Raw genomic sequence first — 143,177 nt, forward strand, 5'->3', positions numbered from 1 at the left:
GTTGTGCACAGCAAAGCAGAATGACCAAGGCAGCTCTGCAGCTCCCGAGCCCCAGGCTCACAGTGTCACACCTTGGCTGGCCTTATGCCAAGGATGGAAAGATCTTCTTTTGCCCTTCTGCTTGTCCACCTCAAGTAGAGGCTTTGTGGATAACCTGAATGCAAGCAAAACGATCTCATGATGGGACCTGTATTTACTTATCTTCAGCTTTTAACGGAAGGAGGACAGAATGCTTTATAGGCACAGAGTAAGAGATTAATAGATTGACACTACTGGAGGCTGTCAGTCCACAGAGTTGTCACCAAAAAGCAATTCCAGTGTGGCTACACCAACTCAGGAACACATTTTCCTGACAGGCAACCAGGCAGTCTTAAATAGAAGGAATTTTGCTGCTGTGGCTCTCGGTAAACTCTTTGAATGGTTAACTAAAATCAGCTGGTAGAAACACCTTCCTTCCACCAAATTTAAGATGCATTGACTTCAACTGGCTGCAACACACTCTCTTGGAAGTTAGAGAGTATTTATTTTTTTATGAGCTAAGCATCAACAACGCTGCATTTATATGTTACAGGGAATCTGAAGCAGAGAGCATAAAAGCAGGACATGTCTAAAGTTTAGGACCATAGTCTGCTTTTACATACATACATACATACCTATATATACACATATATATTCTGTGCTTTTCTGACTTCTGGCCACTGGCTTTTGCAACAGTCAGAGCTTTTGTACCTGTGGTTGAGGGAAGGCCCTCTGTGGGCTGCAAAAGCAGCACAGCCTGGTGTTTCAGGGGAATTTGAATGCTGGTTTCTTATGACTAAAAGGCATAGTAGTGCTTGAGGGCATAAGACAAAGCTGGCAACCATGGTAGCTTTAAATACAGTGAATCTCAATGAAGAAAATACCTGAAAGGAACCTCAAACGTCAGCCAGACTTTTGACACTGTGACCTGGGTTTAAAAAGGATAGAAAACACAGTCCTTTACCAATTAAGCATATACCGTCATTGCAGAATTAGTCATATGATGTCCCTAATCCTCCTTGTCTGAACATAGGAGTCTCCAACTCGAGTGTGGGTGTGCTTTGGTACCCGGCAAGCTGGCACAACTTGGGGGTATGGATTAGAGCCTGGATTCTCCTTTTTGGGGGCGGGTAACATGCCCATGGTACAACTACCACCCAGCGTCAACCGTCCTCCAGAGACTTCTTGCAATTAAGTTCCCCACTCAAAAGGCAAGAAGAGTTCTCCTGGATTTAAAGGGAAATAATTATCCAACGACTGCTGGTTACAGCTGTAAAAATAATGAGCTATGCCCCAGAAGTCCTAACAAAATCCACGGATAAGTAAAGTGTCACTAAAGCTCTGACCTGAAGAAAGCTTTGGCACATAGCTCTGATGTCGGCTGACACGTGCCAGTTGCTGGTATTTATGCTTTAATCAAAATACAACTGAAACCAAGGGAGAAGTTCAAATTCTGGAGGACAGCAAAACCGCTGGACTGTGGGCATTTCAGTAACAGATCCCTTTGCTCAGTATATTCCCCGCTAATCTGTCAACATCTGATGCCTTGCTCTTTAGTCTGGAGCTAAGAAAAGCTATCAAAAAATATAGTTTAGGGCCCATTCTGTCTGCTGCATCACTCGCTATTTTTACTGCCTGTGCTGAAGCCAGACTGCAAAGGGCAAATTTGTCAACATGGGTGGGCTTTTTTAGTGTGAAGCCCAGGGGCTCGTACAGACAGCAGCAGAGACTATCTGCATCCATGTCTGGAAGTCCAGGCTCTAATTTAGAGCTGCTTCAAATATAGAAATTCCAGCGAAGTTAATTGTAGCTGCATTATGAGGAGGTGACAGCAGCGGGTCCTTAGAAAGCTGGGGAAGGTCTAAATCTGCCTCAGGTCTCTTCCCTTTGGAGTTAGGCAAAGCCACTGGGAGCAGAGTCAAGCTAATACTGGGTATAAATCCTACTGGGAAATTCCACAGGTGAGATTTGATTTTGCTGATCACACAGCAATGGTATTTCTTGAAAATAAGGATAAAGCTCCTTAGCAGAACTACCTTTTCTGTACATGCTGAGAACTGCGTGACATTGCCCTGTTATATCAACTGGTCTGTGCTTTTAAAATCTTCCTAATTCTGCTCACAGCCTAGAACTTGCCTTACTGTTATATTAAGAAACAGCTTCATAGTGTGGGTTGGTTATTACTGGGAAGTGCTTAATTACAATAAAATGTGTAGTTAAAGTGACAGTTTATTTACTCAAGGTTATGAATATAAATTGGTTTTTCTTACCCATGCATTTTGAAACTGGAAGGCAGAGGCTGGGATCCCAGGAGTTCCTTCAGGCTGGGTGATTTCCTACAAGCAGCTTTAGGAACCAATATGGAAACTGCAGCCTGTGAACCAGTTTACTGCCTCAAGGCCACAGCACACATTTCCAACCTGTTGCAAGTAATGTGAATTTTGCTTAAGAAGGCTGAAAACGGGTCCCTGTAATTGCACCAGAGCTCTGTAACCTGCAATGAACCAACGCCGAGCTGAAAAATAAATCCCCGTTAGTGAACACTTGAAGAGATAAAGAAAACGTTGGGCCCCCTCCCCGTAGTATTTTCCATGTTTTATAACACCTCTGTCAGTATAAATTCCCATTCAATGAAGAAATTACGTTTCACGAGCACTACAATAGGATTTTAAGATAAATGACATGCGAGCACTGCAGTTTTGTACAGCCTTAAGTGATCCAAGCATCTTTATCACGTGCACGGTATCAAAATACATGAATTTGACTCGTTACAACAGTCACACGAGAAAGATTGAGTGTCATATGAGGCTGCAAAGCATAAAACCATCTTAGCTAAAATTTATTTTAGCACGGGAGGGTTTTTTTAACTGTTAAGTATAATTATTTAAAAGCGGTCTGAGCTGTGCTGCTCTAGTGATAACTGGAAACAGAAAACAGCTCTTGAAGACGCAGCTGGTAAGGGCACTTCTTGCAAGCACTGCCTGCTCTTAACACTTGCTACCTTCATTCATTGCTATTTCTGAAATTCTTGGAGGCTGATGAAGTTTTAAAGTGTCACGTTGCTAAGGCTGTAACATTATCTCCAGCGACAATACTCACTCCTGGGCTTTCCTGTTGCAAGTAGAGGGAACATTTTACCTTTTCAAACGGGTAAACACCTCCCTGTGAAACAATGTAAGCAAGACGGAATGAAATTCAGTAGCTGAAAATTCAGTGTATCACTCCTCCCCGGGTAAAAAGGCCCTGGGTCCAGCTCTCGTGGGTCAGTTTGCTCTGTGCAGCACTGCCTGTGCCACACAGCAGAAGCTGCCCTGGTGCAAAAGGCCACGTCGTGCCTGTCTCCTCGGGTGGCTTTAGGACAACATCCGCAGTGCCCTGGGCCTGTTTCCTCAAAAGCGATGACAGCTGCGTGATAAACACACTCCCGAGTCCCTGCCTGTAAGGCACCAATTCAGGTGCTGTGAAATGGGGCTTTTCATAGCACAGAGATTTAAAAATAGGAGCAGCCCCGGCCGGGGAGTGTTTGAGCCTGGGCAGGGAGGCGGCCCAAGTGACCGCTGTGTTGGTCACCCTGCCTGCTCCAGAGGGCTGATGTCCTCTTGGATCGAGTTAAATGTCTTGTTTTAGCTGATCATGGGGATCCTGGTACAGTGAAACACCGGGTCATATTTTATCACCCGACACCCTTCTCCATACTTCAGTCACTTGGTACCTGTTTAACAACTTATTCCTCAAATGAAATAAGCAGAAATATTGACCCGTTATTTGCTTTCAAATGAAATAAGCAGCTTTATAGGAAATATTGACCCATTATTTGTCACTTCTCTTGAGGCTCCAAATGCATCCTGAGCTGCTGCAGCCCATGGCCAGGACATTTACTTCTCCTTTGATGACTGTTCTGCATTCCCTTTTGTATCCTCCGTGGCCTTCTCAGGGATATGTGTCACAAGCAGCAGTGACAAACATTTTGGTGATAAACATTTTGGTAACAAAATCAGGCCTTTCTGTCTCCAGACTGCAAAAAAACCCAAACAAATAAACCCTACTCGCTAGTGTTTGTTTCTGAATAAACAGTGATCACCCCTGACCCATCCCTTTGATAGACAGGTCTCCTTGTTTTCTGTCTTTGGTTTCACAAGCTGTGTGGCAATACTCACCTTACTTTCTCCCTGCCACAAACCTTTCTAGAACTACCTCTTTGTGTGCTTTTTTTCCCCCGATTTTTGATCTAAAAATTATTTTCTGAAGCCATTTTCATAGCTTTACCAGTTGCATTGCCCTTCAGCGCACGTGTTTGCTGTAACTTTCCCCCCAAGAGTATCGTGTTTAAAGTCACAACCACTGTATTCCTGCCAATGTATTCCTCTTTACTTACAGGAAACCTATGAATGAGGTATGATACCATGAATGATACTATTAATCACTTTATTGCAACTGCACCCAGGAATCTCATTCACAGTTAAGACCTTGTTACACAAGTGCTATACGTATATAAAAAGTCTCCAGCTTCAAAGTGGTTACAAGCCTTTGTAAAAGCCTCCTGAAGTTTCCTGGGAACTTGTTACTGTAAAAAGAAAAATTACATATTTCTTCTTGGAACAACACGCTTCTCAAACTTTTAGAAGAATGATTCATGTTTACTCTTATCTCCCTCCAGAGGAAAAAGAAAATGAGTTTAGAAATATTTTCAGCCTTACTCCCCATCGGACAAATTTGAGGGAGCTGACCTGCAGTTCATTGCCATGTGCAGGAGCTCTGCCCGTGCACAGCATCCATCCATGCCACAGCCCTTTCTCCAATGAGTCAGTGGACCTTGCAGACCCAAAGCCTTGGGAATGACCCAATTTCAGCATCTTTCCTCTTCCTTCCCCTCGAGATTCCCTAATGCTGTATTATTTAATTATAACTAAAATAAATTGTGGAAAGAATGCAATTCCTGTAGTCCTGGCACTGGAGAAAACCTTATTAACACTGAAACGCCCTAAAAATGGATTCTGTTGAGGTGCCTCTTCAGTCCTGGCGACCCTGGACACTGTCCTGGACCCATTGCCCTACCAGGTCTTGGGGTCAAGGGGCTGTTGTGGGTACAGAGAAATCTAGGACATTCTCACTGCTGGGAAGAGGATTTTTTTTTCTACAAGGACACAGTTTATTCCTGTCCCCAGGGGGATCTATGCTGCTCTCTCCACTGGGAAGGCGTGGGGAATTTACCCGAGAGGCTGAGGCGGCTTTGCCCTGTGCTACCCCATCCTCCATCCCCTGTCCCATCCCCAGCTCCCCCCAGCCACCTAAACACCCCCCAGCCATCCCCTACCTCTATTTTGCATTCCCCCCATGCCTTGCTCTTAATGCCCCTGCCAACACCTTCCCCTAAACCCACTCCTATCCACACATACCCTCCATGATCCCTGCCGCTAAACCTCTCCCCCCAGCCCCCTCTGCCATCCCCTGACCCTATTCACACTTCCCCCAACCCTTGCCCCTAAACCCCTTCAGCCATCCCCTGCTCCTAAACCTTCCCCCTCCAGACACCCCCTGCCCCTATCCACTCCCCTACCCCCTGCCCCTAAACCTCTCCTGTCAGCCCCCTCTGCTGCCCCCTGCCCTATTCATATTTCTCCCACTCCTGCCCCCAAAATCCCCTTGGTCACTCCCTGCCCCTAAACCTTTGTCCTTCAGCCAACCACTGCCCCTACCCACCCATCCACCCGTAAACCTTCCTCCTTCCCCCAGATCCTCCCCCCTGCAGGACCCTTATCCCTATTCACACACAGCCTCCCTCACCCCCTGCTCCCAAACCTCCCTGCCCGCCACCCCCAGTCCCTAAATCTCTCCTTCCATCCTCCTCCACCATCCCCTGCCCTTATTCGCACTTCTCCCACTCCCTGCCCTTAAACCACTTCAGTCATCCCCTGCCCCTAAATCTCCACCCTGCAGCCCCCTGACCCTAACCACAAACACCCTCTGTCACCCTCCGCCTCATCCAACCTCCCACCTCCCACCCCTAAACCTCTCCCCTTAGCCTCCTCCACCATCCCTTGCCCCTACTATTCGCACTTCTCCCGTCCCTCGACCCTGAACCCCTCCAGCCATTCCCTGCTCCCAACCCCCTCCCTCGCTGCAGCGACCCACTGCCTCTATGCACCACCACCCCCCTAAACCTCCCCCTTCCCCAAAACATGTCCCCTGCAGGACTGCCGACCCTAAACCTGCCCCTATTTACACACCCCCTCCACCACCCCTACCCCTCAACCTACCCCTCCAGCCACCCCCTCCCCTAAACCTCTCCCCTGAGCGCCCTCCACCACCTCCTGTGCCTACTGTTTGCACTTCCCCCACCCGGACCCTGAACCCCTCCAGCCATCCCCTGCCCCTAAACCTCTCCCCTGCAGTCCCCTGCCCCTATCCAACACACTCTCCCTCAACCCCCGCTCCTAAACCTCCCCGCCCGCCATCCCCAGCCCAGAAATCTCTCCTTCCAGCCCCCTCCAGCATCCCATTCACACTTCCTCTGTCCCCTAAACCCCTTCTGCCACCTCCTGCCCCTATTTCACGCACACATCCCCTGGCCCCCTGCAGACCCCAGCCCCTAACCCTGCCCCTATCCACACCCCCCCTCCACCGCCCTCCCGTCCCCGAGTCCCCCCCGGGGCCTCCCCTCGGGGCGCGGCCGTGACGGGCAGCGCCGCTCCCCATTCAGCGCCCGCGGAGCCCCCGCGCCGCCCCGCCCCTTCCATCCCCCTTTGTATCCAACATCCGGGTTTCCCCGCTGGCTCCGCGCTGGCTTCTCCCTTTTTTTAGAAGCCATTTTGGACGCCGTTCAGCTTTTTTTTTTTTTTTTTTTCCTCTCCACGTTTTTTTTTTTTTTAATTATTAAAAGAAAAAAAAAACAAAACAAAAACAACAACAAAAAAACCCCCAAACTGCAACAAACCTCCCTTTCTCACCCTCCCCTCTTCCCCCCCCGCTTTATTTTGGTTTTTTTTTCCCGCCTGCCCATCCCGCACATGGCACCTCCCGCCGCGCCCCCGCTCCCGCCGCCCCGCGCCCCGCGCAGCCCGCGATGCCGCGGCCCCCCGCCGCCTCCTCCTCCTCCTCCTCCTCCTCCTCCTCCTCCGGCCCCGCACCGCCGCCCCGCAGCCCCTCCGCTGGCCCTTGCCTGCCGCTCCGCAGCCGCCCGGGATGCGGGGTCGGTACCACCGCGCACGGTCCCGGTCCCGGTTCCCCGCTCGCTGCCGGCGCGGGGAGCGCGCGTGGGTTGCGCGGGGGTTGGGGAAGGGGGGGGAATGGTGGGTGTGGAATGCGCGGGTATGTGCGGGAAAAAAGGGGGGGGGGAAAGACCAAATCCTGCGCGTGCATTGCGCGGGAACCCGCGGCGTGGGGGGGGGTTGGGTTCGGGGGGTGGGAGGGGGGGGGGGCGTGTGCGTGTGTGCGCTCGCCCCTCGCTGCTGGGGGAGCCGGAGGGGCTGGGTTGGGAGGAGGAGGAGGGGGAAGGGGAAGAGGAGGAGGAGTAGGAGGTGGGGGAGTCGGTGTGTGGTGCACGCCGCGCTCCCAGCACAAAAGCCCAGGGAAAGAAACTCTTGGAAAGCTGGGAGCGAACCGTGGGCCGGGCAGGAGCAGGTCGAACCGTCCCCTGGCTGTTCGTCTCCACTGGATACATTTTGCGACTGCGAAGGAATTAAATCCGATTTTCTCTCTCCTTTTTTTCCCCCCCCCTACCCCCAGGATTTTTTTCTTCATTTTTTCTTTTTGAGAGCGAGAGGGAGGGCAGAGCCGCGCTTCTCCCCCCTCTTTTCACGCGCTCGATCTTTTTATTTTTATTTTTGTTTCCCTTGGGGATAGAGGTGCACGCGAGGAAGAAAAAAAAAAAGTAAAGGACTATGTTTGCTTCGTGGCTGACTTTCGCCGTGCTCTGGGGAACTTTCTGTGCAGGTAAGAGCCTTTCGGCGTGTTTACCTCCCGCTCGGGCTCTCGGTCGCGTCTCCAAATGCAGAATTGAATGGGCCGTGCGGCTATTTGCAGCCACCCTACACAGCAGAGCAGAGCACCCGAGCTGGGGAATCCCCCCACCGCTGCTATCGGCTTAATTTCCTTTATTATTATTATGATTATTATTTTGCTTTCCATCGCCTCGCCCTCCCTTCTCCGTTTTCTCCCTACTCGCAGGACAAGCCTTCCCCGAGCTGCTTTTTGTTCCCTCCAGGCAGCCTGTGGGAATTCATGGCAATGTAAACACGGCGCGATCTCGAGGAAACTTTGTAAAAATGGGCATTTACTTCTGGGCTGGGGCGTGTGGGGGGGAAGCCGAGGAAGTTGCGTGGGTGTAGAAGTTGGGAGCAGCGGGAGGAGACCTGGGGATCGCTCCGGAATGGTGCGGGGTCTCTCAGGTAATGGCCATGTGTGCGCCCCGCTCCTGCCGGGCTGCGGTTCTGTAACGCGGGGTGGGGGGTTGTGGGGGACCCCCCTCCGCCCCGAGGGCACCCTCTCGTTCTCCATCAGCCCCACGGGACGCCGCGGTCCCGTAGGGGTTGGCACGGAACGAGCCCTTTGGGGCTGGCTGGCGCCACTGGGAGAAAGTTGGGAAAAAGGGGATGTGTGGGGCAGGGGGTGCCTGGGGGAGCATCCCTCGGGAGGAGGCTTCTGAGGCGGAGGGTGTTTGTTTTGTATGGTCTTCATCCCGTTTATTTTACGGACCTGGGTTGGTCCCCAAACTTCACCTCCAACCTGCGAGGTGCACGTTGTGCCGAGGGACGCGGGTGGAAGTTCGCCCACAGCCCGGACACGGCCGTGGGAGCAGGAGGAGGCACCCGGGGCAGCGCTTCGGGAGGCGGGGAGGGGTCTCCATGGGGTGCCCCATCTCGCAGCCCTCGGGAGGAGGGGGACGGGGAAGGGGTCAGACCCCCTGTGCTCCCCCCAGCACTGAAAACGCGGGCACGCTGGAAATCCCCGCGCTCCCCTCTTACCCTCCTTTTTTTTTTTTTAAATTTTTGATTCTGTTATTATTATTTTTCCTATTCCCTTTTTATTATCGCTGCATATCCCTCAGGGGAAACAGGGGCGACAGCAATTTTGCCCCCTCCCTTGCATGGTCACCACGACCCCCCCCGGGGCTGAGCTCGCAGCCCCTCGCCCCGGCGCTGGGCAGTGACTTGTTACGTTCCCTCCATCTCCCGGCCCAGGGCTGGGGGGGCACGGGAGGATGGCGAGAAACGGAGGAGGGGGACTCTTTGCGTCCGGGGGTTCCCGGGGGCAGGGTGCGGGAGGCAGCGATGCTGTAGCCGTGCCCCGCTTCGCGATGGGCAGCCGGGGAGTTCCCGGCGGCTTTTTGCCATCACGGCTTCCTTATATCGCAAAGCTGGTGGGGGTAGGGAGGAGGAGGGGGTTCCCCGCGTGTGCGTGTCCGTGTCCCCCGCCCCGGGGAAGGCGCTGCCCGGCGGGGCAGGGGCCGGGGCGCGGAGCCGGCCCCGGGGCGCTCCTGCAGCCGGGGCTTCCTTTGTTCCGAGTGCCCATTAAATATGCGCTGCCACCGCCTGCCTCTGCCATTACCGACAGTGCCAGCGCTTCATTATTTTTTTTTTTTTTTTTAAGTCACACCGAAAGTGTGTGTGTGTGTGTGTGAGTGGCAATAAAAAGGGAGCGGGCAATAAAAATTAAAAAAAAAAAATTAATGTGTTGGTGAGCAAAGCCTGCTCGGGGTTTTTTATCTGATCGCTGGGACACTTGTACGCAGCTTTGTTTCCATGTGTTGGGAAGGGGGTTGTGCGGGTTTGTATTTACATAGCAGTGCCGAGGAGAGCAGGTATTTTGGAAGGAGCAGGCAAGGGGGGGTGTGTATGTGCCAGCAACATTCCTGGTGCTCGGCGTTGCTCTCATCACAACAGCTCTCCTGGCTGGAAAATTCTATTATGTGCATAAAGGAGATTTATGGTCATTGTATTTTCTTTCCATATATCTTGGAATCCTTTTATCTCGGGTGATTCAATAAAAGGAGATGGCTTCCGGATTTTTTGGTTTTGTTTTGGGTATGGCGTTGGGTTTTTGTTTGGCTTGGGTTTGGTTTTTAACCTGATCCTATGGCTCTGTGCATATAGTGGTTGAAATCTAAGTTGGAGGAAAAAAAGCAATTGCTTTAAGAAAAATGAACCCTGAAAGCTTCTTAAATGTATCATGTTATGAAAAGGATAATCTGACAGGGCATACCTATGCTGACTTTTTCTCCCCCTGAAAATACAATAAAGAAACCCTAGAAAATTAGTATAATTCTGTTTATTTGAAAAGGTCCTCTTGAATCATTAAATCAGTGCATTAGCAATTCTGTAAATCCCTCTCTCTCTTTTAAAGCATTTCTGTCCTTCTTCTGATATTTATGAGTGTTTATCAACATGATCTTCATTGTCCAGTTTTAACTAAAGCTGTTCAGTCAAAAAAAAAAAAAAGAAAATAAGCTCAGATACCCAAAGTTGGAATGTGTTGCTGGGATTCAGAGCACTGGGCTTTGCTTGAAGTATGTCTTTTGTGTGTACATGTTAGGGCTGTGCAAAAGTGGTGGGCTTTTCGAAAATCGCTTGACCTCCATTGTTGATGCTTCTCATTGCTACCTTGGCTGACTGTAACAAAGCAAGCACGGGCTGCTGTTCTTTAAAAAAAAAAAAAATCTGTTATGCTTTTTTTTTTTTTTGAGTACTGAGGATTCATTGAGGAAAACATTATGTTCATTTTTAGCCCTTTGTTTGCAAATTCTCTGCAGCCCAAATGTTCAGAAATCATGTTTTAATCGATGAGCTTGGGAAAATACAGAAGGTGTAAAAGGAGTTGTCTTGCAGAATGCATTGCTAACATGTTTTCCGAGCCATTACATTACTTTTATTTTGGTGCAAGTTTAAGTAATGCCATGCAGCAGTGAATTGTGCTGCAAATGGATCTGGTCTCCTCTTTCACTGTCTTCTATTTATCCTCTTGTGCTTGAGAAAGGGAATAAAACTGGCTTCATTAGCCTGCTAATTAAACACAATGAAGTGCATGGCCCAAGGTTAATGGCAATGGCCTTTAAAAACACAAAACTCTTGAACAGGTGTTTGGGATATATATTTTTTTAATCGGCCATCAAATCTAGATAATTATACCGCTGCGATAACCATTGTCAGAGTTCTGTGGAAAAGAAAATGCTATGTTTGAGGTGCCAGTGAGCAGTGTATTATTTTTAGTGGCATTATTTATAAACATCTCTCCAGGTCCTTCACAGCCTGTGGTTTAACTCCCCCCTTCTCCCTACTCTCCATTTCGAAGCATCTTCTGCATCTTTCCTTTGGTTGTTTTTTTGTTGTTGTTTTTTTTGTTTGTTTGTTTGTTTGTTTGTTTCCTGCATCAGGCAGGGTTACAAATTCTGTATCCCTTCACCACTGCGAGGGTCTAACCTGAGCCTGGGGAGTTAACTAAAGTATTTACACACTGAAATTTCTGCCATTTCTTGTGCCTTTGGGCAGCCCATGCAGGCTGCGAGGCTCCTGCTCGCTCGATGCGATAGGAAGAAGCAGCCAATTAAAGCGGAGGGCTCGCACTGCCCGCGTTCGAGCTGTCACCAGCCTCCTGTCCACTCTGCTCTCCATCAGCTAAAACACGCTTGTCAGGTTTTTTTGTGCTTTACATGACGCAACAGTTGTGGACCTCCCCTGCTGACTCTGAATAGATGGTAGAGAAGAAAGAGATGGGCCAGCCTCACTCTTTTTTCCTTCCCTTTTTTTTTTTTTTGTTGTAGTGTGGTTTTGTTTTGTCTGCTTTTTGTTTGTTTGTTCTGTTTTGTTTTTATTCTCTTCTTTCCCTCCCTCCATTTTCCCCCACCCCCATGCATGGACTCCTTGCTTTGCAGATCACCCCAGAAGGATTTCCTGGCTTTTTCCAGTTCTGGGAAGCAGGACAAGTGCACAGGTTGAGATGGAAGAGAAGTTCCAAGAGGCACATCTTTTGGAACTTGTGTAATGGGATGATGGGGCCAGCTCAGGAATCCCACTGCTGTGGTTTGGATCGTTCCTGTCCATGGGGTGGGTCACTCTGCAGGAGTGTTGCAGGCGTAAAAGAAATCAAGGGATGTATATTTATCAAGAGCAAAGGAGGTGAGTGACAAGAGAGGGTTTGAGGTTGGGCACCGTCAAAGGTGTGCTTGTGTGCTCTGCCCACATGGTGCCTGTTCCTAGAAAGCCGGGAACACCTTTAAAATTAAATAAGCAGAAGTCAAAGTTACTCCATGTTTGGGGCCTTGTAGTGTAATGTGCTTTGGGTGTCATGTTGCAGGACCTGCTTTTAGAAGCATTTCTGAAATTCAGTGTTAAGAGTAGCTGACTTTGTGGAGCTGCAGTAGAATAATCAGAATTAAATGGGATTTTAGGAACCCTGAATCCTTGAAGCCCAATAAAATATAACAACTTTCTACCAAACACACTCAGGACAATAGTCTAAAAGTTGTGAGAGTGACTTGGTAACCCCCTGCTTCTGGTTGTGTATGGCCAAGGCAAGGTAAGACCCTGGATGCCCCTTCTCCAGAGAGTACCACACCCAGTGCCGGGCACGGCCCCTCCTTATGGTGCCTCCTGTCAGTTGCCTGGAAATCTGTGTCTCCAGCCCTGTCAGCTAGTGCTGGAAAACTGTTCCTGTGCTTTGGGAAGCGTGAAAGTAGAGGAGAGAACCTGTTAGAGTTCAGTGGTGATCTAGACCCAGTTGGAAGCCCTCGTAGGCTCTTACCCTCAGCTTTGGCAACTGGAGAACTGCTCATGTGCTGAGAAAGTCTTGCAAATGCAACTTGGGTTGGTCAGTACCTGCTGTAGAGTTGGCTTTCTCTTTCTGCTGGACTGGAGGAGTGGTGTCAAAAAGGCATGTGGCAGCTTTTTCCAGGTTCCTCAAACAGCTGTGGGCAGGGATGCAGGCAGTGAGGTGCTGTGCCTTGGCAGTACTGCAGTACCCGGGCTCCAGCACTCTCCCTGTAACAAAACGTTGTGGGAAGTTGGGAAATGGGAACTGCAGAGTGTAATCTCTGCTTTAAAGAGGTGTTGTCTTTCTCTTTTATCCCTCCTTGGCCTTTGATTTTAAAACTAGCAGGGGAGTGTGATTTTCCTGCCTGGCCAATAGCACTGCCTGGATCTGAATTATTCAGTGTAGCACTTGGCATTCTGCACCCTGTTCCCACTTAAGCTCTTTTTCGCCTGTTCCTTCATGTGGAGATTTTCACATCAGTGAAATTGGATGTGTTTAAGAGAGGTGTTTGTGGCCGGAGCATTCACCAGTATAAGCTCTACTCTTCCCCTTGCCTTTCCCCTCCATTAACCATTGAGGATCAACTAATGTCTAATCTCTTCTCTTCATTATTACTTCATTCTGAAATAATTTTGTATCTCATTAGTCATTTGTTCCTTTAAGGTATATTGGAAAAATATACATCACTCCATCCCTCCCCCCCAGTCTCCCTTGTAAGTTTTCTTGGAGCCACTGTAGTCAGAGGGGCAGAGAAGTAAATTAAAGATGAAACACTCTGCCTGCGTTCTGCAGACACAGCACATTTTATGCTTAGATTTGAATATAACTGTTGGTCTTTTTCACCAATTTCATGTTCTTTTCCCTCTGTCATCTTCCTCCTTTACTACAGTATAGCTTCAATTCAAACGAAAAGTTAAGAGCAGCAATTGTCAGTGTACACTGTAAAATAATAATAATATACTTCCCCCTAGCACACAAGTGCCTCTTATTTTGCCAGTATTTGAGTCTCACTCTGATTAGGCTATTGCATGTGGCATTGGTCCATCATGCTACTTAAGAAAAAAATCTGTTACTGGTGTCTAGGTGCCTCGGAAAAATACGGCTCCTCTTTTGCAAAGTGCTGTTTGTGATGAGAGAAGGTCCCTGCCCCAAAAACACTGAGCACAGGGACCAACTGTGAGAAAATGATACTGTCTACCAGGGCTCCCTGCTGCATCATCATGAAGTGGCTCACGCAAGGTCACACCAATATTTTGTACCTATACTAATAAAATAATCCACGTGAGGAAGTGTTTCTGTGTGGGGTGAAGTCAGGCTTTAATCTGGCAGTGTGCTCTGTCCACCTTATGTGTTTTTCAATTTGGTGACTGTGCTGGAGGTGGTTGGTGTGTTTTTGTTCTTGGGAAGATCCTTTTCTCTTGGGTGGGGGTGCTCACAAGCAGGGACTGGCTCACGCACCCAGGTGTGTATAAAGAAACACAGAGGAAGGAGCAGCCTGTTTGTGCTTGGCTGGAGGAAGATGTGAATGACCTGGTTCTCATTAATAATTCTGCAATTTCCAGCTTGGTGTGTCGTTTCACTGCAGATTCAATTTGGGACCTTAGGAGAGCTCTGCAGGCAGGAGGCTGCTCGGAGGAGAGCATGGGCCTGGGTGCAGGCAGGGTTGGGTGCAGGACAAGAAGCATCCTGGGCTTAAAACACCCTTTTTTGCCTCGTTGATGGGTATGGGAAGCAGGGATGTATTAAGCAGCTGAAATGAGCCTTTGAAAATATTTGCACAGGAGCTGTTAGAAGTAAAACTTGTATCTGTGGATGTTTCATCCTATTCCTGTAGTGCATAATTTATGGGTTGTAATAAAAGTTTACAAGGTATTCCCTGGCGGGAGTGACATCTCTGAGATCTTGCAAGTCAGTGGCAGGGCAAGGACATTACTCCCCATCCTCTTCGGTCCATGGTTGGTGCTCTGACCACCATATTATCCTTTTTTGTCCACCTTGAATTAATTTTACTGGGAAGAATAGAATGTTCTGGTAGTTTTATTAAGCCAGAGGTGTCATTTTGTTTTCTTTCTCCTCTCTCAGTCTCAGAGTTACGTGTCTATATAGGAGTGCCTCTTCTTTAAATGAAGAGAATAAAGCCTGTTCATGAAAAGATGCAGGGACATTAATTTTCATCCAAGTGGATACTCATACAAATTTAGATGTGGGTTTTGAACTGGATTCTTTATGTCTAATATGTACCCTTGTGTGACGATGGAAGGATAAAAAGGTGCTCATGGGAGCACAGAGGGAGAGTTAATCCTCCTCCAGTAAATCTGGAAATGGAACCTATTGCTGTCAATTTTATAGAGAAATAAACAAAAACTGGAAGAAATGAGTGTGTCTCTGGTGCTTTTCGGACCAACCCAAAATCCAAGACCTGTGCTGAATGAGTCCCAAACCACAGTGGCAAAGGTTGTAATTTTAAAAATTCCATAGTAGCTGACACTGTAGTGTCTTAGGTGCTGTGATTCCCTCTGCCTTTTTTTATTTTATTTTTTTTTATTTATTTAAAGCTTTTTCCCATTATAGAACTTACTTTCTAACTGGTAGCAGAAGTTTTAAAATTTCTATGTGGTGCCAATAGTTCTAATGTAATGCTTCTTCCTAATTTATTGCTCCAAGGTGTGAGATGATAAGCCTTTGAGTGGATGAGAGGGATAAAGTTAGCTCCATTTATGCCTGATCTATCAAATGGTCAATCTAGGTGGCTAACCCTTCTTTCCTCTGACATTAGCTATTTAAAAATGCTTTGTGTAATGTGTGCAACTCTTAAAATTTGGCTTTTAGGAATATTTTGCTTATACATAATTTACCTCTACAGACGGTTTTGAATTCCCGGGGAGGGAGGAATGCAACCGTGGGTCCGTAGTGGAGAAATGTTCAATCAAACCCTTGTCTCCTTTTTGTGACTTTTTAAAAGCATTTCAGAAAAGGGGACTGTTTCAGGCTTTTTAAGCCCTTTTAGTGCTGCTCTCACGTTTTGCAGTCTCTGGGTCACTTCTGTGGGCTGGAGGCTGTTGCTACAGTTTGTCTGAGCTGTCTGAAAACTCCCCTCTCCGGTTGCTCTGTTTGCCATTGATACTTTCTTTCTCTAGGAAAGGAGGGCATTTAAGCTTTGCACAGTTGGTGTTCAGGCCTTTTTCTGAGGCAGCAAGCTGAGCTTTGCAGTATGAAAGCTGTGAGGAGACAGTGGTACTGGTCTTGGAAGAGCCGATGAGCTTTGTAGGCACTCAAGTGCGAGTAGGCATTGGCTTCGCTTCAGACCTGTACATTCCACACGGATTCAAAGGAGCTCCTGTACTAAGCAGAGGGAAACTGTAATTGACTTGAGATGCAGCTGCTCAGCAAAGTGCAGATTTGTGGTTATGCTGCTGGTAGCCTTGTCCTGGCAAGTTCACTTTTGGGACAACCAAGCCTTGGCAATGCAACCTGCAGGCGCGTGGGTCACTCGTTTCTCCGAGTCCTTATGTTTTCTCTGCTCAGTATGGCAACTGAAACACAGTGGGATTTGTATTGCCACTGTAGTTCCTGAGAGTAATTAATGGGTTAAGAATGCTAATTCCCCTGTATACATGCAGGCTGAGAAATTCAGTTAGTTGTCCTTGGGTTTCTGTGGCAGGAGTATCCAGTTACAGGCCAGCGGTAGCTATTGGGCAGCTCTTGGGTGCACTAAAGTTTGAACTTATAATCCTTTGTTTTCACGTGCACCCACAGCTTATCAGGCACTTTTGTTTCTATAGGAGAGTCTCTGTTAAAGCACGTTCCTACATCCCAAGTAAGACATTTTCCCAAATACCTGTTGCAGTTGTGCTGGAAAACACTCACCTGCTCAGCTCCCATAAAATGAGTTTGGGTGGTGGCAATGGGCACCGGTGCTCACACACCTGGAGCAGGTTCCAGCTGTGAAATTTCTGTTTATATGAGAAGCCTGGAACGCATAAAAGCTCAGCACAACCTGATTGAGAATAGCAGGATGGTGCATTTGGTGCTTGGTGCTGCCTTACTGGGTTGTCAGCTCTGTCTGCTGGTGTCCATGGTGTGGAGTTGTGAGTGCCCAGCTCTGGTGTGGACCCTCAGGTGGGGATGCTCTCATGGGGTATGCTGTGCCACTGAGCTGCCTCATCCATGCTCCTTGGCTTCCTTTGAAACATTTCAAAGACAAATGCCCTTAAAAAGAAAACCAAACCCCCAAAACGACCAAACACACAGAAAAAAAAAAAAAAAAACAAAACAAAAAACCCCAGCAACACAAAACTCATAGCAAGGAACATTTTTATCTGATTGCTGTCATTTTTCTGCCTCAGACATACTTTAGTCCCCTCCTCAGGCTCCTGGAACACCTTGAAGTGAAAGCATGAAGCGGGGGCCTATGGATCAGCATGCACAGTTATAGCAAGAAATTCCTGTGTAGATTTTTATCACCTTTTAGAGTGTTTGAAGCAACACAGTGGCCCTCCGGTCCCAATTTCCAGGCTTTTTTATGCACGTGATAAAGACAAGCAGCTCCTGATGGAGCCTTCAAAGAGCACAGTTGCTGTCACTGGCCATCTCCTCTTGTGGGTCCAGCTTGCTGGCACAAAGCTCATTCAGCCTGAATTTTGATGGATGCAAAAAGAAAAAAGGAAAGGGAAAAAAAAAAATCAACCCACTGAATGTACTGTCCCCAGGGCTGTTGTCTCCTGATGCCCTGACACTGTGCCTGTTCACATCAGCTGGAGTTTGGCCAGATGTACCCATTCCTGGGGAGTATTTAAACATTTATATTATACCTTAGATAACTGTGGAAGTCTTTTACAGCTAATTTTTATTGCTATAGATAATTTTCTGTAGATACATAGCTTCTGCTGTCGTCTAGTGGGACAGAGTTAGCGCTGCTAAAAGCAAACATGAGAAACTTGGCTTTTTTTTTTTATTGGCAATAGAATTACCTTTCCCCTGCAATCCTGTACCGATCGGCTATTTATTATGTAACAGCTAAAAGAAGCCCTTCCAAGGTAACTGTAATCCTCAGAGGTAAATGAGACCACTCCTACCCTGTTAGGTAAGTGAGATGCAAGTGCATGTGGCTGGGTAACTGTGTCTGTAGGCTCCTTCTCAATGAATTGCTGATGAAAGAAGAAACCCTGGGCTAGGGACGCGCCGTTCCCGCAGCCTGTGCTCCAGAATCGCCCCGTCAACGTCCCCGGTGCTTTTTGTGCGCGGAAATGATTTTGAAATAGCTAATGTGCAAAACTTTGAAGTGTGGTACGACAAAATAAAGTTGGCTAAAAATAGGTCTGAATGTGAAAGTCGGGCGAAAACTTGGAGTGGGGCGGGGGGAGCTGAGGGTCATTTTACAGGCATTGTTGATAGAGTTTCAGGGTCCCGAGGAGGGAAGATGAATGTCTTTCTGTTATAGTAACAGCTGCTCTCTGTCCATCGGGATCTAGTGTTTGCCGATCCAACTCATAATAATTAAACAAAAGAGTTATTTCATAGCAGCCTTGGTGGAGGATTTACGTTGGAATTTTATCTCTCTCCATTTAGACTTTTCTTCGTCTGTTAAAGAAAACTGTAAAGTTAACCTCTCACCTGGACTGGGGCTCACCTCTCATCAGATCCATTACAACTGAGAGGAAGCCATCTGTTGGCTGGGCATTCAGAGCTATATTAATAAAAAACCAAAATCAAATCATTAAGTTTCTCTAATGCACTTATTCTTTGCGAGCTTTTCAGGGTTTTTGTGTCCTGAATCTCTGAGCAGTTGGGTGATTCTAGGGGGTCATTAGTGGCTCCTTAGTATGGCCATGCAATGGAACATGCAGATTTCTTTTCTTCTTTCCTTCTAATTTTTAGTGAAATGTCCCCATTTTGAGAGCTAACAGGTCTCTTGTGTGAACAAGCAAATAGCCCCAAAGGAGTCTCAGATGGAAAGTGTAGCAGCATTTTGGGAATGGATCTATGTTGTTGGGCTTTATTCCAATGTAGTTAACTCTGCAAAACCCCCTGGTGTGGGTCAGTCTTGGAGGCAGAGAGGTCCAGAGCAAGGCAAACCTTCATTACTTGGTACCTTCTCATGTATTCAGACACAACTTTTAAGAGAATCTGGGGTTACATCCACCTCTTTGCAAATCTCTCTTACCATTTTCTGTCATTTCCCTCTGTGGAGGTTTTCCAGAAGATTTCACCTGGAAATAAGCTGGTTTTTAACTTCTCTTCATAAGAGTGGCACAGCTTTTTTTAAAAAGACACTGAAGCTACCATTTCTTCAAGATCACAGGCTTGAATTTATCCAGTGCTGAAGCACCACAACATCTACCTGAAGACCAGAGCAGGATCCTTTTCCAGGTCTTGATGGAATCCATGCTTCCATGTAGCTGCCTTTTGAACCCTGTCTGTTAATTTAATGCCATTTACCCTTCTCCAAAGGCGAGTAGGCCCAGTTGGATGGTAAGGTTAAAACCTGAACTGTGCTATGTTTATATTAATAATTTCCACTGGTGAAATATGGATCTGAGACTTTCCTCATTCATTTAAACCTCATAGTTAATAGGCAATAGTGGAAATGTACCATGTACATGATTATTGCAGTGACCTGATTTCACATGCACTTCTGATCTGACTTCTGTTAAAAAAAAAAAAAAGAAAAAAGAAAAAAATGAAAGAATTATATATAAAATTGATTTTGGGAGCCCTGGGAAGGAGAAGGAAACCATTTATTTCAACCCCCAAATTCCTTTGAGCTGTAGAAACATTGTCAAAGTAATTGTAGCCTTTTCAATTTTTTCCTGTGTAGATTTCTTTCTGTATAGTCTTGGAAAAACTGTGCTCTGTTGATGGATGTCACTGTTTTTTTACTTGTGACAAATATCTCCCAAGGTATTGTTTGAGTGATGTAAAATTGGTTCATGTGTAAAATTCTAGCTTTTCATGAATACTTTATCATTAATATGTGTTCGCCAGGTTCTTCTGGATTAAGGTGTTATACTTTTAGTGGTTTGCTGCAGGATATCATCTTAATCATTTTTGCTGTAATTTAATCACCTTAATTAAAACTGCATTGAATTGTGGAAAGTAATTTGGGTCTGGAGAGCAGTGGGTTTTGTATTTGTATTTTTTTTTGTCTCGTTAGAAGATGGTAATGGTCTTGGCAAGGTTCTGCTAAAAATTAGCACAATGTACAAAAACTCATGTTGCCAAGTTAGTACAGTATTTCTCCAGCTAATTGTGGCCTTGAAGGGTATAATATAAAAGGTCATCTTTGTTAGTGAACTGCAGGCTTCTCCTGTGAGACAGAAATCCATGTCCTTATCAAGGATGAAATCTTGGCTCCTTGGTTACACAATTGAGCTTTGCTATAATTTGGACATCATTAGGCTCTTTATTAAAGCAGTGGAAGACTCTAATCAATCTTGGTGCTTTGCTTTCTTAAATGTACTTCTGTATCCGAGTTTGTGTTACGGCTTCCTTTTCTTTTCCTGCTTCACGAACTACATGAAGGAGAAGGGTCTGAAAATGATGTGGGATGAAAAGTTTCTGATTTCTTCTTTTTGGGGTGTTCTTTGCCCAGAAGGTTCCTGTTTGTGACAGTGATTATGAGAGCTGGGAAGTTCAACCTCCTTGTCATCTTGTGTTGAGAAGTAGGAGGAGACATTCTGGAAAGAGCAGCTGCTCGATTTGTTTTGTGCTCTTAAACATTGAAAAAATATACGAAACTTCACGAACCCAAAGTTTATTAGTGGTTGGCATTACTTTTTCTTTAAACCCAAACAAAAGAGTTTTAATTGCTTTTTTGGGGGAAAAACCTCCTTCAACCCAAATCGGATTTCTGTTTCTGTGGCACATGGTCACAGAGTAGAATTGTGGGGGAAAGAAAGAGGTTTATATTGTGCTTTTATCCCTTTTTTGTGTTCTGGAATTTGTTTTCATTGGGATGTTGGCACTCCCAGGAATGTATTTTTGTGGCTCTGACTTGTGCATTGTAAAACATAACCAGTGCTTGCCATTTCTTTGTTTGATTACTATTCCTTTTACCAGCAGATATTTTTCTAGCTGGATAGATAAATGGATCTTCCCTAGTTACTGGCAGTTAGATCTGATTTTGCACAGCTATAAAAGTTAGATTTGTGCTTTAGCAGAGCTTCCTTCTCGAGGTTTTGGATGGTTTTCCATCACCTATATTTGGGTGGATGATGTACTGGGAGTACCTGTGTCCTTGAGACACTCACCAGCACTAGAAACACTTTCAGAGGCAGGAACAGCCTGCCTCTGATGGAATCATCACTGTAGAGGATTGTCTTCTGTAATATCCTTGCCAGCTTCACTTTCATGCATCTTGAAGATGATAAACTGAGAGTACCAGCCTGGTGGGATGTGAAAGTGCTGTTATTTACGTGCACAGATGCAGAGAGACTGCTCTATGGGAGCAGTGCTTGGACCCTTGGTGATGTTTGAGAAAGTCAAAGTCTGTGGTCCCTGACCCCCAAAGACAGGGGATTGTATGTGGAGCTCTAGATTACCTCAGCATTCCCATGCAGGGAGGTAGAGACCTACAGTTGTTATTATTTTAATAATAAATACCTTCACCTCAAGCACAGATGCTGTGACAACCACTGCCTAGTTTTGCAGTTGGTTGGTGCATGGGCTGTGGCTCTGCTCAGATGTTATGCCTTTAAAAACAAGTGAAAACTGGAAAAGAGAATGTGTTTTGCTTGAAGATGGAGAAAGCTCTATCCAGGAGCTTCTGGTATCCAGCAACTTTCTTTTCAGGAGTCCTGCTTTTCCCTGAATCTGCTTACCAAGGGCTCCCAACCTCACGCTGGTGCCACCACTAGCAGCTCCTCACTGTGTGGTGCACGCTGAGGTGCTCAGTGGCATTTGAAATGAGTTGAGCACCACCTCATTTACAACCCCCCAGCTGATACTTCCCCAGTTTCTGCCTAATGGGTACAAGTACTCTTCAGGAGCTCTCCCCTGGATTCACTGGTTCATGGAAAAATTTGCTCTCTGAGCAATTAGGAGAACTGAACATTTCTGCTCTGAAGGGCTGAGCTTCCTTGGGCTGTGAGTTTTTAGTGAAAGCTTTAGGTTATGAAAGTGTCATCATCTCATTACGGTTCCTTACTGTGTGGCATCCTGTTGGTCTAAGGTAGTTTAACTGTCTCCAGCCTAAATTGAGTGCTGCTTTCAGTATTTATAAACTCTACGACTGTTAAAACAAACCAAACCTCCAGTTGCAGCCATAGCAGCGGGGCTGAAGACAAGGATTTGTCTCTAAGGAATGTAGTCTATTATAGGTTGGGTATAAATCAACCTCTGACTTTGGGTATTGGGAGGAAAATTTCCTTGGGGATAGTAATCCAGAATCAGCTTCCTATAAATCTGCTTAGATCTTCTCCTGAAACATGTAGAGGTACTGGAGAGCTGATTATGGATGTAGAGCATGGACTTGGGAGTGTGAAATACTACTGCTCCTTCCCTTCCATCACCATGCTGGACAGACAGGCCCAAGAAGCAGATTGTTTTCAGTGTGTTAGAAGTGATGAGTTCATTCTCCTGTTCTCTCCCTCCCTCCCAGTGAAACCTGCAGACTTGGCGTCAGATAGAGGGAATTGAAGGCAGACGGCAACAAATGTAACGGGGTTGGTTTTATTTGTTTCCTGGGGTTTCAGATGCAAGAATGCACCTTGATCACGTTTTTGTGCTTTTCTGTATTTCTTTTTCCATTCCTTGAAGGCCGGAAAATATTTTTCTTTAAATGAAAAGTGATGTTTTACATCTTCTAAATGTCCCTGAGGGATGTGCCTGTAACAGCAAAAATCCAGCTCTTCACTTGGTAGCAAGAAATCCTGGGAAGGAAGAACAGGGCAGGAACTGATGCCACTGTATCTGCAGGGACAGGTTGGCTCTCTCCAGCTGGACAGTGGCAGCATTTGTCATTGCTCACTTTCTTCAAACAAAGGATGTTTTTGTCTTTTTCTGGTACCACTCTGTTGCCATTGGCTCTCTTAGTGTGCTGCAGGTTAAGGTACCGCTCGAAGGATGGGTTATGTCAGAGTTCTGGTCCTTTGGGGACTTTCCATGAAGAGCAGGATGTGGTTGATCCCCCTGAGCAACTTGCAGTTGGTGAAATGTTCCCAGGAAAGGTAAATTTTATAGAGCATTTCTGTATCAGCTCTAAAATGTCATCCCTACCCTGTGCTAGAACACCACCAGTGATTAAGGCAGCTCTGTTCACTTCGGTTGCCTGGTGGGTTCATTGGCCCTCAGATCTACAAGGCTGCAGGATCAGGTACCTCCTGGACTTGGCCCTGCATCATGTTGGTCACCTCTTCTTCATCTCTGTGTCCTTTCTGGTTTGCACAGTGCCCAAATGTGGTGTTTACAGGAGGTTTCTCCTAATGGGAAACATGGCCAGTAGCAAGTGGTGCATGGGCTCGGTTTATAGGTTTTTATTTACCCTCTTTTTTTTTTTTTGGTTGTGCTCTCTCCACCTTTCTTTCTCTTTACAAGAAATCGTCTGTTCCGGCTTCAGTAAATGTTTCCTCATTTGTCAGGACAAAAGCAGCTGAGCCTAGTGGCTTTTTTTGTTTCTGTGCGTGCAGGGATTTTGCCAGGGTGTTTTTATGGGCGCTGCTGCTGAGCTTGTCAGCAGTGCTGGGCAGGAAATCCAGGCTCTAGAATAGATTAGATATCTTTACAGATTTTTATCTCCAGTTTGCTGGGCAGGGTAGCCTGAACTCGGTGTTCATAGTTCAGTAGAGGAGAAGGCTGTAACCACCACTCACATGCCAACCAACCTGTCATCCTGCCTGCCAGGAGAGGAGAGGGGTGATGGGGGCTGTGGATAGGGACCCTCCTGCAGCATCTCCATCACTGGGGAGGTTGTCCTGCTGTGATGGTCCTATTGATCCATCTGTGTTTGCAATGAACTCTTCCTCTCCTCAAGTGTTTGTTGCTCCTCACAGCTGGAGGAGCCTAACTGGAACTCTAGAAATTTGTCCTTGCCTTCTCCCCATGAAGGATACAATCCTCTTCATTGCCCAGAGACATTGTGGATGCCCCATCCCTGGAAGTGTTCAAGGCCAGGTTGGAAGAGGCTTGGAGGAACCTGACCTAGTGGAAGGTGTCCCTTCCTGTGGTGGGGAGGGGTTGAAATCAGATGACCTATAAGGTCCCTTCCAACCCAAATCATTTGAGGATTCTCTGACTCACTTGTTGGAGTCCCAGGGACAATTTGCCATTAGTCATTAGTCCTTAAAACCATACCTGATAAGGCCTTTTAATTTATCTGTCTCCCAAGTGGCTGTTTGGGGGTGGATGCTTGCAATGCTTTATGCTTGTTTCTTTTCCTGCTCCTTCTCTTCCGAGGGCCCTGGAGGGGAGCTGAACCAAACCCTCTGGCAGGAGCATCCCCTGCCCCAGGCTCAGCTCCTGTTCCCAGCATGACCACGCTTGCCACATTTTTGTGCAAGGTCTGGGCAGTGCCTGCTGTGATTCGATCCATTTTGGCTGTAATTTAAGGATGCTACAGGGTCCTCTTGCGTGTGTGGGCAGTGACACTCATCCCTCCCCCGTCCCCTTTGGTATCTGGGACGCTGTTATCTGCAGGCATCTCTGTTGTTTGGGGGAGGATGAGCTGTCAGGAGTTAGAGCCCAAACAGACAGCAGGTAACTGGACTGAATTAAACTCGGAATGCCCTATTAAACCTCTTCTTCCTCCCCTCACATCTTTGGAAATGTCTTTTATCTGGACAGTAAATTAAATTATAGTTGTTGATGTGGCTTCAAAGAAGCTGCAAGAATGAGTTGACAGGAGCTCCTGAGAGAGGTCTTCCAAGAAAGCTTCCTCTTAGTAAAATATTAAGGCTTTTTTTTTTCTCCTTTCTACCCTAATTTTTTCAAAGTTAGAATAGAAACAGTAATTCTGTGTTTTCAACTTTTGTGATATATTTACAAATAAATAAAAGTCCTATAAATGTCTTAGAGTATTATCTTTTCTTGCAGCCTTCATTGTAAAAATATTTAGTGAGGTTTCCCTGGCTTAAAGTCTTGTGGTCAGCACCGTGAATGTAATGGTTTTGTTTAGGTGGATTTTTTTTAATGACACTTAGAAAAAAAAACCTAAAACCAAAACAAAGCAAGAAACTCCTCATTGCTTGGAAATACTTGTTTCCTTGGCTTTCTGGTGTTTCTTTACCATATATGAACCTGAAAAGGAAAAGCAGCAGTTCCTTTCTGTTGTCAAAGCTGAGCTAGCAGCTGAAAATGAGTGTTTAAAATAATACTGCAGTTAAGTAGCACACAAAGGTTCTTTAAAATAGATAACGTGTAAAAGGGACAGTTTTGTGGGGGTTGTTGTTTTTGGTTTTGTTGTTTGGGGTTTTTTTTTGGGGGGGGGGGGAAAGAAGTGTTGTTTTTTGTTTGTGGTGGGTTTTTTTTCCATTTTGTTTTGTTTAATTAGCCCAGTTTTGGATCTGTAGAGGGTCCAGTTCCCAGGGAAGAGAAGGAAGGGGAACATGGACCATTGACACGATTCAGAGAGGAAGGAGTGGGGTAACGGGAAGATTTGCAGGAAGAGAGACAAGGCTGCCTGTCAGTGCTTCCTTTCGTTGCTCCCATTACTTTTTTGTTTGTCCTCCTCTTCTGCCTCTGGATCTTGATGTCCCATGACATAATGCTGCTGATGGGTGTTGAGGGAGGGAAAACCTCTTCTGTGAGGAAAAGCTGAGAGGATTGGGATTGTTCAACCTGGAAAAGAGAAGGCTCCAGTGTGAGCTTATGGCACCTTCCAGTACCTAAAGGGGTTGCAAGAGAGCTTAAGAGGGACTTTTGACAAGGGCGTGGAGTGATGGGACAAAGGGTAATGGCTCTAAACTGAAAGAGGGGAGATTTAGATTAGATGTTAGGAACAAATCCTTTTGTTTTTGGAAGGTGGTGGGGCAATGGCTCAGAGAAGCTGCAGATGCCCCATCCCTGGAAGTGTTCAAGGCCAGGATGGATATGGCTTTGAGCAACCTGGTTTAGGGGAAAGTGTCCCTGCCCACGGCAGGGGGGTTGAAACAACATGATTTTTTAAGGTCCCTTGCAACCAAAACTTTTCTGTGATTCTGTTATTTTATGGTATCTGCATCTCCTATGTGTCTGTTGCTAAACCCATCCAGTTGAAAGCATGCTGGCTTTCATCTGTGGAGGCTGGACAAGGGGCACTTGGGCACGTGGGGGGTGTGGACATGCCTGGGGGCTGACCTGCAAAGGGGTTATTGCAGGTTCCCTGGGATGTGAATTAGTGATTATGAGGTAATGGGGAGATGTTCCTGAGCGTTCTCAGCAGTGGTGCCCCATTGAATTTCTCATAGAGACATTGATGTTTGTTGTCAGATGTGTAGCTAAAAACATACATGAGCACTGGGGCATTTGTGGGTACCAGAGCATCCTTGGAAACCCCTGGTGTTTAGGAAATACAGGGGAAAAAAGAAATGGCTTGAATGTTATTTAAGTGTCTCAGGCTGGTATCTTTTTATGAGATGTAACTACCTAAACTTTTCTTACTACTTCCCTCTCTGCAAAGGCATGAGGCTCAGTCCTCTTGTGAACTGTTGGTGGCATTTAGCCAGGGCTGAATGCCGTGGCTGACACTGACACAGATCAGGTTTTGGTGCAAGAGATGGACTTCCTGGAAGCCACTGATGAACTAATTCCCCTCATTTGTCAGTAAAAGTACAAACTTTGGAAATCTTGCCCCCGCGTTGGCCAAGAAAAGACAAAACCCAGTTGGGGAGAGTTTCTGTAACAGGGATATTACTCCAAAACCCAGCAGTGGTTTCTTGTTTCTTGCCTGCCAAGGCACATTGCAATTTCTCCTCCTCAAGTGGTTGCGGTTGCTGACGCAAATATTTTTCAAGTAAAAGATCGTCTTTTCTGCGAAACACGAAAGTTGCTGTGTGTGTGTGTGTGCAAACCTTCCATCTGCGAAGGGAATAACGTAACCTGTGTCCTTCCAGGCTTCACCTCAGTTGATCTGTACCACATGTCCTTCCAGGTAAGCTGGGTAAGTGGTTCGCAGTCAGGGCAGGGGAAGAGAAATCCCATTTGAGGCTGACTTGATGCCATGTGACATTTTGCTTATTTGAAAAGAGGAGGTTTGGAGTGGGAGTGGCGGGGCTAGTTCGGGATTGTTGTAGACCCTTACAGTGTATGAATCTTCAGAGTGAATTACAGCCATATAAAATGAGGGGCTTTTCACTCTGTGGTAGAGACTTATTCTTCCATGGGTATCCTAAGTTTGCTTGGATCCTTGACGTGTTTAACACCTCACTTGGAGCATGTTGAAACGCTGTTGTATACCTAAACATGTACATCCATTGTGTCAAATGGAAGCCTCCTTAATTACCTCTCTGCTTAGGTTTTATGGATGATGTGGTACATGTTCCCTAGTTGGAAGTGGGGCCAGTAGGTTCTTGCTCTCTCTTCACCCCTCCATCTTGGAGCAGCTGCAAGTTTGCAGTGTGCTTCCAAGATCAAGGAATTCCCAGTGCAGCCTGCCTGCACTCTGGCAGATGCAGTCCCTCTCTTAGGAACATTCAGCCAGAGGTTACAGAAAATAAAGCACTTCTCCATACTGTAATATTTTTGTTTTTAAATGGGGTCTGGTATTTATAAGCATGGGTAGGACTTTTCAACTGCTGCTCTGCTTGCCTTTTTTTTTTTTTAATTTAGTGAAACAAAGCTTTGAGGTGTTGTGATACTTTCAGTTGACTTTGTGAAGGTGAGATTGAGGGTTTCTTGAGCTGGCCTTCCAGCTTTCCCTGACTGTACAGTTTGGAGTGTGCCATCAGCAGACAGCAGATATGAGTGGTCCCGCCTTGGCATGGGAGCCGTTATGTGCCCTGCCCTTATTCCAAGCTGCTGGTGCTTGGACTGGCAGAACAGGTGCAGCCACTGCAGAGATGTTTGAGGCAGTGAAAAGCCTGTAGTTGGGAATAGAAGTTACTGAAGGATCGTATTTTTCTTGGTTTCATTGGAACGTGTGATGTCTCCTGGAGGAAAGGCAGTGACTTCTCTGTCCTGTCTCTCCCGACATCCAGCAGCTGGGTTGGTGAGCTGGCTGCTCCTTTGTCCCATCCACACCCCTCTTGGTGCACCAGTGTGCTGGGCTGGGGTTGCATTTAATATCATGCTCTCTGCTGGGTGCAACCAGAGTGGGAATAGCCAGAAGAAAGATCTGATGGTCCCTGTCCCACGGGGACATAGGGAGGGGAGCTCTGCATCCGCAAGCGAGCCGGGCGCTCCGCTGTTACATTTCCTGCCCACGTCCCCTTCTACAGTTTAATCTCATCCAACATTCCTGATTCTCCTTGGCCCAGCACTCATCTCTGTGATACCCTGCTGGGTGCTCTTTCAAACACACTGTAATCCAGACGTTGGCTCCATGTGGTCTATGGGCCACCGGCCAGGCTGTGGGACAGGAGCTGCACTCAGAGGCGAGGTCCCGGCTGCCGCGGGAGCAGGTGGACTGCTGCTGTGGCTATGGGGACATCCACACAGCCATCCCACCCTGGATGGACATCAGGATGGGCCAAAGGGTTGTGAGGACATGCAGCTGGGGGGAGGAGGGATGCAGCAGGAAGGTGAAGGACATCTGGGGATCCTCAGGGGAATCATCCCAGGAGGGCAAGAAGACTTGCATGTATTTGGATGATGCACATGGTGACTCTCTTATACCCCTCATTTCCAGGTAGTGGTGTGTGTTTTGGAGAGGCAGTCAGGATTTTCCTTCTTATTAGGAACTGCTTTTGGTGAAAATCCCTGCATGGAAGAGCTGCTGTTGCGCTGGTAGGATCACGTCTGAGAGTGCCATCTAATGTGAAATCACAGCTGAATCAAGACTTGCATCTTTCTTTTTTTTTTTTTGGTTTTGTTTGCATTCCTAAAAATCATCCAGACGCTTTCTCCTCTTTAAAAGCAGCAGTGCTCAAACCTCTCCAGCTGCCGTTATGAAATGAGTGAGTTATTCTAGCTAAATTGAGTAGATTGGACTGGAAACACTTCTGGAAATACTGTGCAGGTTGTGGACCAGCTGCTGGCAAAACCAACCAGGGTTTCATACACAGTGGGTCCTAAAAAAGAAATGATACTTCACCATAGTGATTCCCCCCCCCCTTTTTTATTCTGCAGCAAGCACAATCCTGCACTTTTTAATTAAATTTTGAGTTGTGCTGGCGCTGGGAGGGGGCTGTAAGTCTGCAGCATGAAAAGGCAGTTGTTTCCTTCGTGATGGTTGCTTTCTGTGCCTCCATCAGGTGGTTGGTGACCTGAGACAACACCACGTGTGAGGGGACAGAGTGGAGGGAACCGTTTTTCATCTGATAGCAGAGTTTTCCTTGCTTTTCCACCCCCTCGATGAGGTCACTCTTCCTCTGCTGCACTCAGCCAGTGGCCCAGCAGCAGAGGGAGTAAAGCAAAAGTTTGCAGTAATTGAGGTAACTCTGTAGAGCATCCAGTGGGGAGCAGGAGGGGTCCACTGGGGACAGGTACACGGGTGCTGATCCTAATCCAGGTTGGCACTTGTGAGTATCTCAGTTTCCTCTGGTGATCTCCCCACGTCTGCCTCAGTCTAATGCTCTCAGGTCCAATTCAGTTTCTCGGAAATTTTCTGCCTTCCCAAGAGTATATCTGAACTCTTTATTGAGGGCTGTGGTGGTGCATGAAGGCTCCCCAGCCTCCTTCCCTGCCTGAGCAGCAGGGGCAGGTGCACTGGGCTGGATGAGGACAGAGCACAGAGCAGCCCCAGTGGCTTTTGAGTTAATTTTCTTTTGGGTGCGTAGTCAAAAATCCTCCCACCAGCAACTCCCCATCTTTCCCTGGGAAGAATATTATCATGGAGATATAAAATGTTGTATAGATGGAGTGAGCCAAATTCTTCAGCCTGCTGCTGGTGTTCTTGTTCGTGAAGTATATGACCTTTTTGACTCCCTTCTTAAATATTTCTCCTTTCCAGTTTGAGTCATGTCTTAATCCATCACACAGATAGGAATTTTGTTTTTGTTTTTTTTTTTGCTTGTTGTCTGCTGTCAGGTATCCATCCAGATCAGCTGGAGCCAGCTACTCCATCCTGCCTGTGCAGTAGCAGCAAAGTCCAGTCACAGCCTTGCCACTGCTGCCTCCGTGAGCTACCACTAGTTACTGAATGAATCCAGCTTTAATGCTGTGCTCTCAGGGATATTTAGATAGGACCACAAAGATGATTAGAGGGATGGAACACCTCTCGTATGGAGAAAGTCTGAGAGAGTTGGGATTGTTCAGCCTGGAGAAGGTTCCAGGGTGACTTTATTGCAGCCTTCCAGTACCTGAAAAGGGGCTAAAAGAAATCTGGAGGGGGACTGTTTACAAGGGTGTGTAGTGATAGGACGAGGGGGAATGGCTTCAAGATGAAAGAGAGTAGGTTGAAATTGGGTATTGGGAAGAAATTCTTCAGTGTAAGGATGATAAGGCACTAGAACAGTTGCCCAGAGAAGGCCAAGCTGAATGGGGCTTTGAACAACCTGGTCTAGTGGAAGGTGGCCCTGGCCATGGAAAGAGGGTTGGAACTAGATGATCTTTAAAGTCCCTTCCAATCCAAATCATTCTAGTATACTATGATATTTGAACATAAAAGGGTCCTTTGCCCCAACCTCCTAAAGGAAAAATCCTTAAATGCTTTGAAGTGTTGTATTCAAGAGTCTGGAACTTGCTCCAACCAGTTGAGCAAGAGGGTGACAGAACTGGGGAGATGCTGCTGGTTACATCCCATCTGCTGCTGAGTTACTGAAGAAATTTTGATGCCTTAGAGTCAAAACTTGAATCAGTCTTAACTTGAATTAGTCTTTGCAGATTGAGATGTTCCTGCTTTGCTCTTAAAAGCCTCTCTGTCACTCTACAGAGAACCTTGGAAGCAATACAGGAGAAACCACTTCCTCCAGCTCCTCGCAGTCTGTCTTGGCCAAAGACTTGCTTCCATTTTGATGCACTTTAGCAGAAGCAGGATACTTGGGAGTGTTGGCAGTTCATTTCTTGTTGCAGAGTAGCAGCTGTACGGTGCAGATTCCCACAGCTGACTCTGCAGCATTAAACTAAGGTTTTGAAGTGTTGCTTGTGGTCCAAGAACACGTGGCTTTACACAACGGCTTTAAACTAGGCCATGCTCTGATTTTGGGGGAAGACCAGTTGATGGGGAGCTGTCACCAGCATCTGAGTTGGCATGTTGTAGTGGGAAGAGAAGTGACTGCATCCTCCCTCCTCTGCTGTAAATTTTGCTGGAGATGGAACACACTGTTCATGATGACATGGTTATGTGACCTCCTGGGACCTCTCTTAATTGTGGTGAGAACTTCCCTGCTTTGCCTTTCTGATGATTTTAGAGTGGTAGAACTATCATGCAATTGATCCCTTGTGGTAAAAATAAATTTTTTGGAGGAAATTTTGCTCCTTAGCTGCTTTATCTTAACTTACATTATAGTTTGACTGAAGACACCCATTTCATCCTGCTGTGCACAGGGTCAGAGACCCTGCATACCTTGTCTGGAACCCAAAGGCACTCGGCAAACTCCACGGGGAGCTTTACTTGTGTGTACTTGGGACTGTGGTATGCTGATACACTGCTTTAAAATGGCATTTGTGCTATGGCTGGGGCTTTTTGCTGGGGACTCCACGTGCTTTGGAAAGCACTGCTCTGCTCTAGGCAGGAAAACAAGGATCTGAGGGGGCTCAAATTGCTGTGATCGGCCTCGGAAATCCTCTGCCTGGCTGTGTTGAGTGAGAGACTTGCTCTTGGCATCGGTGGGGAGGGATTTCACCCTTTGGAAATGTTTCAGAAGCGTGAAATGCTGTCCCTCCCAGCGTGCCGACCGCGCTGGGCAGAATTTTTCCCCTGCCCCCCTCTCACCAGGGAAATTTTTATACCTGCTAAAGTTTTCCCTGTGTTTTTCAAATTTACATTATCAGCACAAATTACTTTCTCTTCTCTTTTGGTTGTAAAAACCCATTTTGAATGGCCAGTCTGCTTTCTGAGGAGGAGTTATTTAAGCGCAGTAGGTCATCAGTGTATCACACATATTACGGCCATGCCTTGGCATTTGTTTTGGGTTTGTAATCCAACACCCAGCTGCTTCGGCCTCAGACTCCAGGCAGCTATTTAGTGGTTCAGCTAGTGTTGAGGAATGCATTGTGGTGCTGTTTACTTCATTATGTGCAAGGCTTATATGGAGTACAGTGAGGTTCAGTTAAAAAAAACACAAGAAAACAAAACACGACCAAAGCTGAAAACCGAGGCTATGAAATAGGCTTAGTATAGATGTTAACCCACGTCAGGGTAGAGGGACCCAACAGAGAAAATTTGGGTTATATTCTACAGTCATTGCAAGCATTCTTGCTGATGAAAGCAGAGATTACTTACAGTGTGATAGGGAACTGGACCAAGAAAAAAAAAAAAAGATCCCTCTACTCCTCTGCTGCAGCTGTTCTGTTGCTTCTCCATCTCTGGCTGAGCAAAAAGCACTGGAAAACCCCACGCCAAGCAGTAAATGGGGCTTTCCTCTGGGAATACTCAGGTTTTGCTGGTCCTGATCTAGGTTAATGTTTCAGTTGCAGACTTGGATGGTTTCACCCAGCATTTGCACATCCCCAAACTCTCTGGTTTTCACTGAAGTGCTATGGGGGGAGTTACCCCTTGCCTTAATTTGTATCTAGTGAAAGTGCGTGAAGTGAAGGCGAGTTGAATTCATTACGTTTAGCTGGATAATTAGGATGCTGCTGGCTGGTTACGTAAAGGGTGGTAGTAAGCAAAGCTTTTGATCAGCTGATGAGGATTTTGTGCGTATTCCTGCTGAGGCTCTCTAAGTCTCCCCGGGGGTGAGGAGCAGTGGCGGCTCTTAAGCGGATCTAGGGTACGGAAATCTTGCTGCTCTGGGAGAAGGGGCAGAGGGCAGAGCTCTTCCTGCTCTTTAGCAGGTGAAGGCTGTCACAATGGTGCCTTGGCCGCAGAAGAGCTGCTCGTGACAGACAAATATGTTCTCTTTGAAATGAGGAGTGATTAATGGGACGCTATTCCCGTCCCCGTGCTGCAACAGCTGGTGTTGGAGGAGAAATCAGAGGATACAGAAAAATTCTGAAAGCTCAGCCCTTGCCCCCTGTCTCATGGATGAATTTGGTGGGGTCCAGGTGGTTAACTGGACTCCCAGTTTGGGCTGACCACAGTAGGTCATGTACTGGGTGTTGCCAAATAAAAAAAAAAAAAACGAAAAAAAAGTGCTTTTCTGAGCTGGAAGTTCAGAATATGTGTGTGTAAGCTTTTGGAGGAGCCACTGCACTGCAGCACCACCTCTAAATGCTCCAGCAGACAGGGTGGGATGCTCAGTCATAGGGCTTTGCTGGTCCCAAGAGGTAGTACCTGGTTGGGTCACTTCATGGTTTTACTGGAGGAAGAGAGTGATAACCTTCTCCTCATGCTTTATGGAGCCTGGACCCGCTGAATTCAGACTTCTTTGAAAAATAATGGATGACCTGAAAAGAATAAAGTGGGATTAAATACAAATCTTATGACAGCTTGACTGTGTGAACTGGGCACAGCAGTTTGGGGGTTTTTTTTGGTATTGGGGCTAGAGAGCAGTAATTCTGTTTGCCATTGGGCTTTCTAAAGATGAGATCATCTCCAACCCAAACCATTCTATGATTCTTTTTTAACTTCTTATTGTTCTCATGGTGAAGATACAAGTGATAATACAAGAATGCATCCAGGTGGGCAGGGGGGAGGTCTGGAGTGCTGGATGGGCACAATTACCCAGCAGAGAAAGTTTAAAATGCATTTGGGTTTATATGAGCAAAAAGTCCCTTGGCATATGCAGCTGCATCTGACTTGGCATTTATTTTTTGGGTTCAGAGTTCTGCCTTAAGGCTCAGGTATCATTGACATATTTTTTAGGGATGTCATTATATCCAGTAAGCAAACTGTGCTGGGCTCTAGGAAGGGTTTAATGAGTAAAGGTTGGAGCAGTGACCTTTTCCACATGTATTGTTCTGAATGTGATCCTGCTGTAGAGCCTGGTGTCTGACTGCCCTGCATTTGTGGCTGGAGTCGAGGCTTTATCAGCTGAGCTCAACATTGCTTATCAAATCCTGAGGCAGGAGTTCAGTTTCAGTGCCAAAAAGAGAAACTCTTTTTTTTTTTTCCCTTTCCTTTTTTTCCTCTTTCTTTTTTCCCCCTTTTTCTTTCCCCTCTCTTCTTTTTTCCCCCTTCCTTCCCTTATTTTTTTTCCCCCTCTTCTGTGTTCCCCCCACTCTTTTACTTTTTATTTCCACAAGGAGTGAAATTTGAGGGAAATGAGAGAGACAGTGGTCTTCTTCCATGCTCCTTCCCAGGCCATTGAACTGATGGAAGCTGAGGGTCAAGGTGGGACTCCTCCCCATGGATCTGCTAAAAATGAATACATAGGTAGCATCCTTTAGAAATTATCTCTGTGCTGTGCTCCTGTGTTGAAAAGAGAAAGGAAAAAGAAAAAGAAATCTAAGCCTATACATAACAAAGCAAATAAGAAGAACCAGTATTTCACTGAGAAGGGACGAAAACATCCCTTAATTCCAATAATCTCTTTGTCCTTTGCAGAGGCAGTAAAGAAGGATCTTCCTGCCTCAAAGCTGATGCTTCCAGAAAGGTTTCTTTCTGTCTTTAGATTCGGAGATGTGTTGGATCTTGCAAATGTCTTCAGCTGTGAAATTGTTAATATCCAGCTGTTTTTGTAGTGGAGGGCAGGTAGAAGTGGCTGTGTGGATTTTCTTTCCCTGTTTTCCTTGTCAGGGTAGGTTCAGTATCTTATACTGTGCAGTGGCTTTCATTAAGGTGGTTTCCAAGCAATAGCACTTCAGTGGTTTTGCTTTCTTTCTTTCTCTCCCTACTTTTCTGTTGGCACATTTCAGATTTGAGAAGACTTGAAGAAAGCTGGACACATTTTCCGTGTTTTCTCACCTAACCTGCAAATCCTTCCCTGCAACCTGGGACCAACTCCTACCTGTGCCCCATTTTTCCAGACTCCCAAACCTTTGCAGTACCAGGCTTGAAAAAACCATAGCTGATGCTTTCTTATATGTTAAGGGACAGTCTAAAAATAGTGCTCTGCCCTTTTTAACAGAAGCATGTATTATTAAAGAAAGCATGAACAGGCGATGGAGTCAGAATAAAATCCCCCTTCTTCTCGCTGAAGAGAAGCTTTTAAAGCCTCTAAGTGAAAATACTTGACCCTTTCGAAAACAGGAGCTTCTCCTTGGGAACTGCAGTGTAAACTTTGAATTCCTCAGCTTGTGGCAAGGTGCTTGTTTACCTCTGCAAATTTAGTACCTGGGTGATGGGTGAGATTTGTGGGTTTTTTTCGCTCGAAGAGGAGCAGCAGCAAGGATGGAGCTGGAACCAGCATTTTCCTACCTCTGTGCCCTTGCACTTCTGCCAGGTGCTCGTAGGTGGTTTATATATAGTGATAACGGGGCCAATTGTGTTTATCTTGGGATGCAGGGGTATAAAATGCTCCTAAATTGGGCTGGTAGTACCTGACACTGCACAGTCACTCACGGGGGTGCTGCGGGGTGTAAAGTGACACCGTGGTGCTGCAGCTGCATCTTGGGTTCAGTGCTGGCTCAGATGAAGTGAACAAGATGCCCTGTGCCTGTTCTTGTCTGAATGACCAGTTGGGACAAATTATTGCAGGGTGTTTCTAAGCAGCAGACTCGTCTCTTTGGCTCAGTTTTCTCTGTGTGGTGCTCGTTGAATAACAGTGTGTATAATAAGCAATTAATGTCTATACATTTAATTTTAGAGGACACTGTAAATAACAGGTTTTACTTCCCTCCCTCCCCCAACTGTTGCCTTGAATTTCATTCTCTTTAATTATACTAACAAATGTGGGGAAATTATAAATATTTATAGTGGAATGAGTGGCTTTATTCCATGAGTGAGTGAATGTCCCAAGGTTGATTATAATCTTCCATTCAGTCACAAATCAAAAGTATCTATTATACAACTTCAAGAATGAAACTCCAAACTTCTGCCAAAGGCAGAATGAAGCAACTTCACATGTCGGGAACGTTGTTAGTACGAATCATGGTGTGACTGGCCAATACATTTTTGTTATCCTTCTTTCTGAGCAGCTAAAAAGTGAATTATATGGCTGTAATTCTGGTGTGACAGTGCATTTTAGATGCTGCCAATAACTAATTTTTGAAAAACAAATGTCAGGCATTGTGCTTTGACATTGACTTTGATTCAGTGTGTCTCTTTTAATTTGTTAAAGGATATTTAGCCAGGCATATGAAATGATGGGAACACCAGAATTTTTCCCACTTTTTTTTTTTTTTTACATTTATTGTGAAACCTCTCCTTTCAATATTGCGTTTATTTCCCAGGTTTCTCTCTGGCAATCTGGATTTCTTCCTGCATCCTTTCCACACATGCTGGTCACAGGAGAAGCCATCCTCCTGGCACACCAGGGTGTTACTGGAAATACTGTATGTCCATTCATGTCAAAGAGCATTTATTAACAGCATAACCCTTTGTATGTCCTAAAACAATTTTTTTTACTTGTTTCTTCTGCCTTTTTTTCTCATTTGAGAAGTGCTGTGCCATTACAGAGATGGGTCTTCTCTTGCTGCAATAAGAATACTTTCAGGTGGAGCTGTGGAAGTTGAGCTTTGATCACTTGGTGGAAAAATAAGAGCTAAAAGTTTGATATACTTTAAGGCTGGTTAGTTTGCATCAACATATTCCTGCTTTTGCTTTATGACTGCATGACTGAGAAGAAAGGGAAAACATCTCAGCTTTCACCACTGAACATTTGATTGTCACTTCAGTGTTAGTGCTGTGAGCAGCTCTTGGTGGGTGAATCCCTCAGCCTGTGTTCCACATCTCTGCTAAACTGCTGGGACTGCTTCTGTGGGCTCTGGCTGTGTGTTTTCATCAAGTTGCTCCAAAGAGAACCTGCCTGAACTTTTTACAAGGAAGGGAAAAAAATGTGTATATATATATACATATAATATATATGCATGTGTGTATCTATTAACACACATATGTATAAAAATAATATATATCAAAAAATTGCATCTATAACCACTGAGTAATGTTCTGTTTGATTCAAATTTTCTGTGAAAAGAAATATAGAGAAGACTTTCAAGCCTTCTTTCAGAACTTTATTAGGTATTTTTCTTTGTACCTGCTGTAAGGCAGCCAGATAGATTTTTAATGGTGTGGATTGTATTTCATAAAGGGCCCAACATAATAGAGTCCTCACTGGAGCCTGTGATAGAGACAGTGATCATTATTGGCAATAAAAAGTGGCAAATTTGCTGAAAGTGCCTTGTGATTTTATAAATTCAAGTGTCTATCTTAACATTGTGCTTAAATAAATGGGTCTCAAATTAAGAATTTAAGTTAAGGTAATATTCCCAAAGGTTTCAAGATTTTTGTTTTGACTTTGAAAAGCTGAAATAAATTCACTTTAGTTTATCACTCATCCCCCTACCTTTTTATTATTGAAGAGGACTGAAGTGACAGTATCTAAAAGTGGTCAGATAAAATATTGGTTGTGTAACTTTTTAATAGGCATTTTCAACTGCAAATAGCAGGTTTGAGTTGAAGCTTGACTAAAAGACGTGTCAGGCATAAATTTCTACCTTTTTTCTTGGTTTTTTTTTTGTTAATTCTTAGTTTTTAAAGTAAGTTGTAGTGATGGACAAATGCTATATACTCTCCCATTTCAGAGCTCCTGGCATCTGTTCCTTTGGCCTTCTGTGAACATCCCCAGCCTTGCCTTTCCACTTTCAATGTTTCCTCCATCCCCAGGATCACACAATCTTTTTTTTAAACTCCTTTTCCTCATCTTTAAAGGTTCTTCTCAGCTCCATCCCTGGTCTCTTAGGTGATGTGGTGCTTTGTTACTCCAACCATGCCGGCCCTAATCATCCATTTGTCTGGCCCTGCCGTGGGTGTCCATGGCATGTCTTTCATGTTCTTCTTAAATAGGTCCATGAAGATGTTTCTTTTTCCTCCTAATTGTTCTTTAAGACTCAGGGGATCATACAGAGAGTTGGTATTCACAAATACTAAGAGAAAAGCCCTTTAGATTTACTCAGATAGATAATTCAGGGAATCCTGGAAATACAGTTCCGATAGGATGCTGAGGATTTTAACTTTCCAAACCTCATGAATTTTAGATGGTGCCTGTGTAAAATCACATTATCTGTGTGTCTTGTTGTGGATTTCTGTTCTTATCTCTACTGCTCTCCCTTTCCATTGCTTCTTCTCAAATTAAATTGCAAATGACAAGGTGGCAGAGCAGAGAGGGGGGAAGGGCAGGAACCCCTCATAGAATCACAGAATCATGAAGGTTGAAAAGGCCATTAACCCAGTACTGCCAGGCCCACCACTAAACCATGTCCTAAGCTCCACATCAACACGTTTTTTGATGGTTCCTACCACCATGAGAGCTTCATCCTGTTTCAGACCTTTTGATACTACTTCAAGATAGACCTTTTCATTGAGTGACACGCATAATTCCCCAACAGAACCATTCACCGGCAATTTCCTGGGGCTAGTTTGTGCTCCCTGCTTGGGCAGGCAGCTTTCGTGTCTTTTATACAGACCACAGTGACTTTGTGATACTCAGCAATGACTTATTTTCTTCCTACAGTTGGAGTAAGGTTACTTATGTGGCATGGTTGCTGGTAAGGCTCCTGGCAGCCCAGCTCCATAAGTCAAACAGAACTGATTGTGGAATGCTTCCCCTGCATTTTAACCTCAGGTCATGTCACGCTGGGTCTCAGTGGCCACGCAGTGGGAAAGAGGACGTGTGCTCACCACACCGGGGAGGCTCGGGGTGCTCTGCTGTGGGCATTTGTCATGTAGCTTTTGTCATGCATAATAAAAGTCATATTTATGGATTGGTAGGGCACGCTGTCCCGCTCCTGAATGGGAATTTGTACTTCACAGCCCAGGAGGCACCCAAGTGTCTGCTGAGGGTGAGAGCCATCGAAAGTAGCCAAGAGCCAAGTGCAAGAAGGAGGGGGAGAAAGCAAGGTCCTAATTTTTCTAAAGGAAAGCATGGCTGAACACCTGCTGTTCCCCAACAGAATAATATGAATTTGCATCAAAAAGGGGTCCCAATCAGTCGTGCTGGCTGCTTTTGAGGAGAGCAGTTGTGTCTGGAGGCATTCTGTTGGGGGGAGATGTCTTCCAGTGAAAGCGTTTTCCACACAAGGGCCGTGGGGCCCACCCCGCGGCTGGCATTTACAGAGGGGTGGAAATGCTATTTAAATTTCAAATGGCCTCAAGTTTTCACAGTTGCCATGTCAATAGATCAAGTTCCTTGAAATACATTTTAAGCGGAGTTTACACAGAGCCGCGGGAGCCCGCATTGACTCCGAGGGCTGCCTTTATTGTGCCTCCAGCAGCGGTAAGTCAATATGGCACATTGAAAGCAGCTCTGCTCTGCTGCTGAGTGAAAGTTAGCAAATTCCCCCGTCTCCTTCCAACTCTTTTTTTTTTTTGTTTTTTTTTTTTGCGTAGCAGCATGTTTAACTAGCTGAAATGATCTTTCCCTGCCCCCCACCCCCTTCCTTCTTTCTTCTTCCCTTTGACTTGTTTTGGGAAGGCGGCAGTTAGATCAGGCTGTCAAACTCATCACACCTTCCAAATGCCTGTCCAGGCACGGCTGAAAAACTGGGCAGATACAAGGGAAGGTAACAGGAAGACAAGTGGCACCGGGACAGTGCTGATAAGGACAGGCAGTTGCTTAGTACAGAACAATAGAAAATAAAACTCGGAAAACAAGATGGGCTAGAAGAGTGGTCGTGTTTCATTGCAGGAGGTGATAAAGGTTACAAACCCGTTATTCCAGGAACAACATCCTCTGGGAGTGACCTGATCTGACCCTCCCTCCAACTGTTACCCATACCTTATTGTAGTTCTCACTCATTTATCTTCCCTCCCTACCAAAATAGAGTCTGGGCTTGCAGCAGGTGTGCGCTATGGGCAAAGACTGCTGGAGATAGGGTTGTCTCCAAATGGAGGTGGGATGGGAGCTCCCAGCATGGCTGGAGGTGTCTGCTCCTGGGAAAGGCTTGAGATGTTGTCATTAACTTCCCCAACTGATCTATCAGGGTATGAATGTATCTGACATAAATGTCATGGGTTAAAACCACTGGACTTTTTCCTGGAGGGATGGTGCCTGGAGCAATGCATTGTGATTCTGTGCCCTGCAGTTCATGGCTCATGCTGGAATCAAACTTCATGGCTGGTCTTCTGGCATGTGTCTGCAGTTGTTGTGTGGGTGCATGCAGCAAGTATGCAGCACTGGGAACTGTCTTTTTTGATTTCTACAAGGCATATTTGAAACGCTTCTGGAGATGATGTGTGCGCTTCCTTCTCCATCATCCGCTCATGCGTGAAAAACTGTTGTTTCTCCTTGGTGTGACCACCATACAGGCTGTCCCTAGCAAAGGTGCTCTTTAATTATTTCTTGCTGTGCTTTCCCAGTGGGTATATGAGCCTGAACATCCTCATCCATGGTGAGAGGATGCCAGCAGGTTCTGATTTTGAGTTCGACCTGCTTCAATGTTTTACCATCTGCAGAGTCTTCCTCCTCACACTGGTGAGGAGCTGCAGCAGTTCTGCAAGCCCGAGTCTAGACTTTGAATTTTAAATGCTCTGGTATGAGTTGTTTTGTTTCTGTTTGGATTGTGCCTACTGCTTCTATCCCCTAGTCCTACCCTGCCAGGATAAATCACTCTTGAGGTGACCACGCATTTCCTGAGAAATACCGTCAACTTGAGCAGGCAAACGGCTGACCGGGCACAGCACCACGTGATGTTGGGTGCTGATGATGGATCTTTTGCTTCTGCAACCCAGGGAATGTTCCTCTCCCTTTTCCAGGGCTCTGGTAAAGCTCTCTGATTGTGGTAGCCAAAAAAGGATGGTTGGATTTACAGTCTACCAGAAATAGAGAGTAGTATGGGAGAAACATATGTCTCGATTCTTAAATGGGGAAAAAGAAAATATTTAGGAAGGAAAAGCAGTTCTGTGACTAATTATTTTTAATTGTTGTCTTTTTTTTAAAAAAAAGATCAAGATTGTTAGAGTGCTTCTTTCCCTCCAGAACATCTACAAGTGATCAGGCTACCAAACAGACTAATTAGATGTCAAATAGACTTCAGTTCTTAAATTGGTTTAGTTACACAATGCAAAACATCACATTGGGAAGCAGATGGCGTGTCATTTTTAATATGTCTTGTAACTTGCCTGAAACCACTTCAAAGTTTTCTTAAAGAAAATATTGTTATTACTGACCAAAAGAAATGCCACTGAGTGGCTGTCAGCATAACAAGATGTTGGGTCAATGTCTTACAAATATTGTCAGTGCCTTCAGAGGCTTAAAAGTAGAGGTATCTATTTAAAGGGGTTTATATTCAGTGTATAAAGAGCTGGTGCTCTCTTAGAAAATCGGGACCCTTTAATTGAGACCCAGTTGGACAAATTGGACACCAAAAAATGAAGGCTATGATATAATTAGTTTTTAAAAATTCTTTCTCTTTGCTCGGACTGTATAGTTCAATTGATAAGTCTGGTGGGCTCTGACTTCCTTAGGAATGCCTGTGTTGCCCTGGAATCTAAATGATCCATTGAAGAGGACTATGGAGAACTAGAAACCCCCACAGCAGCGGGGGGAACCCTTACCCTCGTTTGCAAAAACATGAAAATGGCTCAATATCTTGTAACTCAAGTCATTACAGCATTAATAAAAACAGCATTAAGTGCTGCCAGGCTGTTCCATTACAACCTTAATTACTGAAAGAGTAGGAAATGAGTGTTTGGGTGAAAAAACAGCTTTAGGATTGTGGTGGAGATTAAGCAATAGCAAATTGGAGGGAGAGCTGTGCTCAGTGATCAAAGCTAGGAGATAACCTCGGTTGCATTTCAAATTCTCCCCAAAGCTTTCAGTGGCTTTGGAAGGGGTATTTGTTGCATGGGTAGGGAAGTCCATGAGATACTGACAAGAGCAATGAAAATAAAGTCAGTAGTATGTGAAGGGATGAGATTTTTTTTTTATAGGCTCTAAAATATATAAAAGGTCAGTTTAAGTATCCTCAGTTGATTTAATGCCTGAAGAAACATGTCTAAATATTATTAGAAGAGTATTGGTTTGGGTTGGGGTGAAAATCATAAAACAAATCAGTGTAGGCAAAACAAGGTAGAGAGTTATTTTCTCTCTAATATTCTTCGTTCATACGACCGAAGTTTCCTCTATTTTTCCTCTATATTTCCTATTAGTTTCCTCTTCATTACTTAAAATTCCTATTTCGAAAGGAAAGTGATAAATGAATTGATTTGAAATTAGTATCTTAACGAGTTGTGCAAACTTTGGAAATACCTTCTTCTTTTAGCACAAAATCATAATAAAAAAAATAGTGGAATTTCCTCCCTCCCTTCCATCCCAAATGCTTAAATGGCAGGAGGAGCAGGGTAAGCTTTGCCACAAGGCATTCCCTTATCAAGGATGCTTAATTGCCTCTGAGTCTACTAATCTAATATATGAACAAATACCAAAACAATTAATAGTGTTGATTTAAAATCCATTTTCCCCTCTTTTCTTTCTGCTTCCCCCTCCCCAAATCTCTTTACGTATTCATCCCGTTGGCAACAGGTTGTGAAATTGGGTAATGTATTGACTCTGTGGGTTGGGAAGCTGTGGCAGGGACGGTGAAGATGGAGGAGTGGGTTTGGATGCACTGGCAGTGGGGGATGCTTCCTGCTGGGATGAGGTGTGGTCTAAAACTTCAGTTGGCTGTGGGACCTTTGCTCGTCCTCATGGGAAAAAGCAGCCTGGATAACCCCTTCCCTGGGCAGGGAAGAGGGGAGATGGCCCTTTTGAGTTATTTTCACACCCTTTAGTCCCCCTGCTGGTAACACAGTTTTTAATTAACCTCATTAATAGGGTATGCAGGGCCTCAGTCAATCTCTGGGCGATCACTCCCAAGAATATCTTGCTAAGGGAGGCTACGATAAGTGCATTTGGCACCAGAATGTGCCGAAGATCTTTGACTGTGATGCTAATTGCTTGTGTCATCCTTCTCCCTGCTGCCAGCTACAAAAGGTTCTGGAGATTTTCCTGAATGGCAAAGAGTTTCTTTGGAAAGAAAACAACCTTGACTCTACTTTTGATCATTTTACACGGCAACGGTTGTTTTTTAGTGCTGCTCTGGGGGATTTGAGGAAGAGGCAGAAGTTTAGAGGGGAACCACATGTGGACCTACTGGAGAGCTGGGGGTTTTTGAAAGGCACACTTCGCCTTTGGGTGCTTTAGAAAACCTGGTTTTAAAATAAATTTAAAAAAAGCAAACTGAAGATGTAAACGAAAAGAAGTAATGGGCAGGATTGTTTCTTGCCCTTGTTTCTTTCTGGCTTCCCCTAAACGGGAGTTTATGATAACATGGAGCTGCACTGAGGTCATGAAGTTTGCAGAATAGCAAACAGGTGGAAGAGAAGGCAAAAAGATTGGGATTAGTTGAGGGTTTTTGTTTTCGGGAAATGGTCATCCAGGGTGTTTTTGTTGCAAGCTGTTTTCTGTTGGGTGCAAATCCCATCATAACATTTTATTCAAATCGTGGAATGACTTTATTTTTTGGTACCTGGTGGGTTTCATCCTACGTGGCTTTGCAGACCCATCCATGTTTTTACTAAGGACAATAGAGCAAATGGCTTGCTTTTGTTTGCTCCTTTCCCTAGACACTTCATAAACAGTCTGTGCATCAATAAGTCCTCATCCCCTGAATTATGATATGCCTCAGTTTGTGGGTTTAGATTCATTCAACTCTTTTTTTTTTTTTTTTTTAAGGCAGAATCTGCTTCATTTTGTTACAAAGGACTTATGGAAACTTTCAGCACAACCATAGTTTTTTGTCTTGCTGTGGGAGAAAGATGCTGGGGTGTTTTAAGAGAAATCTGGTGAGAAGGTGGGTTCGGGGGTGCCTTTGCTGGTGAGCAAGTGTGGATGTTTGATCACCTTCCTGGTGGTGCAGAATGATCCTAGAATGGGAAACGTGTTGGAGAAAGAAGTGAGGAGCATCTCTATTGCCTGTCTCACACGTTGAATCCTACCCTACTCATTATTTTAATTAATGTTTTACTTTGCTGTTTGTTTGCGTGAGGGCTGCACTCTACCACTCCTCTCTTGACCATGCACTCAAAGAAAAAGAAATGACCCAAAAACTATGACCTACTGTTGTCTTTCATTCTCCAAGCTATTTTTAGTAACTGTAGTTTTTGTTTATGCCATATCAAAAAAAAAACATTCACCCTTTTAGCAGCCTCCCTTGGTGGGCTGCAGAAGAATGGGAAAGCCCTCTAACCATTTCCCCCACTTCATTTTCCATAAAGTGCAGGGATTTTGAACAGAAAACCTGACAAGTCATTTCCTATCATGCATTGTAATTATCTATTATAATAGGGAATAAAGGATTAATTAGTTTTCAAGCTGCAGATATGATTTAATTAGTTTTCAAGCTGTATCTGAAACACCTGTCTTGGCAAAATCAAAGTGTTTTCATTTAGGGGGGAAAAAAATAGGAGTGAGGAAGCGAAGAAGGGAGCAAGCACAGAGTGACTGATGTTTTCTGACCCACAGGGTCGCTCCCCTATTTTCCACCCTCACTGAGGTGTGATGTGTTTTTTTAACTGTCCAGTTTATAGTGTGTTTAATTGTGCTGATGTGCATGTGCTTGCTCAGGATGCATCATTGCCAATTCCTACCACTCCTCCCCAAAATCGAAGGAATTTTGAGTGTTCTCTATAGGATGCATGTGCTGACTCCAGAGATGCCACAACAGAGAGGAAAGGATCAAAGCCCACTATTTTTTTGTGAAAGTCTCATTTCCAGTCACTGTGTTGTGGGAGAGCAAAGTGGTGGCCGTGAAACTCTCCTCTGGCCATTGATTTAGAGACAGTTCAGTGCTGAGTGTTCAAATGAAGTCAAAGGATGCTTTTGGTGTATGTGAGCAGCAGCTGAAGTCTCCATAGCAGGCAGCAGTGTGATTCCACTGGGACTAAATGTGATTTTGGAGGAAAAGGGGTGTAAACCAGAAGGATTGAGGGATGGGTTTTGTTGTGGCATCACTGCTAGCACCCAGGACTCGTGGGATGATGTGGGAAAGGGAAATCTCTGGCTGCAGATTCTCTTGAGGGACAGTTCTGCCTAAGAGTGAAACTGCAGCCTCTCTAACGCCTTTTCCTTCCATAATAATAATAATAACAATAATAACAACCACAATAAATATAATAACAACAACAAAGCATGTATATGCTGTATATATTACATATACTATATATGCTATATTTTATATGCATATAAATATGCTATATAGCATATTTAGCATGTATAGCATATAAATATTTTATATAGCATATAAATTATTAATTTTATTATTGTTATTATCGTTGTCATCTGCAAGAAACTAAGCTGGTTCTTCCTCTCTTTTCCCACAAAACCATGTTTTGGAATCATTCCCTCAGAAGGGGTGTCCAGAGGAATGAGAGTTTTGCTTTTTGGAGGTGGGAAAAATGGACTATTCCTGAAAAAAAGCTTTTTTTTTTTTTTTTAATTCAGTGTCTGTTTTAATTGGTGCATATTTTTTCCCCTCCATTTCCCTTCCTTCCCCTCTCCCCCCCACACCCTTTTAGTTCAAATCCTGCCTTACGGAGCAGCGCTATCTCCCCGGGCAGGCTCAGGGGTGCAGCGTGCTTTCCTCCTGTAGTAGTACTAAAGGTCAGGCTTCCCTGCAGTGGCTTTTTTGGCTGGGTTATTTTTAAACTCGGATCAGCCCATCCTCTCCTCTCCTCTCCCTTCCACCACACTCGCACGCGGCAGGGTCTGCGGCAGCAGAACGACGAGCCGGCTCCACTTGAGCTTATTTTCTTGCTGTTGTTTTTATTTTGGTTTCGTTTTTTTTCTTTTTTTTTTTTTTTAATTTATTTTTGGTTTGGTGTTTTTTTGTAGGTTTTTTTTGTTTTGTTTTGTTTTGGGTTTTTTTTGTGTTGTTGGGGTTTTTTTTTGTTTTGTTTTTTTTTTTTGGAACCGCTGGGGCTCTGCGGTTGGGTTGCGCCTGGGTGCTCGCCAGCAGCTATAAATAGCGTTGTGTACAAGCAAGAAGTGCCTGAATGAGGTTGAGCGGCAGGAAAGGAAAAGCCCCTTTTGGCTTCCAGCTGGCTGCCGGCCAAGCAGCGCATTGCTTCAGCAGATGAGTGTTTTGAGGTAGCGTGGGAAGGAGAGAGAGCAGTGAGTAAGATGGTCTTTCTCCGGTTAGAGGTGTGTGTGTATGCCTCCGTGTGCGTGCCTTTTGTTGGGGTTTGTATTTTATGAATGGCTGCCTGCGGGCAGGGCCGGGATGCTGCAGGGGCGGCCTCCCCACTGAGGTTTGACCCCTGGAGGTGCTAATGAGGGAGCCTCGGGAAGCACAGTCGTGGTGAGGATGCTCAGGAGGATCACAGGTGAAGTGGTGCCGGTTTGGGAATCAGGTAGGTTTTGGTTGTAATTTTACGCCTGCTTCTGACATGTTTGGCATCACTCAAGTTTCTTCTGCCTTTTTTTCCTGGTCTGGAGCGTGCTGTCATGTCTGAACTGGGATGTTGCATGTGATGGTGGGCGTCCCATCTCCAGAGCTTCTCATGACAGCTCAAGATCCTGATGGGTTTTGGACTTCCAAGCTCAGGTTCAACCACCCAGAGGGTGGTTGGGCAGGGAAACAGCTCCATCAGCTCAAGAAGCATTTGGATGATACTCTCAGGCATCTGGTGTGACTCTTGGGGATGGTCCTGTGCAGGGCTAAGAGTTGGACTCAATGATCCTTGTGGGTCCCTTCCAACTCAGCATATTCTGTGATTCTGTGAATTAGGAATAGAATCCCATCCCCTGGAGGGATGGGACCATCATGAATCACTTCCTTCATCCCCAACGTCTCTGGGGCTGAGCTGCTGGTTTAGTACACCAAAGAGCACCCATAGCCCCAAACTTGCTTCCTTGCACCAAACCTTTTCCTTCCCAGGGGATGGTGATGATTTCTTCCATTACTGTATCACTGAGTGGACCCTGGTGCAGTTGGGGCTGTGCAAGTAGACTAGATGGAAACACTCAAATGCTTCATAAATACATTTTCCCCTCAGAGCACAGATAACTGAATTTTAATCAGACTTTGTTTAAGGAGTCTTTTATCGCTATATATATTAAAAAAAAACGAATAAGAAGTGCCTTTAACTGCAATATGTAGAAGCATGGATTAGATGACAGTTACTATTGAATTAAATGAGTTTTTATCAGAACACTTAGAGACACTTTTTCAATAAAGCCTGAATTGGAGTGGGGAAAACCTGACTTCCCTCTGTCCAGTTCTTTCAGCTCCACTGAAAGGACAAGCCACAGATCAGCCTGGAGAGCCTACCTGATTTGTGGGAAGAAAGGGGATGAGGAGAGTTTGCTGTCTTTGGCTTTCAGATTTAAAAACAATAAAGCCCCCACAAAATTTCCTTTTTTGAGTATAGACTGCACTTGCTAAATTTTAGTCTGAAACTTGAGTTATGAGATGTTAAAACCAGGGGTGAGAAGTAGAAATTTAGGGAATTTTTCACTTTTCTCTCCCCCATGATAGTTTGTTTGCAAACTCAGTGAGAAACATTTATGCTAAAAGAATACAATCTTTAACAAGTACAAGTAAATGATTTTATTAACTGGATGAGATTTCTTTAAAACTTTCAAACTGATGAATTACCACTGCAAAAAAATGAGCAGGACATTAGGGATCAGCTGATCTGCTGATGACGTCAGCATTAGTTTTTAATAGTGATGATAATGAGGCAGTAATTGCCTATATGGCAGAACAATAGAATCAGATGTTTATGGTCGCCTGTGCTGTGTCCTGATATGAGTTATTGTCACCCTGGCTGCCCAGAGGAACCTCAGGTCCTGCCCAGTGTGCTTCAGAAAAGCCATACACTTTCTTAAATGTTTTGGGGACTATCTTTTTTTTTTTCCCTCAAGTTTCCTGATAATTGTGTTGATCATTCTGCAATATGGGCAATGCAGTGTTAATTTAAAAAATAAATCAATCTCCCTCCTTTTGGTTTCATAGCTGTTCAAATGCTGTAGCTGCATTGTATTGCTGGATCATTTTTTTTTCCTTCTGTAATTGAATAGTCTCAAAATGCAGGAATGGCACTATTTATTTGAGCTGTTTAGAAGAAAATTAATAGGGCTATTTTTATGATTGGTCTTTTGTGTCATGATCTTATTTTTCACTATCTGATTTATGTAGCTAGAGTAAAAGACCGAAAAAAAATATTTCAGCCTCGTTTGAATTGCTAATATTTCTTTTATAGAGGTGTAGGCTGGAATTTTGTAATTTCTTCTTTTGGAGTAGGACACAGAGAGCTCGTGCAGGAAAACCTGAAATAAGTTTCTTTTGTGGTGTTGTAATATCAGGGCTGCTTTGATCTCCCACGGTGAAATGTAAGATGCTGCAAAATGCAGGACTGCTTGAGAGACCAAGGGATGTGTTTTTTCCCCCCCTTAAATGCCCCCCTTCGAGCAGCTGGATCAGAGTGGGACTCTCTGGAGGGGATGGGGTGGGGGCTGCTGGCTGGAAATGCCATTAGTGGAATTCGAGTGGAGAAGGTCGGCAGAGCCCTTTCTTAAACTCAAGTGAAGGTTGTGACCCCCAAGTCCTGGTGGGGCACCATCCTCTTTGAGGCTGCAGGATCGGTCCCGGATGAAACTGAGACGTGGAGGGCTGGCTTTCCACTTTGGAAAAGGGAACAATTTGTTCTGCACCGTGGTGTTTGCTCACCCCGGTCAGAGATCAAACGTCAGGCTGAGCTGGGAGTTTGCAAGGGGCAGTTTGGGAAGTCTGCAAAGAAGTGGACATGAGGGCACCACCTTCCCGACCAGGTTTGATCCCTCTGAGCTATGTTTTCTCCTTGATGCTGGCAGTGCATGTGCATGTGAGGTATTTCAGAGGTGCTGCTCCATTTGCTTGAGTGAACACGGATTTTGGGTGAAGGGAGGGTCTTGGTGGCTTTCAATCAGTCCCTGCCCTGCCATGTGTGTCTGTCCTGAGCTACTTGCAGTGACAAGAAAACAGGGTGGTTTGAACCCCTGGAAGGAGATATGTCCCTGCCTGTGCTAAGGGGTGGGTGACTTTTCAAACCCAGCACTTACTTGGATGCACTGCACTTACCTTCTCATCCCCCTTTCTTCTGACTTAGCAGAGGAGTAAAGCATGAAGTCTCACTCTTATTTTTACCCGTGGTAAGCAGCTCTGCTTTGATCTAATTATTTAAAACGTTGACAGTTCCTTTTTCCTCCCCCCACCCTTTGCCATGTAGATGATTAGAAGCAGACAGATACCACCAACTCGTGGTTCTGCCTCTTTCCTCCCCTTTCCTGGTGTGAATGTCTGTAAGGACTTGAGGGGGTGCAGAAGGACTGGCTGCCCCTCCAGCTTTTCCCCAGCATTGCTGTCATGCTGAGCTGCACTGGGAGGTTTCTGATGGCTCTTCCTTCGCCTTTTCTGGCAGCAGGAACTTGCTGTCCAGGGAAACACTGTTATCTCTGTGATAAAATGCAGTTTATGTTTTTTGGGGGGTTTGGGGTTTTTTTGTTCTTTGTTTGGTTTTCGTTGGTGGGTTTTTTTTGGTTTTTTTTGGTTTTTTTTGAGAAACAGCCTTCTTACAGTCACAGCTACTGGAGGAAATAAATTGTGCAACTTTAAGGAGACTGAGCCAAGCCAGACTTTTGGAGTGCTGCTGCCTGGTCCCTGGGAGCTGGTCCCTGGGAGCTCCCTCTCCTTGGTGGCCTTGGCTTGTTTGTGGAGCCACAGCTGATAGGGAAGTGTTGTCCTCTAATAAACGAGAGATAGCGGCTAAGGAGATGTTAATAGCAGAAGGTGCCACATGAAAAACTAACACCCAGAGCACTGTGAGGGCTGTTGGCAGTGATTTCTTTCCTGTGTGGACTTTGGTGCGTTCCCGGGCTGCACAGTTCATGGACATCAGGGTGTTACTGTTGTTTCTGAGGCCAAAATCTGCGTTGGCTAATTATGGTACAATATCTCTACATTTTGCTCTGATATTTTTTATTTTTAAACACTATTTAGTGTATTTTCTCTTTAAAAGATCTGGTATGATAAGTGCTTAGAGAACAAAACACTCTAATGCTCATAGTCAAGAGCAGAAAAAGTTATGCTTGAGGTGATGCCACATACCCAAGTTTCACCACTCCTGGGGTGAAGGGATTCACATCTGTTGCAGCTGGAAAGGCCATGAATCAGTGGTGAGAGACTGATTGAAACCACACTGCTTGTTTGAATGATAGGCAAAACAAAATATGAGACTTCACGCTTTAACTCCTCTGCTAATTCAGGAAAAAAAGGGGAATGAGAAGATAAACTTGTTCCCATTAAAAGACCCTATGGCAATATTGGGTTTGTAGCCACTATAGCCATACTTGAGGGCCACTTTTGCTTCATCCTGTTGCTGAGAGGAAGGATGGAGCAGTCATCAGGCACACTGGGCACAGGGGAAGTCCTGGATTTATCCCCTACTCTCTCATGAGCTGTCCCCTGTGGTCCTTCCTAAGTCTCTTTGCCTTTCAGTGTCCCAGCCCCATGTCTGTAAGCACAGAAAACACTTTCCAACTGCACTTGGAGGCTGGAAATCAAGTATCAGTGTTTTCAGGGTACTCAAATAATATAAATAATAATTATAAACTAATACATTATTTATTATTAATTAATAATAAATAATAAACCGTAATGAATAATAATAAGAATATTAAACACACAGATAAACTTAAGAGCTTAAGCAGCAGTTATGTACACACCCAGAATGTGCATGATGGAGCTGTCTCCTGGTTATGTGCACAATAAGTTGCCATTGTGATAAACCTACATGGGTGAGGTGCTCATTTTCTTAGGTGCTGAGGTTGAATGAGTTTGGGTTGGATTGAAGGACCACCAGGTCACGACAAGCGAGTTCAGTATGCAAAGAACCAGATGTGTCATTCCCGACCAGCAAATCTCTTCTTTTTTGCTACTGATACGTACTTCTTATGTTTCTGTATAGGTACATTCTTGGAAATTATGGAGAGGGTCTTGTGGGGTTATTTCAGGAGCAAAAGCATTGCTAGATGCTGTCTCTGTTTGAACTTTGGAGTATGGGATTGTGCGGAATTGTGTTTTTGAGATGTGCAAAGCATTGCATTGGAGTGTACTGTGTAATTAGCAGTGCAATTAGCCTTCTAATTTGTGAAAGTCTTGATTTTGGCACCCAAAATAATGTATTGGTGGTTGGGAAGAATACACGTTGCTGTGATGGGATTGTACAGTGTCCCCGATGACTCACTGAGAGCTGCTGGTCCAGGGCACTCTGGCAGAGCAGCCATAGGGATTCCAATAAAATATATAGGGCAGGGATATGTGCTATTAGGAGAATGATATAGGCACAGTGCCATGGAGATAGAGGTTAAATCACTGTGGCCTAATGCAGAGTGGCACTAAACTTTGCCAAATTAAAAGTTCAACCTTTCTGCTGTCGGAGGTTGCATTAACCACTGGTATAATTAAGAAAAAAACAGTAATTTTACTCAAGAGAGAGTTCTGAGGGGTCTTGTGCCTTGAGTTGCAAGAGAGAATAATGCAAATGTCTGTCAAATTCAAGTGTTCATACTAAGAGGTTTTCACCAAAAATGAGCCAGTAGAAGTTCCTGCTGCAAAATGCTGTGTCCTGAAGAAATGGAGAAGATGGAGTAGGGTTGAAAGGAAAGGTGAAAACATTCTCTTTTTTAGTGAGGTGTTGATGATAATGGGCTGTATGGTGGTTGCTCCGGCTGTATCAGATGGGCTTAAGGTCAGACTCCAGTGACTTCTGTTTTCCTCCATCAGAGAAGATCCGTGGGATAATAGGTTTCATACAGGGTCTTGCCTTTCTTCTGGTCCCTTCTTTCTAGCAGTTTGGAACACAGTTAGTTGTAAGCTTGGTCCTAAATTAGCTAGTTTTTAATTTTGTTGTATATTTTTCTGTTTTCCCCACTGAAGGAGCAGATGCTGTTCTGTAACCCTTCACTTAAAAAAGCAAATCTAATGCAGGTCTCCTCTGAGCAGAGGTGGTGCAGGGAGTTGGAGAAGGAGGTTAAAAATCAAGCACCTTACTCTTTGCTATTTCTCTCTTGTTTTAACGTGAAGGGAACCAGAAGGATTGATTGCTCATGATAAAAATGATTTTAAGCAGTTCCACCATCTAAACTAGATTTCGTTTTTGGTCTTCTTTCTGTGACGTCATCGTTTATTCACACCAGTGAAATCTACTGATTTAGTGTAGCTTACTGGTCTGGAGAGGCAGGAGCTCTGCAGGAGCAGTTGTGCTGATGTGGTGGCCCAGACCTACAGCAGTTTTTATGTTCTTTCTGATGATGATATTTTTTATTTTTTGAAAGCTCCTTTCTGCTGTAGCTATTTGGTGTCATCTCAGCAAACTGTGCAAAATTGAGCACCCTGGCTGCAGTGACTTTGCAACGCTGGAAGGAAATGGTTTGGTTTTTGTGTTGGGATGGGGTCTTGAGTACATGATCCTTTCTCTGCTGAGTGAGAAAACAGAACTGTCTCATTACAAGTGATACTTTCCGTGATGGAAAAAACACAGATGTGTGTATGGGGATATGGCGGAGGGGAACATGATTTTCTTGTGCTAGAGGACCCGTGTTGGTGAGTAGAAAACTCATTCCCTTAGGCTGGAGGAGCAGTGCAGACTCAGTGGAGGTGACAATCTGCTAGGGAGGTGACAATCAGCCAATCTGCAAGAAATCTTCAAGTGGAGTGAGACTTCCAGGAGCCACTTACTCAGTCACTGATAATCAAACCAAGGCTCACTGAAGATGCTCTCAGCAGCTGTGCTGGTCCTTTCATCTTTCCAAGATGACCTGAGCGCCGTCACAGACGTTCAGGTATCATGAAAAAATCCTGTTTTAATGACATGGCCCTGTTGGCTGCAACATCAACCCAACCTCTGCCAGGAACAGCCCCTGTGGGTGTTGTTTGACTTGACAGATTGAAGGTACTCGTTCAATTAATGCTGCATCATGGTTCGCTTTCAATAACGCAGGAGGTGTCAGCAGTTTTGTTTACAAGCCTCTATGCTCTCCCAGTTTAAGTCATTCCTGACAAAAGGAAGTTTAAATGCTTGCATTGATTCCTGGCTTCGCAGTGCAAAATATCTGCATGTGGCAAAGACGTGGAGATTTTTCAAAGCAGTCTAAAGGATTTAAAGTGCTTTTAACATCTCGGGCACTGAGCTCCCAGGCCTTGGACCACTGCTTTTAAGCATCTGTAAGTCACAGATTTAGAAGATAAAACACTGGGTTCTGTTAGTTCTCTCAGCTCATGCTTTGCTTATTTATTCTTTGAGGAAAGCTCTCTGACTAAATTTACCCTTTGTAATGTTTAAAGATTCATATTCACAGATTTGGGTCTTTCTAAAAAAACATGTTGGGTTTTGTAAAGAACATTAATGGCTTAGAAGTAAGATTTCTCAAGATTTTGTCATAAGTCTCCTCCCTGTTACTGAACAAACTACCCCAAAATACAATCCTTAACAATTTCATATGTGATACATGTAAGAAACTAAGATGGTTTCTAGTTTTCAAGTAAAAACTTGAAGATAGTGAGGTAGGTTGTGTTTTTGTTTTGTGGGGTTTTTTTGGGTGTTTTTTAGAAACCCAAGTTTTTAACAAGTGTTGTTAAATTTCCACTTTTCTATGGACTTAAAATATTCCATACTTGAATGCTTTCTTTGAATTTTTTTTTTGAAAAAGCTAGCTTTATATTTCCTATAAAAATTCAGACTGTCGTATATTAAGAAGGCCCAGCATCTGAGGAAAAATGTGGAAGGAAAAAAAAACAACTCAGAGTTTCAGTGTGAAACTATTTTACATGTCAGATATATTGGAGTTAATTGGCTTTTGTATCATGTTCGTCTGCAGTGGATCTACCAAAATAGCCTAGATGATTGCTCTGCTCCATCTGGTTATTATCTTGCTTGTTATAATATCCCTGTGCCACGCTGTTGTGGCCAGCCGTGGCTGAGAAAAAGCTTGCTGGAGATTCCTGAAGATCTGCTCTGTTATACATTACCAACTTGTCAGGGGCTCACTTGACAAATTGAAAATTAGCCAAATGCTTTTCCAAGCCAAAAGTAGCCTGAGATGATGTCTATGCATCATACCAAAGAGCTCTTTTGAGTTCCTTAAGGTGACTGACTCCAAATACTCCTCAGATTATTAATAGTGCCCTAATAAACCTGGAGAGCGATCCTATAAATTTCTACATGTTCGGGGGTTAAGCAGTGAAGTCAATATTAATTAATAGTCAAATGCAGTGTTTTATTTCATGTAATCAGCCTCCTGACAGTCTGAGCAGTCTTGGAGGTTAGTTATGCTCAAAGAGTGGGACCGATGCCAGGGCGTCCCGTGCTCTGTCATTATAAAATAGCAAATAATCTGGAGCTGTTGCAAATAATAGCTCCGGATTTAATACATTGCCTGAAGCACTCTGTGCTTCTTCATGAGGGGTGGATAGGAGCGATGTGCTGGTGGACCTTGTGGGGGTTTCTCCTTGGCCTCTCCACCAGCTCTCAGTCATAAAGCAACAGAAGAAGTTGACTTTATCATGAGGGCAGGAGAGGGGTGTAAAGACCCAGGGCTGGGGTGTTCTGGAGTGGTTGGTAGCTTCGGTGGCTTCACAGTGGCAGCTCCAAGGCAGAAGGTTGCAGGGAGAAAGGAAAGATGTGGAGAAGCTCTGCACTTTTAGCACAGATAGAAAAGGAGAGGGAACGTGTATATGTGGTGCATAGGGATGTTGTGTGGTGGTGGACCTGGCACTGCTGGGTCAGTGGTTGGACTCAATGGTCTTTCCAACCTTAACAATTCTGTGATTCTAAGGAGATGCCCCTGATGCCAGTTATAGTATAAACTAAGTGACTTCAAAATGGTTTTACATGCACTAGTGGGAATATTTAAAGGAGTAAAAGTCCGGTTTCAGGAGACTGTCAGATTGCTGTGCTCAAAAGCCGTTCCACTAATTTGGAGGAGTGGAGTGATTTATAGATTTTTCTGCCTTTCAATAGCTGATTTGCAGCTTCTGGAAGTTCCTCATAAATTCTTCTCCTTTGCATGGCCAGTAGTTGGCATCTCACCTGGTTTTGGCTGTGGTATAGAGGCACCCTTGGTGGACAAGAATATGTGCTACCTGCAACTCATTGCAGGGCATTTGTTATTAGAAAGCCCATCTTGCCCAGAAGTTCTGCCTTCACTTATTTTTATGCTACCTTGAAACTACAGCACTTCCCAGATGCCACTTTTCACCACCAAGAAGGGCTGTGGGGGAGAAAGGAAAACAAAAAGATATTTGCCAGGCAGATGAACAGATTCCTCTTAGCTGATGATATTTGACAGTGCAAAGATGGATGCTTCATCCAGGTGTTTGTATTTTCTCTCCAATCCATTATTAGAGTGAATTAGGATACCTTTTGGCTACCATCTCTCCTCCAAGTGACAGGCTTCTCATAAGTTATTTATGTGGGATATGTCACCTTATTAATTATATTCCTATATAACCTGACGAGGCTGATGCAAAATATTCCCTGGCATGAGGAGGATTCACGTGTGATGGAGCTGTGCTGGATCCACAGTGCTCATCTCCAAACCTGCACCATCCTTCATTCTTGGGGAAGAAGAATAAAAAAAATTTGCAGAGATTTGTGGCCAGTTAACCCAGGCAATGCTTCATTTTTGTGGAAGAAAAAAAAAGAGATTTGTGGCCAGTGAAAGGTTTACTATTGAATTTTTAAAATATCACATATACACAAATGCACACATAAATACAATACATGAATATAAAATAAACATATATTCACTGCCAGTGCTATTGATGGTACATTAGTGTTTTAATTCAATTTAAATACATTTTGCCTGTCATCCCATTGCAGCTGGAGTTGCAGTCTCCACGTTTCAGTGTCTTCAGTGGAGTCCCTCACCACAGAGTAGTTGAGTAGGTTGATGTTTCCAAAGCAAAACTTCCCTCCCTATTCAATTTTTCCACTGTTGAAGCTGCTCAATTCACTCTAGGAACGTGAAATTTTGATTGAAGACATCCTATATCCCAGTTTTGGTCCCTGTTCAGTGGAGCACATCTTGTGATTCTTGTTTAGACCCAGCATATATTAATTTCTATTGTCTTGATGTCATGGTTAAGGCCTTTGCTGAAAGAGGTGGACTAAAGCATGTTGTCTGAATGCTCTCAGTTGGTTGTGTTTAATGACATTAACCAGATGTTAGGCAGCCTATTGGGGGAGGACATGTGTAGATGAAGTGTAGCAGATCTTCCTATCATGCTCAGCTTTTCTAACACTTGAGGACGCAGTTGTTCATCATCCACATTTCTATATCCAGATGAAAATAAATGTTCCAGGTTTTAACCATTTTTTAGGAAAATTGTTTAAATCCTTTCTCATAGCTTGGTGTTTCTTTCCATGAGCTATTCTTATCCCAAGTGTCTCCTAAAGGAGATGTTAGGCAGTGGTGCTGCATCTGCCTGCTCTGTTCCTGCTCAACCTTTCGACATTAGTGCTATCTCAATGGATGGAGATTTTGAAGACCACGTCTGTTTTTCCAGCTATCTCAGGAAAAGGCTGCTGGGTTGAGAGAGTTGTGCTCTGCCATCTTCTTGGCCAGATGTTTTCTCCCATATGGACTTTTTGGGGTTCTGGGGTGCAAAGCCCACCTGCCACATGGAGCTGCAGGAGCCATTGCTCTGTGGGTCAGCCCTGAATGACCTGTTCAGCAAACCCCTGGCTGATGGGGCTTCCTGACCCTGGTGCAATCCTGCAGACTTCTACAGTTGCTGCCTTTTTCCACATTTTTTTATTAATAGTGTTTTGACTTAATCTCTGGCTGTAATGGTTTTTGCGCAGTTGAACAGATAATCTGAGAAGCTCCACTTGAAGGTCCTTCATTGACAGACTCTCCTCCACCACAGGAGTGCTTTCCCTTTCTGTCCACATGTGTTTTTTAGCCTAAAACACCTGAGTTTCAAGGGTGTATTGTCGAGCACGTCTCAGGGCTTTTTGATTGGCAAAGCACATGTGCACCCAGCACTGAATGGCCCAGCATTACAGTGGGCTTTCCTTTAATGCCAGCTAATCAAAATGATTTAGCTAGATCCCATCTTTCTCCATTGGTGCAAAGGCAGGAGAAATAACCAGAGATCAATTAACTTATCTGGGAGATGGTCTTGGGAGGGGGAGGTTTTTTTTCTTTTAATCCATGGGATCAAAAATTGTTCTTGGCTTTGGTGGGGATGAAGATGTGTTCCTGTGGCGTGGATTTAGATTTAGCTGCAATCTAGTATGTCTTCTGATGAGAAAGATGTCTCTCCCCTGTGGCACTTCTTGCTCCGTTTCTTGTCTTTTTCAAGGCTGTGCCTTCATAGAATCATAGAATGGGTTGGGTTGGAAGGGACCCTAAATATCATCTACTTCCAGCGCCCCTGCCATGGACAAGAGACATCTTCTACTAGACCAAGTGTCTTCCACAAACATTAGAAGCTCGAGCATTTTTTAGTCTCAGTTTAAATGTGCTTATGTGCTGCCTTGGATGGGGGAGGATTAAGTCCTGAACTGTCGCTCTCCCTGAGAATTTGTCTAAAAAATTTAACACAAACCTCCAGCTTTTCTCAGCTACACCTGTGACACAAGTAAATAAACAGTGTTTTCCTACAGGACCAAATATATTCCAAAACTATATCCAGTAACCCTTGTTGTACAGACAGAAGTATTTTGGGTGAGACCATCCACCTACCTGGTATTTTTTTCGCTGATATCACTGTGCCTGTACTTTAGCTTTTGTTGCTGTAGCTACATCAGTCAGGGATGGGACAGCCACAATGCTGGGGAAAGCATGTTCGGTGATTAAATAGTTGCTTTTTGAGCAAATTCCTCTGTTGTGGGATAGGTTTGAATGGGTAGAGCCTGATTAATGCCCACAATTGAGTTTGGGCATTCATGCCTGAACTGCAAGTGTCATTTTTATGACAGAGAGAGACAAAAAAGCAGTGGCAGGAGATGCTTTATCTGGTAAAGTGTTGGTGTTTTGTGAGAGTAAAGAGCATGGTGAGATCGCCTTGGCTGCACTTTGTTCTCCAGCATGGGAAGATGTTGTAGACCTCAGCCATAAAAAAATAATACTTAAGCACTTCAATATCTGGGCAGGTCTGAGCCTCAGAACTGGTTTTCCAAAGGATGTTGGACCCCAAAGGATGTTGAATTTAGGTGATATCTGCCCAGGCACACCCAAGTTTGCCAGCAAGTGCTGGAGTTTGGTCCGCTGTCTTCATCCTTGTTTTTTTATGGAGTGCTGAGAGGCTTTGACTGAGATACTGAGATACCCTTTCTCCAAAAGGGTTCCTCCTGTGTTTGTAGGGGAGGTTGAATGCATGTGCAGAGACAGGATTTAATGCCAGTGCATCCCCCATCAAAATTTGTATTAAATGGACATAGGGCTCACTGAGCTCCGCTAATCTCTGGTTTGTGTGGCTGAACGATGGAGGGACTCTTGGCCTGCTTTGAAGAGAGGAAGGGAATGTGTAAGGGGAAGCAGGAGCTGGAGTTGCTAGGGAAACACGAGCAGGGATGCTCGCATGGCTCTCACCTGATCCCTGCTGCAGCAGCTCCACGACGCAGGTTCCCTTTCACACAAGTGTCATGTAGCCTCCTGGGTGAATTCACGGTCACAAAAGTCTGCTGGAATTGTCCCCTCCGGCATCTTTTGTCCCCCAAAGGCTTGAGGGGCAGCAGCGGTGCCCAGCAGGACCCCAATGAGTTGGAGGACATGCAGTCAGCCCCATGACTGCTCGAGGGACCTGCTGCCCATCAGCATCATGGCTGGTCCCTGAGGGTTGTGCCGAGGAATGAGACAAACGGGGGTTTGCTCCTTCTGGGATTGCTTTTGGGGGATTGCCAATTCTCCCTCCCTAGGAAGGAACGCGGCAGGTTCAGTGGTTTCTCCACTCATAAACATGTGGGAGATGGGGATGATGACCACCTGTGTTGTCCCTGTTTTCATTGCTCTTACAATTGTCATTCCCATTTGCCCCTGTGGATTAGGAGTCCTGGACAACTTTGCTATTTGAATAATTAGGGGCAGGCCATGTACCTAGAGCTCAGTACACCCCGTACCAGGAAAGATGACTTTCATCGAATTTATGATTATGCAGGTATTTTCTTCCCTGCAAATGTTTTATTTATTGCAATGGTTATTGATAGCTGCACTTAGCAATTCTGTTGAGGCAAAACAACCTTCTACAGCTGCTTTTTTTTATTTGTGCGTGTGGAACAAAAAATCAATCCTGGCAAAAATTTGAATATCTGTATTCCTCTTGGCTTCCCCACCTTGTAAAATTTAATAATAGCTTGTAAATGTTTTCATCAGCTGCTCCTCTGTTCTTTAATTGAGCACAGATGAATCTTGAATGAGTGTTTTTTGTATGACTGGGTGGTTTTTTTCATGTTTAAGCAGCGATCCGTTCAGTTTAAGCAGTGAGCACTTTTGGGAGATGGATGCGGGACTGTTTGTAGTGTGATTATTTTCTTAAGTTCAGAATTAAACAGTTGAGGAGGAAAGCAATTGAAACTTTCCTGTGCTGGCGGGTTCCTTGGGAAGCAGCCGGTACCATGCAGGAATTGGAAGCAGCTGGCTTTGCTTTATAATTAATCAGGGGAGTGATTATCTTGCGATAATCTTGCCCCCTTCATCTCCTATTGCGTAAGTAAACAGAACTTCAGCTTGTATACATTGAGCTTGGCCTTCCACTTTTGCTACCAGAGGTGGGTGAAAATTCAGGCATGTTGGGATGAGCTTCCCCTCTATCAGCTCGGCCTGGCTTGTCATCCCCGTCACCATGGGACAGTGCAAGAAGGGGCTGAGCTGAGCTGGCTGTGCCAAGAGCGGTGATGGAACCCGGTGCCAGCTCACGGGCGAGCTGTCCCTGGCTCAGCTGAGCAGAGACCATGTTTCACAGCCAAACAGCCACGTGAGAAGAAGGTGGGTGCTGCAGGGCTCCAGCTGCACTGCATGAACTGTTCTTTCTGTAACATCTGGCCAGAAACCGCTGCTCTGAGCTTCAAACAGAAGAAACAGACCAATTTAAAACCTGACCAATTTAACAGCCCCTGCTGAGGGGTGAGCGTGGGGCTTGCCCTGTGGTACCTCCAAGTCCGTGTCTCGAGTTCAGTAGGGTGCACTGGGTGAGGTGAGCTCAGATTAGCGGAACTCCTGTCCTTAAGAGCCTTGGTTACATCTGAACTCACGATGGGCTTGAGAAGCAGTTGGCACGCACACCACTGGCTTTGGGGCCAAGCCTAAAATCCCTTTTGGCCAGCTTACCTGAGTGCTGCCAGCGGGTTGGCACTGCTGCTTCTGTGGATCGCAGCACCTTAGGCTGGGGTTTGCCTTTCCAGTCTGCTCTTAGGTCCTGTTTAAAATGAAGGAGAAGGCATGTCTAAAGAGCATATACTCCCCATTCATCTGTATTTTATTCCTTGCCATTCCCCTGCAGTATCTTCCCACTGGGTAGGTGAAACCATGAGCTGCAAGGAACTGGCTCCTTGCTTGTCAGTGGCGCCGGCGTGGCCCGTTTGCTCGCCCGGAGGCGGGGGACACTCAGTGTCAGCTCCTGTTCAAAATACATTTGGTTTCTAATTTGAGACAGGGATTCTGCACAAACACTTGGCATAGGTGAGTTGGAAAAAGGTTTTAAGGGTAAGCAGGTTATTTATACTCTGTCTTGCGTGTCCAGCCTGTGTTTGTGCTGCTAAGTCGTTTATGTTTGTTTTCTGGAGAAAGACCTCTGCCGTAAATACTGCTCTAACCAGCAGTCAGCAGCCAGCACAGGGTGGCCCGAAGGGCACAGTGGCCAGCTTGGATGGAGGATCTGGCTGGGGAGGGGGCTTTAAACAGGGTCCAGTCTCTTTCTAAGGAACACATCCTGCACCATACAGCAACTAGGAGGGAACAGTGGGCTAGGTGGTGTGGAGCCTCCATTCTCCATCCCTGGGCAGCTTAATTTTCAACACTGGAAAGATTTTCAGGCATCTTGGGCTGGGAACAATCACAGGTTCATGCATATGATAAATTTGTTGCAGGGCTTGGTGTTTGTATGAGCCCTGCTCATATGGCAATGATCCCACTTGTGGAGTCTCTGGAAAATACTGTTTAGTATACATTTTCCTCCTCAGGACATAGGTATGAACAAGCCATTGGGCACTCAGATGGGTAAAAGGGATTTGGAGGTGCCTCTTGGTTCAGGGGGAGGGAAATGGTTTTGAAACATGTAGGATGTTAAAGAAAATCCCTGTCTTCCCATAAAATGTCAGCAGGGACATTTATCCTCATGGTTGTCTCACAGACTTTTTAGTGGGAAAGAGTTAAATGTCCTCTCACATGTGTTCATGGCCACAGCCTTGAGGAGATTTCTCGTCTTCAAGAAAGAAACATAGCACGTGTTCAGCTAAAAATATTGCAGGAGGAATGCTTCCTTGGCCACAGCCCCAATGAGGGAGAGCAGCTGTTGAGTCGCGGGGATTTTGTTTGTTTTTAAACTTCATCTGTCTTCAAAGTGATGCTGTGGCAGTTGTGGGGCGTTATAAGAGCCAAAGTCCTTGCTGACCTTTTGCATCCGCTGATGGACATGGACTAGGACTTCTTGACAGCTGTTTGCAACATGGGTTGGAGGAGGCTGTTGGCTTTGTTTGCAGTTACCTGCAAAAGCAGAAAACCTGGGGGTTACTGGGATGAGTTGAACTTTGGTAACTGCAGGATGGAGCATCTGAGGTTGCTCATCAGTGTGACAATCTGCTGCTGCACAGAGGTGGAGGGTGAGGAGAAGTGTCTCAGCCTAACTTTTTGCAGTCCCTAACACCAACCCCTCATCAAGCAAGGCTCCCAGTTCACTGTGTTAATGGGCAAAATGGATGTTGACCCTGGAAATGGACTGCCTTCCTCTGACTGTGCACACCTTTGATCAGTTCCCCACTTTTGGAAAGCCAAACAGCTCCTGCGTGTCTCAGTGAGGTGGGACTTCTTACATTTGGCTTAACCTTCTGCTTTAGGGCCTCTTACCCCTGCAGGTAATTTCAGTTTAGTGTTTCCACTCTCAAATTTGTAGTGGGGGGTTATTGCTGCCTTGATAGATGGGTGGTGTGGGATGGGGCTTCCTGGCCAGCTGTATGGACACTGCAGGTGGATGTTGCTGCTCATCAACATGAAGGTGCTGGGAAGCTGCACTCCAGGACTGGCACGCCCTGTGCTAGCTGCTCCCACTCCCAGACAGATCATTTTAAAGGATGCCTCACTTGGCATTGTAAAAGCAACCCTCTCTTTTTTTTTTCCCTTTTTTCCCCCTTTTTTTCTTTTTTCCCCCTTTTTATTTTCTGCATTGCTGTCCAGTCATTCGCACACCACCCCAAATCCCAATTGAGACCTGATGCTGAGGGCCAGATGAAGCAGCAAATGTATTCAGCCCGATGATTTCCACATGAGCAGGGCTCTGTGCCGGTGAAAGAAGTGAACTCATTGCAGAAACCTCCCAAGAACAAAGGTTTGGTGAAAGGATCAACCTTATTAGCACATTTAAGGAGAAAGGGGGTTTGTCACTGTATCAGTTTATGCTTCAGCACATTAGCGTTGTAAATCTCTCTGTGGAGGGATTGATTAAAAAACTATATTTCCTTTCCCCTCTAAAAACCCAGAAAGAAAAAAAATTAAATCCCCAGCACATTAGTTTGCTGTAAATCTTTTAAGAAAAGTTTATGGAGTTTGATAGTTTGACGCCTCCTGCACTAAAAATGATTTTTTTTTTTCCCAAGAAATCTTTTGGTTTCCCAAGTATTCTTCTGGTCTTTTCAGTTGAAAAGGAAAGGCAAACTTTCATGAATTGAGCAGGGGCACTCTTTGAATGAAGCAAGGGTCAGTGCTTCTCCAGGCTTTTCTTCCCATTGTTTGAAGAATACACTGAGGATGGTAGGAGCAGATGTGCTGCTTCTATTTGGGCTTATTTTGGCCCTCGTATGGATATATTCAGGCTGCCATTGCATTAAATCCTCCCATGGTTGCTGTCGCTTAGTCTGTGTTACTTAATGTGTTGAAGCTCTTCTTAAGCATAGGATGAGTGTTGGTGCTTTCCACTGATGCCATCCTATTAAAAGACAACAACAAAAAAGGTGAAAATTATCAGTAGAAGGAAAAATCAGTGGAAAATCTTCTTTCATTTATATTTTGGGATATACACCCTGCACTTGTGACCCCTCGGAGAGGTATATCTGCCATACGGTCCTGGTGCAGCTGGGATGGGCAAACTTAGCCAGCTGTGTTAGCAACAGAGGGTGAGCTAATGCATCATCCAGCCATTGATTGCTGAATGTGACATGTTGTTTGTAATAGTACCTGCCACAGGGATTAAATTCCAGAAAAAAAAAAAAAAGTGGAAGGTGAAGGAGATTGTATTTAAAATAACTCCATGTGAATGATCTATCTGTATTTCATAATACACAGGAAGATTAGCCATGCTTTGAGCACTAGACTGCTACTTTTGTTTGGCCAGTGACTCTCAATTTAACTATACTATAAATGAAATGGAGAACGGATGCTCGTGGTCATGAATGTTTTAATGTTAACAACAAAAAGTCTGTTTTTTTGTTAGAGTAGAGGAAAAGCAGTCTGGCATTGGAACAGAGATGCTGCATTAATTAAAGGCAGCCAGAAACCTGGCAGATTTTTTGCTTTTAGGGGGAAATCCTTCACACAGAGGCTTGCTTCTGACTGTTTAAATTGGTATGAAAATCTCTGCCTCGTGTTAGTTACAGACGTGTCATCCTGGGTAGGGCTCCATCCCCTCATGGAAGTGCTGTTGTATCACTGCATGTTCCCACTGTCACAGTATCTCTTAAGGCAGGTGTTCTCTCATGGGCACACATCACTGCTTCAAGGACAGTATCTCTTTCATGAGGACCATACCTCTTTCACCTTCTGAATCCTCTCATCCTCTTGAAACAGCAATTGCTCAGTGGGGAATGTAAAGCACACACTCATCCTTACCTGCCACTAACAGTGGAGGTGGTTTGTTTTGGTTGAGGAAAAAATACATTTAATACATAAAATGCACATAATTACTCACCTATTCATCTCCCTTTTTCTGTCCCATTCTCTTACCTTGTTTACACATCTGTGTGGGATGTGGTTTACCCAGGGGAGAGGGCAGAGTTGAACTTGAGTCTGTGCTGCACAAGGCAATCGTGGGAAATCCCGTTTGCGTGAGCGATGACTCCAAAGAAGCAGGTCATGGTCTGCTTGTCCCTTTGTAACGGGCCAGGAGTGATCTTTACCCCATGAAATACCCATGTGGAAAATCTGTGACACGTGTCCCTCTTCCCCAGAGGGGAATATACTGGTCAGAAATCCTGGCCTGCTGTGCTGGAGCTGCCTTTGCCACAGCCCCTCCTAATTCAGCCTCACCAGGAGGAAATTACTGGTTTGCACCTGATGCATTATCAAAAAATATCCAATTGCAATGAGGCTGGATTAACCATGACATTTTACAAGGCCAGCTGGGAGAAATGCTTCATGATTAAGTGAAGCTAGTTTCTATTCAAGTAATGCACTTTACTTTCCAAAATATCTCATTTTTGGAGGCCAGGATGTATATTCCTCACCCTCTTCCCGACAACCACATTTTTAAAACAGGACTAAAATGCAACCAGTCAAACTTACTCTATGCCCAGGTCAAACAGAGCTGGAGAGATGCTATCTTCAGCAGGATTTATGATGTATTTGTGTGCTTGGAAGATACTGTGTGATATCCAGCCACAGGCTGACCATTCAGGGAAGCGTTAAAATGACAAAAGGAGTCACCCAGCAGAAGCTTAGTGCAATGGGCTTGAGATTTTTTAGGTGTTAAGGTTGTTGAAGAGGACTGTGATGCACTAGTTTAACCTTCTACATGGCATGGACAGAGGAACTTGATCTTCTGATACCCGTAACCTGTCTTTTTTGTACTATGTGCTTAAAATCTGTTCCAAGATAAGAGTCTACTTAAGCTTTTAAGATTGCTTAGCAGTCACTAGAGCTGGAAACAGCACTGTTGGCTAAGGAGCAAAATGATTCTGGGTATATCAGTTCCAAATCCTGCAAGGATACTCAGGATGGGGCAGAGGCTCTTGCTACTGGCTGAAAGCTCTGCTGAAGGAATGGGACCAAGAAACCTAATATCCATGCTGATATTTGAGTTGAAAACCATCTACTTGAGCTCTCCTGCTAGTCCAGGATGAGAAGTTTGTGTGCTTCCAAGAGGAACTGTGGAGAAGTTGTGTCCTTTGTCTGTAAGTGGAAGATGGAAATAAGAATTGGGAGATAGAAATTTTTCATCCTAGTATAATGAAGAAATCTTCCATTCTAGGATAATGACATGAGAGAAAATACCTGGAAGGCACATCTGGCTGATGCAGATGATCCCTCTAAAAAATAATTTGTCATTCCTTAATCTCCTACTAAGGATGCCCTGAGTTTGGGATTCCTGTTGTGCCCCAGAAAACATCTTACAGATTCATTGGACTTCCCTGTGTGTTAAAAAGGCATGAGAAAGAGTTGCTGGCTTTCTAGCACTGCTGTGATGAGCTCTGTGCTTGCCATCCCTTAGGCGGATGGTTTGCAAGGAGGGATTTCCCAAAAGCTCACAGTGTTGACTCAGCCCTTCTTCCAGAATCCAAGGGAAATATCTGCTGAGACACTTGGAAGCCCCCCCTGGAGTTGCTGAGGTCTGTGGGGACTTCCACATGTGCTTTGATCTTTCTGTCTGAAGCTCTTTGAAACAAAGATTTTGTGGAGAGCAAATAGTCAGCATTCCTGAAGAGTTTCAGCTTCTGTTCTGTGGCAGCTCTCAGCAGGTCTTGCCTTTATGGTAACGGTTGTTAGAAGTGAAGACCCCAATCCAATGCAACTTTGGCACAGGAAGACATGGAGGGCATGGGAGGTTTCCAGTACAGCTTTCTGGTTTGCAAACTCTCCTACTTGATGAGCAAGAGGACGCCCTACAGAAGGGGATAGGGCAGGAATATGGGGGAATTTGGATGCAGCCAGCAAGTCTTGGCACTAAAACACTGGTTGTGGTGGGGAAGATGTCCCTCTCCCGAGCACTGTGCTCTTCCAGTCCTCGAGTGACTTTGAGTCTCTGGTTGCCTCATCCTTGACCAGTAAAATCACATCCACGTGAGGCTTTTCTCCAGTGACACAAACCTGCCTCGTGCTACTGCCAACATCTCCTTGGATGCTGTGCTGGGCAGAGCTCTTTGGACCGCTGTTGTAATGCTCTTGCTCAGCACACTCCGTGTTTGCCTACCCGGTTTAAAGTGTTACTAGTTCCTAAATGGAGAAACTATTTGCAGGAACTCAATAGCTTCCCTGCTTTTGGGCACTGCAGCTTTTAAGAAGTGGCTGATGTGGTCAGATGTGCCACTGGAATTAAAACGCAATATGAATTTAATGGGAAGTAGCTGCTCCTGAATGGCTGCATCCATCTAGATATTCCTAATCTGGGGTGGAGATTAATTTTAAATCTGTTTTATTTCACTGCAATATATATCCACAAGGCTGAATTGAATGAAAACATTATTCCAGGATAAACATGCTCACCTGTGGGTATTGAGGAGGAACAGGAGCCTGAACAGCTCTACTGGAATGGCTCGGTGTGTGCACAAGCTGCAAAGTGATTGCAGGCAGCAGTCGGCTGCAGTTGTAAGAGGGAACCCATGATGTGGAAAATCCCTTGCAGCTGATATGTCAGTCATACCTGAGGATCAGCCAGGAGGGAGGGATAACAGCACGTTTGCTTCCCAGCTGAAGGCTGTGTAGCTTGTAAAAAACTTTAGTAAAGCTGGAAATAAGCTGCTGGGAGTTACTGGGGAACTGCAGCGAGAGGTACAAGTGATTTTAGTGGTGGAGAATAAGAAGTAAAAGCAATTGAGAAAAACAGAAATGGAGCCAGTGCTCCTGATCTTGATCCGTGTCTTAAAAACAGTAAGATTAATCAAAATTCCTTGCAAAGCAGCATTTTATGGGGTGCTGGCACGAGGCCTGCTCTGAGTTAGCCAGGTCTGTCACAGGCAGCTCTGCTGGAGCCATTTCCACCAAGGGTTGTGTGAGGAGATGGGGAATTTTTCAAAGGGGTTCTAGAAACTCATTAGGCTAAAAGAAAAATGTATAAATCTGTGGTGGGTGTAAGTTGTCACTGTATTTTCCCCTTTAAATGTGCCTAAGGTGGGATCCTCCACCCCTCCATCACCCCCCCTCACCCCCTCTCAGCGCTCACCTGCATGTGCAGCCCTGGACATGCCAAATCAGAAATGCTCCTCTCTGACCCCTTCAGACAGATTTTGGGGTAGAGAGAGAAGTTCCCAGCTCACAGGGGTTGAGGTGCCTTCAGTGTGCCTATGCAGCAGCAGAGGTTTCCATGCCAGGCTACCTCCTCATCCTCTCCCTGCCTGCACTGCTGGCATTGTGCCGCTGATCCCAGGTGGATCCTAGGGGAGTTGCTTGGCCCTGGTGCCAATGTCCTTGCACCCAGCAAGTTGTTGAGGGGTGTCAGGCAAGTGGGTCCTCTGGTTGGAAGCAGTGAAGAATGCCACTTTTTCTCTTTATAGAGTTGAATAATAGGTTTTTTCATTCCTCTTTTTTTTTTTTCCCTTCTATTTTCTTTCTTTCCTTCTGTTTTCATGGGAGGATTGTGATGCTTTTCTGCTTCAGGTATTTATACATCCAGACAGCCCTGCCCACTAGTGCCAGTCTCTGCTTCAGCATTGCCCTGCTCCTTCCTTTGAGATTGCCTTCACCAGGTTTATTTTGTGATAAAACAAGTCCATCTTCACCCTGGAATAACCTTCAGGGCTGTGAGTTAACCAAGTTAAGAGCTGTGGTGTTTTTCTCTTGGTCATTCAGAGATGCTCAAAGCCCTGGTGCTAAACAGCATCGATTGAAGCACCATCTGCCCAGGGTCATGGGCACCTGTGGGAATTGGTTGAAATACCCATTTGCTTTTTGTTTTTTTTTTTAATAAATTGTTTTTTTGCAAATTGGAAGAAGCTCTAAAAACTCATTTCCCTGTTTTGTTGCTTAAAAATCCAAAAATCCATTGCTTCAGAAAGGTGAAGAGGACAGATAGAGGGCTGCAGTTGAAGGTGCAGGTGGTGGCAGCAAAGCAGTGAAATGCTGTGGGATCCTGGACTGTCGAGACTCATCACACCCCTGTGACATCTTCTTGCCATAGGGGAACACTTGATTTCATCTCAGTTAAACCCTCTGAGTGGGTTAGGATGGCAGTGGTGACACACCAGGCATATTCCTTATATTTGATAATATGCTGTTTCACCTCTGGTAGAAATGGGTTGCTTTTCATCTAGCCCCGACATCATCTGTGCTCAGATGGTTGATGATTAATGTGATTTTTTTGCCCTAAATTCAGGGAAATATCAGCAAAAGGGTGGAGAAGAGCAGGAAGCAGCAGCAAATGCCATCTCTCCCTCATGGAGAAAGATCCTCTTGCTTCCCTATTAAAAAATTAACAATAATGAAATAAGTCCTTTATACTCACAGCTGGTCAGAAGATGTTTGCCCATTTGGGGAGTCTCGTCATGTGTTTTCTGGGAGTATTTTACAGGATGCAGGGCTCATTTTTTCTAGTTCCCATGTCTGGATGTGTTCGACAGCAGGCTGGATGGAGCTCTGAGCAACCTGGTCTATTGGAAGGTGTCCCTGCCCATGGCAGGGGGTTGGAACAAGATGATCTTTAAGGTCCCTTCCAACCCAAACCATTCAGTGATTCGAGAAAATTGCATTCTCACTGGGAATGATGCTGTAATAGTGGGGAAAGTGATCCGGGCACTTTGGTTCTCTCTCAGTTAAACCTTACAGCAGGTTTACCTGCTGGAATCAGGAGGAGTTAAAATGAAAATGTTCAAATGAAGATAGCACACAGAGTCTGATGGTGATAGGAAACGGCTGCAAAACAGTAGGGATGGCAGACTGAAATCTCAGGCAGTCAGAAGGCAAATGAAAAGTAAAGATAAAGAGTTCCTCAGAGGTGTTTGCTTCAAAAAGAAAAAAAATTAAAATAAAAGTATTGTGGAAGCAGATTGGTATTGATGCACACCCAAAAGATTTGGCAACTCAAAGAAAAAAAATGCTAAAAAAGGAAATTAAAATTCCATATATTGTTTGAAAGGCAAGAGATTGCTGCCTTAGAAGAAGTGCCATTGGCATGTGTGGCATGTTCTGAAATTGCTTGGGAGAGTGTATTGGATTGGGGTGGGGAAGGGAGGGAGAGACTAATTATATATAATCTTAAAATGAATTAGGTGATATAAATGTAATGAAAGCAAATCCTGTTCATGGAGAGACTTTTCAGTTTGCATTTTGATATCCTAGGGCAATGGCATGTTGCTCTCTGACAGACAACCATTTGATTTGGAAATATGTGAATAATTGGGAAGTGAAACCTCTTTGAATTTGTTCCTTTCCCCTCTAGCGTTTGAAGGACTAATTATAGGAAGAGCTGCAGAATGCCCTGTGCGGGCATGGATGCAGCCAAGTTTCTACTTTGCTGGCTGCATGAGTCACTGTGCTGCATCCTGTGCTCTTTGATATGTGCCCTTGCTTCAGAAATTATATATTTATTTTATAGGTGGAGAGATAAGTGTGTTTTACTGCATGTCACTGAGCCCTTGCTAAAGATACCTTTGTCAAAAGGATGCACAGCAGCTCGGTGGAGGAGGCTGGGGATGGGCTGGGACGTGAGGGTGGCTGGGGATGAGTAAACACACCGATGTGAAAAGTGAGCGGCTGAAAGCTCGAGCATCTTGGCAAGGCTTGTGCTGCTGGCTCGACTGAGAGGCAGCGCCCTATTTTAAGATGATTTGAAATTGGGTCTGAGGATTCTCCTGTCTGCAGTTCTCTGCTCACCAGTAGCCAGGTGCTGACTCTTTGCTGGGCAGGAGGGACCATCTCCCATGCCTGACGTGGTCACTGCCAGTCCCCCAGATGGCACGAGAAAAATCAGTGTGACCAACCCAAGCACCCTGAGGAGGAGAGAGGGTTAATCAGCCACATGACTGGTCCGAGGCATTTGGTCTCATTTATCATCTCTGCCTGTGCTCAGCCCCAGGATGGTGGGTGTGCCAGGGGAGTTAGGGCCAGCGTTGGGGTGACCCTGTCCGAAAGCGTGAATAAAAATACTTCTCAGTCTGGAAAAAAGTAGGATTTTGCTATCAGGAAGAGCTTACAGATCCTAGATAATAATACTGTACAAATGTGTGAATGTCTTAAAAATATATGAAGTCCTCTCCCACTGAAGGTGACACACATGATGGGAGGAAAACTACTGCTGGGCTGGTCTGTATGGGGAGAGTGGGACACTTACAACAAGGTGATGTATATAAAGCCTCAAGCCTGTGTGTGAGAGCTGTAGTTCCCAAACTGTAATCAGCAGGCCAGTTATAGTGTCTTATGTTAAACTTTTGTTGTTTAGGTAACACAGCAAGTTTGGGATCCTCTGACACAGATAAGTCAAATATTCCTGACCCGATGTATAACCTTGGGCTTGGAGCTGTGCCTTCTCCTCCGGCTCTCCCCACCTGTGATAACAGGAATAGCGACATTTGCTGCTGTTTGTAAAGCAGTGTTGGCATGAAGAGCTGCAAAGTAAAACGGGGATGCTTCACAGGGCCAGGATGCAGGATGCTCCGCTCGCCGTTCCGGCCCGGAGCCGATGCTGTGAGGTTGCTTAAAAACACGGTGCATCCTTTGTCTCACCATCTTTAGGCAATATGCTGTTTGGGAGGAGACTGGCGCAGTGAGGACCAGATGTATGTTAAGCCCTTGGGGCCATATTGAAATGCAAATGGAAATGAAATAGTGTGTTTCTTCCAAGAGTGGTATAGAGATGAAAATGCCTCGTTGGTAGACTGTGCATCGAAAGCGGATAACTGGGTGTCAGCCCTGACAATGCTTTATCCTGTTGGGAAACCTGCATGCAATGCAGTGTTGTATTTGGGGTTTTGAGGTCATTGTTACACAGATTATTTAAGCCTGGGTGCATTTTTAGCTGGACTTTGTCTAAAGAATAAACATAGCCAGGGCTGTTTTCCAGTCATCAGCTAAACAGCCAGATCAGGGGCTTGAGTCAGCGATTCTTGCAAAACATTACTGGCTGTCTTCAAAAATATTTCCTAACACTTTTTGCTTTTGAAAATGTAATCATGCATAAAGCGATGTACGTTAGTTTTGCTTCACAAATGATTCTGGTGCCTAGACTCTGTGTATGTGTGTGTGTGTGTGTGTGTGTCTTGGCTCTGCCTCTCGCTTGTGTGGTGCTCTGCTTCCTACATGCATCGATGTGTGCCTGAGATGGCAACCTAAAGAAGGGACTCACCCTCTTCCAGGAATAAAAGAGATAAATGATCTCCTTCTGAAAAAACAGGATTTATGTTTTTGCCATATTAGGGATATGTGGCTTGTATCAGTATAACTAACCTGCAGTCCCTATTCCACTAGAAAAGCTGCTGCAAACAAAGAGCTCCAGCTCTTGCTGCAAGGCTTGTAGGTCTGCCCTGGCTTTTGATTCAATCTGTAGAACTCCTTTCCAGTAGAAACACCACTATGGTTCATATTTCATTATGAGATGGCTAATCCCCATTAGTTATCCCATGCTAGAAATGTATGGCAAGGGGGACAGTATGTTCATTCCTCACTATACTGAAATCAAAGGGGGTTCTGAGATGCCGGCTTGGAACAAGCACTGTGATGACTTCTTCCTGCTTAGATTTTTCGAAACTGTTTAGTGACTTGTGGATACTAAATTTGAGACATTTTAAGCATTTTTTTTTCCCTCAAGAATGAGGCACCTTTTCAAGACAGCTTAGGCTGGCTGTCCTGCATGAAAATATTTACTCCCTTTGGAGCTCTTGACCCTTCCAGAATACAGCCGGGCAGGCACGTGGCTTCCTCTGCTTCAGTGTAAAGGTCACTTATGATGTGTTGTTAATGAATAATTACTACTGCATGCTTCCCTCTTTAAATGGCATGGCATCTTTGCTACATAAAACATTAAAAACTCATTAAGATGGAAAATACCAATGAACAGATGAAAAGCCTGTGCAAAATCTCTGGGAAACGGTTGCAAGGGGAGCATGGAGGGTCTCTGGCAGGGAGGAGGCTTTGTATCCTTCTCTCAGCAGCTGTTGGCTCCAAATGGCACTATTGGGCTCGAGGCAGTTGTTTGGAGGGATTGGGTTCCTCAAATCCCAACATGAAAAGAAATGCAGTCTGTCTCGATTGGTCAGATGGAAATCAAGAGCAGAGTCACAGTCCATAACAAACTGTGTTTGCTTGGCCAGTAGTTGCTTGGGTCTGGCAATATTTGAATTATTTTTAAATTACGTTTTTAGATTGAAGATATTTAGTATAGGAACTAGACAATGGCCAGACTGGGCCAGAACAAAAGCCCACCCAGCCTGGTGGCCTGACTCCACCCTTCGTCACTTGTTTTACTCTTCATCAGTTGTCTCACCCTTGCAAAGCAGGGGTCATCTTAGACATGGAGGAGGTTGATCAGCAGTGTTATTCTCCAGTTGTTGTTCAGCATGAGGAAGAGTGCATCTCTTAGTGCTCGCCAGAGGTCCCAGGATAGCTGGAATTATAGGTTATGTTTTCCTAGGTTTATTGTATTAAAGAAAGTGAATCCTATACTAAACTATTTATATTGAAAAGCTTGAACTATGACATGATGCCCTGGGGAAATGTGTACAAGCAGAGGTGAGCTGACACTCTCCTGTGCTCTTATCTTTGCTCCAACCTCAGAAAGAAAGATGTAAAGGTGGAGGGATTCCCATCTGTGCTGCTGCCTTGGCTGGGGCAGGTGTGTTCACCTACTTGTTGGTGTGGAAGCAGGTAGATGGTCCTGCACGCTCCAAAAAGTTACCAGAAGCTTTGTTTGCTCTTCTCAGGTGGCTGCAAGGCCTTACCAAAGTTCAGGAAAATTGGCTGAAGAGTGCTGAGACTCATGTGTTCAAACCTAGTGGGCAGCTTAGTGGTTTTATTGCTCAACTGGCTGCTGTCACAGTGAAACTTTTCACATTGCCTTGGAACTTTTTAATTTCTTTAGTGAATAATGGAATTTATTGGTGGTATGTCTTCCATTTCTGTTCCTGCTGATTAGCAGGAGTTGTACAGGAGTTGTACAGTAATGTCTCATACAGTACCTTTTTATTAGAAAGGTGGGAGAAGTTTACATGCCTGTGTCCCCAAGTATATCTGAGCAGGGGGAGGCAGTGAGAAGAAGTGTTCAGGGCTGCAGTTTGCTCATCTCTGTGTAGCTGCCATACCTCTGTGTGTATGTTCCTGCAGGCACCTCTCTCATCTTGCAACTCATGCACACAGAGCAAAACAAGTGATTATTGCATCTTGCTGATGAAGCTTTTGAGGAGAAAGGAAAGCGTTTGACTGCAGCCTAAAATGATCATGTTGCAGATTATGGAGGGAGTATTTGAAAGATTTTTGCAAGGTGATTTAAACAAGGATAAGTTGATCCATGGTTGCCCTCTTGCTGAAATCTGGAGGAGAAGGAAGAAAAAAAAAAGTAAAGTACCTTCGAGATTTTAAAAGGTTTGCTCTGTCAAGGTCCAAGGTCTGACCTGCTCTCTCTGGTATCAGGAAAGGTCTCTTCACTGAATGTTCAGGTTAGTAGAGGGAGGAGTCACTTTCAGTCATTTATCTTTTATCAACTGAGCCCCTTTCCATCATATACCAGCAATCCTGGCTAACTGGAGAGGTCCCAGTTGACTGGAAGTCAGCAAATGTGACACTATCTCTAGAAAGGGCAAGAAGAAGGATCTGGAGAGCTACAGGCATGTCAGCCTGACGTTGGTGCTGGGAAAGGGCAGAGAGGGGATCATCTTGAGTGCCATAATGTGACACGGACAACCAGAGGATCAGGTGCAACAAGCATGAGTTTATGAAAGGCAGGTCCTCTTTACTGACATGATCTCCCTCTGTGACAAGGTGACCCACCTAGTGGATGAGGGAAAGGCTGATGATGGGAAATCAGAGGGGACTTGGAGCAGTTAATGGCCTTGCGGTGGAATCGGGGTGGCCACTGGCAGCAGAACAGTGTTTGTGTCCACAGATGGTAACATTCAACATGAAGAGAATTGCCAGGTTTCAAACATCCCCTTGTCACCACAACAGTTGTGTAATTGAGGCTGACAACCATATACTGTTGTTTTTTCTTTCAGAGACCCACCTGTCTCCATCATAGAATCATAGAATGGTTTGGGTTGGAAGGGACCTTTAAAGATCATCTCGTTTCAACCCCCCTGCCATGGGCAGGGACACCTTCCACTAGACCAGGTTGTTCCAAGCCCTGTCCAACCCGATCTTGAACATTTCCTGGGATGGGGCATCCACAGCTTCTCTGGGCAACTTGTTGCAGTGCCTCACCACCCTCACAGGAAAGAATTTCTTCCTAATATCTAATCTAAGCTTATCCTCTTTCAGTTTGAAAACATTGCTCCTTGTCCTGTCACTGCAGAGTGTGGTAAGAAGCCTTTTTCCATCTTTCTTGTAAACCTCCTTTGTGTATTGAAAGACTGCAGCAAGATCTCCCTGGAGCCTTCTCTTGTCTTGGATTCTAATTGTATTTCCGGTGATAAATCCCTTTAAATACTTGCGGTGTCCCTGAAAGTTCCCCATCTCCTTATTCTCGTACATCAGCATCTAAATAAAGAGGGAGCAGCATCAGAGATGGGGCTTGTGAAGATTCCCACCTATCTGAGGTTAGGGAATTGGCTGGAAGTACTGTACTGAATCTTAGAATATTACTTTATGCTGTTTTACGTAATATTGGAGCCTGGTCACCATGGGAACGGGCATCTAAATAGAAAGTCGAACTGGAAGGGAATGTACCCAGTTTCTGGGGTGGAGCTGTTGAGCTCATGTCATCCAGAAAGCTTGGACACGGATGGAGGGTAAGTTCTTCTTTCACTCCGTGTGCGCACTGTGGTCCAAAGTGTTTCAGTCTTCCTACAGTGTGAGAAAACTGGGAAGGAGAAGACCTGCCTCAGAGCACACAGTTATTTTATTGCTTCCCACCTGTGAAACAGGCAGGATTTCAACTTTCTGGGACAATCTGCTCAAAAACATTTGTATTTCAAAGTGGGATCTGGATGCTGGTGAGTGCATATAATCAAAATGGAATCTAATAGGTGACTTTATTTTCCCCCACCCCCTTTACATAATATCTCTTCAGCATCTCTTTTATAACTTGTCTTTAGAGAATCACTACAGTTATCCAACCATTTCTTCTGTGCCTTTCATTATTGTAACAGAAACAATCACTGGAAATTGCATGATGGCATTGGGTTGTGCTACATTCCTTCCTCAGGTCATTTGACAGGACCTTTTGTCAATAGGCCCAAAGGAGAAAGGTACGTTTCTGTAAACATGAGACACGTCCCAGATGTGCTGTAGCCACCTGGGAGAAAATTCCATTGTAAAAGGGGCTCTTGAAATTGCTCATGTGGGATTTGCCATTAAGAGCATAAAGACTGGAGAAATGGACTTCTGATTCGGCTGGCAACTTGTTTCTCATCCTTGAAGAATTTTAGGAATGTCTTTACTTCCTTTTGGAGGAGTCTGTGATTGCAAGGGCTAGAAAGTTGCTTTTCTTCCTTCCTCCCTTCTTTCGGGCTGGGTTCTTCTGCCTTCTCATGCTTTCACTGAAGATTGTTAACTCTCGAAATACCAGTGTACACTGGGAAGGAGCCTTTTAAAAGTCAGTGGTTTCTTTTGCAAACCTTGAGTGATCTGAAGGTCTAGAGTGTAATGCAAAAGATGTTCCTTGCTTCAAGGAGTTATCGAGTATTTTCACGTGTACTGCTGTGGGCTGAACGAAGGAATCTCTCCATGGGATGTTGTAATGCATAATTGTCCTTCATCGGTGTAACTCTGGCTATAAATTGTGCCCGTGCTTTGTGCACTGCACTTGGATCATGCTCTTACCCTTGAGCTAAAATGTACCAGGGTGTCAAGGCATCAATGATTCCTCACGTGCTGGGGAAGGCAGCTCAAATCTACATGTTTTGTTCTCTGGAACATGGAGAGATACAGGGATTTTGTCATCCTGCATTTTGTATAACACACAAATGGGCTTTGCCCAAAAGGGCTTGATTCCCCATAAATACAGTGAGCTCTGGAGCATCCTGCAGGGAGCCATGGGCTTTGCTGTAACTCAGGGCTCTATGCAAAAGACTGGGCAAGCACCCCTTGTGTGGGCCCACACCATTTCTTGGTTCCTCTGAAGCAGAAGTTTGGTTTTCTCAGGTAAATAAAGAAGAGACCCCAGTTGGCGTAAACCAACAACCATCCATCAGCACGCTGGAATTGAGGTTTGAACTTAGACATCTATAAGATTTTCTCTCTGTCACTGCCTCCCCTTCGACTGGCTGGCAAGAAGAAGCTGTGGTGTAGCAGAAAGGTAATCTCAGAAACCTGATTTCTAGGTAAAGAGAATCTTCTTCTGCTGACAGCACTATCAAATTATTTCTTCCCAGTTTCCCACTTGCTCATGTAATCTGCTGATTGAGTGAGTCATCTCTATGGTGTATTTGAATTCTGGTCAATGAGGGAGTTTAAAACAGTGAATTTGAACCTGTTCCACAGTTTAGAGTAGTTGTGCTTTTTTATTTGTTTTCTTTCTCCATCCTGCTGAGAAAACTGCCCCACTTCGAGCTTTGATTATTCAAGTGGAAGAGGGTGACAGGAACACAAACAAGCATCATTTAATTCTTGGGGGCATGGTTTCCTGATGCTTGACCTTTTGGACTTCCCACATCTTCTTGTCCATTTACATGCATTACAGTTTTTCCAATTACCAGTGAATTAAATTTGGAATTGTGGTATTTGGAAATGTCAAGCAGAATCAATAGAAAAGCACTTGGGGCCCAATCTTAGTAGACTCAGCACATTTTAAAGCATATTTGAAATGTCCCTGCTGATAAATCTCGGAGGGCCATGTGTAGATTATAAATTGAGGTGCTGCTGTTTGGGTACTGAAGCTCTCTGTGGCTTGCCAGGTGTGCTGTGCTGTGTTAGACACACTCTCTCCCTGGAGAAGATCTTAAAAATCAGGAGCTCTGAAAAGCATTTCTGCTGGTGGCAGCAGCAGAAGATGATGAGGATGGTTAGGATGGAACAGGTGCACATGAAAGAGCTGGGAAAGGCATTGCCACGTGGTTATCACTGTTCCTTAAACCTCTGCACTCCACCAGGAGATGCTCCCATATCCTCATCCCTTTGCCTGGAAGGAAGTTTCTGCCTGGAAGGCCTGCTTTGAAAGCTTTTCAAAACTTCACTGTGTGGGGGGAAAATATTTACGAACATACGTGATTTGACTTCCTCCTCCCGTGCTCTGTGGAGACCTCATGCTGGCTCCTCAGGAGAAAGGGAGAGAACAAATGCCTGTGTTTTAAATGTCATTTCAGATTTTGCTGCGTATTTTACTCAGTGATTGGTGGCATCTGGTCAAAATCTGCCCTCTCTTTGATTTTCAGGCGTGTAGTTGGAAATATCTTAATCTTGCAATTAAACTCTAATGTTTCCTGTCACCGAGGCTGCAAAGTTTGGCGGCTGAGACAACCTTCTCGGTAGCTTATTTGCACAGTGCTCAGCCCACGAGGGGCCATTTTTCATGCCAGACAGTAGTCATTGCTGTTACAAGCCAAATAAATGGTCTGCTTAATGCTTTTATAAATGCACACCTCAAATTTCAGAAAAAAAAATAAAATAAAATCTCAATAGCTGTATGCTTGTTTGAAGACTCGTGGTCTGGGGAGAAAACACCACCTCTCCTTTATAGAAATCCTGTACGGAGCAATGCATTTTCTTGGCGTGGTGGTGCAAAGGAAGCCTGGAGGTGTCTCCTAATGAGCAGGGTAGGTGGAGGAGAGGCTTGTTTCAGAGGTCCTGCATGAGGTGTCATCCTTGGGGATGGTCACACGTGGATAGACAGCAGCTCAGAATCTCTGGAAATTTGGATGGGCGATCTGCAGCTTTACACGCTCTCCTCCACCCCACGCCGTGTGCAGGCAGGCGGGCAGCAGCAGTGCCCTTTTTGGATCTGCAACTTTGTGTTCGTCAGGGCTGACTTGATTTTGTTTTCGTTCTCTTGGGTTAGTGGAGGAGTGTGTATCTGTGTAAAAAAAAAAAAAAAAAAAGAAAAAGAAATTAGGCCTTTTTTATGTGTTATTACTAATCCCGTTTGAGCTCTGCTGTCCAAATTGCCTCGTTTGTGACCCAAAGTGCATTTAAACATGAACTGCAGAAGCACCACGGCATTAAATGGTTTTGATTGATCTCCCTGATGGTTTTATTAAAGAACTAAAACCTTTTTTGGGGAGACAGATACAGTTAGCAATGCGAAGGAAGAAATGTAATTACATTTTGGCTTTGTCCTTAACTGAAATGATACAAAATAGGATTTTTCTAATGGATAACTAAAATGATCTCTTCTTTAAATAAAATATAGAAATGACCATCTGAGTTCAAGTCAAAAATGCTCTGCTTCCAAAAATTGATTAACTGCTGGCAATGTTTCTGTCCTGCTGCACACCAGGCCAGCCGGTGACCTGGCCAAATCTCCTTGGATCGCTCTGCCTGGCCAGAGGAATGATTTACTAAACCTTTTCCTGAGTGATCCTCCCCTTTGGGCCAAGAGATTAATCTCGTCAGCGCTGTGTGCATGTGTGTGTGTGTGTGTGTGTACACTCAGTATTCCACTAAATCGAATATTACTCTTGTCTCACTCGGCTCCGTCTTCCCTGTACAGGAATCTACCTGGTTTTATGGACTTATGAGAAGCTGGAATGCTACATGTCCTTCTCTGGGTCCTTTTATCCACCACCTTCTATCTACCCTCTTTGACTTAAAATACCAAGGAAATTATTCAGAAGAATTAAACCTTTATTGCATCCTTTCCCCCAGCTGGTAGTAATGACTCCTAAAACACACTCTTTATATTTTACAAAACAGGTTTTGCTGTCAGTTTAGGGGAATATTCTAGTAAAGACCTAATTCTTTTGAATAATTTCCTTGTTATCTTTTACTGACTTAAACCCAAGTTAAAAAAGAGATATATGGTGTAGGGGGGGGGGGGGGCATTGCTACACAGATGTCCGTGGAAGCTGTGAAGTGTGAGTCATGGTGTGAATATAGAAGCCCTGAGTTGTCATCCCTGGTGAGCAGGGAGGATGTATTTCTTAATATTAAAGTTCCTTTTTTAATTTTAAAAGAAAATGACTTAAAGCCTCCTGTCCTTTTGAGGCTGGTTGTCAATGGCATCATTGCAGGTTACCATGGAAATATATACTGAGATAATAGATTAACAGCCATTGATTGACTTGAAAACTTGGAGCTCTTTTACTGTGGGATAAGCCAAATCTATTGACAGAAAACAAAATTCCAAGTAATATCTTACCTTGGTGTTACATCTTTGCTGTTCTCGGTGCTGCCTGGGCCCGGTTTTGCCTGATCTGGCTTAAGAACCAAAACATTCTGCAATAGTTGATGCTTCTAATTAGCCAGGGCAGTGCCCACCCTGGCATTCAGCTGGTTGGAAGAGGCAGGCCCTGGGTATTTGACCATTCTATGCCTGGCTATTGAGTTCCCCAAAGGTGGAGTGAGGTTTTGGCTTGAGAAAAGGGCTCTGCAGAGTCATGGGAGCTCATTTCAGTTCCATGGGGCTCCATCATTTCAAGGCTTTTGTGAAGGAACAGGGAATACACGCAACAAGTCCTCAAATCCTCGTGTTCAGTTACGTACTTAACCACAGATGTCATCACTAGCCTGATGCTTTGCCTAAAAACGTATTTAGACCCTATTACTGAAGTACAGCAGGAATGAAATCACCCCACTTGGGGAATAAGTGCTGCAGCAACACTTAGTAATCATATATTCATTTTGTAGAGATGCAACTGGGTGGTCTCTCCAGAGCAACGTTTTCCAAACATTCCCAGTTACAAGCCTTCATCTGGCTTGATTTTGGGATCTGAAATGCTAGCAATAACTATTTGAAATTCTTTAATTTGCAGCGCTGCACATAATTTCTGGGCAGGTGTCTGAGAAAAGGAGAGTTGGGGGCAGCAGTCCTCTTTCCCTGCCTTTCCCTCCCCACTAGTGCCTCTCAGTGTGCTCCACATATGCTTAGATTGTGGTCTCCCCATTGAAGGTTGTGTCAGAATGCAGCTGTGGGTTCAGAGGTGGCTAGTTTAGCATCCCTGCAGTGCTGAGGGATGGGGAGGGGTGGGTGTGAGCTGGCGCTGAAATGGTTCATCCCAGCAGATGCTGCACTGTAAGGTGAGCACCCAGCAGCCTCTCATTTCCCAGCTCTGCTCATCCATGCTGTGGTTTGAGGGATAGCTCTTGAAAACAAACCCAAACCTCAAACAAAGGGCCCGACTTTCATAATCACACGTGCAAGAATGCATCCGCAGTTGCTTAATTGCTACATGCAATTACCCTCCAAATTAGAGGGCAATTACCCCAATTCAGTGTACAATCTCTGTCATTTTACATTATAAAATTACATGTACAAATAGCTATATAGGGACATAACGAAGTGTTTGCAAATAGCTTCAGTTGCATACACAGTTTCATATATAAAGCCCTGTGGTTTTGACAGTCAGGCAAACAGACTGTCTGGTAAATCACTCAGTGTTTATGCAGACTATTTTGACACATCCCATCTTTTCATATATACTTTCTTTTTAGGTTTTCAAAAGGGGACAGGCAGAGATAAAGAGCTGAGATTTATAGCAGCCTTCAGCCTTTGGGAAGATATTCCCTATGTATCTCATTATGAGTTAGGAGCGCAGCAACTGCTAACACCTAGACCTGGAGTTGCCACGCTGGATCTTGGCCATAATTTAGAAGCTGTTGGATAATGATGCAGCCTCAGTGATCTGTCAGCGACTCCAAATTAGGAGAGCAGAGTTTAGTCTCAGATCAGCAGCAGAGTCCCATGCATCAGCAGGCTGAATTCCTTCAGTTCAAGAGGACCCTTTTTTAATGAGCTCCCTCTGTGCCTTGCAACTCCCAAGTAGAGACGAGAGGTCCTCCTGTGTCGCATGGTGCTTCAACTGCTCTTCCCATCATTATGTGCCTCAGATAGGTGCTGGGGATCTTGCTTGGCAAAAACCCAGTGATGCTTCAGTCATTTGGAGCGGAAAATTGACCCAAGGGTATCGGCATAATGGTAGTTCCTCAGGACTGAGGTCAAAAGGTTGATTTCCACCCCAAAAATGGGTGATGGTGGGTAGCCTCCCTCTGCCTTCGTGATGTATGGGAGTTATTTGGGCTTGATATTTTGTGCAAAGGTACTTCTGTGCAGCTTTTGTTCGAGGAGAAGCCACACTGCGTCATCCCCGAAGCGCTGGGTGGATGCAGTGGGATGCCAGAAACCCATCTGCTCCTGCAAAGCCTGATGCTTCCTTAGACTTTGATTTCAAATGGGACTTCAGGCTTTATTCCTTAAATGACTGTTTGTGGATCGTGGTATTAAAACGTTGATCGTTTTTGCCTGGTTGCTGGCACGAGACTTTTCCGTGGAGAGGACTGGGACTAATAGTGGGCTGCACTGCTGGGCATGCTGTGCTTCTGCCCCACGTCCATGCTCCTGCCCCACAGCCATGCTCCTGGTTTGCCTGCTCAGCCTTTCTGCACAGTGTTGCCAGTGCAGTTGTTCTGCCTCCAGTAGTTTCCACCCAGCTGTGGTGGAAACATCTCCCCTGCAAAATGGCAAATGGATGGCAGGAGCCAGCAGATCCCACCTGTGATTGTACCTGTTACCTGTACCTAACGGGAACCCCTTCTCCTATTGGTAAGAAACAGCTTTTTTTTCCAGATTTTGCATTATGGCTGGCAGAATAGGGTTAGGCAGGAGGGGAACGGGGACCCAATGAATTAAACCAGGTTCCAAACAGTGATATTCAAACACTTGCTTAGCAAATGTTTTATATCTCATTGTGCCCAAGTCCTGCTGACTTTCTGCCAAAAGCTGAGCGGTTCCCTGGGATGTTTATTTTCCATCCTGAGTGAGCAGGATGTTACCAGGCAGTGCCACTGAATGAAGGAGCTGAGGAGCTTTTCTACATACCAAGGCTGCTGTGAGGGAGGTGACAAGAGTGTTGTGAGGAGGGGAGAGCAGGTCTGGGGGGCACAGCCCCTTTAGTCCATCCCAAGATGTGTTTGTGACTGTACTGAAAGGCTTTTGTTTCAGGAAAGGTTCTTTTGCCCAAAATTAGTTGTGTCCCTTCTCTCAGATACTCAGGTTTGGTACAACACTTCTCTTGAGCCAGGTTATGCTGAAATGAGAAGCAGGACATGGTTGATCTGTGCCTATTATGGAGTCATTTGGGCTGGAAGGGACCTTTAGAGGGCATCTAGTTCAACTCATCTGCAGTGATCAGGGACATCTTCAATTACATCAGGTTTCTCAAAGCCCTGTCCAACCTGACAGTGAATCTTTCCAAGGATAAGACATCTACCATCACTCTGAGCAACCTGTTCCAGTGTTTTGTCATCCTCATAGTAAAAATTTCTTCCTTACATCTAATCCAAATTGACTCTCTTTTAGTTACAAACCATTACCCAATGTCCAGCTCAGCATTTCTTACAGACCTGTAGTGGCTTTGGGGGTATCCATTGCCCAAGGGGGGAAGAGGAGACAGAAGAGACTACAGGGCTCCCTGGAGTTACAGGAACAAAGCTCAGATTTCCTTCTCTTAATCACTACCCCACCTATCTCCCTCAAAGGGACAAAACCCTGTTTTGATTCTCCCTCCCTCTGTTCAGTTGAGGGTTTTAATGCAGTGAGGGCAGAACAGGCAGTTAGCTGCAAACTTTGGTCTCTGCGTGATCCATTACAGAGCAAGGTGTGAGTGTTTCTTGATGAGCTAAAGCAGCAGGTAAATTAATACCCAGACCTGGAGCCATGCCCCTTCCTGCTGAGACCATCTTGGGCACAAACAGAAGGGTTTCTTGCAGTCTTGAGCACCCAGCAGGGTGAGGATCCTACCAAATGGCTTTTAAAAAGATCTGAGAGCAGGCAACAAACACGCAGGTTTTTTAAGTGTCTTCTTAATGCAAGCATCCTTAAGAACTGTTTTAAAGAAAGTATACATATATTTAGTCATCCATAACTTTATGCATGCTTTTATTCAACTCATCTAAACTTTGACAGCGGGGGGAAAGCTGGGAAAGGCCTTTTTCCTGGCACGGTTGCTGTTTGCAGAGTTGGGTTTGCATGTTTGCAAGCAGCTCTTAGTCTTCAGCTGAAACTTGTTCCAGAAAAGACAACTGTCTTGGGGGAAGGGAGTCTGGGCTCAGCACAGGATTTAGCAGCCTTGGTTTGCTGGTCCCAGAGCCGATACAACTTCTGCTTCGTATCTTTTCAACATCCCCTTTTCAAAGCACAGTGGAAATATCAAATCTCACTGCAGCTATGTGCATTGCATTTGCAGTTGTTGCAGGTGGAGAAAACAGAGGCTACACAGTATTTCTTGAGGTTACAGATGGAGGTGGCTGAGCCAGGATTAGATTTTGGGGCTGATTTGCAGTAAAATGGTTCATTAAACCTTCCAGCTTTCTGAGAGACAGAGTTAGGGAGGGAGAGGAAATTTCCATCTTGATCAAAAGCGAGATTCGGTTTGGGATGATGAAAATGATATTACAAAATGTATTTCCAGGAGGAGAGCAGAAGGTGATAGTGAGTATTAACTATCAGGTATTAGCTGGAAGCCATGCAGTGTATTACAGTGAAGGTGCATTTTACAATGAGGATGGGGAAACACTGGCACAGGTTGTCCAGAGAGGTGGTGGGTGCCCCATCCCTAGAAGCATTCACAGCCGGGTTGGATGGGTCTTTGAGCAGCCTGGTCTAGTTGGAGATGTCCCTGCTTATTGCAGGGAGGTTGGACTACATGACCTTTAAGGGTCTTTTCCAACCCAAAACATTCTATGATCCCATGAAGCCAAGATATTTACTCTTTTCTTTACAAATAAAAATATATCTCCCTCTCTCCCCCTGCTCCCCCTCCCCCCCAAAAAAGCTCCTTTGCTTTCCTGCTGATTTAACTAGTATTTAGCAAAAATGCTTAATCTGCCCTAACAAAGCATGGTGTAAGTATCAAGAGAACAAATATCAAGGCTTTAACAAGGAGTGTCAATATTGACACTGTTCTGTGTTGAGGGATATTGGTAGGTTGTTTTTATTATAGTAAGCAACTTGTCAGAGGAAAACTCTGATGGAGCTTTGCAAGCACTGATAAAGCCTGCAGGTGCTATTGATATTGAGCTCTTGTTCGTGTGTGCTTTGAATATAATTTCTAGTTTCAAAAGTCAGCTTTATGACATTCTCATACCCCTACTCCCTTGCAGTCTCTCCCACGATGCAGATTAAATGTTCTTCCCCCAAAAAAGTGTTATTGAAGGATTGAATACCTCTTCAGCCTGCAAAGACATCTTCCTAGTGTGATGTGTTTGCTCTGTACCACGGAAATTACCCATTGCTGAGTCCAGGTGTTGGGATTGGGAGCAGACTGGATGCATCACCCCTAGCTTGTACAGAATCTATGGTTTCTTCTGCAACCTTCTTGAAGTTCTATTTCTACTCTGTGTCAGGTCACCTGCTTTCCTTTCTTGATGCCTGTGGGGCAGTTGGGGGTTGATTCCCTAAAACAGATCAGGCTACACTGAATAGCTTGAAAGAAATCTGTTTCTCAAGCTCCATCTCTAAAGGGATCTCCATGCACTGCATAATTGGAGGTGAATTCTGCTTGGAGACTGGACAGCTTGAGGAGCTGCAGGCTGTGGAAGGGCAGGTCAGACTCCCCATAGAATCCTGATCACCTGGGACAAGTTGTTTAACTTGATGTGTTGAATCTTCCATTGGAAGTAATACTCCCTTCTCCGGCTGGGTGTTGTGAGGGTACTTACATCGGTGGATGGGTGTTCAAGTATGGAATTGATGAAGATACAGGAGGTATCTGGAACTGGTACCTGTGCTGGGCGCTTTCTCTGCCAGCTCTCAGCCACTTTCTGCTCAGTGTCTTATGAAGACTGAATTGCATCCACTTGCAGAGACCTCTCAGAAGGGGCTGGTTTGCCATGTTGAGCGGGAATCACAGGCTGGATTGCACATGGACAGTCCAGACATGGTCCTGATTGCCTTAAGCTCAACATTAAAGGTTGCATGACCTTCGGAGAGGATAGTCATGAAAGGACTGCAAAATTTTCCAGCCAGAAGCTTAATTCTATGGTTTACAGAGGTCTGGCTATTCTAAGAGCAGAGCACTTTCATTTCACCGTCCTGTGGGATCTCTTTGTGTTTTCTACCCAAGTTGTCAACACGTTTTATTGGGATACCTGCATTTTCCATGACTACAGTCCATCAAAATAATGGCTGGGTCTCACCTTGCCTTAGGTTGGGTAATCCCAAAGAGAGATGGCTGCAGGGCATTTCAGGATTTATGGAATCATGAGCTTCATGGTACAAGGCTCATGGTGCCTTTTCCGTTTGTCTACTTACGAACTGTGTTTGTTTCATTCTTCGTTTTGTTTTAAACTATTCCTCAAAATGCCACAAAGCAGCATATTTCCAAATGAAGAGAGGATTTCTATGGTTTGGGACAAAACAGGTCACCTGCAGATATCAGTGTTCCCTTACTTGACTCTGTTTTTAATGGATGTGTCTGCAATCATGTTTCAGTTCTGCCCCGTGGTGTCTATGAAGGAATTGTTTCCCTAGGGGCAGTAGGAACCCATGGTCCTTTGGTACAAAGCTCCAAAGGGAAAAAGACCCACAGATTCCTTTGTTTGTAATGACCAAGCATCCATTTGGATGGCCAGAGTTGTTTGGGGAACAGAGTTGTCTTTTGCTAAAGGTCTGGCATGGGTAGAGAAGGCACCATGAGCTGTGTCAACTGCAGCTAAAAATATTGCATTTATCATATGGAGACTTACTCAAATAAGCCTGAACTCGGACCTAAGTGAGGAATGGTCTGGCCCTCCTCTGCGGGATGAATGTTTTCTGTTCTCAGTTATGTCCTACTCATGTAAGCAACTATTTATTTTTACGTGATGTTTTCCAAAATAGTGGTGAGGAGTGAGAGTGACTGTGTTGTGTGAAGAGCCAACAAGCATCAAGTAGCACCCTGGGAGGTTGTTTTTTCCCAAACAGGGTTTCTGTGGCTAGAGAATACTGGGTATGGGTTGCACATGTATCCCCTTTTTAAGGTCCTGTGGTTGACACACTGGCCAGAGGAGATCTGGGGAGGTCTCAGCTGGGCTCTTGACTTCACCATGAGCTCCTGCTGTGAGCTTAGGCAAACTTGACCTCTCCATTCCCCACTCCACACCAGAGAAGAAGAATAATCTCCACGCTGTGCTGAGGCTCTCACTGACGAACTGTTTAGCTCCCAGGGAATCAAATGTATGCGTCACCCAAAACGGAGCCACGCGGAGATGTGTTTCCCAGTATCTATTTCTGATTTTACCTGAGCGTTCTTGGGGTTTGAATTTTTCTTCAGGGCCGGGCCATGGGGAGGCTGAGACGAGGGAGTGCATCTACTACAATGCCAACTGGGAGCTGGAAAAGACCAACCAGAGTGGTGTGGAGCGCTGTGAGGGGGAGAAGGACAAGCGGCTCCACTGCTACGCCTCCTGGAGAAACAACTCGGGCTCCATCGAGCTGGTGAAGAAAGGCTGCTGGTTAGATGACTTCAACTGCTATGACAGGTAATGGCCTAACTGGTTTATCTAAATACAGGTTTAATTGTTCCTCTAAGTGTAAAAGCTCATAATTTGTGCATTGAGGAAAAGAAAGCGAGTCCAAGTCCATTGACCCATTCATCCCGTCTAGTTACTTCTGTTGCTAATGCAGCTCTCAGAATTGTCACTTACCTGCTTTGACATTCTAAATAGAAGCTGCAAAAGGCACTTTTAGGGGTTTTGTGTTTTGTTTGGGTTCCATTTTTTCCTTAGCAAAGCTTTGATAATTCTGGCATGCATTGAAAAACCTGTCCTGTACCATCAAGTGAAGAGCAACATGTTCTTCCAAGAGCATTTGGTGATATAAAGGAAAACTTGGAATCATTTGGAGCTGTCTAGAAAAGCACAGATATCTGAGGGTGGTTAGGGATTGAGGTATTCTGACGTTTGTGATGCTGCAAAAAGTTTGTTCTTTGGCTGAGTCGGAGAGATGGGCTGGGAGAAAGAGTGAGGCAGGAAAAGCAACATGTGAGTTTGTGTGTCGCTGCCTGTAGTGATCTGAAAAGGAGTGAGGTTTTGTAGTACGAGGGCTCCAGCCTCATTAAATAGCTGGGAAAATTAACTAGTCTTTTCTCATTTCCCTTGATGCAATTCCACAGAGGGAAAAGAATTACAGCTAAAGAAAACAGCCCTCTGAAGTTTCGCCGTTGAAAAGGACAGTGTTCAGTAGCTCTAGGCTCAGTGTTTCTCTCAAAAAAAACCCCAAACGACCACCCAACTAAGCCAAGCCCAACGCTTTCAATAAGGGTTAGCAACATAAAGTTCAAGGACTTCCCTTGATATACCACCAATGTGGGTTGAGCTCACATTTGTGAAATTCCCAGTTATGCGTCTTTGTAGCTTCTTATTCCAAAAGTTTTAGAGCATCGGGTCCTGCACTGTGGGGTTGAGCTGGGACTAGATTTGTCCCATGGATAAAGAGTTTTCTCCCTTTGGTGCTGTACACTTTCCCTGCTTTTGTGCCCATTGTCTTAGCTTATCTCGACTGTGAGTTGTTCCTCATCTTCATTCTATTATTAGCTCTAGGGTTGCTTTCCCACCACACCTATTCCCTTGCCAATTGAGGAGCCAAGCTCTATATATAGTTAATTTTTTTTTTCTTTCCCAATAAATCAATCCTCCTTGGCCCATTAGTCATCCTAATGCCGATCCTTCTGAGAACAGAAGGTCACTGTATTTTCCTACTTCCAGGCAGAAGTGTTTACTGTAAACAGATTTCTGCTTTCAGTGCCTGCTCTCGTATCCAGTGACACTTGTATTGTCACTGAGTGTCTCTGCAGGGATGTAGTGGTTCTTAAACTTTGTCATAATGTGTTGCTCTGTTATAATGGTAAAAACTTTCCAGGGCTCCTCACCAGCCTTTTGCAGCCCTGGAATTGAGTATCCAGTATCCCATAGCCTGACTCTTCAAAGCCACAAGTTCCAGGGCAAAGCGAAACGATCTTCTGAGAATTAACAAACAGTACAAGTGTCAAAAGCAACATTTGAAATAAAGGTTAGCTTTAATAAGTAAAGGAGTAAAGGCTCTTTAAATGCAGTCCTTTTTACTTTTTCTCTTCCCTTGAGTGCCCTTGGCAGATATTCATGCATCCCAAATGGCAAAAATGGCTAAAAAGATGATTTTTTGATCAATGGTTCTGTGCTGATGCCCTTTTTGTTTCTGCCTTTGGCACCTTTGGATGCTGAGCTCCCAGAAGCAGCCTTGGGACTTGCACTTGTGCTCGTATCTCCCTGGATGCAGGGCATGGTCCTGTTCTGCTGGCTGCTGGTGCTCTCGGAGCACAGGCAGCATGTGCCAAGTGCTGCCTCCTTGTCGCTGGAAGGTGGAAAAATTTAGGAGTGCAAGAGTTGGGACATCGAAGGTGACGGCTCCTTACTCTGTTCTTTATCTTAAGGAAACGAGAACGTGGCACATGTACACTTAAGGTTATGGGAAAAAGGTAGTGTTTAAAAATCGACTTGTGTGCGCTCTCGTTTATTTACACAGACCCGCCGGGGAGGTCATGTACACCTTCCCTTGGATGTGAGCACGTGAAACACTCTGAAACGTGCCCTCACTGCCACAGAAAAATGTGTCATTCCCACTGTAATGCTCATTTGTAATATTTGCTAAGTATAACATGTCATACATACCTGGGTGGCTTCCCTGAGCGTGCACCAACTCAAAGACAGGGATAATGAATTGCAGATGTGGAACAGGCTGTTTTCGCTCATTAGCTTGATTTCTTAACCAACAGATTTAGCAAAGGATGTGTTTTCTATTGAAGACTCCAACACTGATGCTGTTAAATCCAAAGGGCTTGTTATCTGATTTCATGAAAAAGCATCTGGAAACATGTTTAACTTGTTGAAACATCTTTGTTCATTTGAATAAGTCAAATGGCTGCTTTTTTGCTTTGAAGCAAAAAATAAAAGCCTGAAAAACAAACCAAGTGCTTCCTAGCTGAGACCTTGCAGGAGACAGTTTGGCTATAGCCAGTTTTTTTCCCCCCAAGAAGAATAAAGCACCAAAAACTACCCAGTGTTAAGACTGAAGAGAGCCCTTCCTGTTCTTCTCGTGGCAGTGTGTCAGTGATACCACAGAAAGGGAGGCTTGGCATGGATTCAGAAATGAGTAATAATGTCAAACACATATGATTGTTTTGCTACTTCCTCCAAGTGGTTGAGGGAAGGAAGTTATGCATATAATTTAGCTGGGCTTCAGGAAATAGTTTGATACAGGTCTCTGTGGAGAGCAGCTTTGCAAGCCTAATAACTAAAAGCAGAGGGTAACATAGCAAAAGGAGGCTGGGAAGGGAAGCAACATTTAAGAATTGAAAGAAATTACTGCTAGAGCACTGCAAAAATCACCGCGCATCTCTTTTGGCATTGATCTGTGGGGAGAGGGAGGATGTGTGGAAGTGGAGTTGGTCTGATCTGTGGAGATCCTCCAACGCCTTGCACAATGTGGAAGGAAATCTCAGTGCTGGAAAGGCTGTAGCACTACCTGGATAACAGGCAAAGGCAGAAAATGGGAGCTGCAACTTGATTTTCTTAAAGGTTTTTGTACAGGAATAAAATTTTTAAAGGAAGACATGGCACTTGAAAATTAAACTTAAAAAAAAACAACAAATGAGAATCATAGAATCCTAGAATGATTAGGATTGGGAGGGACCTTTAAAGATTATCTCTGTCCAACCCCCTGCCATGGCAGGGACTCCTTCCATAAGACCAAGGATGCACCAAGCCCCATCCAATATAACCTTGAGCACTTCCAGGGATGAGGCAGCTACAACTTCTCTGGGCAACTTGTTCCAGTGCCTCACCACCCTCACAGTAAAGAATTTGTACCTAGTATCTGATCTAAACCTGCACTCCTTCAGTTTGAAGCCATTACCTTGTCCTATCACTACATGCCCTTGAACCTGCAGCCTCCCTCCTGCCTGCAGCAGCAGGGCTGTTCCTGTGTCTGCTGCCCTTCGAGTGCATAGAATTAGTGATGCTCGGGGATGTGGGAGCAGTCTTAGCTCAGCCCTCGTCATATGTTCTTTATGGCACAATCTTTAATTGCATGATCAAATACTTCTCTCCCCTGGCAGCATACATCTGGGCTGTGGGAAGGGCACTGTTCAGGGACCGAGGCGTCTCTCCATCGTTTTTCTCCCTCTCGTTGCGTTAGCAGCGGCGGCTGTTATTTATTACTCGCCGTCTAATGCCCCTCAGTACATATGGAAGCATTTGTTTCCTTTACGGTCTTTTCAAGGGTCTTTGCTATCCACTGGGGTATTTGAGTGCCAAGTTGTTTTCTGTAAGTGGAGACTGCTGATCTGTGCAGCGCAGGCGCAGGAGAAGGCGTGTGGAGAGGACAGTTTGGGGCAGGTTGGTGCCCAAAGACAAGAGGCAGAAGTTGGCTGACCTTGTTTTTCTCTTTCCTAAATTTCCGTGTCTGTCCCTCCCTGGTGCAGGCAGGAGTGCGTAGCCACAGAAGAAAACCCTCAAGTGTTTTTCTGCTGCTGCGAGGGCAACTATTGCAATGAGAAATTTACCCATTTGCCTGAAGTCACCGGCCCAGAAGGTGAGTGACTGGGAGGAGGGGGAGTTGGGATCTCTTCCTCTAGACCCAGTTTCTGATGACTTTCATGAAAGCATAGCATGTCCTGAGTTGGAAGTGACTCACAAGGATCATCGAGTCTAACTCCTGGCCCTGCATAGGACACCCCCAGGAACCCCACCATGTGCGTGAGAGTGTTCTACAAATGCCACTTGAGCTCTGTTAGGCTTGGGACCATGACCAGTTCCCTGGGAACTCTATTCCAGTGCCCAACAAGCCTCTGGGTGAAGAACCTTTTCCTAATATTTGACCTAAACCTCCTCTCACTCAGCTTCACGCCAACATTGAGTTGTTGGATGTTTTGGTTACAAAGTCCATAAATCCTTTTGCTACAGTTCTTTAGTAGCAGTTTTTTAAGGTTGTTTCACTCTGTGGGTAAAGCCTGTTGTACCAATACCTCGGATACCATCAAAAAGGATTAGGTTTTCTTTACGGTGGACAATTCACAGTGGGATATTACAAAACAAAGTCCTGCACAAGGGGAAGAGGGCAGAGTGATTTATACAGCATGGAACTAGCCTCAAACTCTTAAAAGGTATTTGACACTCTCTCCGTTAGTTTTCATAGGTCACAGGTCTCCAAATACCTTAAGCATTTGGGATTTTTGCATTTCGTTCTATTTTGTCAGTTTGGGGATTGAAAGGGAATGGGGAGTGGTGTGTGTGTCAGCTTTCAGAGTCTGTGGATATACATCAAGGAAGAAAAGTAATAGCAACCTTCCTCAGAGGCTAATAGAAAAATGTTGATTCTTGAACACTTTCTAAAGTATCATTCAATAAAAACTATTAAAGCAGGTGAATCTTTTCCATGGGATGGTTTCTTCTGCTATGAACTACCTGCATTTGCTGAGATGTTCCAATAGACTGTTGCCAGATTTTCCTGGGCTTTCCTGTTTGTTTTTTAATTGTTTACATGGGTTTTATTATCTCCTGTTATTAATGTACCCCTAGCAACCTAGTGGCAAATATTCTTTCTCTCACAGTTTTTTGTTTGATTTGGCAAGTCTTGCTATTTTTTCCTTCCCTGTCTCCAACATAGCAACATGGCTCCATTTAGTATTCCCATTGTTTGTGTCTCAACTGCACTGATGTAATTTGGAACAAGAACTACTGTGGGAATAGTGCATTTGATTGTGGCTCCGGCAGCATTTTACTAAAAACTGACAACTTGTCAATCACTGTAAAAGGCAAAGCAAAGCTGCAAGGGATTTCGTGCTCTCTTAATACATTTGGAAGGGTTAAGAGCAGGAAATGTTCTGCTTTTATGTACACCAGCAAGAAATACCTATCTTAAACAAAGGTCAGATGGAGGCTCAGCTTGCAAAGTGTGGTTTGGACCATTGTAACTCCATTACTGACAGCCATGTGGAGCAGAGAAAACCATGGGGCCCTGTGAATAGTGTTGGGTGTGACAGGACACACCAGTAAGCATTGTCAGCTTTGGGGCAGAAGGATGGATGGGGTTTGGTTACATCTACGTGTGTAGCTGCCAGTGCTGTTTCTTGCCTGAAGGGTCCTTTTCCCTCATTTACCCTGCTCGTTTCTCACAGTCATCTACGAGCCGCCGCCGCCAACGCCCTCCCTGCTCAATATCCTGGTGTACTCCCTGCTCCCCATCGCAGTCCTCTCCATGGCCATCCTCCTGGCATTCTGGATGTACCGGCACCGCAAGCCTCCCTACGGGCACGTCGACATTATTGAGGTGAGGGAGTTGCTCCCCTTTATTCGGGCCTTACAAAAGGCACGGCGGCTGCGCGGTGTATGTTCACATCTGCTTTCTGCTTCTCTCTTTTCTGATGGCCTAACTTTTCTTCTCTGTTTTTGGAAGTTGGTGGTACAGTTGTCCTCTGTGTTAGTATTAGACTGATGGATTTCGATGGGGTTATCACCATACCTGAGATTCCTGAAGGATGGAGTTACACAGCCCTGCTTGATGGCCACCCTTCCTCCCAAACTCTTAAACCTGTCGCCTTATTTCGGCCAACTTTGTAGAGGAGCAGAGATAGAGAGATGATAAAGTTCTACCAGCTTTATGGGATGAGGGAAGATGCTTTCCCTGATGAGGCTCAGTTTTTATGAGCCCTCAGAGAATGCATGCAGGAGGTCATCCTCATCATCCAAAGCCATCAGGAACTGGTCCTTGCTGGCTCTGCTGTCCCTTTAGCCTTCTGGTTTCTTCTGAAGGCTGGAGCTGCTACCTCTCCCTCCCTCCTCTGCCCATTACAGCCCATACTATGGGCTCAGCAGGTTGAGAGAGGGGATTCTGCCCCTCTGCTCTGCTCTGATGAGATCCCACCTCAAGTACTGCATCCAGCTCTGGGGTCCTCAACACAGGAAGGACATTGGCCTATTGGAGTGAGTCTAGATGAGGGCCACCAAATTGATCAGAGGAATGGAGCACCTCTCCTGTGAGGAAAGGCTGAGACAACTGGAGTTGTTCAGCTTGGAAAAGAGGAGACTTTGGAGTGACCAAAGTGCTGCCTTCCAGTACCTGAAGGAAACTTACAGAAAAGATGGGGCAAGACTGTTTACAAGAGCGTGAAGTGACAGGACAAGGGGGAATGGGTTCAAATTGAAAGAAAGTAGGTTTAGATTAGACATTAGGTACAAATTTTTTTACTGTGAGGGTGGTGAGGCACCGGAACAGATTGCCCAGGGAAATTGTGCATGCTCCATCCCTGGACGTGTTCAAGACCAGGCTGGATGGGGCTCTGAACAACCTGGTCTAGCTGAAGGTTTCCCTGCCCATGGCAGGGGGGTCGGAACGAGATGATTTTCAAGGTCCCTTTCCAACCCAAACCATTCTATGGTTCTATGATACTGTGAACCTTTCCCATCTGAAAGCAGGTAGGACAGATCTCCAACCCCACGCGTCCTGCAGGGTTCTGCTGCCCTCCTGGACAAATGCAGAGTTTAAACAGATACGATCTTTATGGTGCTGACAGACCTGTTTACTGCCCATTGCTGAGGTTATGTGGAACATTCCTAATGAAGTGCAAAGCAGTGGGAGGTTTTAGGTGTAGTTGGCTGTTGGGTTACAAAGATCAAGAGGTTCCTTCTTTTGACAGAAGGTAGACTTGAGGTCATCGGTGTTTTACAGCCCAAAATAGCTCTTGCTATTATATAGGAGTATTCAGGTTTTGCCAGAGCGTGGCAGGCAGTTGTTCAACACTCAAAGTGACACTTAGAGATGTAGATGATTTTATGTGTTCTATACCAATACCTTACAGAGCAAGATAGGGAATTTCAGGCTGTTCTTGCCACAAACAGTATATCTAAATAATCTGTATTAAATAAAATGTGGCTTCTTTACACTTCTTTCCCCACATGCAGTCTCTCCATTCCTCCTGTCACTTTGTTTTACAGTCTACCTTCAGGTGGTGACAGTGTTTTTCTCTTGTGCAGGACCCTGGCCCACCACCCCCTTCTCCCCTGGTTGGCCTAAAACCTCTGCAGCTCTTGGAGATAAAGGCAAGGGGACGCTTTGGCTGCGTGTGGAAGGCTCAGCTGATGAACGACTACGTAGCAGTGAAAATCTTCCCTATTCAGGTGAGTAGGGCACTGCATTAAGTTCTCACTTGCCAGGCTTCCTCACTGGTGCCGCTCTAAGTGCCTATGGAGATTATGGTTTTTAAGACCATAACAAAGATGCATTTGGGCTCTCATGCTGGGGGAAAAAGTTCAAGGACCCTTCCTTCCTACACTTCTCTCTGCGTTATCTCATTACCAAATGCTTCCTGTAGTAGTACTTGTTGCAACAAGGGCAAAACCAAGCACATTCTGAAAACTGCAGGGTATTTTAACTTTGCAGCAAATGCCTGTGTTTAGGTCCAGGAAGGCAGCGAGCAGCTGCAGTGCCCAGAGTGCACACAAAGGGCCAGAGCCCCGGCTTTGTGTGTCCTGCCTGGGTAGGTTGTAAATCTGAACCCAAACCTAGCAAACAGTTTACAGCTTCCAAAGGCAGAGCCCCAGCACTGTGAGAGCTAATTGGACTGCAGCATTTCTGTCAGCTCACGTCTTCTGCTCTAGGAAACCTTTGAACAGTCCTGACTTGATTCTCTAGGAATTGCAGATGAAAAGAGTAAAGCAGTCAAAAGTCAAATGATAGAAGAATGGCTAGAACATCTTTGTACTCCTCCACTGTCTCCTTCTTCATTACTTTTTCACCCCGTATTTGTTGTCATAGCATTGCTAAAGGAGATTTGCACATCTTCTGTCCAAGCCAGCTGTGACCTACTAGTAAATATTCAAAAGAGCCTAGATTAGATTTTTCAATCGCAACAATTACAGCTACAAGGCAGATCTGGGTACTGTATGCACAGGCTTTATTCTTGCGAGCATCTTTAGGAAATCTTATTTCTCAGTGAGGTTGAGTTTGGATTCCTACCCCCTTCCCACACATGGGCTTTAGGAATATCTGAGGATAATTTTGGAGAGGAGAGACTAAGAACAGCAACTTCCAGTCTTTCTCCAGCATCTACTCTTTAGAGAATCAGCCTCACTGTGAAGGGATACATCAGATCCGAACATTGGAAGATGATTTTAAGACTGCTGTGAGCAGCTCTGACTGAACTGAAGGAGCTGTTTGCTTTAAAGGGAAGAATGATCTTTGATGGTGCATTTCTCCCTGCTTTAGGATAAGCAATCTTGGCAGAGTGAGAGGGAGATTTTCAACACTCCTGGCATGAAGCATGAGAACCTTTTGCAATTTATCGCAGCAGAGAAAAGAGGGACAAACCTGGAAACAGAGCTCTGGCTAATCACAGCTTTCCACGACAAGGTAATGTATCATTGCACGTACGTTTTGGAAAGACAGAGAGGCAGCTGGTTGTGAAGCAGTAGGATTTGGTGTCTTATATTCACCCAGAAGCTCCCCTGTAATCTATCCAGTTTGTTCCTGGTGGGCCATGACTATGTGGTAGTGAAGTGCTCCTGCTCCCCTCCTTCAAAGGCCCTTCCTTTAGCGTTCAAGGCTTTTCTATACAAACACAGGATTAATAAAGGTGGGACTCAGGAAGAGAGAGAGGCACAAAAGGCCACAGCTCATGTATGTGGTAGCCACCATCTCTTAATGTGTGTAGGAGGGGCCCGTGGGAGCTGGGTGTCACAGACCATTGCAGACCTAGCTTGCCCTTTGTATATGGGGTCTGTGTTTGGTTTTGAGACTTGGGTCCCATCTCCTGTTTCATGGACTGCTTTAGTTATGAAATATCACTAACACTTAAAATAAAACAAACGTGCAAATCCAGGGTTGAGCCAGCACTGTTATCCCTCTGTTAAATCCAAGGTCTAGTGAGTCAATCATTGCCACAACCAGCTGATACCATGTATGATCTTCTTGCATGGAAGGCTTTCCCCTTTTTTAGGTTAGATGAATTGCTCTGGTTTAAGACGAATTTTTTCCCATCCTTACCTCCCTCCTTTTCCCTGGCAAATAAGCAGACATCAGGAGGTCTCTGCTGTCAAGGGCTGAAAATTGATGAACGCTCCTGATTTTTATTTCTCCTTCTTTTACTTCCACTGGTGATTTTTTCACCCCTGTTAAATCAAGGTTCAAATTTCTCGAGCACTCTCCAAACCATTCTCTGAACTGATGATTTGGCACCTCTGTCACGTAGCAGGATCTGGGATTAAGAACTGACAATGTCCTGTTCCACAGGGCTCTCTGACGGATTACCTGAAGGGCAACATTATCAGCTGGAATGAGCTCTGCCATGTTGCAGAAACAATGGCCCGTGGCTTGTCCTACCTTCATGAAGACGTCCCTTGGTGCAAAGGTGAAGGACACAAACCTGCTATAGCACACAGGTATGGCCTCTTTTCATTGACACCATTCAGGTGCTGTGTGCAAACGTTCGCAGCGTCTTTGAGATGATGCTGTTGAATGGAGGAGGAGGTTGTGCCTTAAGGAATTAAATGCCTTTTAACCCAACAAATCCTATGCTAAGACAAGAATTTTTTTCAACTACATATGAAATGGTAAAGAGCAAATTAAGTGTCACGTCCATGAAATAGTATAGTTAGTAGTAGTTGGTGGCAAATGTCCGAAGGGTAGGTGCTTCCCTCTTCCATCAACTCTTCTCTTGACGTGTAGTGGGAAGGGAATACTGTTTGCTGCAGAACTGCTTTTTGAAAGGACTTTACTTGATAATATCATCACATTATAGTCTGTGTATTTCTATGGCTGTACCAGGAGTTGGACCCTATTTTTCCCTGGTTTAGACTGATAACTCCACCATGTGTCTTCCCACAGAGATTTTAATCACGAGGTAAGTAACGGAGAAACTGGAAACACAGAAAATGGCCACTATTTATTTTTCACTGTAGTTTTATAGAGCCCAAATCATGCCAGGGTGATTATGAGAGATACCAGAGCAGGCACCACCCTGCCTCTGAGACCTCCTGGCACATGCTTCAACCTACCTGGGCGGCAGCACCGTGGGGACAGTGTGAATCCAGAAAGCAGTGGGTTAAACCATCCCCACTGCTTTGCCCCTTCTCCGGAGTCCCACATTGCTTGCCCTGGACTAAAGCATCTCTCCTGAGTGGTTTGCTGGTAGCAGGGCAGGGTGGGGGCGGTTTCCAGAAGGGATTTACGCAGGCTACAGGCCGTAATCCGTGGCCATACTCCCCCGCCACCCACCACATTTCATCCAGGAGGGACTTAAACCCCATGTCCAGCTGCAGCAATTTGTACCCAATCTAGTGGGACCGGCTTTATGTGTGGCAAGATAATCTCTGTTTCTGCAAGGGTGTCCCTGCCCCCAAAACACCCCACCTCCCCAAACCTGAAGGTTTTGGAGAGGTTGGGGACTGTTGAAAGAGCCTGCAGCTGCCTTTGTGCTGCTCCTGGAGCTGACCCCTGTGTCCCTGACATTTGTCCCTGTGGAATAAAGGCAGTGGTTTATAGATGAAAATTCCTGAGGGTGGGGAACAGAGGAAGGCTGTAGAAAGGCTTTAAAGCAACAGATCGTGCTCATTAGTGTCCTCGTCCATTTAGCAAATTATAAAAGCTGGAGAATGCAGCATTTGTGTGAATTTAGCACATACCTACGGAAGAGGGATTTCAGGACACAGGGGATTTATCTTGGATTACCCCACTCCTTTTAATTTTGTTTTTAAAAGAAAACACTAAATGCATTTTAAATCTGGGGAGGGGGATGGAGGGGGTATTTTTGAAAGGCTTCCCACATTGCGCACTGAGATGCTGGGATTGCCAGGTGGAACTCCCCAGTCCCTGCTGGGCAGAGGTTCAGCCAGCTCCTCACTGGCCCCCAGCACTGTAAGGAGGATTAAGGTTATGGAATTGCTTGTTGGTGCGAAAGTGCCCCCACGTGGAAGCTGAAAATAAAATCTCCAGTGTCTAAATCAAGATAGTGCACCCATTACTCATAATCTGCTTGCTCTGTGTTCCCTAACATTTTGAAGCGTTATATGGAAAAGAATATTTTCTTCTCTTCATGCCACTTTCCATTATCAGTGACCATTTTAGGATGGTGTAATGCATGCAATTTTAGTGGGAATTCTACTTGGCATGGTTTGGATCAGGTCCCTCTCCCTGGCCTAGATATGTTTGCACCGCAGCTAACACTTGCCAGTTCAAGGTGGTTTGTGGAAAGAAGGAAGGAAAGCGTGGAAAAATGGGGGAATTTATGGAAATGGGGGGGAGAGGGAAGGAAGTGAAAAGGGAAATCCCTTTATCAGGTATCAAGATGTAGGAGTTAACTGTTGCATGCCCAAAGGGCAGTGAGGGTGAGCAGCAGCAATACATGCCCATACCATGGGCATGTAAACCAATAATATTGGTTTACAATGTAAACCAATAATATTGGTTTACATCTCACATCACAGCAGAACTATATTGTTCAGGCAGACTGCCTGACAATTTCTGTGTGGGCCTCGCTGAGCCACCATTTCGCAAAAATCTCGTGCACAGTCTGTACCATCCTGAGGGCATAATCCCCTAATGCTGGGCGAGCAAAGGAGTTTATCCATGTCATTAGATGATGGCTGTTTTCTGAGCCTGTGGGGAAACTGCTATAGCATGGAAACAGGCAGCCTCTAAGATGACAGGTATTAGGTGAATACTTGTTTATTCTGTGTAACAGATGTGTACCAATGTTTTGGGGGCTCTGTAAAGCTGTACTGTGTCCCCAGAGGTGATGGGGGCTGTTTTCTGCTGGGGTTCACTGGCTGTATGGTGCTCTCCAACTTCACACCCACTTCCCCCATCTTAATCCTCAAGCCAGAAATGCCCATCACACTGTGTTTAGCTTAGAAAGGATAAATCCTCTCGTCTGATTTTTTAAGCTCAGAATCAGGGGCTGGGTGGCACAGGATGATTTTTGCTCACGGTGCTTTGAGCTGATGCTCTGGCATCTGAGGCTGCAGAGAGCAGCTCTTCTCTATGGTCCAGCAGTTTCTCTCTTCACAAAGAATTTTGACAGGTCTCTCCAGTGTGGAACAATTGTATCTGCCCTCATTAATTATTTTGTGCAGGCCCGCAATGTCCTGCAATCAGCAGGGTCACCGAGTGAATTGATGATAGGGAAATTATAATGCTGAGCATTCAGGACAATTGCCATCTGCTGTCTAAGGTCTGTAATTTAATTAGATTGCCAAACATTCCTTTTCAGATGAAAATGCAGGAAGCCCAGGGAACAGGGCTTGAGTGGTTAGGCATCTCGGTGTGATCTTCCTCCACCCCCTACCCTTTCCAGCCCCTGCAGATTCACCTGAGCTGCCCTGAAATGATCCCACTGCAGCACAGGACTGACACGAATGTCCCCTTCAAGAACAGACCCACCATATCTACTGCAAATGCTTAACACCTGCCTGTCAGCTGCCCAGTCCAATCCTGACAGTGTGTCCAAGCGTGGGCTCACCCCATTCTCTGCTTGCTTCCCTGAATTCTCTAGGGAAGATCGATCCAGCAATTAAAACAAAAGGCTAATAGATGACTATTGCCAAAGTCTGTTGAAGCATGTAGTCAGGGTGGAGAGAGTCCTACCAGCAGGTACTGATTTCCAGAAATATCTAATTTTGTAGATAGGAGCAAACATCCTTAGTAGGATAAAGAGTAATGTACTCCCTTAACCTGTCTTGTTCTTATTGTTGGGAATGGGAAATGCCCAAAGTTGGGGGTCCAGAGCCAGTGCTTGGAGCAAGAAATGGTGCCTTATATACTGTTTGCTTTAATTAAAATAACCCCTTCAGATGAGATTTCATTTTGAGATTAATTCAATGGGGAGTTCGGCCGACTGTGCGGGAAAGCTCAGGGCTGCTTGGTTGTGTTTTAGTGACAAGGGCAGAGAGAGGCAGCCAAATTTGTCAGCACTGACCATGCTGGGAAGCTGGGGAAGAAAGGAAGGAAGGAGCTGATTTACTGGGAGCTGCTAAGCCTGTAGACATTCAACGTCTGTAGACATGCAACGTTGTGTTGTGTTGCATTGTGATTTAGATGTGTGCCATAGTAAAACCTTCCCAAACTTACTTCTTGGCTTGTCCACAGGGACTTCAAGAGTAAAAATGTCTTGCTGAAGAATGACTTGACGGCAGTGCTAGCTGATTTTGGACTAGCTGTACGGTTTGAACCTGGAAAACCTCCAGGGGACACTCATGGACAGGTAATCATTATCTTTAACATTTTAAAACATTGGGCTTGCCACAGCTCCTCGGGAGTCAGGGTGGTAGTTTGTATAGATGCATTTAATTCTCTTTGAGATATGTATTTTTCCATAAGAGCTTATGCTCAGTCATACATTCCAGGAGATGCTCTAATATTGGTGAATGGGGGGAGTGCTCGAACCCTCCTGACCACTGTGCAGGTGAGGTCCCCTCAGCCTTGGGGGCAGGTGACTTCCTCCTTCAGGCACAGGGCTAATTGATTCTTTATGGTTTCAGTAATAAGTATTCACAGAATCATAGAATCAGAGATTATCTTGTGTTGGAAGAGACCTCAAGGATAATCTGATCCAACCTTTCTTGGCAAAAGCACAGTCTAGGCAAGATGGCCCAGCACCCTGTCCAGCTGACTCTTCAAAGTGTCCAGTGTTGGGGTATCCACCACTCTCCTAGGGAGATTATTCCAGTGGCTGATTGTTCTCATTGTGAAAAACTTTCTTCTTGTGTCCAATCAGAATCTTCCAGGAGTAACTTGTACCCATTGCCCCTCATCTCCATTTGACTCCCTGTAAAAAGAGAATCTCCATCTTCTTTGCAGCCACCCTTTAAATGCTGTGAACAAGAAACACTGTGACCAGGTCTCCCCTCAGCCTTTTTTTCTCAAGGCTGAATAAACCAGTTCTCTCAGCCTTTGCTCATAAGACAGCCTTACCAGCCCTTTGATCATCTCTGTGGCCCTTCTCCAGACCCTCTTCAGCCTGTCCATGTATTTTTTGTGTAACAAGGACCAAAACTGAACACAGTATTCCAGATGTGGCCTGCTAAGAGCTGAGCAGAGCGGGATAATGACTCTTTTATTTTTTTCTAGTGATGCCCTTGTTGGTGCAGCCCAGCATCCCATTGACCCTCTACCACAGCAGCTCCATGTATACTCATGCTGAACTTGTAGTCCCACAGGACCCTTCCCACAGAGCTACTGTCCAGCACTCCAACTTATTAAGATTCTTGTTAACCCACCCTTCCAGCCTATCCAGGTCTTCATGCAGGGTGTCTGTCCCTTCCAAAGTGTCCACTTCCTGACTCAGTTTGATATCATCAGCGAGCTTTACCAGGTTACACATGATCCCATGATCTACATCACTTAGGAAGATATTAAACAGTGTTGGGCCCCATGTGGGTCCCTGGGAGACCCCACTTGGGACAGGTTGCCAGTTTGAGAAGGAGCTATTTGCCACCCCCCTCTGGGTGTGACCTGTCAGCCAGTTCCTACCCACTGCACAGAATACTTCTCTAGACTGTAACACAAATATTAATACTCCTAAATATTAATATTAATACTACAATACAAATATCAATACTTTTAAAATTATTAGTTTGATTTTAAGAATTCAGCCAGGATGGCTGCTTGGTTGACCATTGGCACAGCTGGCTGTGCACTCTGTAAACAATTGACTACATTTTTTATGGGTTCTTAATTTTCTACCTTTGCATTACAGTGAGGGGCCCCTCATTCTTCTCTCGTGCTGGGGCACAACGAATCCATCATCCTGTCCTTGTGTCTCTGGGGTTTTCTTAATTCCCAGCTTCAGTGCAATCTCCCTTTTTTACCTTTATCTCAGAAAGAGTGAACACTCTCTTCTGGGTTAGCCTTCTCCAGCTTTCCTCGTTTTTGTCACCTTTTTTTTTTACTATTTCTGTATTTTGCACACCTTTCCACATCCTGGCTTCCCCCTGTCCTCAGTGCCTCAGGTAACAGCAAGAACAGAAGAGAATTTCTTTAAAGGAAAATATTAAAGGTGTTTTAATTCCTGTATTAAAAAGGTGCTTCTCCCTTGCTGTCCTCTCCATTCTCCTACATAATGGGCTAAACACACAAGGGAGGCACTCTAATGAGGACTGAATCTCCCTCAAAACAAGATGAGATCTTTTCCAAACCATGGCAAACCAGAGCAAGGTGGACTTTGCAGGGTTCATGTTTTACTGTTTCTGTGGGTGCAGGAGATTGGTTTACCCAGGCCTGTCAAACCAACACCTTTTCCTACCTTTTCAGGATATATCAATTATATATATATATATTTGTTGTTGTTGTTGTTTCTTTGAGTGAAAGAGGATTGGACTTTCAATGACTAGGATAACCAAGTCAGATTTGACCTCAGATGTTTTGTATGTCTCCAAAGACAGCATTTTCTCATGCTGTGTGTGATGCTGGAGCAACAAGCAGTGGGATGCAGGGAGGGCAGGATTTCATCCATACTCAGCGTGCCACACTGCGTTTAAATTGGACCTGTAATGTGCACTGAATGAATATCACACACGTAGCCAGGCACTTTGGCTTTTCCCTTCATGTAGCTTATCTGGACTCGAGTGATCTTAATGAGAATCGGTGTCAGAAGAAACAGCTCCCTTTTGCTTGTTTTTCAAGTGAGGTGCACCTTTAGCAGCAGTGGCCTCAAGGGCAATGAGAGCAGCTGTCACTCATCTCCAGCCAGAGGAGGCTGAGGGGCCCAACTGGAATGTAACTTGAGTTGTGTTTTTTCTCTGCAGGTGGGAACAAGGAGGTATATGGCTCCCGAAGTGTTAGAGGGAGCAATCAACTTCCAACGAGATGCGTTCCTGAGGATAGACATGTATGCGATGGGACTGGTGTTGTGGGAGCTAGTCTCCAGATGTAGAGCAGTTGATGGTAAGAATAAAGATCCTCTCTTCCCTGGGGAGGGCTCGGTTTCAGTGTGGTTTGGTCGTCCAGAGAATGGCTCTGTCTCTGTTTAAAAAAAATGACAACCAATAGCATATTTTTCTTAAGCAGCGAACCTGTTTTTCATTTGTTTTTTAACATAAGCTGTCACTCTCTGTAGATAATAACCTTTGTTCAAGTCTCAAAGTGCTTTTTACTACGTTGGTTGCATTGCAAATTTGCTGAGAACTCAGAAGGAGGAGTAGGGGGTTCCTCCAGGATGAGTGTCCTTTAATCCTGAGTTTGCTCTGTGCTGCTCTTCTTGGCACTCTGCATTCCTGCCTGTGACCAAGTAGGCTTTGAGCTCCAGAGAAGAGCTATGCAGCCACCTTGGCTGTCACCTTGCTTATGCAGGTCAGTGTGGTAGCCTGAATGGAAAACACCTCAGCAAAATAGTGGGAACATGGGGCTGAAAGGACCTGCCTGGGTCAGCGAGCCCGTTTCCCTGCTGTCATAAGTCGTTAGTTATTGATCTTTGACTTTTGCTGATGAAGTGGGCTTTCTCTCAGAAGTGGGCTGAGTTGTTCTATCCACAGCTTTGGAGTACCTCACTTTCTCCTGAAGGATCTAAAAGAATGAACTTCATGGTGTCTGCTTGGTGTCAGGTTTTTTATCTTAAAATTATGTGGGACAGTGAGGCATCTTTTCTGTCCAAATAGCACATCTGCCCTTTGGTGACTCCTTCACCATGTGCAGGACCTCACCCCTGGACAGGAAAGCAATCATGTCATTGTAGTAGCTCCCAGGCTGCTTCCTCCAACCTTTTTCTTCTTGTATAGATATGGGTGGTCCGAACTAAAGTTCATAAAACAGCAGCACCTCAGCTGGACTTCAAATGTTTTCGTTAGCATTACAGGAGTACTGAGGAGCTTGATTATAATTAGGATGTCTGCATAGGTGTGTGATAATAGATGATGTCTTCTTCAAAAATTTACAATCTAACCAGGTAAAATGCTGGAGGAGCAGGAACTGAGGAGCACAGTAGGGTGAAACAGTGGTACTCAGGTCACTCATGTAGGCTTAACCCTTCTCTGTTGAGGTACCCCAAATATCCCCTTGAATTTTTTTCTGCCACCTTTGTGATCTCCTTTCTACTCTTCTCAGGCAGCAGCTGGCCAAGATACTCCAGGTGCCACACACAGCACTATTAAATCAGAGGGAAAGCTTCCTTTTGCACTTCTAGCTCAGAAGTGATGTTGTGTAAACAGCAGATTTTACTTGGAGATCACCAGTGCAGCTCTCCATAGCTTGGATTCCTCTTGGAGGAAGAGGAGAGGAAAGTCATGAGCATTATTGAGCCCTCTGTTGGAGCGAGTGTTTCAGTTTGGTTTACTGACTGGCATTGAGTCAACAAGAAAAATGGTAAAGCCAGTTTAGTGATTTCATTTTTTAGAGTACTTAAACATCATGTTGCTGGTGTCACAGTTCATGGCCAGATGAAATGGTCAGCTCTTTTATTTTAATCTGGAAAGACCCTCTTGAAATACCTCTGCTCTTCCAAGTGATTGCTTTTTGCTGCTGAGAAACTGCTAGTGATGCCACAGAGCACCCTGAGAAAGCCAATCAGTTAAGATGAGCTGCTGCTTTTGAGAGAGCATCTACACGTTGCCAAAAGCCAAATGATGTTTCAATAAGCGGAAGTTATTGCTACCATCCAGCATCTGCACTGATACTCATAGCAGTTGTCTCATTCCCGTGGCCCAGGGCAGTTGACAGCCATAACTGGTCTAACTAAAGTGTTCAGAAATCATTTTACACTTAGGAGCTGGTACCTGGAACAAGTGCGTCTGGCTCCAGCATGTCAGGGCTGACTCAAACCTATGAGCAAACCAGATCACGAAGCACGAAACTCTAAGTGTTGCATATAGTTGACCTCACTAGTCAGTGCTAAAATGAAACTATTCTCATGCTGAAACCTTTCTCTAAGTTATTGTGTGTTGAATTGCTATGCTAAAATGTGGGAAGGATGGACTGATTTGCTCTTTCTATTAAAATAAATCAAAGACTACCAGGCCAGCTTCCTCAAGGAGAGCGGTGGGATCAGGAGGCCCAGCTGAGGGTTCGGATTCGTAACTCAACGAGGTGGAAAATGCGTGTCCAGACAAGCAACAGGGACAGCAAAGACCATTGTGCAGGAGGAATGTAAATCACATTTGTCTGCAGTGACATGTGAATGTCAGGCTTTGTTGCAGTGGGTTGAGGTTGCTCTGGAGCCACAGCTCTCTCATGCATGGAGAGGACGTGGCTCTGCAGAGAACATTTCTATGCTAACCCGATTCTCTGTGTGCACCTTAGGTCCAGTGGATGAATACATGCTGCCTTTTGAAGAAGAAATAGGTCAGCACCCATCCCTTGAGGACCTGCAAGAAGTGGTGGTTCACAAGAAGATGCGCCCTGTGTTCAAGGATCACTGGTTAAAACATCCCGTACGTCCCTCCTGGTTAACAGTGGAAAATGCTTTCCTGTGTGATGGGAATGAGGGATGTGGTTAGGCATTCCCAATGCTAGAGAGAATCAGTGCTGGGGAATGAGGGGTTGCTCAACACCTTTGTGCTCCCCTTTCTGTTCTCCCCTTGTATTTAGAGAGTAAACCAGCTGATTAATCAGCCAGTGCTGAATGTGTGGTGGTTCAGTAGGACTCCTTTAATATGGTGAAAGAATGGAAAACAAAGTACTTTCATTAAGAAAAAGAAAATGATCCATATCATTGAAGACATGTTCCTCACAAGCTAGATGACATGCAAGACTTGGAACAGTTTTTTGAGGAAAAAATTAATTAGACGTGAAGGCAAGCAGACAGTGAAGCAAAACGCAGCATGGGTTTCCCAGAGGTAGATCATTTCAGGCTTGTGTTTCTAATGAAAGAGCTGATTTTTCTCAGATTGGGGAACAGAGCAGATGATGACGTCTCACAGGGCTTCAGTAAGAAGACAAATGCCTCTATTTTGCCCAAACTGCCATGGATTTGGCTAGACTTAGGTGTACCACCTCACTGCCTGGAAGTCAGGGAGAGCTGCGGGTTGTAGAAAAAGATTAGTGTTCTACTTCAAATGAGGGTTCATATAAGAGCTGTGCTCTCCCAGCACTGTTGAATTCAGTTATTTTGGGGATATGGAGAGAAGTGATTGCAAACAAAGCAGTGGTTTCATAGTAACTGACACAGTGCTGCCAGCTCTCACAGTTTTATCAAGGGAATCGTAATTCTTGTTGTCTTGTCTTTTAAAGCTCTGACTGCTGAATCTTGGGATTTATTTTGATATTAAAAAAGTACTTTAGGGACTGGATGCGACCAAGCCTTAGAGCCTTAGAAAGCAAAAGCTTAAACGCGAAAACACATATTTAAAGTAATTGTTAAAGCTTATCCTATGGTAATTGGCACATCATGGAGAGGTTTTCTTTACAGCGTTAGGCTGTGCCAAGTGGACCTCACCACCCTCTTCGAGGGCAGTCCCGGGAGCAGATGATGTTGCTGAAGGTGTTTTCTCCCCGTTTCATCTGCAGGGCTTGGCGCAGCTCTGCGTGACCATCGAAGAGTGCTGGGACCACGACGCGGAGGCTCGGCTCTCGGCGGGCTGTGTCGAGGAGCGCATTGCGCAGATCCGCAAATCCGTAAACGGCACTACCTCGGACTGCCTCGTCTCCATCGTGACGTCCGTCACCAACGTGGACTTGCCACCCAAAGAGTCTAGTATCTGAGTCCTGGGGGTCCTGGTTCACTTTTGTCTTTCCAGACTCAGTGGATTTGGAAAAAAAAAAAAAAAAAAAAAAAAAAAAAAAAAAGAACCGACAAAAAACAACAAGGAAAAAGTTTGGAAAAAAAAATACAAAAAAAAACAAAACACAAAAATCCAACAAACCCATGAATGCAGCTGCTATTTTATCTTGACTTTTTATTATTATTGTTATTATTATTATTATTATTATTTTGGATTGGATCAATTTTACCAGCACATTGCTCTACTGTATTAAAAAAAAATGGACATTTCAGCAAGCATTCAGGTGCCGACTAATGAATGCAGAAAAGGTGCAGGTACCTCAGAACCTCAACAAACTCACTTCAGTTGTTTTTATTTTATTCAGTTTTCTGGGTTTCTCTTTATCAGTCTGTCTTCTGAGCGGAGCATCTGTGACATAAAGCTTATGTGACATAAAGGAAAACCACCTACCATCTTCAAAAACGCAATGCTGCAAACTGTGGAGGAAACTTAAGACTGTTATATAAAGAACACACCTTCCTCAAAAGGATTTTTCCCCATTTTGTTTTGGTTTTGGGTTCAGTTCCTTTTTTATTTTTTTTTTTTTTTTTTGGAAGTGAGCTTCAAAAAAAAACAGCAGATGTGTCTTTACGGATCTAACGGGTGTCATTGTAACATGGAAAAAAAAGTAACTGGGCAGAGAATGTTAATTCTTGATGGTAGAATTGAAGGGGGGAGCGTAGAATAGGGGTGGGGAGAGTGACGTTGGATTTGGCAGCATTTGGGGAAACATCATTTGCTATGGAGCTACTTCTCAGGTAACCATTAGAGGAGGGGAAGGACATTTCTGGGCAGAGTATTAACGGCTGCGGAGTGTGGAGAAAGCAGAGTTAAAGAGACAATGGTTGGAAGCGAGGCGGTAGTTCTTTATTCCTCCAGAATCTTGGGCTTGGCAGTAAAAGAACAAAGCAGAACTATAATTACCTTTTATTTTTTTGACTCCAGGTAGCAGTGGGAAGGATGCTTTTAAGCCGTGTAATCAGGAGAGGTGGGAAAGTGTGCTTTCAGAAGCACTTTGGTAAAATACTGGAAGATGGGAAAATTCTTGCATCTCATTTGAAGTGTGAGTCAGTTGAGGAAATTTGGCCTTGGATTGATTATCTGTCAGCCCAAGCTACCGGTGCAGAAGGTGGAAAGAGGAAAAGGGTAGAAACTGGGTATATAATTTTTTTTCTTTATTAATTTGGAGTTGGGGGAGTGAAAATACCTGAAGAACGTTGAGAACCCTATGGGCTGCCCAGCTGAGCAGCAACAGTGATTCCCACAGCATCTCTCTGACCGGTTTCTTTGACACTGCTCTCTCCTTACTCTGTGATGAAACTTTTTTGTCTTAAAGTGGTGCATATTCTAAGATACCGTTACTCTTATTATGCCATAAACTCGCTCTAGTCAGTGAATGTTCCTAATGCTGCTGATTCAACAATGAAATATTTTTTTAATTTGCAAAACATGCAATGTTTAAAAAAAAAAAACTTAAAAAAAATCACAAAAAAACAAACACAAAACACACACACACACACATTACGTGGCTTCCGAGGTTTAAACTGAAAAAAAAAAAATTTAAAACTTCATGACCACAGACCACCTCAAACCAGAAATACCTCAGAATTTTCTACTTGTATGAGTTTTATTATATATTTTGTTAGTTGTGTTGTCTTGTAGTAAGTATATTTTAATGTAAGTTGGCTTTTATGACAAGGGAGTTTTAAAAAAAGAAAAAAAAGAAAAAAAGTTCCAAAATCTTTTAGGAAGTGCTACCATTTTTTTGTTGTTTTGTTTAATAAAGCACCATTGTAAATAACTGTATACAGTTGTAGAATAACTGCCTATATAAGGTACCTGGGCATTATTCACTCTTATTTGTGAAGGCTGTTTCCATTCTGTGTTATTTTTTTTTTTTGGTCTGTTTTAGTGAAAGGACAGTACATCATTTTTTTCTTTTCTTTTTTTAATTTTTTTTCCTTTTTTTTTTTTTTTTTACTTTGAATATAACATGAATTCTGTGTCTTGCTAGACTGACAAAGTTATGTCCATTGGATGGCCAGATCTTCTAAATTTTCCTTTGTGTTAAGCCAAAATGCAGTCCTAAACTAATCACCCTGTAACGGAAATGTAAAAAGTCTGTATTATGTAAATGAATTGGACTTCTCGCCACTGCCAAATTATCAGTGTGCACCCTTGCACAGATATAATTTATTAAGCAAACAAATCTGCTAATTGGAGAAAATATAAAGAAAATTGAAATATATTTCTTGAAAAGTATAGCTTTAAAACCTAGAGGTCACAAATGAGGACATGGTCCTTTATCTTGAAGAGACATTAAGAGAATTGCCTTAATTTGTCTATCTGAATAAAGTCTTAACCTATTCTTTCAAGTTACTGAATGTATATTGCATATTAGTGTGTACACACATGTAACTGTGTTTCCGTGTGTAGGTTTGAAAGTTTATGTTTCTTGATGTTGAGAAAAACCTTGACAAAACCAGACAGAACGATACCATTTTGACCCAGCTGATGACCCCACTGGGGGTTGGCATCCTTGGGCCTGATGCTGCAACATACCTACGCTTGGCATTAAGGCTGTAGGTAGCTCTTCTGGTGTCATGACATTAGGCACTCACTTGATGTTAAGCGTGGTTGTAAATGTTTGCAGGATCAGTATTTTTCATGTTTAATACATTTCTGCACTGAGATTTATATAATAATGTGACTATGTTTTAGAAGTGAAGTGATGTAAGGGTTGGGGTGGAGCGTAGAGCAGTTAAGGTTGAGTGAATTACTTGTTTCGAGGTGGGCTTGCTCCCGTTTCCCCGGGAATGGGAGCCAGTTCATATTGCTGCAGAAAGAAAAAAAGCTGTACTGTCTTTTAACTGTTAATATCTGTTTGCTCTTCTGGATTTTTTCCTTCAGCATTACGTATAATAGTTAAAACAGGCTTATTACAGCAGTTGCTTTTTTATCCTGATTTCTTTAAGAAGCTTTAAAGTATTTATTGAAAGTGCCATATGATTTTCATAGCCTATTAGACAGTGTCTGAAATATTCTCTTTTGAGAAAGCATAAACAAAAATTCTCACATGTAGCTTATCTTACTGCGGGGAACTGCACGACCGTACAAACCTTGACCGAACATTGATTGTAAAGTATTACATCTTCCTGGTGTAATGGTTCCTTATAGATCATCTTGTCAGCAGGTTTCAGAAACTGACTTTAAAAAGAATTTCCAAATTGCGTGTGTGCTGAGTTACAAGTTTTATATGTATGTAGGTACGTGTGTCTTGCTATTGCAGCAGAGAAGGAAATCCTGAAGTTTCGCTTATTTCCAAATTTGTACGAGTTTGGCTCAAGCTTTTTTTTTAAACTGGTATTTATTTTATTAATGAAGACAAGCTCCTTTTAACTTATCGGTCTTTCAACAGTTGAGCTGCCAAGTAAGTAGTTCCTTCACCACTAATCTAGCATTTGACAACATGATTTTGGTTCTGTTTGTTGCTGCAGAGGCTTTTTCCAAGTCAGGAATGGGGCACATCCATAGGTGTAGCTGTCATAAGCAACTGCAACTCTTTTGCTCTTAACGCTTCCTTGAATAGGATGGGAACAACACCTCTCTTCTGTTACTTCCCAATCACTAAATTTCACTTCCCATTTAGACATAGAGGAAGTTGGTCTTCAAAAACTTGACGGCAGAATTTTATTGGTGACCTTCCTCTCTTGTATGGCAGTTCTGAGGTGAATACTAACATAAAATATCCTGAGTAAAAATTCTCCTTGAATTTCAGAGCCACGATTCCCCATCCTTCCAGTGTAATTCCCTTTTATGAATTTATTGCACTGGCTGTGCTGGTTTCCTAGGTGAACAAAGTTTAAGTTCACATTTTTAATCTGGAAATATCACAGAGGCTAAAATAGGGGTATTTTTTTGAGATGATAGAGCTGTGACTCGCTAATGAAATTGCATTAGTACAGCAAGGCTGGAAATTGTATGTGGCTTATATTAAAATATAGGTGCATACTACAAGAGATGGCTATAAACCAGCGTAACCATCAGTTAAGTAGTACTAGGCTTATTCATTATGATTAAGGATTTTAGCTGATCCTGATCATTAAGAAATTTCTATTTAAGGCAAAAGAAACCCATTTCTTATGCTGCCTCATTCTTCAGCTGAAATTCTCTTACAGAATATCCAGTGCTAGATAGTTACACCTATGGAAGTGCTGAAATCTTTGTGTATGTTTGTTTTGAAGAGAAGGTCCTTGAGTGCCTCCCGGTAATTCCACTGCATTTTCCTTGGGTCTCCTGATTCCTTGCTGTTCTCCCTTGAAATCATTGGTTTCAGTGGAAGCAGATATTTCCAGGTTGGCTGGGTCAGGCCTCACCGTTAGGAATCCTGATCCCCCTTAATATCACAGCACGGAAAACAGAGAACACACGTTTTATTCCTCTTGTGCTGCTTTCTAGTCAGACTGTAAGAGCTTGCCCTGGTTTTCCGGGGAAAGGTGTGGAAGGAACTTGTATTGCAGAGGAAGGTGCTGGTTGATAAGGTGTGACAGTGCTGTTGTTGCAGTCCTCTTCAAGCCACACTCCGCTTTAGAAGTTGCTAAGCAGGAAGTGTCCCGCAAACTTTTATCACTTTTACATACAGGATATTGTTTGGTAACATTGTAAATAAAATAGACTATATAATAGAGGAAAATAAGGACATTTTGACTTTTTTACTTTTGGAAAAATATATATATATTTTAGTTACATATACAAAACAAAAATTCTACATTGTGTGAGAATTCTTTTATACCACAAATTATTTTTGTAATGTCTAATATGTTTCTGCAGGGAAAAGGGAGAAAGGTCTGTGTACGCACAGCAAATAAATAAATATATATATGATGTTTAAATTAAGTGTGCACTACATCAAAGTCTAGAGGATAGAAGAAGTGTAGCCTGAAAACAGTTTGAGGAGCAAGTTTGGATGTACTTGGACATGCTTTGAGGATGGCACTGAGTATATGTTTAGGTTATCTTGCGTGTCACATCCCTTCTGCTAAAGATGCTTATTGCTTTTCTACGGCCATCTTCAGTTAAACCAGGAAGAGTTTTTTCGTGTATTCATGCGAGTATCCATGTGTGAGCAGTGTGTCTTTTGGCATATGCTGGGGTGCTGCAGTGAGTTGTGAAGTCAGGGTGTTAAGAGTTTACCAAGGCCAAATAGCCGGGCTGATCTCGCTCGCTGCCGTATCCGTTTATAGCAGCTGCGTCTGCTGCATTGACAATATGATCTGTAAGGAGCTGTTGCCAGTAGAGTCCTGATAAAACCAGTTCCTAGAAATTCCTTCTCTCTGAAATGACACAATTAATCAGGCTTCACCAGAACACACAGGTAATGTGCTCTGTGTTCCCAACATCAGATTTAACAGTCTGCATCGGAGGCACTGAAGAAAAGGAGCACTGTCAAATCCAAAGCCCTTCCTAGAGAGAGCTTTTCAAATCTATGTAACCAAACCAAGGTATTCTAAGAGTATTAAAGCAAAACCAACTTAAAACGTGGGGTTTTTTTTAACTTATTTTTCCATCAGACCTAAAATTCACTGCAGGTTTTTTAGTTCTCTTAACCTTGACAGCACAGAGTCACTGGGTAAGAGTTACTGAAGAAAGCTTTAAACCAAACAATACATGGCTCTACCTTGGAGCTGGTTTGACAGTGTGCCTTTTGAAATCAGTGCTTACACCACTTCAAGCAGGCTTCTAGAATTGCTGAGTCCTTCAACTGTGTTTGGGTGAAGTCCTGGCCCTGTGGAAAATCAGGGAGAGAGTTGCCATCCAATCCTGTGTGACCACGAGTGCGCGTGTGTTCCTGGAACACCTTTCAAGCACACCTGGTCCCTTACTCACATGGGAGTTCCTGTTTTGTAACTCATTTCAGGGTGATGCTCTGTTCCCTGACTGAAGTAGTAGCCTATGGAGTAAGCAGCAATCCTTTTTGTCAGGACACTTCCACAGAAGGAGATCACACTTGTGTTACGTCCATCCAGCTGTTCTGAAATGTAATGCTATTATTCTGTTGTGCCTTTATTTTTCCATGTAAAAGCAACTGCTGTAAGCTTTCTTTTTCTTTTACTAGTTTTTTTTTTTCTTTTTTCTGTCTGAAAAAATATCCCCCACTTTTCATTGCCCAGCTGTTATTTCTGGATGCAGTCTGTGATCCAGGTATTTCAAAAACCAATTACCTCAAACCTCATGTTAAACAGTGTTGCTATCTGGATTCTCCTTGATACTACAATATTGTAACATATTGCAAACAGGAACCTTGCTATATATGGGTGTTTATATATATGTATCATATACATATATACATGTATATATATGATATATATATATATATCTCAACAGAAAGTGATCCCCAAGGACTGAAGGAAAAAAGCAAAACTTATTTTGTTTTCCAACATTGAAACCAAAAGGACTTCTATGAAGCTCTATAATGGCATTGTGCTGGATACCTATCAAGAAAAAGTGTTCTCTGAAAAGTGCTTCCTTTGTTAGCCTTTTATTTCAGTATTTTAATGGGGCAGATAATGCGAATAAAACATTATTTCTGCATTTTTTGGCCGATTTTGAAGCAGAGGCCTCTTAATCTTTCCAGGTGTTAAAAAGCAAAAACTCAGTGTATAACATTCCAGTAAGGTTGGTATTGCAAAACTAAAACAGGTTCTGGGAAGATTTTGTAGCTTCTGTTTCTCTGATGAGTAAGGCATTGGCCATACTTTATTCAATTTTTCCACTGTTTTGATGAACTGAAGTTGAACCAGTAACCATCCTAGTCAATTTAAAATCCTAATTCAGTAGTCGCTGGCATCTCAGCATTGCCACCTCTGTTAAAACACCAAAATAACCCCCAAAAAACAACCTAAACCAAAAATCCAGCCATGACAGAGGAGGAAGAGGAGGTTGGACCATCTCATAGCTCCTGAAGGTGGACTTAGCACCAGAGCAACTTTGTGTATAGCAAAAATCATGTTGACAAGACGTAGAACCTGTCTGGCCCTTTTCTTTTTCCAACTACTTTCTCCCAAGAATCTTCTTGTAAAATCAGACCTTCAACTACAGCAACTTCTTAGTGGTACTTTGTTGAAGAGAATTGTTTTCAGGCTGTATTTTCTGTGGAAAAATAAAAAGTTAGACCATTTTTTACATTAACATTTTACTGTATGTGTTCCCCTCCCAAATATCTGGTTTTAAAAGATGTATCCATGTAGTTGATGCAACATTACAGTCTATATTTTACTTGGACAACATAGTAGCTTTCCTGTCCAAATACTAATGAATTTACTATTACTAGTAATTCATTTAATTACTGATAATGAATGACTAGTAATTAATTTACCATTAGTAAAGGAAGAAAATTAGACGGTTCCCTTTCCCCATTTTTTTCTTGACTGTCTAATGTTTCTATGGCTGTTGATGGTTGATGATTATTATCTTTGGTAAATCAAAGTACTAAAATCTCCCAGGAGGAGGCATTTTGCAATGCTGCTGGCCTTCCAATGGAATAACTATGATGCAAAAGCCCATCTGTCGGTGGATCAGGATTGAAGGAGGTGGTTACTGCAAACTAAGTAACATTCTTAGCCTCAGTTCTATGCCATAAGCCCGCACAATGCCATTGTCAGTCTGTTCAAACTATCTGCTTAACGAATTCTGCATGATCCTCGTGATAGAGTTGAAAGCCTGATCTTTCACCTGTTAATATTTTCACATTCGTCCCTAAGTTTGACAAATTTTGTACTGTAAAGTTGACTTAAGTACAGTTTGATGTCAATTCTTGTGGAAAGAGCTTTCTGCATGTAACATTAGACGCATACAGTTAAACAACACAGCATAGTACAAAAACTCACAAGAAAATGTTTTGGCACCAGCAGGAAGAAATCTCACCCTAACCATTTGTCATTTTAAACCATCTTATTGTAAGTTTTACCAGCTACTTCTAAATTTGTGCTTTATTTAAAGAAATAAAATAAAAATCCTAAGACTTGTCTAGCGTAGTGAAATATGTGTATATCAGTTTTAGGATAAATAGCTAAGTCTTATTACGCTGTGTTACTTAACTTGTATATATAGAGTATACATAAGAGTTTGCAGTAACCTGTTTCTCCAGGATTTCCAGTTTGAATGGATTTAAACTCAAACTATGAGATTAAGTAAATGATTTAGAAGATTGCAGAATAAACTGAGTGTAAATTACAGGAAGCTCTATCAGATGGTGAAATAATTTTTAAAGAGTCTTTTGGTCCTTGGCTCAAATTCAATAAGTACTGTTTGTATACCAAGATATGTGAAATGTAAATGTTGTAGGTTATATTTCACTCTTATAGCTATAAAAATGTAGAACAGAGATAGCTTGTACTACTGAGTTAACAAAAGTTATACTAAAGTATCCTGTTAAAGAAAAAAGTATACAGAGAGTTAAGCTCGTTGCTGTAACCCCTTTTGGATTGAAGTGTGCTGATTTTTCATATATGTATATTTTATATATATATTCTGCAGAAGTATGTATATATAAAATGTACATATAAAATGGCCTAATGCAGACATCCATTGTATTGCAGTTATGAAATGAAGACATTTTGGAAAGAACATTGTATCATAGTTCATGAATTTGCAGTGGATCTTTGTTCCTTTTTACTGTGGTATTTTAGAAATGAGTCTCAAGTTTGAAATTAGATCTGCCAAGTTGGAGTTTTGCTGCTTCAGCTTTGCACTGGGTGTCCGAATAAACCAGTATGAATGTAGTATTTGCCCTGTGTGAAGCAGCTACACCCCAACAGATAGGAGGAAAAAACCTAGAAAGAACTATTTCAAGTTTATCTTTTTGTATATGAAAATAAACAGTAAATTACAAATAACTGTTTCCCTCATTGGTGTGATGTTAAAATCATTGTTATTTTATTGTCTTTGGCATCTAGCTGGAGGATTTCCTTTTTCATAGAAGAATGTTTTAGGTGTTGCCATGGCATCTCTGCTATCCAAAATGTCTAACAAAACCTCTGTAGAGACATAGCTGAAGCCTCTACTACCCATCACTTGCAAACACTTTCAAAGAGAAAAGGGAATTAGCTGAAATTCATGGAATCATAGAATGGTTTGGGTTAGAAGGAACCTGAAAGATCAGCTAGTTCCAGTCTTCCCACCATGGGCAGGGACACCTTCTACTAGACCAGGTTGCTCCAAGTTCCATCCAACCTGGCCTTGAACTTCCAGGGATGATGCAGCCACAGCTTCTCTGGGTAACCTGTGTCCTTTTATTATTATAATTTTATTACTATAAAATTACTATGTCCTTTTGAGTGTGTTGCCTCTTTGTAGCACTGTGGTAACACTGCTTATCATTCCTAGCAAAGAACTGTTCACACAGAGCATTATGTGCATGTTAAGCTGTATCAACAAAGTCCAGCAACATAGCTGCAACTGCCAGAAACCAAAGGATCCGGAAAAAGATTTAAAAAAAAAAAAAGCCTGAGTTCCCTACACTCAGAGCAACACACTCTGTAGCAACACTCTGTAAATCCTCACATGAGGTAAGAAGATGCCCTCAGCTACACACAAGCATGGTCAGACCTCTCCAGGCAAGCTGCCAGCAGCAAAATGATGGCAGTCCTCATGTTCTGACATTTTCAGTTGCTAAACTAATGTCTTTTTTTTCAGAAAAAAATGTCTCTGGCTCGATGTTGGGTTGGAAGTGTTTACAGTGATCAGACATGAGACCAATATGAACACTAACAGGCATCTGGGAGGGAAAAATAGTAATAATAAGGCTTATGGTTTTCCCAAAAAGAAGCCTGATGTAACATCACCCAATATTAACTTAACTCAACCCCATACCACCATCCTCAGCTGCTTGTTCAGCCTGGAGAAGAGAAGGCTCTGGGAGGTTCTTATTGTGGCTTTCCATTACTTAAAAGGGGCTTGTAAGAAAGAGGGAGACAAACTTTTTAGCACTGCCTATTGCAATAGGACAAGGGGGAATGGCTTTAAACTAAAAGACGGTCGATTTAGGTTAGACATAAGGAATAAATGTTTTACAGTAAAGGCAGTGAGGCACTGGCATAGGTTGCCCAGAGAGGTGCTGGATGTCCCATGCCTGGAAACATTTAAGATCAGGTTTGACTGGGCTCTGAGCAACCTGATCTGGTTGAAGTTGACCCTGCTCATTGCAGGGAAGTTGGACTATCACAGAATGACAGAATTGTTAGGGTTGGAAGGGACCTTAGGAGATCATCCAGTCCAACCCCCCTGCCAAGGCAGGGTCACCTGGAGCAGGTGATACAGGAATGTGTAGAGGTGGTTTTGGAATGACATTGGAGAGGAGACTCCACAACCTCCCTGGGCAGCCTGTTCCAGTGTTCTGACAATGCCAACATAAAGAAATTCTTCATGTTGAGGTGAAGCTTCTTGTAGTTTAGTTTATGGCCATTGCTCCTCATTCTGTTGCTGGGCAGCACTGAAGAGTCCGGCACCATCCTCTTGGCACCCGCCTTTGAGATATTTGATATATGCATTCATGAGATCCCCCTCAGTCTTCTCTAGACTGAGCAGGCCCCGCTCCCACAGTCTCTCCTCATATGAGACGAGCTTTTTTTTTCTCTAGCTAAAGACTAAATGAGATTTACAGGTCCCTTCTGACCCAAACGATTCTATGGCCCTTCGAGGTTGGAGCACAGGGTGGCCACGCTGGATAGGGGTTAGTTCAGCCACCCCTCCGTGGGCGCTCCTTGTAATCTCCGTGGAGGGACTCATTCCTTATTTTTTTCACAGCTCTCGGTCCAATCTCTCCGATTTGGCTCATTCCCCTCACGCCGCGCTGAGGCGGGGCCGCCCTGGCGGGGCCGGCAGGGGGCGCTGAGGGGCAGCGCGGCGCCCGCCCCTTCCCGCCGCCGCCGCCATGGCGGCCCTGCCCCGCCACCGCCGCTTTCTCGGCGGCTTCGTCTGCGGGGCCGCGGCCGGGGCCGCCGCGTCCTGCTGGGCTGCCTGGCGGCTCCTCCGCAGCCAGAGCCAGCCGGAGCCGGGCCCCGGGCGGGCCCCGGCAGAGGGTAAGCGCTGCGGGTCGCGGGTCGGCCGGGCGAGGCGGCACCGTAGTTCCGCCGGGCGGGAGAGGCGGCGGCGCCTCAGCGCGGTTCCGCTCCCCGCAGCCGCTCCTTCCTTTAAACCCTCTCCCTACCCTCACAAATGTCTACGCCCTCCCCTCAGAAGAGCCTTTTCCCTCCTGTCTTCCGTCCAGGAGTGCCCAAAGCGGGCCGGGAGATCGGGGAGGGAGTGGGGTGGGGAGGACGGTCCCCAGTACGTGCGCCAGGCTGTTGGGCGAGGAGGGTATTTGGGGATGCTGGGCTGTAACTTGTCATTAAAAGCGCTTCCCCGTGCGGCTGCTCACGCCAAAGTGTTGGTGGCAGAAAAGAAAAGTAGGTCCGTTCGGCTGCCAGGGTGGCTGCAAGTGTCTCCCGTTGCAGTGGGGGAGCGCAGAGCATTTGTCCTGTATGATCTGACAACATCCCCGCAGTATCTGCATGCATATATATGAGTATATATGTATACACACACATATATTTAGTTTTAAACACACAATTCATGCCATAACTAAACTTCAGCTATAGCTGCCTGGGATGAGCCAAGGCCGGTCCATCAAGTGTGTGCACCTGGAGGTTTGGAGGATGCGGGTGAGGGGAGGGAGTGTTGGGGGGCACCCGAGGGAGTGAATGGTTTTCTCTACACCTGAAGACTGTAAAACCCTACCAGAGCTTTGGAAAACAGAGGAATAATGTCTCTAAAAACCTGAGTTGCTTTTGGACAAATGGCTAGAGGATGAGGAAGGCAGTGAGATGGATGTAAATATTCCTCCATGAGAGAAAATTGTTGCTTGCAAAAAAAAAAAAAAGTATCTGAAAGTGAAGCTTTCATTCATTGAGCAGACTGTAAGTGTTCGCAGTGAGAGCAGGACTTGCTTTTACCCAACTCACACATCTCAGTTTGTGAGGCAGAGTGTGATTTCGAACTCCAAAGGGTAAACTATGTGTGTCTGTAAGTCCTCACTGCCTGTTCTGTCCCTAAATATCTGATAGCTTTTATTCTGAGGGCCAGCCCAGACTGATTGCTAGATATATGCATATGTGTGTAGGCATTACAGCAGTTGAGTTAGTCCTAGAGCTGAGACCTTCATGTTAAGATACAATGGAAACCACAACTATTTTAGTAGATAAGAGTTTCAGTGGGGTAGCTCTCTTAATATTTTTTTAGGTCTTAATTATGGCAGTAACCTCAAGTAATTCCCTATACAGTATGTTTACACCCACTGAGATGGTTTTCTTACTGTCTTGTTTCTGATCACGTTTCATCTTTGGATGGCTGTTTATTTTTCTCCGTAGAACCAGTAGAAGAGGCTCTGCTGGAAAGATATGGATTCCCTGAGGCTGGAACAGAAACCAGATGTTACACAAATCATGCGCTGTCTTATGACCAGGCAAAACGGGTGCCTAGATGGGTGATTGAACATATTTCAAAACAGAAGACACTGGGTATGTTGGTATTTATTTACTTGCACTTATGATGCCCAGAATGGGCTTTGCACTTCACAGAAGGTGGACCCTGGAGCGCACAGGGAGAAAAATCCTATAGTGATCTCTGGGGATGGATTCTTCCACCCATTCACAATCCCACTGGAGGCAGCAGGCCTTTGGGTGGGTGTCAGCTTCATGTCGTGAATTTATTAAGGCTGATGTTACCAGTGATTTAAGAGATCTGTCACTGCAGGTTGGCAGGGTTCTTCAGTATTATTCCTCTGCTTGGCACTAGTCTGTTACTGAATATACAACATCTGTAGTGAAGACACACTTGGTCCAAGGGCTGAGTATGAAAGGAAGGAATGAAGAAGAACTAGAGTTACCTTCTGTGAGAAATTTATGTTGTGAAACAGTCTGGAAGATCAATACAGACGTGTCAGTGTGAACACCCTAAAATTTTGCAGGAGGGAAGCTTAACTTACCTCTTTTTAAACATGAATGGAGAGAACATGAAACATTGAAAATTAAACTTTCCGTACCTGATTCAGACCTGCAGAGTTGCTGGAGTGCATAAAAATGGCTCTTGCTTCCTTAGCTGGTGTAGTTAGTTGTGAGGTCCAGTTTATGTCAGTTTAGGTGCTGCCCCATCTGTGGAGTCAATGCCTTTCATGGCCAGTCCCTTTCATCTACAGATCTTGGAGATTTGCTCCGGATGGGAAGAGAATGTCCATTTGTGAGATAAAAATGGAGCAAAGGGCATCAGCAGTTGTAATTGTTCAGAGCTAGAGAGGGCATTACCTACTCACTGCAGCCATTATTTGCTTTGGTGCAGTTCTGTTTTATTTCCTGATATGCATTATCTAATACTCTCTCCCCTGTTCTTTATGCAAGACAGAGGCTCAGTGATTTTTTTGCTGTCAGTTGGTGAATGAAATATGAGTGGTATACAGTCATTGTAAATTAAGTTTATAGCATTAGTTCAGTTTTTATAAGGCAGATTATTAGTAATGGAGGTAACTCTGTAATTGTAAAATGTTTTATGAAAGCAATAGCTCTCTAAATATATCTTAATCACTGTCTTCAAATTACCTTTCAAAATTAAAAGCATGATCTTGAAAATATTATAACCAGCCCCTAAGTAGCATTATTGATTCCACTTCTTTCTGAGAAGAAAACAGTAATTCCAGGCTTACTTTCAAGTGGGCCTTAAAGGCTGAATTGTTAAAGTGTTTTCCAAATGACCAGATAAAACTAACCTGCAGGCTGAAATTAAGTATCTTGAGGCATTCAGCTGTGATTTATGCCTGTAGCTACTCTAATTGAGATTTGAGGTGGAACTGCGTTGAAGGGGGCAGGTTGAAAGGACATGATGTAAAAAAAGGTATATTTTATTGCTAAGTAAGAACTTAAATGTTTAAAAAACACGGTAGGAAGAAATCAGCATTACATGTAAATGGGCTGTACAGAAGTGATTACAGAAGAAATTAGAAATTTTTGTAAAAACAGTGAATAGAGAATAAACAAATAAATCTTTCAAGTTTAATTGATAAATTACACTTTGTTTTAAATACTGAAAATAAGAATTCTGTTGTTTTGCACGCTGATAAACTTGTCAGTGTGGCTTCCTGAGCATCAATCCTCTGTTGAAGTGTCATGTGACATGCTTTACCATAAAAGAAAAGTGAAGCTCTTTCCTTCTACCTGCACTGCAAAAAGATGCTCTGATCACCTCTGTGTTCTGGCCTTTCCTCCCTGGACATACACACAGGTGGTCAGCAAAGAAAGGAAAGTGCTTACCAGCATTGGTTTCCAAGAGATACCTTATCTAAATGCATGCTCATTTTCCACCCCTTTCCTTCTTCCTTGCGGTCCTTTCATATTCTTGTGTTCTTCTGAGAGCTGCCAAGTGGAGTGTGTCCCACACTTTGTTCTCAGTGCAGAGCACAAGGAGGCACAGGGTGCACACGTGCTCAGGGATAATACTGGCGTGACAAAAAGGCCAGAGTGGATACAGTTTGTGTGTGTGTGTACAGTCAGCTGTAGAAAAAAAAAGTAATTTTAAAAACTAGCATTGATCGCTACTGAAAGTTGCTCCTTGCGTTGTATTTTTTGTGGTTGAGGAGAAAATATCCAGTTTAGATTAATGTGTTGAATACTCAAGTGTGGGTCTTCCATCAAGATATGACAGAATTAGATCTTTTTGCCTCGTGGTTATGTTGGTTTAATGAATAACACATTTAGTGTGTTATTCCTCAGGCGATGCAGACCGAAGGCACTGTAAATTCAGACCAGATCCCAACATCCCTCTGATGTTTAGTGCTGCCAATGAAGACTACCTTGGGAGTGGATGGTCACGAGGACACATGGCACCAGCGGGAGATAACAAATTTTCAACAGTAGGATTTTTTTCTTCTTTTTCTTTTTAATTTGTCTTTATTCATTGGAAAGGGTCAAAAGACCCTTTAAAGTAATGCATAACGTTCCTTTTGCAGGTTTTTTTTTATGAGATGGAACATGATCTCATTAGTGATGCACAGACCTGGATTTGAAGTTGCAAGGTCTGTTCCTGACTGAGCACTGTAGGATGTTCTCACAGTCTGCTTCAGGCATCTAAATCAGGTGCATCCTCTGATGGCATACCTCTCTTCATTAAATCACACCCAAATTAGCTTGTCTGGCAGAGATGATTTGTTGTATAGTGTGGTGTTAAGCAAGTCTTCTCAACCCCTTGTATGTCACACTGTCTACCTGTGAAATAGAGATTATAACCTTCACCAAACAAACCTCCAAAGTGTTTTTGAAGCTCAGTTAGAGGGAAATGGGGACAATGACTTCATTCTGGCCAACAGCTGGTGAGATGTTTAAGGCTGAATTGGGCAAAGCAAAGATGCTGTTAAGTACTGTTCTGTATTGGCAAGGGGATTGCCTGGATGATTTAAAAGGCTTTTTCCTTTCTTGCAACGTGTATGAGGTAAATTAGACCCTTCATTTGCCGTAGTTTTTCCAGTCTATAAAATGTCTTCACCTGCCATTTATTTGAGCTGTAAGAGAAGCATGCCCTAATGCCCTGGCTGACTTACAAAGCAGCCTTGAATTTATTGGATCCTTGTGTGAAATGTGCCTAATGCAGCAATTTGTTAATTAAGAAGCGGTTGGAATTTGTATTTCTGCCAGGCAGGATAGAATTCAGTGGGGCAGAGTGACAGCACAGTGGCATGTGGTGAATGAAAGAACCAATCATTTTGTTTCTACTGGAAGTTTCTTTGTTGTTATTTATTTGTGTTATCTGGGGAATTTCTGCTGGTGATCTCCCTGTGCAGAGAGATCCTGGACATGGCTTGAAAGGGAGTGTGATGATACAATCTTTCAAATACAGGATTTTAAAAATTTAATTTCACAGTTTAGTTTGGTGCAGGTAGTGTTTCCTCATTACCCTACTTAGAAGTAGTATGTGAAAAATATTGGCAAGTACAGTACCTATGAAAAATCTGGGTTAAGATCTTGGGATTTTTTTCTCTGCGTCTCCCTGCTGCCTCGTTTTTTAAGCATCAGATCCTTCACATCTGGAAGTATGTGAGCTTCTGTTTAGAGGTTTATGACACTTAAAAGATAAAATTAAACAGATACATAGATATTTGACCATTATGGTCTCAAAAATCATTTCATTGCCTTCATCTTATGTATTTGTAAAATATGGTTGAGTATTTTTAATAAAGAAAACCTTTTCTGGTAAGGGAAAGAAGAATTTAGCCATTAGGCAGTCAAAGAAATGAAAAACATGGGTGAAAGCATCCTTCCCATTCAAAAAGAAGAATTGCTGGTTGCTTTCAAAGACATTACAAAACTGACACTGGGTGACATCGTAATTCCTCTGCCTCTAGAATTGGAAGTTCTCATGCTGTTTCTGCCAAGAAAAAAAAGTAGATAATTTTGCAAGGTTTCACCTTAGTTGTGCACCTCTTAATCCAAAATAATTTTGTAGGTGTTCTGATTTAGGTTTTATCTGACCTTTTGTGTTAATAAATGTTAAAAACTAAACTAGGAATGGGATTCTGATCCAAAAACTACTACAGTGTGTTTTCATCTCATAAATGTTTCAATGAAATTGTATTATTTTCTTTCTCTGTGCAGAGAGCTATGGCTGAAACATTTTATCTGTCTAACATCGTGCCTCAGAATTATGAAAACAATGCTGGGTTTTGGAACAGGTGAGAAATTACTTGTAAGTAAACCAAGTGAAAAATACCAGGCAGCGGCATAAATCAAAAATGCTTTATTTATAAAGCTCCTTCACATCCAAGTATTCTAGAGCACTTTATGGGCTATCTGTAGAGATCATAGGAACTTCCTCTGGAATGAAAGGCAGCTCACAGTGCAAGAACAGTATAATGACTATTTAGTTTTTTTATTCAATCAAATTGTAGAAGACATTTATTTAGAATATATAAAATGACTTCTGGCTGATGTGGGTGAAAGTACCAGGCTTAATATCTCTGTCCTTAAGGAATGTTCAGTAGAAGCAAGGAAAAGGTTTAGATCTTCCTCAAAAACCTGCTTCCAGTGTGAGAGTATTCAGATCTCTGTGTGTGGACATTGGTTCCCTTTGAGTCAGAGAACTGAGCACTCCCCACTGAGTCCACTTCAGGTCTCAAATGTTTCTTTAGGTACTGGCTTCCAAGTAGCACCCAGGTAGGTTCTCTGTCACTTGTGAGCACTGACTGGAGGTGCAGGGCATGCCTGATAAATTTAAACTTTCTTCCTGTAAGGTATTTTTATTCTTTCTTTCCGTTGAGCAGAGGAAAACATAATAAAAGTAGCATTCGTCCAGTGCTTCTTGCATGGGACTTACAGAATGTGAAGGCTCAGAAACAGGAGGGGAAAATGATGAGTTTCTCAAGGTTCAATCAAGGGAAGGTCAGAAAAATTATGTAGAGTGTTTCACTAAAGATCCATCAAAACTGCATCATCGTTCAACTACACAGTACTTGCCTGTTTTATAAGGCTGCATATAAAATCATATGAGGCATTCAGTAAGGTTATATTATAGACAAATAAAATGACATACCTTTAAGAGTTTGGGTTTTTCTTATTTTATTAACTCAAGTATTTGAGCATAAATTTTCCTTATACCAAAGCTGGGCATTTGTACCAAGTCAAGGTGGGAAACCATCTTTATTTCCCTTAAGCAGGATCTCTACCCTATCAGGAAATTCTGGAGAGTGTTTGAAAATTTCTCCTCACACTATCAGCCTTGCAATTTAAGCAGCTATTACCACTTTTTCCCAACCCCAGCACCCTGTTGCCAGAGTTTAAATACATGAACAAGGCAGTGGTGCCACTTTTTTTGTCAGTCATTTCGCATGTGTTGTGTCCTTTCTTGGCTCCAGTACTCTCTTCCCTTGTTTTAATTGCTTGCTTCTTGAATTTTCTTCTGAGGTGCAGGTAGACAGTGCAACTTAGTCAGTTAAAGTGTCTGTTTTTTTCTAGAGGGGTGTTTGCCCTCCAGCCTGGTGCTTTTGATGCTTTCCCAGTTCCAGCTCTGGCTCCAGCCAACTGTGGTGAGTCAGTTCCATTTGCCAGCCCAGTTAAACTGATTGTAATTTTGTTCTGCTTGGTTATCTAATCTTTCCAGATTAGAAGATTGGATCAACTGATGAGATGAGTGCAAGAACCAACATAGAAGATGGATTAGAACTGGTCAGCTGGGACAGACGAGGGGAACAGTAGGAAAGGGGAGACAGGAGTGTATCTTCCAGCAAGCTGTTAGATTGGCTCAGTGTTGTGGTCTAACTGCACCTTAGAATTCCTCATTCTCTTCCAACCAATATGCATGCTTCTTTCTTTCCTGATGTTTGACTGTCACCTTCTGTCTTGTTGTGAGTGTCATTTCATGGTCACCGTAATCTGGCCTCTGTCCCTGCTGCCACCAAAAGCAGTTTCCTCCCTAGCTGCATTTATTCCCATCCTTTCCTTTTGCCAGTTGGTGTTTGTATTGCTGTGCTGCGAGACAGCCTGAGGAGCTGAGCTGCTTGGAAGCAAAGCTGGTGACAGCAGGAAAAAAAATTAGCTTGTTAATTCTTTGCTGTATCACATGAAGAAAGGGCTCCTTCCTGCTCATTCTCATCTGTGGGGCTCGTTCTTGCTGATTTGATTTCTGTGAGCTGATTTAACTCACTAACCCAGCACAAAAAAAAGGAAATATCGGTTTTGTTCAGGGTTGTTGGTAACCAAAGAGTGCTAAAGTGGCCCAAGGGAGAGGTATGAGGAACAGGGATGAGACAGAGAAGGGGATGAAACCTCCCCCTTTCTGAGGCAGCCAGATTAGCTGGGTTTATGTGTCTGATATTCTGGTCTGTTTGTCCATTTGTGTGAAGTGCAGCTCTTAACTTTGTAGAGGACCAGTGGGTTCTTACTGTAGGTGATTTCTGTAACAGTTGGGGTATTAGATCAAAGGCAGGCTACAATCATAGAATCCCAGAATGATTTGGGTTGGAAGGGACCTTAAGGATCATGTAGTTCCAATGCCCCTACCATGGGCAGGGACACCTTCCACTAGACCAGGTTCCTCCAAGCCCTGTCCAACCTGGCTTTGTTAATATTTTGTTTTATGTAAAATCAGCATGATCCAGAAAATTCCTTATTTGAGAAATGTTATATGCTGTAAACTGAATGAATTAGTTTAAAAAGTAAAAATAATTATATATTTCTGGAAGTATTACTTAATTTTTGAACAGTTTTATATGTAATAAAAAACTAGACTTAGTGGGAGTGGTACATAGAAACTTTTCCCAGTACTTGCTATGGAAAGAGCTGTGTCCGGCAGGGTGTTGATTCCTTAGGGAGAAACGTACAAATCCAATAACCTCTCAAAGTAAGAACACCACAACCTGCTGTTTAAAACAATTTTATTTTACTAATCCCAAGTGACCATCAATAGTATATTTCTAGTGTCAGGTGTGGGAGTAAGTAGAGAACTCAGCCATTCAGACAGGTGGTAAGGCTGCAGAAACCATTTTCAGATGTGTGCAGTAACATGTCTGTGAATAAGTGAACCTGGCATAAGTGGGAACCATAAGTTGGGCCTGCTTTTTTACCTTCTTTGGCTTGGGAGTCAGTCACATGAAAAATGCTCCCTGACTTTCAGTAGTTCATCCTTCCCTTCACAATATGTCTCAAAGATTATCATGTCAGGTTTTCCCAGCTGACTTTTCCTTATCTGACAAATATGTTCCAGAATGGAAATGTATTGTCGGGAATTGACTGAGAGATTTGAGGATGTTTGGGTAGTTTCTGGACCTCTGACCTTGCCTCAAACAAATGATGATGGAAAGAAGAGCGTTACTTATCAGGTATGTATATATGTTGCTTGGTTAATAGTGCAATGGTAATGATTTATTTATTTAAAATTGATATGGTAGCTTGATAAAACAAAGTTGGACATCTTAGTACATGCAAAATGCCCAATATGAGTTTGGACAAGATCAGCAGAGATGTTACGCCTATACATGAAAAAGTATAATTTTAAAATAATTTGGTTTATTTACAGAGAGATCTATTTCATGTCTGGTCACAGTCTGCAGTAAAACTGTTTTCTGACTTGTGTAATTCATGGTAGTATCTAAGCACAGAGTTAGTGGGGTTTGCTGATGTTCAGGCATCTATTTAATTGTTTATTTCTTGATGTACTTTAGAAACAGTGCAATACAAAGGTAGTATGGGTTTCTAAAAACTGTACAGGGCATTGGAATGCCTGTGCTCCTTTAATTTCACAAGCACTTGTTTGGTGATATCCCATAGGCAGCACCTGGATGAGGCCTTGCAACTGAGATTCTGTGCATGCCAGAGTTAATTGGAAGAACATTCAAGTTCAGTAGATTTTAGGTGAATGCAGTCTAGTCACTGGTCCATGGTACTCATACCACCCTTCTTTTAGTCCCTTATTTTTATTACCTACTTAAAATACTCTGAAGATTTAGGATTGATCATGCACAGTCTCTAGAAAGCCATCACTGGTAGACAGATAGGAAAGGATATCAAGTTGAGAGGTGAATTTATTATTTATACTCTGACTTACTCTTTGTAGGCTTGTGTTTAGACATCTGTAGGGTCTAAGTGTAGTAAGTTATACAAGGGAGTGTTACCTTCTGCCCCCACTGCAAGGAGATGTTATTGCTGTTTTCAGTTGCTAGATGGAAGCTGTCATAATGCAAATAATAAATGCTGTGTTTTGCACCTCTTGAAAAAACACTTTTCCTTGAAAATAAGTACTGGGATCAACTGCAGCTCCAGCTTGTGAGTGATTCAGCTGTCCAACTTGTTCTCTGAGGAGCAGTGGATGAGCTTGCTGTAACAAGTCTCTGTTTCAAAGGGATATGAGAGACACAAAAGAGAGAGATGTTCAGCTTTCAACAGTGGCTTTTTTAGTGGTAAGATTTAGGCACTATTGTTCCATTATAAATACACAGCTGATTTCCATTTGATTGAACTTGGAACTCAGTCATGATAAAACGTGATTTTTCCTGTTTGCTTTTACCTTTTTACTTCTTGAAAAACTGTCCCTTATGTCCCCACCCACACATGTCAGATCTTGACTGTGACAAAATCCCAGCTTTGGGTTTGGATTTGTTGTTATTTTTTTACCAGACAGTCATGTTATGCATATGAAAATGCAGTGATAATAATTTATCTTTTTCATGTTCAGTGGCAGTTCCAAATTTCACCTCTCACTGCATCTTTGTGAGGAAGGTAACAACTGTGCTCGTTTTCAAGGGGATAAATAAGCCATGGTTAAGGGATATGATCAGTGTCACATGATAAGTTGGTGACAAGGCCAGCATTAGAGTGGCAGTCATTCCATGACACCCAAAGGGAGAGTTCTCACTTCACCATTCCCATTATACTTTCCAGGCCTTTCTCTGCCTTTCTCTTTTCTGCCAGTGCTGATGACTTTTAGATCCTGCCACAAAATGCTTAATTACCCAGTACAATAGGAAACCACCTGTACTGGGTTTACTGGGCTGGTTTTATGCTGCTGTAGGAAGATGGAGGCAGCACACAGAGCAGTCCAGTGCTTCCTGGTGACAGCATGAGATATGTCCAAAAGCACATAGCTGGGAGCAGGTGGGAGATGTTCTCTTTCAACAGTTTTCAGCTGTCATGCAGAATGGTACAGAGTTCTCCAGGCTTGCACAAAGCTTGCTGGAACTTACTTCCTTGTAGCTGTCAGGATATTGCATTTATTTTTCATCCTTAAAAGTATATATTCGTCTTACATAGCAAAGAATTAAAAATCCTGAGCTGACGTGAACATTTTATTAGTGGAAATCATTTCCAGGAAGAAGTTGAATCATCTATCAACTGCACCTATCAACGGCTTCACTTTAATCTTGGTCATCTTTTTCTCGTTTTTCTCTAGAGAAAGTGTTTAATTAGAAGAGAAAGATTACATTTTCTGAAAAATGACTGTCACTCTCTATTCTGGTTTTTGAAATATAAATTTTAGTATTCCACAGGTAAAAATGAGAGCAGGTAGTGTGTATTACTGTCTTTATTCAAAATAACTTCATACCAGGATATGGTGATGAAATAATAGTGGCACAAAATGTCCATACTGCTTTGATTATCATACTGTTCTGGTTTTGTCTGTTTCCAAGATGTCTTCATTATCTTTGGGCTTGATGACAACACTGGTTAAAAGACCAGTTTAATCAGTTTTGGTCTTAGTATAAACTAGAAAGTGAAGTTCAGTGTTAGATGGAAAACAGTGGAATCGTGGTGTTCATGTTTACATGTCACCATTTGGCCACATTCATAAATCCTTGTACTCGGTTTCCTACAATGAGATTCATAAAGTAAATTAATTTTATTTAAGCTACATTTAAGTACAGGTGGGAAAAGTAAAATACTGATTTTGTGGTGTTTTTGTTTGATTTGGATCCTCTTTGGCTATGCTCTTAAGTCTAATTAAATACAGACTGAGAATTGTTTTTTTTTCTTTTATTTTGAAATGTCTTTATGGCTTAAATTCATGTGCTTTCCATTGCAGTTGTACTTTGGGGAGAGAGACTTGAGAGTAGAGTGGTGTGTTGGGTTTTTTGGGTTTGGGGTGTTTTTTTTTTTTTCCTTTAATCAACACATGCACTTAGAGGAGGGAACACAGCATGTCAAAGTGCTGGAGAGAAGTTCTTTTCAAGCACCATGGATATAATGGCAGTCCTTGCCATTGATTTTGGTAGTCTGAGATTCTACCCCTAACCCAGGAAAACTGAGGGTTGTGAAGGAAAGATATCTCTTAGCTGTCTTTCAGAGTGAACTCTGCCAGGTTTACACAAGGGACTTTGAAAGGGTTTTAGTCCTCATTGTTTGGGCTTGTGAAGCTGATGTGAGATGTCCCTTTTCTTTGTGTGTGCTGTTCAAGGAAAGGTGCTGTACTGCACACAGTGGTGCTGCAACTCACAGCCTATAATCTGGCAATGAGACTGTTAAGGCTGAGCTCCTTTCTAATGTTTTTATTCTCTCAGACTAGAACTGTGAGGAAAAAAACCAAAAACACATTAGTGCTACAGTGAATGTGTCTGCACTGATTTGTTTCAGATCCTCTTTTCTTCTTAGTTTCCTTGTTTTTGGCTAAAGGAGTGGTGAAATCTGTGTCGTGGTTTTACATGCTGGTGTTTTTCTCATCAGACATCAAAAGGTTATTTTTAGATCACTATAGAGGAAAAACAGAGCATTGGTCATGGCTTTGTTCCCAGTTCCTGCTTGGACTCTGGTACCATTTGGTCTTTAATTCCAGAAAGGGAATTAACCTTGAACTCCTTAGATGCCAGCATTGTTCTATATATTGGCTGAACTTGTTTTATCCTCAGATATGTTCTGTCATTTCATCTATCTCCAGTGGAGGTTTTTATTGCAAAGAGTAGATTGATGGCTGTGCTTGGTATCTGAAAAACATATTTTGAGAATATGTGTAAAACAGAATGCCAACAGGAAAAACCTGTTCTGTGTCATTGGAGAGGCAGATGCAGGTTTTTCATCTTTGTCCAGATCAAATCAAAATGACATTGTCTTGTTTTATACATTACTGCTCTCCAGTGACTGTCACTTTAGTGATTTTCCTCTGTCAGCAGATTTGGAGTTTGAAATACAAATTTTGCAGTAATTCAGCTATATCATGCTCAGTGCTCCACCCTTCCTATTCCCAATGCCATAGTAGTAAACACTAATTTTAGAGGAATCAGCTGTGGTTGGCAAATGCAGTCTAGATAACATTTTCTTTGTTGTTTGAAGAAGACATTTGAATGTACTTTTTACTGATATACAAAGTTCATGCTGGAAACTTGTTTGCTGTTGAATTTTCCCAGCTGAATAATGAGGCTGGGCCAGAGATGGACAATAACTGGGCCAGAAGATGCAGTTATTCGTCCTCTACATCTGTGGCAAATAACTGGGAAACAAATTGCACTTATATTGCAAATATAAGATGGTACTTTATGGTTTTCCCCAGTCAGCTTTCAAAACTAGTAGAGGTTGTTTCCTACCAAGATACTATAGGGGAAGGAATCCTTCCTTGCTAAAGGAGGAAATAAACCTGGGAACTATTACTTGTTTGTTGGCTGCTCCGAGGGGTCTCAAGGCTTCACAGGTAACTAATGGATCTAAGGCCCATTATACATGTCCCATAAACTTTGTGCAAAGGGCTCATCTTAGATCAGCTGGTGGAAACAACCAGGGCTCTTGTCAGCCCTAAATGAGGTGCAAATGAATGTAATAGACACTGGGTTAAGACTGGAGGAGAAGAGACACCAAAATTGCAGGATAGAGTAATGGGATTGCTTTTTTTTTAGCATTGTGCCCATCCCAAAGGTTATGTTATTACAGGGAGAGGGGTGTTAGGGACTGTGGTGGATTCAGTGTTAAGTAAGCTAAATGGATTCTGTGGAAGCAGTAGTCTGTCATCATGTAAATGCAGTTTATTTTATACATAATGTGTACAAACACCGTCTTTGTTAAAGAAAAATAAAAAGGGAGTTGGGGTGTCTATCTTTTAATGCCATAACTATGTATTCAAGAACAGTTTGGTTTTTTTACCATCTCTTATTTATTTTGTTTTCTTTCCTTTTTAGTTTGCCAAATGATTTGGCAATAGCAATCAGACCACCAGCCATAACAAATTAAATTTTTCTGAAGCACATACATTTGCATTCTGGAGTGCTTGTCTCTGCAGATTGTTACTATGAATTTTATCTGTAGTGTTTTCTGTATTGCTAGGTCTGCCTTCACACCCCTCAGTTCTACTCAATGCCATCTGACAGAGTTCCCTCAAATATTGGGGGAAAACACTATCAAAAGAATCAGTGCTGCCTAACACAAATCCAGAAGGAACTGAAGGCAGTTCATGCTGTCACAATGATCAAGTAAATAAAGTAATACTGGTAGCAAAGAGAATTGTTTGTACTGTCAGAAAGTCTGTTTCTACGCAAGAGTGTGGTATCAAATTGTAATAAAGCTCTGGGTTTTCAAACCTGGGATCAAATCAGCAGGAATAATGTTATTTCTACAGTAGAAGACCTGATGGGCCTTGATCAGTATCATGCTTCAAGTTACAGCTAAAACAAAAAGAACGGTTATTCAGAGAAAGCTGCAGTCTTACTCTGAGTGACAGGAATGATGTCCTTGAATTCTGTCCACCAAGAAATGTGATAGAAGTGTTAATTTTGTTACTGCCAGATGCATTTGGAAGTACTGTATCACAGAGAACTGTGTGTGCTTGTTTTCACTCAGTTGTGTTTGCAGCGTGGCTCTGTCTGAACTCGGGTTAGGACTTCACAGAGAGCGAAAAAAATGGTTCCTGGAGTGTCAAGGGAATTTCTGGAGCTGTCCTTTTAAAGTGTTTGATGATGGTACCCTCTGATGCAAGGACTCTTCAGTGTGTGCTGGCATTTAAGGCATGATTGAATGTGATTTCTGTTTACCAGGTTCTAAGAGAATTGTGGATAATTGACAATCCAGAGCTGTCTCTGGCTGATGAAGGGCTCGTTAGTCCCTTTTGCTAATTCTCTGCACAGTTGATTTTCAGTTTCTAGTCACTAGGTGGCAAAGTATCACTTTGGGATTCACGAGTCCCTTTAAAAACGATCTGTACCCTTTCAGAAGAAGACAATTTTCTTACCACTCTGAGAAGCTGTAACCAGCCCAGTGTAAAATGAAAATACGATAACATTTGTGTGTGTTTAAAATTTCTGGTAATAGTAACACTCTGTTTTCTTCTCATGTGGTTTCAACTGTTCTGCCATTATACTTCATATATTCCTTTTTTCCCATTCCTGTAAGAATGGAGTTTTCTATCTCAAAAAATCCAAACTGACTTTTTTAGGGACTGCTTTGCCCTGTATTTATCTGACTATGACCATGAAGGTGGCATTGGTTAATCCAGATGCTTAAACTTACCCTAGATGCCTTTAGCAAATGTCTTCATTATATATTGTGTTATTTAAGGGCTCTATAGATATTATCAAATTTTTCCTTCCTCTAATTTTATAAGCTGGAACCAAGAACAGTATTTGGCCAAAATTGCGGGGAAAGCCAAACTTAAGACCAGTCCCCATTCAGTGACTTGGCTGTGAAACCAAATTTATCAAAGCTCACTGAAATCTCTCTGTTTTAAGAAATCATGTTACTTTGCCCTTATCTGTCCCTGTGAGCTCTGTAAGTTTGTATTATAACTGCTTAACAACACGTTTGTTGTTTTAGCAATGTGTAAACATCTCTAAATGTCAGGAATTGCACACATTTTAATGGCCTGTCCTCATGGCAGCTGTTTAGGTTTAATTGGGCATTGAGAAGAATAAAAAATTGATACACACTTGTGAAATGTCAATAACAATAGAAAAATAATAAACACTGTTCTGAAAATAACTTTATTATAATGCTGCATTATTAGATGACACCACTTCAGTTGTAGGGCTTCAGCTAGCACCAGATCACCAAAGAAACAAAGCAAAATTAAAAGGAACAAGCAGCTGCAAAAAGTTAGGGCAATGCACATTTTTACATTGAGCTGATAGAGACAGCAAAGTATCTGAAATTTCACACTGGTTTCCCAAATGACGATGGGAAAGAAATATATTTAATGCTATAAAAAGAAGCTTTCAGCTTGAGTGCTTTTTCTTTCTTCGTGTTATGAGACTGTTGAAAATTTGAAAGATTAAGCAAAATTTTATAGCAATAGCAAAATAGAAATTTTCAAATGATTGCAGAAAAATTTTTCTTGTGACCTGTTACCAGTATGGTGTGAAAGCATGTGGGACAGCAGTGATTTCAACAGGCCACTGCTGTATTTTCTTGCTTGTATTAGTCCACAAAATTTCTTTTGGAATCACAGATACTATTAAAAACTGCTGCTCTTCTCCAGCTGGGACAGAGAGCTGTTTCAGGCATTGATTGCTGAAAGATCATCTGCTGCCTGTGGATAGACAAGCACAAATCAAAGTCAACATCTGTGCATGGATAATCTTAACCCATTTTCCATTCTGTTACAATAGGAGCATATGCTCTCTGCCTCTGTTAGGCAGGCACTGAGATAAGTGGGATGGTGCAGATCCAGTGATTCAGACTGTTGAAGTTAGGGAGGAAAATCCTCTAGGTGGCAATAGGAAATGGGATTGTGGAGTTTGTTTTTGCTAGCTATTGCTTCTATTCCAAACTTCACTTTTGCAGAATCACACTTCACTTCTTTCCCTGGCAGCTGAGCTGAAGGGAGAAGAGGGGGGCAACTCTATGAGAACTGTTATTTCCAGCTTCTCTGTCTACTCCCATAAAAAAGCAAACTGTGGTATATTACAGAGAGTAATGATGGAAATATTTTGGTGTGCTCCAGTACTGCATTTCCTTTTCTAACAGAAATCGTTGGGTCACACTGACTTCATAAATTGTTGGTGATGCCCCCTGTGCATGGTTCACGTAAGTGTTAAACTGCAGAAACCCACCCATATTTATTCTTTGTTATGCATATTTACTCTATCAGAGCAATCAGGGACTGTCCTTTGATGGTGTTCTCCTCCAGCCTGTTTTGAGTAAGGAGGGACACCTGTGGACTGGCTGTATGACAGGGTCAAGTTGATTTTAATCACTTTAACATATTAACACTCAGTGAAGTAATTGCAATAGTAGTTTACTGCTGTTCAGAGAACTGGTATAAAAACTGTACACTGCTTAAATTTTATTGAAATTCTCAGAAGAGAGCTTATGTGGAACTAAAGTGGTACCTAAATTACATGTCTGGCCATTGCCTGGATGGAGTTGAATTTAGAGGTACATTTCTCAAAAGGCCGACCCTTCCTTCATTTTGAACTAGGCCTCATTTTCTTTCTTCCCCTCCCTCCTTTGTAGTTGCAGATACTATGAATAAATGTGCATTATTTTGCATAGAATATATATATTTGCATAATATTACATAAGCACAGGGTCTGTTTTCCCTTAACACCCACTTCAGGCATTCAGCATTTTCATCTCATACCTCACTTTTCTGTGTGCAGCTCTATTCATTCCCCAGCCTTTCTATCCACCCACTCAGCCCTCAGACTCAATCCCCAGTTCCCTCTGCTTGCTCACTGCACACAAATTCACCTGTTTGTTTTACATATGCCATGTACCCCCTAATTGGAGATTCTTGTAGCAGCTCCATCTGCATGCTTGCCCTTCCTCTGGTCTTTTATCCACCAGCCCGAGGATGCTGGGATGTGGATGTGTGTGTGGGAGGTGTTGAGAGGGGGAGGGAGCTGAGCTAAGGAGGACCTGTATTTATATGTATATGTATGTATTTATGGTGGGAAAAAGTGTGTGAAGAGGCCTGGAAAAGGCCATACTGCTCAGGAATGCTACAGGTCAGGAGATTGTTGGCCCCAGATGAAGCTGAGGAACAGGATTTGGTCTCACTGCTGCCTTATCTCAGGAGGCTGCAGCCCTTTTAGGGAGCTCTGCAGCTGTGCACAGCCTCTTCCTCCACTTCCTCCCCACCCTAGGAGTGTGCAGGGGGTGGGAATGCAGTGTAGGCTCTGGAAGCACCCTGCTCCAGGGGAGAAAGGGAGCTCCATCCTTCTGCCTTTGGCGGTGTCATCACTGGAGCACCTGAGTGAACACAGAAATATGAGCTCCCTCCTGTCCCTCTCAGGGATTTTTAGGCTTCTTGGCTCCCTCTCTCCCAACCCAATGTGTTGCATATACTCCCCAGTTTGAGTGCCACTGATCTCAGGTAGGTTAAACTCCCAACACCATCTTGTAATTCAGTTTTAACTCACCAGATACAACAGTTATGTTGCAGTGTCAGTTTTAGTGTGTTTTAGAATTACCTATGCATCAGTCATTTTTGATTATTTATGCTGTGGAGCTGTGACTCTTGTTTCACCCACATGGAATTCTAAATGCAAAGTGCTTTGACACTCAGGAGCTCTAATTTCCCCATCAAGACACCTGTCATCGCTGGAAGGGAAGGCAGAGTTGACATAACCAGTTTCAATGACTGATGTCTAGACAGTGTTATTTGGGAGAAGGTTGTGGCATAAGCAAGATCATTTTTGGAAAAGAAACCAAAACCAAAAGGCAAAAAGATCAGAAAAGTTTATACTGCAGCAAAGCCATTAAATAGCCTAGTTTATGGAAGGGGAGGGAAAATATTTTGGAACACAGTAAAGAAATCTAAGTGCACATATTTTCTAGAAGCAATAGTAATGTTTCTACTGTGTTATTGCACAAAACATTAAAAAACTTTATCAGAGGTTTCCATTTCTCCTGAAGGTACTTTCTCTAGTTTTGGTCTGACCAGGAAGACTTAAAGACCAGTCACTTAAAAAACTGGCAACAGAGGTAGAAGACACACTTCAAACACTGAAAGAATTCATAACTGAAATAAGTTAACTACTGAAACAAACTAATGTGACCCCTGGATCAGTGGCCACAGGCAAAGTTTAGTTTTAAAAACACATTTTCTCTTAGAGAAGGGCTTAAAACTCTCAGAATAAAGCGTCTGCGGGAAGTTTTTGTTATGTGATTGAGTTGTACTGAATATATGAATGGACAAGGCATGTCTGAACTGATAACACTGGATTAGTTTGTAAAATACTTTCAATTAATGTGATCAGTTGTGGCAGTATAATAAATACCTACTTTCCCTGACACAGTATTTTAACTGTGTCTAACAAAAGCTGTCAAAAAAATCAAAACAAGCAGTCTCTGGTTTTGCAGGTATTGCAAATACTGGAAACAGTACCAAATTGCTGGATTTTATGTATAAAATAAAATGCCTTTGTAGTTTTTGTGAGACATCTTCATCTTTTTCTTCTGTTGCCATTAGGATAAAAATTAAAATTTGAGCAGGGTGCTTATAGAAGGGTTATGCAAAACTCAGGTTTTCCATGTGTGAGCCTGTTGTACTCTGTTAATGTGACAGATTCAGTTCAGCAATAGTGAATTAAAAAAAAACAACCTAATGCAGTGTGTGCACAAGCATCTCTTTTTGACTCCTAGAAAGAATATGTTTGTCAGCAATAGGTGTATTCTCTTGGACTTATCCCTGAGCAAGGTGGGGGATATACTGTGTATGTACGTGTGTGAGCTTTTAGTGGATTTTATGTTAAGTCAGAGTCCCAGTCCTCCACTCTTGGGATTTCACTTAAATTCCTGGATTGTGGTCTGAGAGACACAAGAGAAAACCCAAATGTACGAGCTCTTAAGTTAAATCATAGTGAATGTATAGAAGAAATCAATGCATTTTCTTTGGCTACTTCTCTTCCAAGAAGATACTGAGTCACTGAATGTACTTTATGTACCTGTGTATGGCTAATAGAGATAGAAAAAAATAACTGATAGAAAGTAAAATAGAAGTCCCTGATCTGACACTTCCAAATCATGTAGGTTCTAATATGCATTTCAAATCAACTCCACTGTAAGTTATTATAAAGAGGAGAGAGGCTCCAGAGAGAGGGAAAGTGTAAATGTGCTGCTTAGGGACATGGTTTAGTGGTGGACTTGGTGGTGCTGAGTTAATGATTTGGCTTGATAATTTTAAAGGTCTTTTCCAGACTAAACAATTCCATGATTCTGTGATCTCCATTTGTAACACACCTTTCCTTTTACCAGGTAATTGGAAAGGATGATGTAGCTGTACCATCCCATCTCTACAAGGTGATCCTGGCCAGACGGAGCAGGACGTCAGCAGAGCCCTTAGTGCTGGGGGCTTTTGTGGTGCCAAACGACCCCATAGGCTTCAGCCACCAGCTGACTGACTTCCAAGTAAATATTGAAGACCTGGAAAAAATGTCAGGTTTAGTTTTCTTCCCCCAGGTGGACAAAACCAAAGAGGTTAAAAATATCTGTGAGGTGGATACCTGTAAACTGATGGGCTTCAAGGAATTCACGTTGTACATCACTGCTCGGAAGGTGCAGAGTGCCCGTACCTTGCACCGGCTGGAGAAAGCCATGTCAGAGTTACAGGAGGCAGGAATTGAGCCTGATGAGTATCTTCTAAAGCTTTACAAGAAGAAGGAAGAAGAGCTACTGCAGGAAAAACAAGAAGCAGCTAGAGAGGGGAAAGCTGGCTAAGTACGTGTTCAGGAAGATGTTGTACTTTGAAAGGGGAACTGAAGGCAAACACGAAGACAAGGGCTCCTTGAATCATCCTTTTTTTGAGTTGTGAAAACAATAAAGAAATATTTGGAAGCTGATGGGTTTGGAATAATGTTCATTCTTGTGTAACATGACGCACACACGTGGTTTGCTGCAGTACTTAGATATGGGAAGTGTAAACAACCCCTTTCTGGCTTGAATAGATCACTGGACCTCCAGGAAAGGCTTTGTGCTATTTTCCAACTGAGACGTCAGACTTGGGGTTTGTGTGGAATCCCTTCTAGGAATATCACAAAAATAGACAGTAGACACCTTGGGAGTACAACTGGAACATGTTTAAATGTAATTCCGCCTGCAAATTTCTCTCGCAGAAATGCTGTAAAAGCAATGGTACTTTCTGGAATTTTTTGAAAATTAAATTAATTTAGAAATAGTTCATTTAACTCTCTTTTATCAGAGAGCTGTAAGACATAATCTGGATCACTTATGGTCTTCACTTAGTTGTGTTCACCAAAACCTCTCCTGAGCTTGTGTGCTTTGGATACTTTAACATGTCAGTAGCTGTTAACTGGTGTCATTTGCAGCAAACTTCTCCCATTTGTGTATAGTTCTGCAATTTTTTGTGAAAACCCCAATAGAACTAGAGTTTAGACAAGATGCTACCGGTGTAGATTGGGTCTTCATGAATTATTGTAAGCTTAATGTTTCATTTTCACCTCCAAGTTTGGATAAATGTGTTTTCTTGCATATTGTTTGATTTGAGAGGTGAGCACTGCTTGCTTTTTGATTGTGGTAGTCACTCACTGGCTTTTTTCCCAGCACCTGTCTTTGGAGTATAAGCTGTGCAACAAAACTTCTATGTGAAAGAAGAAGATTGACTGAAAATGCATTTCCAGTTCTGTTTCAGCAGCATAAGCTGTGCAACAAAACTCGTATGTGAAAGCAGAAGATTGACTGAAAATACATTTCCAGTTCCACTTCAGCAGCAACTGATGTTGCTCAGATTGAATGAAACTGCTTGGGAGGTTTAATGAATTTTTTTTTCCATTCTTTTTGTGCTTAATTTGGGTAACTCATTGTTACTTGTATCCTCTGACATTTTACATTTGGAAAGAAAGAGTAAAAACTTGACATATTTAGAATTTTTTTTCTTGGTAAGAATCGATTTATATTTGGAGTTGTGCGATAAAAACAAAACACCTTCAGTAATTTTCACATGAAAGAAGGGTCATGTAGTGCCAGGCTGAATTGGGCTGTTTTCAGAAAGGATGAATCAGGAGCATTATTTGGATGTTGTGAATCATCAGCTGGGTGTTCCTGTAACTGTGTAGTTCCCTTCATCTCTGTTCAGTTGTGGTATCCCAAAGTAGATCTCTTTATAAAGCAGTCGTGGTTCCCATGACACTTCTGGGTTTGCCAAGAACATGTGCACAAAATCCAGACATTTAAATTCAGAGAAATGTCACTAGCTAAGGACATCATAAAAGCTTACTGCCCACATAAATTAGAGAGAAATTGGGCAGAATCCTGACAAAATGTTTGCTCATTTCAATTTTAGCCCAGAACTGTGGTTGTAAATCATTATCAAATGTAACAAAACAACAATCCACGTCTGCCTTTGCAGAACATGGGAGATGTCCGGGTGTGTTGCCTGGAATAACAAAGTTCCAGATGCTTCATGTGCCTCTTGGTGGTCTTGTGTGTGCTTCACTGGAGTCCAGGCAGCCTTTTGGCACTGCAGTGGTGTCACCCTTTGGAAAAGGTACCTGGTCATTGCCCTTTGCATTGTCTTTCTTCTTCCCCATTATTTAAATTGTTAATGGTTTTTAACTCAGCCTTCCACCTTCATCCTTTCACACCAGAGGTTACAGATCTCTCCTGCAGTGCTCAGGCACCCATGGGCAGCTGAAACAGATCTCAGTGCTACAGATACATGTCCATCTACAGCAAAAACCTGTGTTGGGGCAGTGCCAGGTGTATGTGAGGAGCTCCAGGTATCATCCCTTGCTGCTGACAACTGGCCACTGACAGCAGAAATGCCCCGTGTGACTCTGCCTCTGTGGAAGCTACTCTGGGGACCAGCTGCTCCCTCGCTGGGTACCGCCTCGGGCCTTATGTGCCCCCTTGGATTCCTGCAAGCCCCAATTACCATAATTTCCGTGCCTCGTGGCTTAACCGCACGGACTGGGCTGCCTGTATCATTTTCAGCTCCGTTTGAGCGTGGTTGGTGTTCCACAGCTCCCCTCGGAGGGCGGCAGCGGGTGTTGAACCATGAAACCACTTCCAGTGCTGCTCTGTGCCAAAGAGAACGTTCACCTGCTCCTCTCCTGCTGGTTTCCTGATCTCAATTAACTGTGGAGTCTGGCATGTGGCAAAAAAATGAGCTTTCTTTACAGTAGGAAATGTAAGATGAGTAACAGCGAGGGGGTGAGGCTTTACACACTTGTTTGAGGCACCTTTGTAAGTAATTACTTCAACACCCTTTGTGAGAACTGTGCTGGTGCCTGTGTCCATCTGTCATTCCTGTTGCAGAATTAATCACATGCTTCTGTAATGACAATGGGAACCTCCGTGCTGCAGCTAAGCAGCAGGAGTCCTGGAAGTGGAGAAGTTTGTTCCTCCACTTTTCTACCGTGTTTGTTTTTAAAGCTAAATAGCCAAATTGCGAGGGAAGTTGACAACTGGGCTGTCCACGGACTGATACACTGATTTTGTGATATTCCTCTGGCTGTCTACTCTTGATTGTTTCAGTTGTTCTTGAATCAGGATGGAAGTGATGGGAAATAGGAGGCAGAGGGGAAAGGAATGCAGGGGAGAGCTGCCCCTGTGCTCGTGGTCTTTGGGCGGCAGCCCAGTGGCTCCACTCGGTGCACTTTGGTATTTGGCCTTTTGAGGGCAGACTGTTCCCACAGTGTCAGCCTCGGCGGCCAGAAGTGATGGGGGCTATACATGGAGTGTCTCTGGCGAATAATAACTGTCCTTCTGTTTGTGATACTAAAACACCCGTTTAAAATGAGTTGTTCCAAGCACTGTATTGAAGCGTTCTATCAAGAGCAGTATGAAGTTAAAGATTTTTCCTAGAAAAGGGTTTTTACAGTAATGCTTGAAAGTGCCTTCAGATTGACCACCCAGGTGGTGTGTCTGCTCCACAGACAATTTTGTCTCCAGCTTCTTAATGAATTTCATTATGGGTGAGGATTTAACCCTGCACTGGTGTCTTGCAGTGCTATTGATTTGCATCTGTAAACACAATTTGGGAGGTAGAATTTAAAGATCTGCTTTTTTGTGTGTGTGTGATTGGTTTACTTCAGAGCAATTTTCAATCTGTCCTGTAGTTGTAAAGACAGATCTTATTTTCTAGTTGTGTTGAGTGCTGCACTAAACTATGGAGAAACAGTCCCTGTCCTGAAAAAGTGACATATATTGGATACAGCAGGCAACAACTAGAAGGGCAGAAGATATGCACCCAGATATCTGAGGATTTCTTTCATCAGATAGTTTCAGTGGTGCTGCAACACCCACCTTTGAGTGTCCTTTTCATTACTGGAATCATTTTCCTGACAAAGACACTCAGGTGTTCTGTAAAATAAATCATTAAGGTTGGAAAAGACCTCTAAGATCATGAAGTGCCACCATTAACCCAACATTGCCAGGTCCACCACTAAACCATGTCCCTAAGTGCCACATCTACATGTTTTTTGAACACTTCTAGGGGTGGTAACTCCACCACTTCCCTGGGCAAGTACATGGCAAAACCCAGGATTTGCAGAAGCTGCTGATCTGACCAGCAGTGATTGGTGGAGATGGTCTTACGTTGCACCAGAGGAGGTTTAGATTGGATTTTAGGAAAAACTTATTCACCAAAAGGGTGGTCAGGCATTGGAACAGGCTGCCCAGGGAAGTGGTGGAGTCACCATCCCGGGAGGTATTGAAAAGCCATGTAAATGTGGCACTTTGGGGCACCGTTTAGTGGTGGATGTGGCACCAGTTGGACTCAATGGCCTTAAAGTTCTTTTCCAACCGAAACAATTCTATTATTCCATGACTCTGCCAGTCCACCACCTGGTTTAGCAAGATGTCCAAGCAGACATGTTTTTACAGCCTTCTCTGATTTGGTTGATGAGCTTGAAGCCACTGACCTTTCTAGTGGAAACTCCCAGTTTGCACAATTCCTACCAAACTGGCCAGCTAGAGCCATGCTGTCCCTGGTGCTGCTCGCTGGAGAGGTGCCCAGGTCAGCCCTGGAGGATTTGAAGGAGGTCTCCTGCCTGCCAGGTGCCCTTGTCATCTGTGCTGGTGGGTGGAATGGCCTGTTGAAATACAACAACCTTGCTTTGCCTAGTTTTGGTGGGAGGTCTCCACGGTGAAGTTGCTCCAAAGATCCTTTACCCAGAGTAAAGCAGAGCTTGGACAGCAGAGGAATAGGGAGGGGATTTTTTGGAGGCAGTCTGAAGAGCAATGGCACCTCTGGAACTGCCTGGGTCTCTTTACATGTTTAACCTGTGCCAGCCTGCGTGAAGGAAACACCAAGCCCTCCTGTGCCCATCCTGGTGCCCATGTGCTTGTTGCCCAGCAGTGAAGCTGTGAAGGAATTACATATATAAGCCCCAACATGCTGTTGCTAGTAACATGACTCAGTGGGGAGGTGAGAAGCAATTTTACTGTTATTTTTGAATTGTCTTCTCCTGCAGTCGCACAGGAAAAGCTTTTCTCACCATGCAGCAAAGGAAATGTAGGAAATCTTTCTCTTTTTTATTATTTTTTGATTCAGATCCATCTAATCAGCTCCACCTACACAGTGGTGGTGTAGCCAGTTCTCACACACTTCCTAATAGCCATCTGCCTGTGCAATTAATGGATTGTCTGCTTTTGCCATAGTGTAGAGGAAAAGACTGAACCAGAGCTTTCAGTATTTGCTTAAAATATCTGAAGTGTCTGTCTGGATGCTCTGGGCTGGAACTTG

General features: G+C 43.8%; 2 protein-coding genes across 4 annotated transcripts; both read left to right on the forward strand.

Annotated features, from left to right (window-relative positions):
- Positions 1-7,529: 7,529 nt before the first annotated feature.
- On the forward strand, positions 7,530-115,963 carry ACVR2B (activin A receptor type 2B). 3 transcript variants are annotated; one of them, XM_051768301.1, is made up of 11 exons: positions 7,530-7,950; positions 86,615-86,822; positions 90,800-90,909; positions 92,495-92,646; positions 94,350-94,493; positions 95,581-95,724; positions 96,604-96,752; positions 100,456-100,570; positions 103,113-103,251; positions 105,598-105,728; positions 106,804-115,963. In XM_051768301.1, the coding sequence occupies exons 1-11, from the start codon at positions 7,899-7,901 to the stop codon at positions 106,996-106,998; spliced, it is 1,539 nt and encodes a 512-aa protein (XP_051624261.1). In that variant the 5' UTR covers positions 7,530-7,898; the 3' UTR covers positions 106,999-115,963. The 3 variants fall into 3 exon arrangements, with proteins under 3 accessions (XP_051624261.1, XP_051624263.1, XP_051624262.1); XM_051768302.1 differs by lacking the exon at positions 7,530-7,950 and adding an exon at positions 48,692-48,782; XM_051768303.1 differs by lacking the exons at positions 105,598-105,728; positions 106,804-115,963 and adding an exon at positions 105,307-105,591.
- A 1,947-nt stretch (positions 115,964-117,910) lies between these two features.
- On the forward strand, positions 117,911-138,312 carry EXOG (exo/endonuclease G). Its single transcript, XM_051768308.1, has 6 exons — positions 117,911-118,135; positions 119,462-119,611; positions 121,853-121,992; positions 123,728-123,804; positions 126,831-126,945; positions 137,729-138,312. Exons 1-6 carry the CDS (start codon positions 117,988-117,990, stop codon positions 138,188-138,190), a joined length of 1,092 nt encoding a protein of 363 aa, XP_051624268.1. The 5' UTR covers positions 117,911-117,987; the 3' UTR covers positions 138,191-138,312.
- The last annotated feature ends 4,865 nt before the right edge of the window (positions 138,313-143,177 follow it).

Source organism: Manacus candei, unplaced genomic scaffold (assembly GCF_025592945.1).
Source record: "Manacus candei isolate 608988 ecotype Guabito, Panama unplaced genomic scaffold, ASM2559294v1 h1tg000094l, whole genome shotgun sequence".
In the NCBI taxonomy this organism is placed as follows: domain Eukaryota; kingdom Metazoa; phylum Chordata; class Aves; order Passeriformes; family Pipridae; genus Manacus; species Manacus candei.

What these genes read in the sequence shown, in the direction of transcription:
- ACVR2B (XM_051768301.1), top strand. Translation starts at nt 7,899, where the DNA reads ATGTTTGCTTCGTGGCTGACTTTCGCCGTGCTCTGGGGAACTTTCTGT. An exon ending in CAGATGTAGAGCAGTTGATG is followed by an intron (nt 103,252 to 105,597) that starts GTAAGAATAAAG and finishes TGTGCACCTTAG; the next exon opens with GTCCAGTGGATGAATACATG. An exon ending in ATCACTGGTTAAAACATCCC is followed by an intron (nt 105,729 to 106,803) that starts GTACGTCCCTCC and finishes TTTCATCTGCAG; the next exon opens with GGCTTGGCGCAGCTCTGCGT.
- EXOG (XM_051768308.1), top strand. Translation starts at nt 117,988, where the DNA reads ATGGCGGCCCTGCCCCGCCACCGCCGCTTTCTCGGCGGCTTCGTCTGC. An exon ending in CGGGCGGGCCCCGGCAGAGG is followed by an intron (nt 118,136 to 119,461) that starts GTAAGCGCTGCG and finishes TTTTCTCCGTAG; the next exon opens with AACCAGTAGAAGAGGCTCTG. An exon ending in TTCAAAACAGAAGACACTGG is followed by an intron (nt 119,612 to 121,852) that starts GTATGTTGGTAT and finishes GTTATTCCTCAG; the next exon opens with GCGATGCAGACCGAAGGCAC.